Source organism: Epinephelus lanceolatus, chromosome 4, assembly GCF_041903045.1.
Source record: "Epinephelus lanceolatus isolate andai-2023 chromosome 4, ASM4190304v1, whole genome shotgun sequence".
Taxonomy (NCBI): Eukaryota; Metazoa; Chordata; class Actinopteri; order Perciformes; family Serranidae; genus Epinephelus; species Epinephelus lanceolatus.
The window spans coordinates 36799110-36901952 of record NC_135737.1 but is presented as its reverse complement, the minus strand read 5'-3'; the positions used below and the strand labels follow the sequence as shown (position 1 = coordinate 36901952).

Below are 102843 nucleotides of genomic sequence, written 5' to 3'. Positions count from 1 at the left end.
AACATCTTAGAGACCAAGACTTTACAGAAATAATAAAAATATTTTGGTCCAACAAGGACTGCCGATCTTACTGCCCCATTCCTCACCAGGCAAATAATTAATATCATAGATTGTTTGGACATTATATTCTATCTTATCATCTAACATGAGATGTAAAAATATACAATGTCCAAACAATCCTTAATTACAAAACTGCTCAACAGATGTTTTGTAGCAGACTACAATAAACACACTCAAACTTCTTGCAGCAGTTCAGATGAGCTAATAAATCATGACACCAACGTCCCAGCAGATGGAGACAACAGCAAAGCTTAAGTCGCCTGCTCTCTGAGGGAAACCTTTGGTTGAAGCAGAATGCTCTCACAGCTACATGACTCATGTGACAGTGACGTGCAGATCATTAGCTGACAGATTTACCCTCAACACAGTGGAAATGAATACAGTATAAACATTAACAGGACTGTTTTTATTGTGGATGCTGCAGTGTGAAACTATTGTTCTGTGATTTAATAGAAAAGAAGAAAACTCATAAAGCTGCTGAGAGAATTATGACACAGACTTTCAACTCATATGAGAAACAAACATGTTGTTACATTAGATGTGAAGCATTTAGAATATTAATATTACACATTAGACAAGAAAGTAAGAGCTAATTACATTTGCAAAGTAGACACTGATTCCCTGGAATAGATGTACAACATGCCCAGACATGTACAGTAATTGGCCACTTTAGCTGCAGTGCTGAACTTTTGTCCTCTGTGTCTTTGCCTCAGTGCAGACACACACACCAGTGTTCGCACTGCCTGTTTTTTTAACGAGAGGTGGATATGATTATGTACATTTTGTGTCAACATGGCCTTTGTCAGATCAGTGGAAGCTGCAGATTGTGTTGCCGCAATCTTCACAAATTAACTGACATATAAACAAACGTTTGAAGACAATTTTAGGATGATAGAAAATGAAATGTTCATAGAAAGACTTTAGGCAGGTCCTTTCAATATAACTGTGGCATTTTCTTGTGCATTTAGAACACAAGGAAACAAAAGTTCATCTCCACCGTTGATATGTTTCTTTCAAGTGGTTTTCTTCACACTCAGTGGAATTCAACTTGCTCCCAATGCTGTATTTTGATTGAAAAAAATCTAATTTGTAATAAGCAACTTAGCTTTTTGAGGACAGTTTACAAGTGGCCTGGCACCGGACATTAGTCCCAATACATGCATGTAATGATTTGTATGAATGAAGCATCTATTTCCCAGTGTGCCTCCACCATGCAGACAAAATCAGTAACTTGACATTGAACCCTACTTAAACAGATGGGCTCACAAGTCAGCCGAGGTTCAGCCAATCCTGGAGCAGCATACTGACGTCATGACATCTGCAGTCCATTGAGATGACAGCTTCCCAAATAATTTAATGATGACAACCTCCAGCAGACAGGCAGATAGGACTCCAAACCAGCATTACATGTCATGAGAAGTTGCATAAAAATAATAAGTTTGCATGTCTATGTTGGCTTCTCTAGAGCAGTGGTTCCCAACTGGTTCGGCCATGGGTCCAGATTTCTCCTTAGTCGTTACTTCAAGGTCACACAGTATCATACTTCTGTTGAGCTAGTTTGCTGTCTCTGTCAAGTAGCTGTTGTTAGTCACTCACTCTACAGCATGAAACAGAACTACAAAATAAAAGCTCTGTGCTGGAAATTTAATGTTTGCGAGTCACTTGCGGTCCATTCATATTGGGCCCACGACCCACTTTTGGACTGTGACCCACCAGTTGGGGACCACTGCTCTGGAGAAGCTGGTCTGAATAGTTTCTGGGTTAACTTCCAGTCATTAAGGTAAACATAGAATTAAAACTATCCCCACCATTGACGAGATTTTCCATCATTTATGACAGAACACTTCCCTGCAATTGACGACATATTCAGGCAATCCATGTTTCCACTGTTATATGATGGGGTTGCTGTTACACATCTTGTGAAATAGAACAGCACTGCCGTGTCTAAAAACAACAAAGACGAAGATCCGCGAATATGTTGTTTACTGAAATGTAGCAGCTTGTAAACTGCACGGAAATGCCGGCGCCGATGCAAAAATTTGCGTTAAGCCATGGAGATGTTGATGGACTCAGACTCCGACAATTCCTGTTTCGATCAACATTCTGCATCTGATTTGGACGAAGACGCAAACGAGTTTGGTGGGACGAAATGGGATCGCCATGACAGTGACAGTGACACATCAACAAGACAACCACAGAGGAGAGGGAGACAAAAGAACATTAAACAATCACAGAACATGACAATGTGTTCTGCTTTACCTCATAGAGAGTATTCATTCATTCATTCATTCATTTTCCATAACAGCTTATCCTGTTGTTAGGGGTCGCAGTGGGGCTAGAGCCTATCCCAGCTGACATAAACAGGAATTGTGCAAATTTGCAGAAAAGCCCAATCTGTCTTCTTTCAGCATTGGCAGTATAAAAACAAAATCAGGGAGTGCAGCAAAACGCCACCTACCTACTTTTGTTTATACAGAATGTGCCTTTTTTGGGGCAATGAGGGGTGTGAGCAAGTAATAAAACATGTAGCTCAGTGTGTGACGTAAACAGTGACGTACTCTGAGGGAAGCTGCAGCTGCTCAGTCCTTCGGCAATTCTCTCATAAGTTGGCCTGTTCTTCACCGTCCCCGTCATCTGACAGTTAATGGCCTCTTCCTTTGCGAGGACAAGGAGGGCGCGCAATTCCTTGTCTCCCCAGTTGCTCATCTTTACAGTGTCTGTCAGGTTCGTGTTTCCCTCTTGCTACTAGCTGCTCGCTAATTCCTGCTATCAGCTGTTTCCTGTTTATCCACCGCCGGTGGGTCGCATGTGTGGTGTCATCAACAGCTCCTCCCACAAGTCATCAACAGCCCCTCCTGTTGCGGAAGGGTGCCCTGTTCTTTTTATACCAAAAAGGTTCCGCCAATATGTCTACCCTATGGGGCGGAAAATTGGGCACCTCGGATCAACTCGCCAATCCAGCTCTGTGTGTCTAAACGCTCGCAGCTTGCCAGCAAAACGGCCCAACATTCGCCGAAAATCTGGCAGTGTAAAAGGGGCTATTGGGTGAGAGGCATGGTACACCCTGGACAAGTCACCAGACTATCACAGGACTGACACATAGGCCTCTAGTTTCGCAGACCGGGCGAGGTGGAGGTGCAGCGCACCTGTGCTTCGCCGACTGGGTGTGGCCAGGCGGATTTTGCAAGTTTGGCACACTGTGCGTGCTGGCGCAGCTACTCCTCTTTCCCATCTCCGTCCCTCCTACCTGCACAAGTCGGAAGGAGGGAGGAGAGAAGGCGTGGAGTGGGTTTTACACACATCACACCAATCAAATGAGCCCCTCTCCTCGCCCTTAAATGCGCCGCCCGAAGGCATAATGAGAGTTTACTCAATTTGTCATGGCAGAAGAGAGCAGCAGCGTCAGACGGCCAAACTTCTCCCAGGAGGAAACTGATGTTTTGGTCCGGGAGGTCCAAGCTCGCAGTGTCCGAATATATGGAACTGTGAGCAGACCTCCACGGGCTGATGATGCAAAGGTAGCCTGGGAGGAGGTCACCACAATTGTAAATCAATGTTGCAGTTCTCTCGTGCGCGCACGCGCTCTCTTTCTCTCTCGCAGTCTCACTCTGTTTCTTTTCTTTTGAATTTTCTAAGATGACAGATGCTGAATATATACTCCCTATCTGATGCTGTGGCTGTTTGTGGTTGGCTGAGAGGGATGTGAACTCATTAGTTTGCAGCTGTGTTAATCAAATCAGGTTGGGTTTCCATTATGCGTGCCAAATGTGCCAAACGGTGCCAATCCCCTTTGATCTGACATCAGATGTGACGGGACAGTTGATATAGAGATACATTTATGTGCTGATTGCAGATAGTTGCATTGAATAGTGGTTTTGTGTCTATTTATTGCATCGTTAATGTGCCTGACATTGGTTTTGGTGACGTGTGGACTGTCCGCCGGTCAGCCAAACTGCGCTGACAGTAGACCTGGTTTCAGATGGCGAGCTTTTAGCGCACCTTTGGCGAAGCCTTTTGGCACAAAACTGTCACTGCGCCAAGCTGGATATGTCAACACCTCCCCCTGCTGCGCCACCACACCCATCTCAGCGCACCTCAGTCTGCCAAACTACCAAACTGAGTGCGCCTAGGGTTGCGCCGCTCGAAACTAGCTCTGCGCGGGGTTTGCCACCCTGCGCCGCGCCGGGAAACTAGAGCCCATAGAGACAGACAATCATTCACACTCACATTCACATCTACGGACAATTTAGAGTCACCAATTAACCTGCATGTCTTTGGACTGTGGGAGGAAGCATTCTTCTTTTTTTCATTATACAATTCAAACTGACATAAGGAAATGAGAAAAAAAGTAAATGATTAGTGGATATGGTTAAAGAAAATGCTGCCGGTGGTTGGCAACTTAAAAATTAAACTCTGGCTGGGAAAGTGTTAAACTTAAAAGTAGGGACCGGCAGGGACGCTGTGAAGGACCTCTGGAGGTCCACGGACCACAGTTTGGCTGTGGCTCAAAACTCAGAGGGCTGGCTGCCATTAAACAGCCATCAAATAAACCACACACACACACACACACACACACACAAACAGGGGAGAGACACACAGAGAAAGAAAGTCGTCTTCTTCTGCTTCGACATTCCTCAACAACATATCGACTCTCTAACCAGCCGATCAGTGATCACACTTTGCTCTGCCTGAGCTCGGTCAGCGCTGTGTGGGACCGGGTCTTTGATGTCTGCGGGCTGATCCCAGATCAGATACATGCGCCTCAGATCCATAAAGCCACCCCCCTCTCCCCGCCTTTGATGTGTGCGCCGAGTGTAGTCCCCCGGCTGCTGCTGCTGCTCCTCTGAGCTGGGCTGGAGCTGCAGCGCTGACATGGTGAGCGGACCGGTGCGGGAAACACAGCACCACACCTCTCACCGGTCTGCCTTCGACTTTTAACAATCAATACTTTGATCAACAGGAGCCTTTTAGCAGGTAAGAGGAGCTTTATTAGTAGGTTTTGGACGTTTACGGCTTACACTCTCCGGACAGACGACACGGAGCAAGCGTTTGGTTAGTTTCAGAACACAAGGTGTAAACTTGAAGTCTCTAAATTCATATTACAAGTATGATATTGTGTTATTAAAGCAACACTATACGAAACTAATGTCGCTTTAAAGCCACGAGCTGCTAAACTACATCTATACTTCCACTCGCTTTACACGTATTCAGTAACTTTAAGTTGGGGATGTTGGATACCTGTGACAATTTTAAGGGCGTATGAGATTTTTAGGCAGTTTTATGAAATGATTTTATAAGATAATCTTCCTAATGTAAAGCTATGAAGCTGTCTGAGCTTCTATTTGCAGCTGCTATTGAGACTTTAATCAAACAGCATCAATTAACTGTGCTACAGTTCGCTCGTGCGTGTGGTTATTTTTTAATTAGTGCGTCACAGCCTACACCTGCTTTATAAAGCTGTGGAAAAATGTGATTTTAAAGGTGTTTAACCCCTTATCATCCAGTCTACCCTTTCATTAGACGCCAACTAATGCAGCTTTAAGGTTGGAAAGTTTAGCATATTTCACTCTGTATAGATATTGTGTGTGCTTATCATACTTTTTTACTGGAGCTATGTCCTATTGATGTGTACAGTGAATGCAAAGTATAGGGCATACATTAAATGGAAATATTTAGATGTGTTGTGCGTCATTTTCTTTGGACTTATCTTGTAAGTAAAATAAAATTATGCAGCTTTAAATAAAGGCAGGCTGCACAACACGTTTATAATAACTGGATTTAAGCGGTTAAACAAACCTGAACTGATGGTAGTGATAATAAAAAACAAAAGTTTATTGTTTTACTTCAGAAAATTTGACCCAATCAAATATGTTTGTCTTCTCCACAACTCATTAAGTGTTTATTATAGTGTAGAGGCAATATAATTACATAATTAATCTCAGTCGTCTATTGTTGTGTCCCTTTTTTTCAGCTGCAGGCAACTCATCAAAATGGTTTGGATCCTTCAACACACCTTCTCTCTTCTACTAACTGTGCACATCATATGTTCAGCTCTGGTAAGTGTTTCAGTTTTTTCATTTAAACACAAGAAAGCAAGATTATTAGGTGTTTTTGATTCTCTGACAACCTATAATTAGGCTACCCCACATCTGTTAATATTATTGTGTGTATAGCTTGTATGTTGAAGTCTTGCAACCTGTGTAAAAGTCCATTTTTGACATGTAGGAAATCGTAGTTCAACAAAAAATACTAACTCAGGATCCATGTTGTAGCTATTTTCACAACTTTCAACTGCATTCCCATCTTTCGAAATGAAAACTAACTTCTGGGGAACATGTAAAATGTCTCCAAACATGAGCTGCAGAGGCTACAAACTTTTTGCACAAGCTGCACACATGAACTTGAACTGCACGACATGCCACTGTTAAACAGGCGACTGCTCACATTGCAGGACCCGTAAACTACTTGCTGGTAACACTCTGACAATGCTGAGTATCACTTCACCTTTGTCCACAGCACTGTCCTGATTGTACTTGCTATCTGTGTCCTAGTCTCTGGTTTTGGCGATCCCTGCATTGTTGCTTGTGACTTAGATTCAGCTGCTGCGACTGTGTTGTTTTCCCACAGGGCTCATTAAAGTTTCATCTTATCTCATCCCAGCAGCGTCAGACTTGTTTTCAAGAAGAGTCCAAAGCGAGGGTTGATCCCTTAAATAAGAGAGATTATGATGCATAGCTGCGGATTCTGTTTCTGCGTCTTTCTGTTATGGATGTAAATGGTGATGAGTTATAGGAATCTCTAACTTTCATCAAACCACTGTCCCTGTCAGATTCCTGTGGGGGCCGAGGAGGAGACCAGAGAATGCAGAGAGCAGGAGTACAAGGACCGCTTTGGGAACTGTAAACCCTGCAAGCAGTGTGATGCAGGACAGGAGCTATCAAAGGTTGGAGCAAGATTGTTTTACTTATTCTGTTTTTATCATCTTACATGAAGAACTTAAAAAAAGAGAAGAAGTAATGTGATCGTTCGGGAGCATTTTCCATATAGCCACTAAATGGAAAAAATACTGCCACTTGTTTATATAGGAAAAGCAAAGTGTAGTAACACCAGGGATCCATAACAGGTCAGTTGAATCGACTTCCTCAAACTGAAAAGAAGTGGGATGGATTCCAATCTCTTAAAAAAACGCTGGGTTCATGAAAAGAATGGACATCAGTGTTTAGAAAAGTGTATCTTATCCAGGGAACCAACATTATTTATTACTTCCTCTCTTTCATGCAGAGAACAGCCAAGCCGTTATTAGCTTTTGTAGAACACCGACCCCTCTTTAATCAGTCACACCCATACTTTTGACCTTCTGCAGCTGAATGGCTTCCATTGTTTTTCCCCATTGCACCCTGTCCAACTTATTGTCTTCGCTGTTTGAAGCAAGCCATGCCTAAGCTTGCTGCTCTTTCGACTGGGAATACAGTTTTTTCCACCACCTTAGCCACAGGTTTTTGTGTGCTCGCTTTGTACAAACAGGCTTTTATAGTGTCAGCTTAGGCTTTCCTCTCTGGCAGCAGCTACTTTTGTAAGTGTAGGCAGCAATGTAAAAGTGAGTGAAGTATAATCACTGAATCGGTTTGTGGCAAAGCAAACATTAATTTAACAGTGAATAATGTGACACCTCAAAACCTCTCAGTCTTAACAAGTTGTGCATCATATGCAGGTTAGATAATTCTACCTGTGCAGTTTGTTTTAATATTTAAAAAGATTAGTACAAGACAGGAAACTTGAATTTAATTGATCTAAAATTAGAAACACTTATATCCATTGATGGATTTAAGGGCATCATAAAGAATGTGGTGATAGAGACATGTGCTTGATTTTCTTGAGAGGCCTCTATGTTTGAATAGTTGTTGTTTTATTGTGGATTTTTGTATTATATGTTGTATTTGGTACATTTTAAATGTGTTTTGATTGGCTCAATCTCAACGGCACTTCCTGGTTAAATAAAAGTTAAATATTTGAAAAAATAAAACAAGTTGAATTATATTTAGGGCTGTTCCAATACGGCTACCAGTATCGGTAGTGCTTCTGATGCTGCCTCAAATGCTTGACCGGCTATGTATGAGAGTTTATGCATCGATTAATAAACTTCAAAGTAGTTTCACTCCCAGATCAAACAGCAGTTTTCCTGGAAATCAATTCTTCGCCTCTCTAAAGCAGGAGCCTACACAGCGAGTTGCGCTGTGTAGCCACTGGCAAATAGCGTTGCAGAGCGGCGAAAACAAATTGATTTATGGTTAATGGTTTACTATGAGCCATTAGCAAAATATTGTTGGCAGTATTTTACGCTGGAAATCCCCGCTAATAAAAAGGAGCATGTAAAATATGCAAGGCTTTAGTTCTGAGGGGTGACGCATTGCCAAATTCATGCTGTGTATGTATTTACGCATTTTTTTACAAAGAGTTTAAGCTAAGCCACGCTATACACAATTATGGCTATCATTTCACATCCATACAGGGTTATTAGTATCCAGCTGTTATTGTTATCTTTTTTAACGCAATGGTATCAGATCGATACTTGCTATTAGCCGACACACAAGTTCAGAGGCCAAAAATGGCAATAGAGCATCTCTAATTACGTTTAAAGGAAAGTAAAACAGTCAACCGACTTGCTAATTGTTTTAAAGTTTAAAGGCAGAATCATAAAGAGTAATCACCATCCATCACCTGACTTTTAAACATTAGACTGTAACCTGTTGTTGCTCCCAAAGTGGTTGACAGGTCCTCCAATAATTCAACTGTAATACAGAGACTAACAGTCACTGTTACACACCATTTATACGGACGATGGTCAACTAAATATTTCAAATGCTTCCAGGTGTTGCGTTATACAGTTCAACAGCTCACAAAACGACCATAAAGTTTAATTAAAACAGTTTAAACAAAAGCTGAACATTATAACCTTCATTCAGGATTTATTGCAGGGCTGTTAGACGAGCCAGGTGTACCTAATAAACAAGCAAGTGAATTCATATGAGATTATATCTGCCACGACTATATAAACAATTTAGTCGAGAGATACTGATGGGCCTTAAGAAAAAAAGATAGCACTGTAAATTAAATTAAATGGTTCCAAAAGGAGATTTTTGTCGTCATAACTTAAGGTATGTGTTGTTTTAAGTATTCCATTAATAAAAAGGCTGATAGACTGACTTTAGGCGAGTTAACACTCCACTACTTCTGTGAGCACTCGAGAAAAAAAGCTCTGTATCACCCTTGACATCTGTTGCACACATGCATTTAAGCCAAGTTGCCTTTAATCTCAGTGCACACAGACATGCACTCTGTGGTTGGTAATACGCTTCAGTAGTCCTCGTGTTCCTCTGCCAGCTCAACAGGCTTGAATGCTGCTAGCCACCCTGGGGTCCTGGTTAATAATTGGCTGCCTCATTCTTTCTCTGAAGGTAGCGGGATGCCGGCTCACAGTGGCGACCTGGGCCTGCACTCAGAGAAAGTTTCCCAGAGAAACGACTTCTGATCTGAGCTCCGCGTAACCAAGACAATCTGTCCATATTCTGAAAGGCAGGGCTGACTGTTGGGAGGGAAGCAGACTTTTGGAGTCACTCTGTGCAGCTGCCATAGAGATCCCAGAGGAATGTGCCCCAGTTTGCTCTGGAAGTTTGCCTCTGGAAGCCGCTCTTAGGCGAGCTGACAAACATCAATTAGCCCCTTCACACTAACTGTAGCTAAAAGAACCACCCACACAGAGGGGACGTCCATTAAAACCAGTTATTCTTTGTCGGACATATTTCATTCTTGGTTTCATTCATTGCGAGTTGCTTCGTCTCTTGTGTTGTGTCAAGCATGAAGGGGAAGGGGTGAATTGCTTTCCAGTGCACGCTGGAAAACTGCCAGTGGCAAAAAAAAAAAGGCAGGAACACAACTTTGATGTGTCAACATCTTGTAGTATGTAGCAAGAGTGTAACATTTCCTTCAGCCACACTCCCAGGGCAAAGGACTTCTGGATGGTACTGGCTAAAGAGAGAAACAAAGGAATGCATAAGCAACAGAGTGGTCAAAATCTGAGCAGCCTGACATTAGCTGCACCATTCTTGTGTTTGAAGAAGTGAGGCAGTAAAAAAAAAAGCTTTAAAAAGTGTAATGAAGAGGAAAACAAAAGGAGTACGTACATTTTGTCCCAGACAGAACACTGCTTTAACTAACATGCATTGTTTTCAGCGTCGTTTCATTACCAGATCAGATGACTGGCCGCCCCCCTTGTGATTCCCTCCTAATCTCAGAAATATCTCTGCGTCTGAACATGCTTCAGGTCCCAGCCAGCTCTCCCCTCTCTTGCTGCTCCTCTCCCCTCCACACTGCTGTTATGCTTGGCAGTCTCACCCAAACTAGATCAGGAGATAGGACAGGGAAATGGGATGTTAAGCATCTGCCTTTTTTGGATGGCTTTTGACGTGAAAGCACCTCAAAGTACAATATGGAAACGGACATTCAAGTTGAATGTTGGTTTGCTTCTTTTTCTTGCAGTTTCTTCTTGACTGCATCCCCTGTGGTTTTCTCAGATATTGTCCCTGTACTTCCAGCAGATGTATTTAATAGAGAGTTAATTTGCCTCTGTGTGTACTGTGGTGTTTTTGCCATTATTGTATCCTCTACACACCCTGCAAATATGGTCTTTTCATGCAGGTTTAACGGACTGAATATGTCTTCTTTTGTGGACACTGGTGGCAGTTTTATCGTTATGCGTTGGAAAAGGCTTACACATTGTGTACGCACCTTTTCATGTAATAATAACTTCAACATCACAGATTACAGTTTAGAGCAGTCTTTCTTTCAGCTGCTGAACGAGTCTCAATCAGCGCAGGATGTCAGCTCTGTGGAGCTTTGTTAGCAGGGATAAAAGAAGAAAGAGATCACTCCTTGATGATCTGTGCTGCCTGGATCAGAGGGGCAGAAGTTGGCTCCCCCCCCCCCCCCCCCCCCCCCCCCCCCCACTGTTCCCTTCCTTGCTGGAGAGCAAGGCCATATATGGAGAGTTCATAACAACAGCTGCAATAGTCTAGCCCTAGCTGGTCCACCTCGGGCCAGGCCTGGTCCAAGGGTTCAATGTCAGGCTCACATGTGTTTGGCTGGAAGGACTGAAATCCTCATCTTCTGTCCCCGACTCTATGGTGCCATCACACGATCGCATCTTTGCCACTAACCTCCCGTTTTATTTCTTGCCAGCCTGCTTCCCCAAACCCAACCCCCATATCAGACTCTTGTGCCCACATTCCAGCAGGACTGCATGCCCGGGCAGTGAAATGGGACACGGGCGAAGAGAGGAGAGAAGAGAGAAGCCCTGTTTGAAGCTGGCCTTCACTTTAATGATATATGAGCACCTCCCGCCCCCCTGTCCGTCCTTCTGGCTTTGGATTGCGTGTGGCAACACCAGACAACAGGGGGGCAGCTGCTCTGGAGCTGATAATGAATGATCAATGTATGATGTCATCCCTGCAGGGTCTTTTCACTCGGTGTGGTGTACAGTAGTATCAGCTGTCATGTAAATGTCAGTTTGTCATTGAGGTCACCAGTCTTTCAACATAACTTTTAGGGATATGACAGAGAACCGATTAGGAAAGAGACAAAACAAGAGTAACATTGGCAGATAGAAGTAAGCAGCTGGAGTAATACTTAATATGAATTCTGTTATGTATTTACAGCCCAAGTTAACAAATACATTTTGGGGTGAATTCAGTGTTGAGATTGGGTTCCTCTCACCATAAATTCTCCTTTAAACTACATCATACGTGTATTTCTACATTGCCAGTTGCTGTATAATAACATAATGTGAAAGACTTGACACTGAAATACCGATAAGTTATTCAACTAAACATGATAAGTGTTTAATCTTCTGTCCAGACTATATATTTTAGTCACTGGAAAAAAAGTGTTCCTCTAAAAAATGTCTTCTCTAGTTTAGATTTTGTTCGGCCCAGGTGAACAAATCCCCGAAAGGTGGCTCAGCATTAGATCAGTCACAGGGTAGTAGGAAGCTGTGCTTTTTAAGTGCACTTTCCATTGTTGAAGACAAAAAGAGTATTCATCTTATTTTCTCCATATACCTCTCCATAATCCTTGCCCCCTTCCTGAAGCGTTTCCTTTGCTTGCTGGCCTCTCAATCAACGGGACACTCACAGAGTCTGCTTGGAGAGGGAGTCACACAAAAACGCAGCAATAAACTTGCAATAATACAACAGTGGGTGTCCCCCGAGGCCTTTATTATTCAAATGCCTGGCCTTTCTGGGTCTTGCAGCGGAAGGCCGCTCATTCATACTAAGAGAGTCAGGGAGATTATTGCCAGTGTAAGATGGACTCTCAAAAGAGGCAGGCCATTGTTCTCCCCTGATCCCGCGAGCCAAGATCATTCTTTAATTCCAGACCCCCGATAGTCCACATTCAAGCCCTCTTTTCACCAGCTGCACATCTCCCCAAACCACCGACCCCACCTCTTACCCGGTGTATTTCTCCCTTTAATCCCCACAGGAATGTGGCTTTGGTTATGGAGAGGATGCCCGGTGCGTGCCCTGCCGGAGCAGTCGCTTCAAGGAGGACCGGAGCCTGCAGAAGTGCAAGCCCTGCCTGGACTGTGGACTCATCAACCGCTTCCAGAAGGGCAACTGCTCCACCACCAGCAACGCTGTGTGTGGCGACTGTCTGCCGGGGTGAGAGGACAGATTTGTGATAGTGATCATTGATAAGTCTGACAAACATGTATCTTAAATATGTTACATTATGAAAGTTTGTTGCAGGTTTGAACGTGTCATTTTGTGTCTTCAACAGATACTACAGGAAGACAAAATTAAGTGGCTTCCAGGACATGGAGTGTATACCCTGTGGGGACCCTCCACCTCCTTATGAGCCACACTGTAAGCACCTTCCCTTTCTTTTATCTCCTCTAACAGTTGGCCTAACATCAGTTGGACATTTCATTAAATGTTCCAGTGAATAGAGGCTATTCATCTAAGCCCACAATAGGTGATGTTTAAAGATGAAACAGCAGTGGTCTAAAAGCAAACATCACCAGCTTCTGCACACAATTGAACTTCTAGCCAAATGCTACCAGAACCAAATCTCAGGCTGCAGTGCCACAACAAAGCCTGCACACACACACACACACACACACACACACACACACACACACACACACACACAACATGCCAGCACACGGTCTTTGGTGTAACCAGAACTGCAGACGTTGAAGGGTGGAGCGAGCAACAGTTCATTCACTAAGTCTCACTGAGCCAAGTGGCCGAGCTATATGTGCAAATAAATGCTTGGATTTACAAGCTAAGCAGTTGAAAAGCTGAAATGGATACCGCTAACATAATACTGGATTTGCCAACACTGGATTATGTTAGCTCAGAGTGTCACTCCATCTTAGCGCTCATTTTGGATTAAAAGAGCAAACTTCCTTGAACAAAACCTCCATTTATATTTCTAGACAAAACACGTCTCAATGGTGTTTGAAAAAGGGCTGCACTGTTCTACGTGTTTTTGTTTCAGCACCAGAGTAAACACGACAGGGAGTGTGCCGGCTCAAGCAGCACAATTGATTACCTTTTTGCGCAGATCCATTATGCAAAAAGGAGACAGGAGGTGTTACAGTATGCTCACAAAGCAGGGTTTGCATTCCAGTAGGCTACAGAGCCAATTAACGTCTGTCTTCCGGCCATTAGGAGTAGTTAAATACAACCTTATGATTTCAGGTTTCCACATAAAACCAACAGGCGAACGAACTTATACCTTTGGTAATTGAGTGTGACTTCCTGATGGTAGAGGAGGCTGCAGCTGTTTCTGAGGAGGCTTTTTGGCAGCGTTAGCATCAGAGCGGTCCCAGACCAGGGTGAGCAGCCTCACGTTAAATGAATGGAGACAGCTCTGGGATAGCAGACAACAAAAAGTTGTTTACTCACAAGCCCCAAATGGGAAGAATCACGATTTCATCAGATCATCCGCTGTTTGTTTGCTTTTATGTTAGTTTTTTTCAGTCTATATATTCAGTCTGTATATTTTTTAATATGTTGTTGCAGTGTTTTGTGATGAATGTCGGCTTTGAAACAACTGGCCTCCCTCCATCTGCTCATTTGTCCATCTGTGCCGCTTCCCGTTTTGATACTGGAGGAGGCCTACGAAACAAAATGGCTATTGTGTCTCAGAACATAGCTGGTAGTTAGCTCCTGCAGGGACTCTCAGTGGAGCATTTCCAAATGTTTGAAAGTCTTGCTCCCTCCCTCCAGTGTTATCTTGAGGAAGGTGGTGAAAACTTGAAGGGCAGATCATTCTAATAGGCCACACTGGCCCCGGGGGCAACGGTGCATCTGTGCAGGGGAGGCAGTCGCCGTCTGGGACGGACTGTAAATCTTAAACCACCCCCCCTTTTCTTCTCCTCCCTTTCCCCCAGTGGCTTTTTTGGAGCCGAGTAAAAAACGAGATTGTGTTTTATGGATTCCTTCAGCCTCTTTAATGTGTTTCATCTGCTGGAGTTTTTCACTGTCATGGTAGACCATGCTAACATACATAGGCATGCACACAGACACACGTAGAGCCAATCCCTACCTGTGCTTTGTAGCTTATCCCTGCATTGTGCTTATTACTATTTTCAACCGGATTACGCAATTCAGGTGGGAATTGTCTCTCTTTGTTCAGTGTAAAGAGAAACAATGGTGTTGGTTTAAGTGCAGCCACAAAACAACAGTTATCTTTGATATTCGAGGCAGGATATCCCTTCTTTCACAAATTAAATATCTCAAAGAAATGGGGCAAATTCTGGAGAGCAGCTGCTACTGGTATTTGCCGCGTATCCCTTTTTCCATGCTGCTATTAGAGCTTGTGATGACTAGCCAAAGGACACATGATCAAATGAACCTCTGTCCCTCCCGATCGCCTCAACGCCCCATCCTGTCACATGGAGAAAACTTTTTCCCTTCTGTGGCATGCCAACCGACTTCAAAGCTTCATGCAATCAGTTCTCACCACAGATGGGACACAACATATCAGGCTGGCAAGGTACGGGAAACATTCCTGACTACAGTTGCCTGCCAGCAATTCAAACCAGAGTGTCTCAGTATTGTCAGACGTCAGCAGCTGGAATGATGATATCTGGTGATTGCAGATCAGTTTGTCCTCACTACTGTCTTAATTAACTTATCATGCAATTATCAAACCACAGCTGCACAGCAGCAACGATGTTTGGTGGTGTTACATTACAAGACGTGATGATTGTAAAATGTTTTACCACAAACACCTTGGGTGTCGTGCTTTTGTATATTATAAATCATCCCAGCAGACATATCCAGTTTCACTTTGAAAGAATGCAAAGTGATGATTTAATACGTTGTCTGTGGTACCTCTTAATGGTACAGTTGGTCTCTGGTACTGAACGTGCAGAAACAGCTCCTGTAAAAGTGTTTTTGTGTTCAGTGTATGTTCATCTGGAGAATCTAATCTAAAACAGACTTCCATGTGAACGCTCTCTCATAAAAGACGAGGAAACTGAATTCATGATTACAAATTTAAAGGAATACCAGATGATAAGATGCTCGTCTTCTTGAACTTTCTGTCTGAAAAGGCATCAAATGAAGCAAAGCTGTTAGATTTCCAAATCTTTGAAGCAGCAGCTAATTCCTTTGTTTATATATTTACTGAATAACATTTTTTGAACATGCTCAATAGGGCTGGGCGGTATACTGGTTCGTACCGAAAACTGGTATTTATTTTCGTTATGATATGAATTTTTCATATACCGCAATACTGGTGAATAGCCAGCGTGCTAGAGCCGGCGAGAGTGAGAGCATAGAGAAAAGTTTAGAGGCGAGAATGGCTGCTGGAGAGAGTCTGCACACGATGACCCAGAAGAACTCATGCCACAAAGAGCAGTGTTTCCGCTATAAGCAACTTGCGGCTGCGCACCGCCGTTTACAATTCTCTTCTGCTCTCTCTATCTGTGTCACACAGACACGTGCGCACACACACAAAGGTAAGTACACTAGAGCACAGCTTGGGCCGCATTTTCCTGACCGAAGCCGACCCATCCCGAGTCCGAGACAATTATGACCGAGCACGGCACTAATGGAGCGGAGCCTGTGTTGTGTTCAGGCGTTGTCACATAAATAACAAATTCCGGCACTTGAATAGACCATAGCACGACACAGCAGCATGTCAAGTGGGCCGAACCCGAGCAAAATACTGTCAAATACCGTGAAACCGATATGATTAAAAAAAAAAGTGATGTGGAAATTTTAGTGCTCAAGTTACAAGTTACTGTAGAGCTGAGTAGAGACATCAAACCTTAACAGCTAGCCTACTTTAAGCTCCTCGCCAGGGTTTTTCTAGAGAATAGCATCACCTCTAAAAACGATGTATAGTAATTTTATAGTGATTTAGGTGCCTTTATTGTTTCTTGGGGTGGGGGGAAAAATCAATACTGCATAGTATTGCGATATTTTTGTGTGGCAATATTGTATCGTCAGTAGGATCATGATAATATCATCACGAACCTCTGGTGATTCCCACCCCTAATCGTTTCTCACGTGACAATTGAGTCACAGTGATCAATTCAAGGTTCTGGGAATAAATTCTGTGTTAAACAATTTTAAATATCTTCACATAAAATAGGAAACACTGTTTCACAGCTCTTAGGACTGCAGTCAGAAAAACATTTATTCTCTCTTTATTCAGAGTTCTGAGCAAAACAAAGCTCAGTTCTCCTAAAGAGCCTCTTTGTGCAGACAAAAGTCAAAGATCCCTCTGAGGTGTAAAGAAGTGCCTCTTTTATTTGGAGTATGTGGCATCCCATAAAGTCAACAGGCAGGGAGTGCATGAAAGGCTGTGGTTTATTGGTCTGGTTTGTGTGGAGATAATATCAGCAGGTGAGCTCTCTTCAATGGACTAGTGTTTATCTGTGTTTGCTGCAGCTGCTGGGCCTCTGATAACAGGCTGCCTTTGTGTTGAGGAGCAGATGATGCTCACCTTGGATGAGTTTAACTTGACCTTGACAATGAAGACCGAATGTAAACACCATTGTCAGTTGTTACATCTGGGGATTACCAATACAATGCAGTACAGTTTCTGTGTGTGTGAAGTGATCCGTGCAATGACAACTCATTGTAAGTCTCAAATTTTAATATTACACATGACGGTATGACACCATGCTATTATGAGAACAGGGTGTCTCTGGACTATTTTCAAATTTAATTAATTTAATTTATTTTTATTTTATTTTATTTCTTTTATCGCTTTTAACTCAGGTGTGATTTTACTTTCACTGGTTTATTGGTTTATTTAATATTTTATTTTTTTATTATTTATTTTTTATTTTTCTATTATTTTATTTTCTGTTATCTATTATTTCTCATCTTCTTTTACTGGTCTATTTATCTTTTTTATCTTCTGTTTTTTATTTATCTTTTACTGTTGTTTTTTTGCTCTTTTAATTCATATGTATTATCTTTTTTAATGGTCTACTTTTAGTATTATTCTTTAAATTTAATTTTAAGATTTTCTTTATTAGTCCAGCTTTTACTGAGGCAGCATACTCCACTCATGTCTTTGCATCTTTTATTGGTTTATTCTTCATCTTAATTATTACTTAATGACATTTTTCCTTGGTTTTAATGGATTTGATTCACTTTTATAGTTGGTTGCTGGCTTTATTTTGTGCCTCCCAACTTCTTCCTTGTACTTTGTGCAGCACATTGTGCTTTATAAATCTTTTACAAAGCTTTTCTTTTGTTTAAAAAGCCAATTTTATAGATATGAGGCCATAAAAGTTACTAAATAGTCTCGAATTTGAACTTGTGAGGTCTTAATCTCCACAAACATTTTATCTAATTTAATTTATTCATCTTTTAATTGCTTTTTTTGTCAAAATGAATCAAGCTCTTGTGCATGAAAGTCACTGAACTTAACACTGTCTTTTACTTTATACAAAATGTAGATTAATCGAACTCACTTCCATAACTCTATTCCTACATAAACGCCTGCCTCTGCAACATATATACTCCTTACCTTTATACTTACCAGCAATGCTTAATAACAAATGAATGATTTGTCCAAAATTCTGTCTTAAATTCGGTTTAAAATAATTTAAAAAGGTCTTAAAAAGCATTAAACATAAGTGTTTGATACCTGTGGACACCCTGGAGAAATGGTGCACCATTTTTAGTCACATATATATAGTATTATATTTTAATAGTGAGAGAAAGCTTCTGTCTGCTGTGATTTAATGTTCATTTATGTCTTAATGGGTGATACTTTGTCTTCAAGTGGGATCAGTAGGATTACATGCACATAAAAACGTCACAGCTAAACTGTTGTACGTCTTATATAAACTTATATTTATTTAGAGAGTTTCAGTGATTGTATGATCTGGAATGTGGCAATATGTAAAAGAAAAAAGTAATACGTACTCTTCAGTGCTCATATGAAAGTGCTCCTTTACTGTGCCCTCTGGGTCAGACAAAGTTTCACAGCGCTGCTTTGAGTTTTTCTCTTTTTTTCCTGTCAGAAGGAATGTTAAAATACCCTTATCCCCTATCTGGCTGAATAAAAAAAACTGCCCAAAGCTAAAGTAATGTTTACAGTGGATAACAAAGAGCTCTTGGATGTGAAAAGGTTGAAACCAGTTCCCGTTATGATTAATGTACTGAAAGCAAACAGCAGGGCTCACTGAAAAAGATTCTCTCAAACAAAAAGCCATTCATTATATTTGCAGTATTCATCAACAGTCCCTCACATTTTCTTTTTCTCCCTCCACATTGTTGTGAAATGGTCTGTTTCTCCGTGTCAGACCAGCGTACCTTTAATGTTTGCTCTGCAGTAACCCACACCTTCCCTATCATGCATTGATCAGAAGAATTATATTTGATTACTGATAATGATCTGAGACAATTATGTTAAGCTTACATGTGAATGGCCTCAGAGGGAAATGTCACTCAAATGGAGAATTAAGGTGTGCTACTGTTTCTTCTCCAACTTCCTCTTAAAGCTACAAACCAGAGAGCTCATGAGGAACGTGCAGATCTGATGTAACGCTGCTCCCTCATATTTCGGTTATCACGCCGGATGTCTGGAAAGTGACAGACTGCTGTTTCTTTGTTTATAAAGTCTGTGTGATTAACAGTAACATGCTGCAGCAGCCACTGCTGGTTTAGGATTTTCATAACTCAGTTCCCCAAATAAACCCAGAAAGCCGCATGATTTGTTCATGTCATGGTTCAGTCTCAACCTGCAGTCAGACATTAAAAAATTTGCTACTTATCTCTGAGCGCACAGATTACTTGGCAACTTGAGAACCACAAAGTGGAGCTGTTTTTTATTTGAAATTACACGTCACTAATCAAGGAAAATATAGAAGAAGGAAGGGTCATGACGACAGTGACAGCGTTCCAGGAGCCAGATTTTGGTGCCGGTTGTATTGGAGTCATTGGGATGGATATAGCAAGTCACACTATAACCCATCTTATCTTTGTTGTTTCAACTTTGACTGAACTATCCCTCCACCAGATTAAAAAAACACACATTAAGTGATGCTTACGGACATTTTTTATCTAAATATGTGTGTTTGTTTTCTTTGTTATTGGTCTCCAAACAGATCATGGCTCTGTCAGCTGCATCTCAGCCACTGCAGGACAGAGCCATGATCTGTTTGGAGACCAATAACAAAGAAAACGAGCACACATATTTAGATAAACATACATCACGTAGGAATTATCAGTCAAATTGGAAAACAACAAAGATACAGTGGCTTATTGTGAGATTTGCTGCGTCCATCCCATTGACTCCAATAGAACTAGCACCAAAGTCTGACTCCTAAAAACGCGTCACTGTCATCATGGCCCTTCCTTCTTTTACATTTTCCTTGTCACCAATCAGGAACTGTGTGGCAACAAGACACATAATAATTTGGTCCAATCTAACCACTGTCATTGATCAGTTTTAGGCGCAGCAGGCAGCTCTTTGTAGCGAAAAGCTCTTCCTGGTGAGGACAGAGGAGAATTTCGCAGCTATAGCAAAACATTTAGTAGGTATCAGTATGAATGCTGAATGAGAACAACTTAAAACAGCTGACTTTTTGCTAGGGCAGGGCAATATGAAGATATTAAATCGTTATCGAGATATGAGCTTACATACCATCTTAGATTTGGATATTGTTGTATCATGATATGGCATAAATAGTGTTTTTTTCCCTAGTTTATTTGCATCAGACAGCGTATCTGGTCAAAAACATTGTAAGGTTCGATTTTGTCTCCCAGTCCTAGTCTTACTGAAGTGCTTGGGAGAAGATTTAAAAATATTGAGATATATATTGTGTATCAAGATATAGTCTAAAAATATCATGCTAGAATTTTCCGGACATATCACTCAGTCCTACTTTTTTCCCCCACTTCACTGCTTCGAAGTGGGGGAAACAGGTCAGGTAATACAGCTTTAAATAGTATTACAAAATGTGCATAACACAATGTTTAAGTTCTGCGTTGTGTTCATGGATGATGAGGACGGAGACGAGTACAACTTCTGCCTCGCTATTCTCTCCAAAGCCCATTATAATCAGTACAACAGCTTCTCATGACCAGCTTTCCACAAACCAGAGTGAGGAGGATAGTGTAAATCTACAGGAAATGGCGTCACCGAAATGTCAAAACAAAAATTGGATTTACCAGAATAAAATCTCCCCCAAATAAATACAGAAACAAGTATGAACACATTAAAAAAAGCAACAACAAAATATGAACAAATATGAAAGATGTATTTGGTGAAATATAAAGCTATTACAATTATAAACTGGTTACAGCTGCAACCCTACTTTAAATAAAAAAGCCCTTCAGTTTGAGGGCGATGGAAAGTTTCAGTTTTGTTTTGCTGCTCTTTAGTTTACATTTGAATCACATATTGTGCCTTTATCTCTGATGAGTGTTTGAGAGGATAATTAAATGGAGCACATGCCAGGTTCATCTGTCTTATGTTATGATATCTTGCATTAAGCCGTATTAAACCCTGATGTTCTGTATTTGTGGGAACTTGTATAATGAGCAGCATTCTTGAGGCCAAAAGTCTTCACATGAGAGTGTGTGAAGGTTCCCGAGGGCGAGGCAAATCGTGACATCACGTTTCCCCTCGTGTTTAACAGTGGCTTAATCATGAAATCAGTGCATGTGCACACAACTCACCACCACAGACACAATGACAACACAAAAAGCAGCAGAAAAGAAAACACGGCACACTCATACGTGACCCACTTCACTTGCTGCCTGGCCAGCACGTCTGCCTCTTGATTTCAGGGCTGTATGACGAGCATGTGAGGGAGCCTTGGGGCGGGTGGGGGGGTGGGGGGTGGGGTGTCTGTAAATCATCTTCTGTGGGGAATGAGACAGAGGCAGATAAATAGGGAATCCACCACAGGCGTTTTCTCTTTGAACTCCTCTGCGTATTTCATTAGACTTTAGCAACGAGATGACTGGCTCGAGGCGCAAAGGAATAATTTGTCTCACGTTACCCAGCTCTGATTGGCTGAGGAGTGTCGGATTATGTGAAGCTACTGCTCCTTGTTATGTGTTATCCCATACCTGCTTAATATGAGAGATAAGTTGTGTATTTACTTTGGTCTAATGTTAATGCCACTCATCACCTTGAAATAAGCTGACTAGGTCTGCTGCCATGTGGTCAATCAAAGAATCAGTCAACATTTTACGCCCTGCTGTTCAGCTGTATATCACACTCACCTCCCTCCGCTCTCTTCGCAGGCAGTGGGCGTGTGAACCTGGTGCCGCTGCCCTCGGTGGTGACCAGCCCGCGGGACATGGCCCTGGCCGCGGTCATCTGCAGCGCTCTGGCCACCGTGCTGCTGGCCCTGCTGGTCCTGTGTGTCATCTACTGCAAGAGACAGCTGCTGGAGAAGAAGCCCAGTGGTGAGTCACAACATCTGCACACACTTGTTCACATTGTCCAAAAAGTCTAAATTTAATAAATGCCAAGAAGAAGCTTAAGGGGCTTCTTTAAAACAAATTACAAATAATGAGTGGTGCTTTGAAGAGCAGCCTAAAGTTAGGTTCACATTTTAAAAGACTTTAAATGCACCACTGCAACTGCTCTCTATAGACGCAGTGCATTCTTCTCAAGCCAGGGTTGCATGTAGGTCTATGCAGTGAGCATTGAACGTTGACCCCCTCCCCAGGTGCTGGCATTTCAATGCACAGCCAATGAATCTCTGGTACAATTTGTTCTGTACTCGAGATTAAAGGGAAAGCTCATACTTTATATTCAGTTATCACACAGAGCAAACAAAGAAGATATACATGCTGATATGTTATCCCCAATGTGTTATTCACTTGTGTGCTTCGAGGTGTACTGAGCAGGTGCTTGTGTGGAAGTTGTAGCTGGAAGCTTTTTTTTTAGCGCACTGCAGGGATCAATGCTGTTGAAGAGCTAAATACTTTACGATATGAGTGGCACTTATGGAGCCCTTAATAAGGTAAATGAAGAGGAGTATATACAGCTGGATATTTGTGAGCTGCACAAACAGAGTGCCAGTTCATCTGTCAGTCGCGAGCTCCAGTGTTAAGCCTTATTAAACCCTGATGTTGCATATTTGTGGGAACTTGTATAATGAGCAGCATTCTTGAGGCCAAATGCGTTTTGAGTATGTGAAACTTCCCAGGGCAAAGAGTTAATGACATCATGTTTCCCCGGTGAGCTCGCCCTGAAACAAAGAGTGTGGCAGAAGTAACCAAGGCGTTACCACTTGTGTGTTTTTCTCACTGAAACGGCATAAGGTGAATGCACGAGTTAAATATTTTTCGCTCAGTCCAAACATGCACCCCACCCTTCACCCAAGCTGCTGCAAAACACTAACACAGTCACTTTTTAAATTATACTAAAGAATTTTAATCGGCCTCATGGACCCGAGGGTGGTGAGGCATTTCCCAACGCATAGGAGGGCACGTAAGTTTAGTCAGATAAACACCACAACTGAAGCTGCGAGGATTTCACCTGACAGCAACAATTACTCATAAAAAACCCAGACTAGTTTCTCTTATCCTTATTGGAGTGAAGTGTTTATGCTATAAAAGTAGAAAGGCACCAACTTGTAATGAGGCATACTTTATAAAAGGTCATGTTGGGAAAAACTTCTTTGAGTGTCTTTTTGCTGAAATGATTAAAAGGTTGTTAAAATGCATTTGGTCCAGCTGATGAATGGTTATGTCAGTCCAGACTGGTGAGATTTTTCACAACCTGGCAACCCAGAAGTTGTTCTTTTTATTGGCTTAACTGAGCTGTAAATCATTAGTAAGACAAAATATAAAGCCCTGCTAAAGGATATACTATTATTTTTATAAAAGTGGTACCTGTGGACGAGCTCAGCTGTATGGGTTATGGGTGTATGTCTCAGTTGTTGACTGTCTCTATCTTTCCTCAGCGGCCTCTCTGAGGTCCCAGGATTGTCCGTACAGCGGAGCAGAGCTGTCCTGCCTGGACCCACGCTGGCTCCACGACTTCCCCCAGAGACCCTGCTGCCAGTGTCACCTGGGCCCCGGACACACCTGTGGTAGGTTGTGGTTCAGACTAAAGGGACTTTATACTACAGCTGTAGCTGGTCAAACAACTGATGACTATAATGAAAGCATTGTATTCAGACTTCAGTGGTGCACTGTGGAGTGGCTTATTGTGCTTTTAGACTAGGAGGTGATGGCAGGTGGGTGAATTTCCATGTTTCTGTATGTGTGATGTTCAGGTCCAGTCCACCTGATCCCGTCTCTGTGCTGTGATGAGAGCTGCAGTCTGGGCCGCAGCCTGGACAACAGTCCCTTCCAGTCCCAGATGAGCCTCAGTGACGGGTGAGGAAACTGTATGCTCGTTAATTTCAAAGAAATGTGACCAAAATTGGAAAAGATATCATTTTCCTAACCATTTGAAAGAATAGTGGGTGGTGGGAAAGGACAAAGAACATGAACGCTAACTTGGACTGAACAGTTGCAGTTGATGAACTCCACATTACGACTGAATGTAGCACAGTGTTTGGGGAACACCTATCTAAACTGCCTGGCAACACCATGACTGCCAACATTTTTCAGCCCAGAGGGAAATATCTACAAAACCTTGCAATGTTTGCACCACGCTCTGCTGACTGAGCTGAACCTTTGCAGCTGGCCTATAGCCAAACCTAACATTAACCACCCAACAAACAAAATACAATTACAATCATGTACACAACTGCATGCCTTTGCAATGTAAATAAATCACAGTGTACATATGGCTCAACGTGTAGAAGATGATTACTGTGGCTCTGCAGGTCCCAGAATATTAAACTGTTAGAAAATAAAACATGTTAGGTAAGAAGTGAACTTGTGGTCATACACTGAGAATAATACACCGCGTTCCAAATTATTATGCAAATATTTTTCTCTGATTTTCCTAAATAGTCGATGCAAATGACAGTCAACATAATTTTCAAGTCATCAACTGTTAAAGTTTAATTCAAATGTTATTGAACAAACCTCCCAATGAAAACAGTATTTTTTTCAAAAATAAAAAACTTAAAATGCACTGTTCCAAATTATTATGCACAACAGAGTTTCAACACATTTTCTAGGTTGTAAAGAACTGAAAATAGTCATTTGTTGAATTTGCAGCATTAGGAGGTCATATTTACTGAAATCAAAAGCTATTTCAATCAAAAATATCTTAACAGGTCAAGTTACATTTTAACATAGGACCCCTTATTTGATAGCGGCTTCACAATTCTTGCATCCATTGAACTTGTGAGTTTTTGGAGAGTTTCTGCTTGAATTTCTTTGCAGGATGTCAGAATAGCCTCCCAGAGCTGCTGTTTGGATGTGAACTGCCTCCCACCCTCATAGATCTTTTGCTTGAGGATGCTCCAAAGGTTCTCAATAGGGTTGAGGTCAGGGGAGGATGGAGGCCACACCATGAGTTTCTCTCCTTTTATGCCCATAGCAGCCAATGATGCAGAGGTATTCCTTGCAGCATGAGATGGTGCATTGTCGTGCATGAAGATGATTTTGTTTCGGAAAGCACGGTTCTTCTTTTTGTACCATGGAAGAAAGTGGTCAGTCAGAAACTCCACATACTTTGCAGAGGTCATTTTCACACCTTCAGGGACCCTAAAGGGGCCGACCAGCTCTCTCCCCATGATTCCGGCCCAAAACATGACTCCGCCACCTCCTTGCTGACGTCGCAGCCTTGTTGGGACATGGTGGCCATCCACCAACCATCCACTACTCCATCCATCTGGACCATCCAGGGTTGCACGGCACTCATCAGTGAACAAGACTGTTTGAAAATTAGTCTTCATGTATTTCTGGGCCCACTGCAGCCATTTCTGCTTGTGAGCATTGGTTAGAGGTGGCCGAATAGAAGGTTTATGCATAACTGCAAGCCTCTGGAGGATCCTACACCTTGATGTGCGCGGGACTCCAGAGGCACCAGCAGCTTCAAATACTTGTTTGCTGCTTTGTAATGGCATTTTAGCAGTTGCTCTCTTAATCCGATGTATTTGTCTGGCAGAAACCTTCCTCATTGTGCCTTTATCTGCACGAACCCGTGTGTGCTCTGAATCAGCCACAAATCTCTTAATAGTACGATGATCACGCTTAAGTTTTCGTGAAATATCTAAGGTTTTCATACCTTGTCCAAGGCATTCAACTATTTCACGCTTTTCAGCAGCAGAGAGATCCTTTTTCTTTCCCATATTGCTTGAAAATGGTGGTCTGCTTAATAATGTGGAACATCCTTCTTCAGTAGTTTTTCCTTTAATTGGGCTCACCTGGCCAACTAATTATCACAGGTGTCTGAGATTGATTTGAGTGATCCAAAGAGCCCTGAGACACAATACCATCCATGAGTTTAATTGAAAAACAAAAAATTTAATCTTTATGACACTTAAATACAATTTGCATAATAATTTGGAACGCGGTGTACAAAGCTAAAAGTAGTTCACACAGTGCTTCTCCCCATCAGCTAGTGTTTACTACGCCCACAGTAAACCTGGTAACAGCAGGCAGGTAAACACATGACAGCATGCTCGTTTCTGCTGCTATTCAGGGTGCTGTAGACATAATTTAATGGGGTTAATTAGATCCTTTGAAGCACTGAGAACAAACAGACATCGTGCATAAAAGTGAAACACCACAGGGTGTGGCTTCAAACAGAGATTCACGGTGATAATAATCTCTTTCTTCATTACGCTCCCCAGAAATACACCCCAGGATGAGGAGGGTCCCCCGACCCAGCTGGGAGAACATCCAGAGTCTGCGTGCAAAGAGGCTGATGGGATGAGAGGGAGTTTAGAGCCTGCAGAGTGTCTCGGGCTGCCTCAGTGCAACGCCGATCCTGCAGGGAGACTGGAGGTGGAAGAAGAAGATGGGGATGAAGAGGAAGGACGCAGGTCAAGGGAGAACTCGCCTGAGAGGACCAGACAGAGCTACAGTGAAGCTGTGACAGATGCACTTCTCCCCAAACAGCACTCAAGTCAGGAAGGTGAGGTGACGTAATGCTCTCATGCAAAAGACCAGAAACCTGTACATGATTTTTGATTATAAACTTTGCAGGATTTCCAATTTCGAGACACAAAACTGCACACTTTTTTTTCTAATGGTCCCATCTGGTTTGTTTATCACTCCCCTGGATATGAATCAGTTTTCTTCATTAAAGTTATAACAGGTGTGTGAGGACACTCCCTTGACATTTCAGGTAAGTTGCCTCAAAGCAAACAGCTAAATTTTCCTCTGATTCTTTAGAGTGTCAAGCAAAGAGGGAAGTACAGTATGTGAGAGCAAGCTTCAAAGAAGAAAAGATGGCCTCTCCCACTCCAGAAAACTCAGAGAATATATTACATAAATAGCGTCAACCCTCTGAGCTGTATCTACGAACTCCTGCAGACATTAACAGACTGATTCTGCAAGAGAGGATGCACTTTCTCTCAATGTGCTGCATGTGATTAACTCTCGGGCTCCATTTTTATGGCCTGACACATTGCTATGTGTGTGTCCATGAAGAGCAGCTGGTAAAAGAAATGAGAGAAAGCACGAGCTCTTTGATGTAGACAAGACTATCCTGTTTTAAGTCGGCCCCTGGCTGGCTCTGGGTAGATACATTACTAATCACTGCGTGTCTGTGTTCCTCTTCCTGCTCTCTTTCCAGGATGACATGGATTTCTTTGGCTCGTGTTCCACCCTTGAACCACCCTGGACTCAACAACAGCCGCGGCCAGATCCCGGATCAGATTACTCACTACAACCCCCCCCCCCCATCATACAGACAAGCAGCAGCCACTCTCAAGTGTGGTCACACCCCGCCTCTTTGAAATGCCTCCTGCTGACCTCAGAGCCCCTCGTCACTGGGTCCAAACAGAACATGTACATACATAAAACAACAAAAGCACTGCTGAGGAAGGCAAAGCATGAGGGCAAAGGGATAGAAATACACACACACACTCTCTCACACGCACACAAAATGTGAACTCGCTGGCCCAGAAGGTGAAATCAAATGAAGTTCAAATGTCAAGGACTATTGACTTATCAGCGCCGAGCAAAGTGAATCAAAGTGAGCCTCTGCTCCGCCTCGAGAATGTCTCGCATCTTCACATGTAGGAGAACAAACTGTACCACTGATCTAGCAGCAGCTGGTGTTATGAAGCTTTTGTGTGTAAAGGTAACAAAATTTGAGGCGTGAAGAAAAAGTGTCAAAAGTAATTATGTTGCACATTGAAGACAATCTTGATAATATGGAACAAGTAAAGACGAGGAATGTTTAAGTGATAAATGTGTTGTAGATACTGTAAAATACTAAATAGGTCAATATTTTTGTAACATAGACATGACTGACAATGTTTTGCTTTTCTTCCCCCAGTTATAGTGTTGATGGTTGTGATTGGTCACTGCCACATATTGTTTTTGTAAATAAACCACTTGAACAAGTTTACACACCGTGGAATTTATTTTCTCAATTATTCAGTGGATTTGTTGAATCAAACAATTAGGTAATGCACTTTCATAACATTGAAGGACTTGTGTAAAACAAATTTAAAAAAAAGGTTTGACAGTTGATACCTCAGACCGACTCATCCTGCCTTTTGGCCCTGTTTACACCTGGTATAAACACGCAGCTTGGGTGATCAGATCACACGTGGACAGCGCTAAATATAAGGACGCATTCACCCTGGCGCTATTTGGTCTGCTTTAAATGAACCCTGGTCCGCTTCCACGGATAGTTGGGTTCGTTTTGAGTGGCGTGGAAGCTCATTCGAACTCTGGTGCGGACCAAACGAGCAAATCCTTGTCCGCTTGAAAACTGGTGGTCTCAGTTCACTTGCAAGTGAACCCTGGTGCTGTTTGCTTGCAGTGGGAAATGCAAACGGACTATCCAGCGAACCAAAGAGAGGAAGTGAACCGAAGAGAGGAAGTGACGTAGGGCAACACACTGGGCAGCTTCTTGTGAAAAAACAATTTGGTTTGAACACCAAAATAAAAACAGAAACCCCAAGACTGAATAAATTTGGTGTTGGTCCAATGTTTTTGAGGTGACCAAGCCGGCTGAAGGGGATGGATTTACATTTTCGGTCCTGGCCTGTTTTCTTCTTCCTCATGCTTTTTTTCCTCCTGGTCAGTGGTCATTTCGGGCAATACCGCCCCCAAACAATCAGCTGTTATAACTGCGTGACGTTGTCCAGGCGGTTTGGTCCGCTTTAAAAAGTGCAGTGTGAAAGTGAACCGAACCAAATGAAGGTGTGAACTTTTTCGGCATTCCCTGCCCAAACAAACAGAGCCCCCCGACCTACCCTGGTGCGAATGCCTCAAAGTGTAAACAACCACCAAGACACAATATGATCTGATCACTCAAACCACTTGCTGAGGTGGTCTGGGACGTATTTGATCACATAGCTTTTGTATTGTGTTTGCTGATATATCTCTGACAAGGACGACGTCATCAAGGCAAGACATCGTGGTTGTTTAGGTGACACCACACTAACACTCTATAACTTAACCATTTTACAAAGAGTTGGACGAAATGATCTGTGACCATCCATTGTTTTGTCATATGGAAGTGGACATGCTGAATTCTGCTGACAGCATTATGTACTGACACAACCGCTAATACAGTGGTTCCCAACTGGTCCAGCCACGGAGCCCAGATTGCTCCTTAGCCATTAGTTCAAGGTCCACAAAGTTCAATATATTCAGTGTCATACTTGCATTTGGCCGTGTCATCAAGCTAGTTTGCTGTCTTTGTTAAGTAGCTGTCCCTTATTCACTCACTCTACAGCAGGAAATAGCACTCCAAAATAAAAGCTTGTGTTGTAAATTAACTGGACTTCAAAATTAAAGTGTGTTTTTTTACAAACATGACACATCAGAATGGACCCGCAACCTACCAGCTGGGAACGACTATGCTAATATGACTAGCGAGCATGCTAGTGAGAGTGTGGACATAAAAACTGCATGCAGGGCCCTTTGACCTTGTGTAAGTGATGCAGGTAATGATGAAACCTGAACACAAGTGATCAGCTGGAGACATGAGACACATTTGTGAATGGCAATGTATGTTCGTATCACTGAAACACGTTAATACCAGGTGTAAACAGGCTCTTTGTCTCTAGTTTCGTTTAAGCCTCAAAAACTCTGAATCCTTCCCATAATCCAACTTCAGAGCATAAACCAATAAACAGAAAATTTCGGGGATCAGACAACACAAGCATTATGTAGACTTTAAGAATTTCCCCCTATTTTCCACATTTTATAGACAAAACAATTTATTATTCTGAAACAAATATTCAAGAAGATCTTTAACAACCGTTAACTGCAGCTCTAGAACTCAGTGTCTTGACATCAGACCCTCTCTGTAATACAGGCTTACCGTAAATGTCTGTTGTCTCTAAGCCCAAATTGATGACATCATTGGGTTTTTCCAAACTTTACAAAGCTCCTCCAGAGCCACAGAAGACACACTCAGTTGCCAGTTCATTACTAATTAAACCTCGCCAAAACTGATCCTACAATAAATCCTATCTTATCAAGGTTATGATGCTCAGTGGTTATTTAAACAGATTATTAAACTCGTTTAGCGGTGCTGTTTAAACTTAATGATCATTTTGGAGGATGTAGTTGAGGGTGAAGTTAAGTCTAAAATGACCGTCACATCCAAACGATCAGTCAAGTTGCTGTGTGGCCAGAGCCACCCAGCTCACTCAGTCTCTCTCATTGATGGCATGTTCGCACCTTCAATAACCATGAAAAGCTGCTTCTCGCTGCCTGCCTCGGGTCTCATATCTGAGCGAGGCAAGCAAGGACATTGTTACAGGCAGCAGCTGCAGTCCCAGCTCAGCTGATAATTACTGGCTGAATCTGTCGAAACAGATGCAAACAGCCGCTTTGTTGAAGAGACTGTTCTGGAGTGTCTGTGGAAAAAGTTCTTCAGAGACCAAGCTGCAAGAGGCTCTGCTTCAAAGTGATGTTTGAGAGACTTTAACGCAGTGCGGAGTAAAAAGTTCTCGGCTCAGACAATCCTGTTTAAAATGTCCACAACTTTCTAATGTCTCTGAAAATACTTAACACAAAGTGCTGATTTTCTCTCTCTGACCTCCAGCGCACCAAACACTCCTCCTCCTCCTCCTCCCCCCTCAAAACTCCAGACAGACAAAACAGATGGAGCGGCATTAATTTAGAGCCTAAACAATGACCACATGACAGGAAGAGCAGATTAAGTATTCTTCCTCACGCTGATTTGATCAGGAAAAAACAATGTGCTGCTCGTATGGGAGCTGAAAACTGACATTTAATGAGGGGATACTAGATGAGGAATTAATGAGAATAAAAGCAAATTAAACAATGAGAACCACATAAATAGGAACTTGGTGACATTTATATGAGTATGTTACATTACAGAGGACATTTTCTGTTTTTTTAACAACAATCAGTGCAACAAAAAAGGTGAAAAAGCATACGTATAAACTCAAAATTGTTTTATGATGTTGAACCAACGGTATCTTGCACGGCTCAAGTATCTGTTTAACCTGTTAGAATACCATTAATGATGACACAACGGGAATCTAGAGCATTGGGAAAGTGTCTATGAATGGGACAAAATTCACCATAATCTGGAAAAATCAATATTCAGAGATAATCAGGAGCTTTTAGCAGCTGGTGGAAAGTCTTCTTTTCTTTCCATTTTATCCTTAAATTACAGCAGAATTAGCCAAATATATAAAAAAATAAGTCAATGTAACTTCAAGAGCAACCAGCAATATATCATTTCTAGAAAAAGTAAAGATACTTAGTAAGAGCGTGCACCCTGATGCCACGTCTTTCACCTCTTGGCCCATGCATCATTAGTGTATTGTCTCGTTGCCTTGTGCGGGTTCAAGTCTGTTTCCATGGTGCCACAGGCATCTTTCAGCTTTCAGAGTCCATGATGAAGGTCTCAAAATTTGGGTTGAGCTCTGACACGAGCGCATCAACAAAGTCCTCTATGGTTGGCCGTCTCTGCAGCATCCCTGTCACACACAAACACAAAGCAGAAAGTCTTAGAGCTTGTGTGTGTGTGTGTGTGTGTGTGTCCGATGCACATCTGTCTCTGGGAAGGGAAAAGCTCTGGCTGGGCACTGGGATGAACTGGTTTTCCATTTTCCATCATCTCACCTCATTCTAACAGGAAGAGTGCAGCTTTTCTGGAACATTTAAGCTGAAGTCACTGCAGTGGTTTTACAATATAGAGCACTCTGAGGTAGAAGAGGGGCTAATTTAAGAAAGCCTTTAAAGAAAGTATTTTTTTTTTTATCCTAAATTAAGATGAGATCTAGTTAAGTTTTTAGATACAAGCTGCTGCTTCTGAGACTAATAAGGATGGATTTATTTTTGACATCTGGATGCCCAATTTGATGTGTGTAGTCCAGGCATACTCAACTTGCATGGCCCTGGAGCCACTTTTGAGAAAAGACAGGATACAAGGGGCAACTTAATAAACGATCCTTAATAATATTAAACAGTATATATAATACATGAATTGCCTGTTTTCAACCTTTCAGTGTTTGGATTTGCAAAGAGGCAAATTCAGGCGCAGCAGCCCTGCACAGGTCAGGTGTATTCAGGGGCGGGTCTAGGATTTGAGGACATTTGGGGCTTAGCCTGGACCTTTATCAGGGGGTCTGGGGGATCCTCTCGTGGCAATAATTCAATTCTTTTTATGCACTCTAGTACCTTATTTACATTCAAAGTACAAAAAAATTCCCTGTGTGAATCGAATTATTTTATTGTGAACAACATTGGATTCCTGACATTCCACTTTAAAGTGGAACTGTAAGGAAATTCCCAAATTTTAAACTGTAAATGGACTGCACTTGTAGCACCTTTCTAGTCTTCCAACTACTCAAAGTCCTTATACTACATGTCACATGCACCCATTCACACACATTAACACACTGCTGGCCGAGGCTACCATACACGATGCAACCTGCTACTCACTTACCATTAACATTCTCTCACACACCGATGGAACAGCCATCAGGAGCAATTTGGGGTTCAGTATCCCACCCCAGGATACATTGACATGCAGACTGGAGGACGCGGGGATCAAACCACTAATCATTAGATGGCCAAACTCAGTTATATCCAATCATTAAGGCCAAGACACATCAACTGTTGCGTCTCCTCATGTTGCCAGTATCTCAGCCAAAAAGTTGCACTTGAACGCATTGTAAAGACTACAGCAAATGGCCAACTAGCACATACTTTCGGCACCTGCGTGACAGGACATAACTCTCCATACATGTACCGGTAAGTGGTGGTAGTCTGTATTCGTCATTCAAAAGGGTAAGTAGATGACCAACAGGACGGATTCAAGATGCGCCAGTGAGCCAGTTGGCACATTAACGACACAACCCAATGTTGAAAGACCAAATTATTTTTATCGTGCCACAGCAAACAATAACACTAACCACTGCGAACTGATTATGCTAAAGACTCAGTAGCTGAAAACATAATCTTACCTAATATCACAAGTCTGTTTAGATCTCTCTCTCTCTTGACTCTAGCTGTTTGTTTACTTTCCTCACTTCTGTTTCACTTCTCCTGCACAGAGCTGAATGGTCAATCACAGGGATTTCATCCACAGACAGGTTCTGACGGCTCAAATGCCGATTCAACATGCTTAATCGGCCAAAAAACAGGCGACAAGGGCCAACTGGTGCCAACGTGCAGGACAAACCACAAAAACTAGGGCAACTCTGACCTACGGCCCAACACTGGCCAACGGCCGACCGTCGGCTTGGTTTGTCAAGACCCTTAAAGACCTGCACCCTCACTCGTTCTCCCTATATTGAAAGAAGTGTAACAGGCTCAGAGCCAGAGAAACAAGCTTTGTGGACACCTCCACCAGGCCTCAGATGGTGTTATGATCCAACAGACTGCATATAGTAAAACACAGCTGTGAAGTTCTCAAAATCTTTCTGTTTCTGCCTTTAACAAAACTAAAAAGGTACAACGGACATTTTATAGTGTTTTATAGGGGTGGTACTGAGCTCACACACACTCATGCACACACTCTCATTACACCAGACTGTAACTAGTGCTGTAGAGCAAATATGACTGCGCAGCCGGCGAGTGAGCCCTGGGAATGTCTGTCTGTGTTTTGAGAGCCTGTCTGCCAGCTCATGCGTGGAGGACTCCCTCGCTCGCTTTTACAATTCAGCTGCACGCCCGCTTTGAAGTCAGTTCATTTCCCCTTGTGTAGCTGCCAATGTAAATAGGCGCTCTCCCCCTCCCCCTCTTTCCTGCATGGGTCACCTCCAACGCACACACACTCAAACACACACACACACACACACTCGCTCAAACACAAGCATGTCTGCACAGGCATGCATGAATGGAGACGCAAAGAGTTTCACACAGCGATTCTGAACGCATGGACGCACAGAAAGGTACGGGCAGTCAAACACGCACACACACCGGGGGAGTCTGCGGCTGCCATCCTGAAACTGGCTCAGCAGGTAGAAAGTGAGCGCAGGTTTTGCCCGGCCTGCAGTGAAGCGCCTCGCATGAGAGCACCAGAGAAGGGATTATCATCTCTTCTTACCCATCAGTCGCTCCCTGCCCCTTGGCTACAAGATGATACCAGCATACAGGGGTCTCTAACGCGCCACAACCACAAGGCCCCTGGATCCTGGATCCTGGATCCCTGGGAACAAGGCAGCCACATGAAAGGGATGATTCCCAACCATAAATGATAGACCTAATGAAAGGGCTGCAGAACACTTCTGCTGTGACCACTGTTGACGTCTATGGCATTCGATGGCCCCTTTAAAGTGGAGTCCAAAATCTTATGAACAGCTCAAGCTGCATTAATAGGCGTTAATACGAAGGAAATTGAAGCCAGCTGATCAAGTTGCTCTTAAATCCATCTTCAGAGAGCTGGCACTGTAAGGAAATTTAATTCATTCGTATCCATATAATAATAAAAAAGTCTAAGACTACAGTCATGTCAGCATTCAGCCAGCTCGGTTTCCATTTATGTGCAGTAAGAACGGCTGGCATCCAAAGCAAAGGCTGGAATGCTTTCCTCTCTTCTCATTTCTCACTTTGAACATCCTTGATTCCTTTCCTCGCCTCCTCTCCTCCCAACTTAGTCTTAGTGGAGGAGACAAGGGGGAAACACAAGGAGAGAGGAGTCAAGGTAACAGACAGTTAACAAAATGAAACATCCATGCGTCAGAGCCTTCATTTTAAAGTAAGGTCTATTGAATATGATGAGCTGCATCATCAGCTGTATGTTACGCCTCTTTTAAGAGTCATGGGTACCGCAAAGACTTCCACAAAAGATTCACCTGTGCATTCTCACTCAGCTCTTCTAGCAAGCCTCCTCCCTCCTTTAGAGGCATTTTAGGAATTGAGGCATCCTTCAAGATGGTGCGCTGAGATTGATTTATGGGTCACACGCAGGAGGGCGGAGAAAAGAGCAGACGAGGAGGCACAAAACAGAGAAATGGATTACTAATGATTTGCTTTGCAGCTTTAAAAACCTACCAGTCTCACCACATTAACAAGAACAGAAGTATTTAAAGCAAAAGCGCCATTATTTGTGTCAGAGTCGAATCAGGGACTAAGTTTGTTACCAGATCAGATGCCTGTGTGAGACAGCCGCTCTTGATTGGTCAGAATTTCCATGTGGGAAAAATCCAGGAAGTAAACAAAACGTTGAAGTAGAGTACACTTGCATGATAAATGTGACACTTTCTAATGTCACAATGGAGGGACAACTACGCAGGTTGATTTTAGCACTGGTCAGTGTGGACTATATTGCTGTCATTGTTCATTTTAGTCAAACCATACAGTTTGAAAACGAGGCGCAGCTCCAACTAGAAAACAATGTTTTGATGCATTGGATGTGCTGAATGTGCATACAGTGCCCTCCAAAAGTATTGGAACAGTGAGGCCAATTCCTTTATTTTTGTTGTAGACTGAAAATATTTGGGTTTGACATCAAAAGATGAATATGGGACAAGAGATCAACATTTCAGCTTTCATTTCCAGGTATTTACATCTGGATCTGATACACAACTTAGAAGATAGCAACTTTTGTTCGAACCCACCCATTTTTCATGAGAGCAAAAGTATTGGAACATGTGACTGACAGGTGTGTTTTGTTGCCCAGGTGTTTCCCAATTACATTGATTATTCAAACAATAAATAGCACTGGATGTCTGAGCTCAGTTTCAGATTGGGTACGATAGGTTTTGCCTGTGCAGACTGCATCTAGAGGTGGAACCAACATGAAAACCAGAGAGCTGTCCATGGGTGAAAAAGAAGCAATTGTGAATCTGAGAGAAGATGGACAATCAATCAGAGCCATTGCACAAACATTGGCCATAGCCAGTACAACCATTTGGAATGTCCTGAAGAAGAAAGAAACCCCTGGTGTACTAAGCAACAGACATCGAACAGGTAGACCAAGGAAAACATCAGCAGTTGATGACAGAAACATTGTGAGAGCTGTCAAGAAAGACCCTAAATTAACTGTTAGTGACATCAGCAACAACCTCCAGAGGGCAGGAGTGAAGGTATCACAATCTACTGTTCGCAGAAGACTTCATGAACAAAAGTACAGAGGCTACACCAGAAGATGCAAACCACTCATTAGCAAGAAGAATAGGAAGGCCAGGCTGGAATTTGCCAAAAGGTACAGAGATGAGCCTCAAAAATTCTGGGAAAAAGTTTTATGGACTGATGAGACAGAGATTAACTTTTTCCAAAGTGATGGAAAGGTGAAAGTTTGGAGAAAGAAAGGATCTGCTCATGATCCCAAACATACAAGCTCATCTGTGAAACACAGTGGAGGTAATGTCATGGCTTGGGCTTGCATGGCTTCTTCTGGGACGGACTCTTTCATCTTCATTGATGATGTAACACATGATGGCAGCAGCAAAATGAACTCAGAAGTCTACAGAAACATTTTGTCTGCTAATTTAAAGAAAGATGCAACCAAACTGATTGGGAGATCCTTCATCATGCAGCAAGATAATGACCCAAAACACACTGCCAAAACAACAAAGGAGTTCATCAGGGGCAAGAAGTGGAAGGTTTTAGACTGGCCAAGTCAGTCTCCAGACTTAAACCCAATAGAGCATGCATTTTACCTGCTGAAGAGGAGACTGAAGGGAGTAACCCCCCAAAACAAACAACAACTGAAAGAGACTGCGGTGAAAGCCTGGAAAAGCATCACAAAAGAAGAATGCAAAAGTTTGGTGATGTCAGTGGGTCACAGGCTTGATGCAGTTATTGAAAGCAAAGGATTTGCAACTAAATATTAAGTCTCATTCACTTTAATCTATTTTAAGTTTATATGTTCCAATACTTTTGCTCACCTAAAAATTTTGTGTTCCATTACAAATAATACTATCTTCTAAGTTGTGTATCAGATCCAGATGTAAATACCTGGAAATAAAAGCTGAAATGTTGATCTCTTGTCTCATATTCATCTTTTGATGTCAAACCCAAATGTTTTCAGTCTACAACAAAAGTAAACGAATTGGACTCACTGTTCCAATACTTTTGGAGGGCACTGTATTAAGGCAGTACAGGAGGAGGTGCACATTAATAATCCTCTAGGACTATAACATGCTCATGTTTAACCCAAACAATATGTCATGTGACTGCAGTTGGTTCAGATCCAGGTCGGAACATGTTCTCACCACAAATGAACTGCACCAGAGCTTGTTTGTAACTTGACTGAGACCACCTCTTTAAGAAGGTCTCAGTCCTGTTGTTTGGTGCGCACCTGAGTGTGATTGCTGTGTTCACACCTGCCCAAATGAACCGCACTTAAGGGGCAAACAAACCCGAGTTTGATTGAACTGAACCAAACAGGGCAGGTGTGAAAGCACCCTAAAATACTGAGGAGAACTGCCGAGTCAGGTGATAATTGTGGGTTGTCATTACAAGGGGCCCCTTTCACATAACACACAGTTTTAACTGACCCTTTGCTGATTTAAAAAAAAATGGTCAGTGCAGCTTTAATCTAAAATTATTCTTGATTAGGGTTCGTCATGATTGAGAGTAATTACATGTGAATGAGATATCTCACTAATCCTTACATGAATATCCCCTTTTAGTTTTCCAACTCCACACAAAGGTCAGAGGTCAGTCGCAGAGCAGCCTCAAGGACTGAAGGGCAGTTATCTTCCCAAACACTCCAGCAGTGTGCAGCACAAAAACAACACTGAAAAAAAGTGTACACGTACACACATGCTCCGACATGACATTTGTTTACTTGGTTGATTTTCACAGCGTGCGAGCAGACAGGGCTGTGGGCTCAGCTACTAGTTTGAACTCTCTGTACACTGTCTGCAGCGTCACCGGCACTTTCTCTAATGGATGTAATTTCCTGACTGTGTGTCCCCACAGGGAAATCTGATGTCTGCAGCCTCACCTGCCACAGGTTAGTGTGTTAAACAAGCAAAGTTAACATGACAGGAGTGATGAGAGAGGCAGACAAGAGGAGGAGGGGAGAGAAAGAGAGAAAGTGGGGGGGTCGAAAAGGAGGCGTGAGCATGAAAGAGGTTAGTCAGGTAAACAATGGCGCCCTCGCCGGCTTCTCATCATCAACAGCTCGGGGTGTCAGCACCTGGGTCTCACACGGCGACCGACAGTACATGAAGAGAGGTGCAACAATAAGCGGCGAGGAGTGAGTCTTTTCTCAGCCCACATCCCAGGGGAGTTTGAGAGGAATGCACAGATAACCTCAGAGTCATAACAACACTGTGGAGGAGTATCTGATCTGAGGAGCTGCTTGTGTAGATACACACAAGGAGGTCAGACAAACCAGACTGACAGGGTACGATCAGCAAGCTGTGAAGAGGTGAGCGTGAAAGCTAATGAAAAAGATGCAGCAAACAGATTAATAATAGAGCAGTGCACAGAGGTTAAACAGTATAAATCACACCAACGTGTGCAGAAACCCTGCATACTACTATGACCATAAAAACCTGGACAGCGGGTTGCTTGTGACTGTGTTAGGGACTGTACTATATTTATCAGAGGAGGGGGATGGCTTTATTTTAATTATTAAATTTTTTTATTAACCATATCTGAAGCTACAAATATTTTTCCTTGAGCCTCCATGAGTGACTAGGGGGAAATGCATGACCCTCCTTCCACCATATTTAAACATATTTTTTTTATATTCACACCAACTGTGGGTATTGGAGCCAATGCAACAAGCAAACAGGTAGGTGTAGGGTGAAAAAAAAAATCGATACAGCAAAGTATTATGATATGTTTGTGGTATAATATGGTAGAGTAAAGTGAATTTGATGACATATTCCTATTTCAAACTCAGATTTGGTTTCCTGACTGAAATGTTCAATTGCGCATGATGTGTTCAAGGACTGTCAGAAATTTGAGACTCTTAAAAATGAAGTAATTTTGGTGATTTTTAAAGAAAACATATCTTTCAAACCCACAAACAGGTTCTATGATTCAATAATAATCAATACAAAAAAAAAAAAAATACAAGAATGACTTGATGTTTTACACGGCCCTCCTCCCTCATTAATAACAAACAGTCCCTTGCACACATTTTTCATTTGCATTTAAAGGGTCGGTTCACCCAAAATTCATAATCATCCATGGAAATTAATTTCTTTACTCAGGTCTTGAGCATTCTACCTCCAAAACAATGCAATGGTGGTGAATAGAATTTTATTTTATTTAAAATTACATGTAATAATTCAACTGCAATGTGTTTTGTCCAAAAACACCAGTGTCCCCTCACTGTCCCCACTCCTAACTGGAACTACTTTGGTGAAAAGTAGTCCCAGCCACTTTCTGTTTACAGCAGAAGTACCTCCGCAGTGCAGATACTGTACGAGTTGACAGCATTACAGTGGGCAGACCTATACACCCACTCTTGGCGACGCACCGAGGAAACACAGAGCCAAACTAAACATAGACTGTTCTTTGTGTCCATTGTTAGCAGAGCCTTAGGACAGAGGCTTTGCCGTGTGAGTCATCTCGTATTTAAGAGTTTCCATTTCCATTCATAATGGCACTGACACAGCCATTGAGGAACAAGGCTTCTACCCATTACAGTCATCTCAGGGCCTGGAGCATCAGCCAACTTGGCCAGTGGAGTTTGGACAGGTGTTAAAAGACACATAGCGAACAAAGTACTTAAAATAACAGTGGATCTTTCTCAACAACTGTATCCTCAGATAAACTGCTGATTAACTATGCACATTTTTAGCCAAACTCTGCTTTGCAGTTTGGCCACTGAGCAGCCCCACTGGAGCTATTTGGCAATGGAGTACCTCGCTCAAGAGTGCTTGTTGGGGAAGTAAAGTGCACCATTCATTCTCTCTCCCTGCCCCATCTCTCCAAGCTGGTGTGGGAACGTTCAAATATCAGATCCTCTTCTTTAGCTCGACTTCCATGGCCTCTTCTGGTCTGAAATAGTTATTCTCTCAATACAGATCAGACGGTCTGTGATTTGAACGTTCCGCTGAGAAATGGAAACTCATTTTAAGGATTATTTTTGGGGTGTTTTGCCTTTAATTGATAGGACAGCTAAGTGTGAAGGGGGCAGAGCAAAGGGCCACTAGCCAGAATCGAGCCCGGGCCACTGCGGCAAGGACGAGGCCTTTGGACATGGGGCACCTGCTCTATCTACTATCTACCGACACCCCCGGAAGCTCATTTCATATTACATAACTCTTAGCTTTTCCACTAATGCCACCTGCTTTAATAACAAAAATAAACATGTAAATCCTACTAAATAACTAAAGCCATTACCGTTTCCTCTGTCTGATCACAAAAGAAGCTAGTCCTGCCACATTAATTATACTATCGACTTATCAAGGTTAGCAAAAATGACCAAGGTCATTTCCTGTTGCCCTTGTATTTTCATGTTTGTTTACATAAGAACATCACCACCATCTTGGCCAACATGATGCCTGAATAAATAACAGGGTTTCCCTGACCATTATAAGACTTGGGCCCAGTGCCTACATACATTTTCACAGCGCCTAAGTCAAATAAACAGAAAAAAACTATGCTGTGCAACGTTTTGCTGCCTTCTATCTTTTTAAATTTTGATTTCCAATGTCCTAATATTCGTAGCAATTCAAAGTTAATTGCTCTTTGAAAGGAAGTACTTGCATTATCATGATGGGTGGCAGTTTAAAGATGAACTCGCAAAAAGCAGTGTTTGTTGTTTTGTTGCAATATTCAGGTGAACATTTGCAAATGGATCCCCAGCTGGTCAGCCAAAAGATGGAGAAATGAAGTTCAGTTACCAGTGCTTACGGAGGCAGTCACGCCTCACAACATCCTTAGTTCCCACCCTTCAGCAGTTGTCTCTTTATAAACACGCAGTATTTCGTCTGCACATCCAGACCTTTGTCTGGGCCATCTTTGTTTACTGGGAACTGATAGTAGAAGACTGAACACCATAACTCAGTTTCAGTAACATGTTTGTATGGCACTGCCTTGCTCTCTCACACAGAAACAGAGACACGTGCAGATTCTTTGGCTACCTGAGTTAGGTAAGATGAAAAGGTCAAGATTTGCCAATTCTCTTTGCTATCATTTTAACATTAGGCATTCATAATGAGACATAAAAGGCCCTGCTGCAACATGTCCTCATATTTTACTACAACTGCACTCGCATTTCGAAATTAAAAAAATATCTTTCAAGTAAACAGAGCTTTATCTCTCACAGCAGAACATACACAGCATGCACACAATAATTTATTTACTTGAAGGGTGGTGGGCGATGGGTATCAGTCAAATGAAGACCTATGTGGCTGGCTAACAGCTCTGGACCTTGGTAATGACACCACTGGGGACGAGAATTCAGTGGAGATGGTTCAAAATTGCTGCCCAGCCTGCAGCGACTGCTGGTTGAATTTATCAAACATCTCAGTTACCGCCTAGAAAGAAATTTTCTTAGAGTGGGAGTGAAGTTTCTGATGACCCACATTCTTCTAAGATCAGTTACATAAAACAGTGTTCCCTCTTTTGGGGTGGGGTGGGGGAATTTTTAATATGGGTTTCACTTAAAGAGATAGGATTTTGACCATCAGTCTAACATGCATTTTCAGAGTAAAGAGCAACCTCTGGAGTAGTGCAGCTTTTCTACAAAAACCCATATATTTCTGTCCTGGCTCGCTGAAAGTGAGTGTAGCAAGCACTTTTACACTTTTAGTGCTCCAACAGCAGAATACAAGTAAAAAAAAACTGTGTTCTGCCATTAGAGCACAAATCAGCACTGCTGGAAAGTATCTTTAACCAATCAGAGGGCTTTGCTAAAACCGGCTGTTTTCTAAGAGCCATTGATCCCAGTCCCTTGGGCTTGGCCGCGTTCTGTTCTTTCATGATTTAATTGGTTGCTTTTATAGGCCAATTACACCCACTTGCAAGTTAGAGGGAGCAGCAGTACACCACATTTGTACATTTAAAATGGGAACAAACTGCTGCTTGCAGTAACTTGAGCTTCTGTAGTGTCACATTCTCTGTATGTGCATGAAACAATATTCATGCCAACAAACGTGCAGAGCTCCAAGTCACTTAAGAGTTTATGATCACACATTTCAAAACGCGTTCCTGGCTGCTTCAGAAGCCGTTCAGCTGCTGCTTGTAACCATTCGAAACATGTCAAGGTGTGAAAAGCGGTTGCCTCTGTCAAACCTGGAGGCAAACCTTCGGCTCACTGCCTCTGTAATTACTCCCTTTGAAGTTCAGGAAGCTTTTTCTACAAACAATACTTAAGACAGGCCCAGAAAGCAAGCAAGACAAGGGTGATGACAAACACTGCACAGGGAGGCTCTTTGTTGAGTAAGTGGCTTCACAAAAGAAGAAAAACCTGCAATGCTATTGAGGATAAACCAGTAAACCAACCTCTTAATGTAAGGAAATGTTCCCCACCTAAACACGCAAAAAATTAATTAAAATACACAATCAGGTTTATGCAATGTAATGTGTTCAAAGTCTGAGAAACGTCTATAATTTGGGTCTAATTTTTCCTTAAGAAATATTTATGCAAACATATGATTTTTAGCAACATAACAGGAATGATGTTGTGATGAGTGATGCTGACATGATGCTGAGAGATTGGAATTCTTGACATATATTGTTTGGATTTCCACGCTATTTTGACATTCATGGTCCCCAGAGGATGAACCCTAATGATACCCCAACATTTCCTCTAGCGCCACCATGCAGTTCACGTTTGTGACATATTTCAAAAACTTTTAGATGGATTGCCACAAAATTTAATCCAGACAATCATGTCCCCGGCAGGATGAACTGTAATAACTCTGACGATCCTCTGACTTTTCATCTAGTGCCACCATCAGGTCAAAACCTGACTAGATACCTGCCAAACTAAGTGGATATATCGATGTCGGTTATCTGCCAAATGAGTTGTTACATATCAGCATATCGGATATCGGCAAAAACTCCAATATTGTGCATCCCTACCCAATACATAGTATGTCAAATGCAGTGTACAAAAAATACCAGGATAACCTACTGCATCTAGTCGCATTTTGTAGTACGAGCCAGCATGCTTGCCATGAAGATGCGTCACATGGACTGAGCCGCAGACAAATGGCCGCTCACTGACAGAAGCCGAAATGACTATAATCTATAATTCAGCCATCCATCCATTTTCATCCACTTAACTGGAGCCGGGTCGCAGGGCAGCAGGCCAAGCAAAGCACCCAAGATGACATCTCCCCAGCAACACTTTCCATCTCGGCCAGACCAGATGAGATATGTAATCCCTCCAGCATGTTCTGGGTCTGCCCTGGGGCCTCCCTCCAGTGGGACGTGCCCAGAACACCTCTAACAGGAGGCGCACAGAAGGCATCTTGATCAGATGCCTGAACCACCTCAACTGACCCCTTTCGACACGAAGGAGCAGCGGCTTTACTCCGAGTGCCCTCTGGATTCCCAAGCTCTTTACTGTATCTCTAAGGGTGAACCCAGCCACCCTATGGAAGAAACTCATTTCCATCTACAATCTATGCTGTTGTAACTTTAACTTGCATACATGGTAAAGTAACAACAGCATGACTCTGTGGGTCTCTGGTGAACTTGGCAAATTACATTTTGTTGTCTCTCCACAGTAATGTTTAGTGATAATGTTAAGATCTGCTGTGTTCCAAATCACACACATTTTCCGTTTACTTTAAAGTTCGCGCCAAGGACTACGTTGGATATATGAGAGCAAGAGGGTCAAAGTTCAAGACGCACTGTTATACCATTAAAGTACCATGCATACTCCATGCAATAGTACATACTAATGTGAGGGCAGCTGCAATACATACTGAAAGCAAAAAGAAAAAGTATGCGATTTGGAACGCAGCATTAGTCTTTCTGAAACTCAAGATACTTGTCAGGCCCGGAAACACACCTCTAAGTGTTTCTGCAACATCACATTTAAACTTCATCCGTTTGATTAGACTTTGATCACACAAAAGCTGCACCAAATGCTACAACATTTCTGTCTGCAGTATTCCTCAAAACTTTTCAGGACTTTTATTATTTCTTTCTTCACAGCACTGTGCTCATCAAAAGGCAGACTGCTATCAGTAAATCAAGGACGCAAGCAGACACCTTCTCCGCTTGGAAGAATCACAAATCATGTCTGTTTTTAAACGAGGGTTATAAATTATGTATTTCTACAGCTTTACATCTTTGCTGTGTGAAGTTCCTCTTCTGTTCAGACTGAACTATACATCATTGTCACAACTGTGCTGTGGGACTGTACAGACCACCGTGCTCTTGGGGTTTATTAGCGACTATGCGAGCAGTCATAAGAACTATTCAGCCACACTGCCTCCGGACAAAGAACTCGGCTACCGAGCTGGAGTAGATCCATTTTCTGTGCTCGGGAGTCGGGGCTATGGGAACAGTCTAGGCCATGAAAGCCCCCTCTGTGGCAGGAGCCGAGGTTCAGTTCAGTCAGTCGATCACCTTTCACTCTCTCCTTCCTTTTTCTTCCCTCTTGCTCTCGCTTTTTCTCTGACTCGCTCACTCAGTCCTGATGCCGCTGCTCTGGATTTAGTAGTTTACATTTCAACACCGTCTTTCCTGGGAAACATCCAGTAGCGCGGAGGGAGCTGTGCAGATAAAGACTGGCCTCTGATTAGCCTTGCCGGGCCTGCTCCGGTTCCTCGTGCGCCCTTGTGCCCTCTCTACCACTTCGCCAAAGGGGAAATGTTACACACCTCCATTTACAAGGGTCTTTGTTTGAAAGGATTATGTGTAATGGGTTGTATCTGGATTCTGTGTCCCCTCTCCAGTCTTATGCTCTCTCTGGCCTAAAAACTGCTTTAAAAATAAAAGGGCCCTTCTTATTTAAAAACCCTTTTCCATTCCTTGATAGGAGTTCAAGATGGTTGCTATGAACCGCTCAACCCCACAGTGAATAGAAGACGAAAGCTAAATGTTTCAGCACATGCGCTGATGTACTTTTCTAACTCTGACTAAGGTTTTCATTATGTAAAGGTAAATTATGAGGACACGCGTGTATGTGACCATCGAAATGGCGAGGCAGCTGGATGAGTGTCTTTTAAAATATGGGCACGTTTTATCTGAGTTTGAGTGTTTCTCCAGACGTGAAACAGAATTTATTATGATAAAAAGAAGAAAGAAATGGGTTTCAGATGATTATCATAAATGCAGGTGTCCAGAGAGGACTGAAGAGCCAAAAATGTGAGACTGGAACTAACATCTAACTATTTCAAAGCTCTTTGAATTTGATGTCTGTTATAAAATGATTTGGCTAAGTATTATTCCCCAAGCGGATGTTTTTAGAGTCATGAGGCCTGCACAATGACTTATGGCTGCAAAAGACAGCCAGAGGGATCAATATGACCCTGATAACTGTTCTGCACACAGGGCCTCGGCCCATAATTAGAGCAGCGTTCACTTCAAAGGAAGCCATAAAAGCAAATATTGTCACTCCAACAACAGTTAATTGGACGGAAGATCTAATAACAAGGATCTGATCTGTTGGTGGGTGTAATTTCAGAGGCTGGGTGCAGTCCTGGTTGGAGCTGTCAGACGGACAATCTGATGGAGGAGGGAGGAGGTGACCCTGAGGGAGAGATTTACAGTACACTCCCAAATGTCACCTGATATTACTGCTCCCTCTCTCTGGCTCAATCCTGCTCTCCCATTGTCCTGTCCAGACATGCCACAGCGGCTGCTCAAGGAGAGGAGGAGGAAGTGATGGGAGGATGATGGGACGAAGGCAACAGGAGGAAGTAGTTTGTTTTGCCCGTCGTGCCTGTATAAAGATAAACTATAGCTTCTGCTAAAACAAACATAACATTTAAATGGTATGAACTTAGAGATTAAACAAGAGACACTGCAGATTACATCTTAACAAGACTAAGAGTGTACAGACATGCTAGCTGCTATGTGAGGCTGTGCTTAGGTTAAAGCTAAATGCTAACATTAGCATGCTAACCTGCTTATAATGATAATAATATTCTGATGATTAGCAGGTATATTTCCGAACATGTTCAGAATCTTAGTTTAGCATGTTAGCATGCTACGATTTGCTACTGAAACACAAAGTACAGCAGACATTGGTGGGGATGTCATTAGTTTTGCAGATACAGTGGAAACCATTAATGGCAATCATGTCTGTCCAGGTCAAACTGATCACTTACGGATAATTATTATAACATATTCTCCCCTTTTTCTTTATTTCTCTTGCAGATTAACCTCTAATTGATATATTTATGTTTATTACATGAATATAAACTGCTAAAACAAACAGCTTGGCTATCTAATTACTTTTATTGACTGTTTCAAAATGCAGTAGAGCTGTTTCAAACATTACATGACCAGGAATCATCAATCTACTTCAAGCAGGTGACTTCAACGACTGGTGCTTCCCGTTTACATCCTTTTTCTGTCTCCATCACTAGCAGCCAGCTGCCATGAGCTTTTATGTATTTCATTGAGAGAAAAATGACTCTTTTCCCCGTAATGTTTGCAATGCACACGCAACACCAGCCTTAAAATTGCCAGCTGGAAACATATGGGTTACCACAAAGCAAAGTACCATGGGAGTAAAGTTAAAAAAAAAAAAGAAAAAGAAAAAGAAAAAGAAGAATCTTTGTTTTAAATTGTTTTTCCATATGTTGTCTAGGGCTGGCCCCTAAGAGTCGACCAAATGTCAGTCGACCAGAGAGGTCAAAAACGTGAAAGGAGGAGGAGGAGCTGCGCCTTTCAAAATAAATCAAACTTATATGACTGGACCATGTGGGAATTTAATTTGAAAGGACAGACACAGGAAGTGTCCACGCTCAGCAGTCAGACAGGAGTCACATTAATTTCCAGGGCTGGTACCTGCAGTTATTCCACAGGCTAGTTAATAACATGTCGGGCAGGAAATCCAAAGTGTGGGATCATTTTGAGAAGGTGAAGGACGAACCCAAGGTGATATGTAAACTCATCTTCATTGGTCGACTACAAACGTGACGTATCATCTGAAACATGGAAGTAGCTACATGCCCATTAGCCCACAGCGTCATTAACAGGCGGCTCGCTCAGTGTGTGACGCGCACTTGTAGATAAAATATAGGCCTATATTAATGAAGGTTCATTAGTACAGTTTTGTATTTCTCTGTAATGTAGCACAGTGTAAACAATGTTACTGATTGTGTTCTTTTTTTTAGACCTTGAACTCAAACCATTAAATAAAATTATTGAACAAATGATGATGGCACTGGTTGAAAAGCCAGAGAATCACCAAATTTGATCCTGAGGGGAATATTTCATTTCATGGCAGTCCATCCAGTATCTGTTGAGATGTTTCAGTGTGGACGGAAGTGATGGACCAACTGACTGACACCACCATCTCTAGACCCATGCTGCTAGCATGGCTGAAAAATGTTGGTTAAACACAAAGTGGAATGCACCGGTCTGTGTTTTCAGCCCTGCAGAGTCAGCAGTTCTCAGGGCTCAAACCTGTAATCATCCATGTCTGTCTTTCCTGCCTTCTGGATTTTTGTCTGTGCTAAAAAAAAGAAAGGCAGCAAAACACTACTGAGTTAAGATTTTTTTTTTTTTTAAGCGGATCAAATAACTGACGTCAGAATAGTGAGGGACTAGCATGAACAGTGTGCGACTGCCAGAGGGAGCGGACTTGATAATTCACACCACAGCAGGACTGGCTGTGTCTGGGTTGACAAAGCTCTTGTAAATAAAGATGAGAAACATTGGGAGGTGTGTTAAATCGGTAAATAGGTGCTACTCAGGGAGCTTGAGCGCAGATGGAGCCAAACCACAACAGCGGCAGCCGTGAACACCTCAAAGAAAAACTACAACATGACTAACAGACGCACAGCTGCTTCTGTCTGATGACAAACTGGAGCTAAATTTCCCCTCAGGAGAAAACAGACTCTACTGGTGAGGTTAAAGGACTGTAACGGACAGAGAAACCTTGTCTATCTTACTTAATATATAAACCACTATTTGAACCCAGTATCTCCCAGAACGGATGGTCAATCAGTAGCAAGTACTTGGGGCAGAGGTGTTTTATGGTACTTGTAATATGATAATATTTTCTGTTTTCATGTAATTTAATTATGCAATTTCTTTATTTCTTCCTCCTCTCTAATCTTCTACATCATTTTATTTTAACAATTGGTAACAAAATTTAAAAAGAAATGTAGTAAGGGGTCACTGGGCTGCTAGAGCCTATCCCAGCTGACACTGGGCGAGAGGTGGGGTATATCCTGGACAGGTTGCCAGACTATCACAGGGCTGACACATTGAGACAGACAACCATTCACACCCACATTCACACCTACGGGCAATTTAGAGTCACCAGTTAACCTGCATGTCTTTGGACTGTGGGAGGAAGCTGGAGCACCTGGAGAAAACCCACACTGACACAGGGAGAACATGCAAACTCCGCACAGAAGGGCTCCCCCATCCTGGAGTTCGAAACCCCACCCTGAATTCAAACCAGGAACCCTCTCGCTGTGAGGCGACAATACTAACTACTGTACCACCGTGCCACCTGTCAAAGTAGTAAGGACTAAAAAAATACTTGATTGTGTCATTAAAAACACAGATTTATCAATTTATCAATGATTCTGAATACAACACTACCAGCTGCACCTTCTCACTCTCTCCTATTGTCAATGTTTACTACAGTCATTCTGTTTTTCTCTGCTGCTACCAAGAAAAGTCGTCATCGTCATGTTACAGCCTTGTTATATTTATTTTTTAATAACAATTTTAAATGCCCTCAATGTCATTTTTTTTCCCTGTGGCATCAAAAATGGTATCAAATATTAATCTTAAGTGCTATATCGTAGGCAACTGGACTTGCTTAAAGGGATAGTGCATCCAAAAATGAAAAATCAGCCATTATCTACTCACCCATATGCTTTAGAGTCCTCACAACACTTGCAGAGATCCAAGGGGTTAGGGGGTAGCAACACAACTCCACCTAATGGAGGCTCATGGCGCCCCAGATTCAAACATCCAAAAACACATAATTGAAACCACAAAATATCTCCATACTGTTTGTCTGTAGTGACCCAAGTGTCCTGAAGCCCCGACATAAAAAGTACAGTAGCCTGTAGCTGTGACTGCCTCTCTGTGCACCGCGTTCACGTGTGCGTGCTTGTGTGCGAGACCAGTGAAAGCACATGAACACACATGAACGCGGTGCCCATGTCTCACGGTCTTGCGCAAGCGTGCAAAAGTGAACGCGGTATACAGACAGGCAGTCAGAGCTACAGGCTACAATGAGGCTAAAAACAGAGTTCAAATGACATTTTTCCAAACAACTTTTTATGTCGGGGTTTCAGGACACTTGGGTCACTACGGACGAGCAGTATGGAGATATTTTGTGGTTTCAATGATGTGTTTTTAGACATTTGAATCTGGGGCACGGTAAGCCTCCATTAGGTGGAGTTGTGTTGCTACCCCCTCTCCCCTTTGATCTCTGCAAGTGATGTGAGGACTCTAAAACTTCACCTGAGCCTCCATTGGCATATGGATGAGTAGAAAATGGGTGAATTTTCATTTTTGGGTACACTATCCCTTTAAGTTTCTTGCAGACGTTTCACCTCTCATCCAAGAGGCTTCTTCAGTTCTTACAGACTGGTGCGGAGTCGTAGGCTTTAAAACTCTATGTGGGTGTGAACCCTTACAGAGGCCTTACAGCCTCTTGGATAATAGCTGAAACGTTTTTAAGAAATCCAGTTGCCGGGGCACCGGTGGCTTAGTGGTAGAGCAGGCGCCCCATGTACAAGGCTGTTGCTGCAGCGGTCCGGGTTCCACTCCAGCCTGTGGCCCTTTGCTGCATGTCCTCTCTCTCTCCCCCCTTCACGCTTGTCCGTCCTGTCCATTAAAGTCTGAAAATGCCCCAAAAAATATCTAAAAAAAAAAAAAAAGTCCAGTTGCCTACGATATAGCACTTAAGATAGCCATGACCTGGATAACTGAGAGTCTTCACCAACACGGTATCAAATATTGCTATTTTTTAAGCTAGAAATCATGCACGTATCATGACAACACTATTAGTCACTTCATTATCCAACTTTTTACACGTGGACACTTTCCCACTGACATAATTGTAACTAGTAATCTGTGTTTTTTCTCAAGGATGTTTGTCTGCCTCATATGAGACAGCTGACAAAAAAATTTGACAGCAGTTGACCCTCCAAGCTGTCAAAACAAATTCAACAGCATCACTTAACAGTAATTACACTCCACAACCAATTTACTGGAGCTACAGGAAGTTAATGGACTGACACTTTAATAACTAAACTGAGGGAAACCTGGAGATGAACTCTGGGGAAACCTAAAACTGTTAAACTGTGGTCCAAACAAGCTAAATCTGCCCGGGGGGGGTAGTGGTGTCCTGTACGAGGTGGGACAACTGTTGCCTGAAGGCTGTGGGGTCAAAAGGTCAGCAGAGAGCCCAAAAATAGAGGAGAACTGACGTCTAGGAGTGCAATTCCTAAGTCTGATGTGACTAGAAATGAAAGTGATTCGTTGAATTTTATGGGTAAATATAAAATGGTTCTTTCAGTATTTTTTGGGGATTAAAAAAAAAGGTCTGACGTGTTACCTTCCACCATGAGCATGGGCTCCTTGGCTCCTCCGTGGGCCAGCATCTCCCGACGGTAACGCTCACCCATGTCCCTGACAAAGACAGCAAAGGAAAGACAGACACAGAAGAGAAGGAGATAAGGTTACAGACACCTGTACTCTCTGCCGCTGCCACTAGCAGCCCACGGGCCAAGTCTCCTAAGCTCCCTGTTCACAACAGACAGGTGACAGGAAACAGAGATCTGACAACTGCAGGTGGAACTAAAACAATCTCAAAGGAAAAGAGAAGACAAGAAGACAGAGGAACAGCAAAGAGAGGCAGGGGGAGAAGGCTGCAGGGCTCCACTCGATGGAGGTACTGGAGACGCTTCGTTTTTCAAAACAAAGCCTTTATGCTTTGTCCAGCGGTGAACACTTGTGATTTGGGGGGGGGGGGGGGGGGGTCTGGATGCTCCTGAGTGTCTGTGAATTACAGCAGACACCTGCCAAGTCGGCGTGAGTTTCATATTAACGTCATGTTCGATGTCAGACAGCAGAGGCCTAAACAGTATCCAGGGGAAGGTGGCCTGTCAGGATGCATCTGTCTCTGCGCTCTAAACGCAAAACAGGTTTACGCTGCTCTTTTACAGCGTGTGCGTCTCTCACTATGAACACAAGGATACGAGTGGATAAAAAGAGAGCGTAGACTGTGAGTTAATCAAAACATATCTCTGTGGAAGTACAGGAGCTGAACTAATAACTTCTCTGAGCTGTAAAACACACCTCAGTGAACTTCACGACCTCACGGTTCTACTGTTGTCAACTTGATTGTTTTAATTGGAAATGGAGTCAATGAACTGGTCATTTCCATCGCTGTCATGCAAATCAAATCAATTCAAATGTTGCAAATGATTAAAATCAATTCCATAACAATCAATCAAAAAATCATCATCAATGCCATCATGTAAGAAGTAGCAGTGCCAAGATTTTACTGACTCTAAACATGCCTGCAAACATTATACAAAGACACTACAGGTACATATTGATAAGATTAGATTGCTTTGAAGTTGAAGATTAGGTTCCTCACTTACATTACGTAGTACGTGGTGTTTTGGAGGACTTGTCTTTCACTTACTGTTAAGAACTGGGACAAAAACTTACCTGTTTGGGTTTTTGATTTGTACTTATCAATTAGGCTGGAAAATGTATTATAAAAAATCAAGTCATGACTATTACACATTGTAATGGGCCAACCTCCTAGACATTTAATGTTTTCTTTAACAGCAGAGGTAAAATCTGACGGAGTTGACAAAAAAGTTACATATATTTATTAATTTCACAGCAGTTGTAGCAAGTAGCCATTTTATTTTTCAAAGTTGCTTAGAGTTCTCTTAATGCCAATCAAAATACTCATTTGTAATCCATAATTCTTATCTTGTTATGATTTAGCAGGGCTACATAGTTGACGTGTCATGGTTGACACACACCTGACAGCAATATTATATAATGAATTTATCGAAAAGTAGAAAGTTTAACAGTACTTCAGCAGCATTCCTGCCTTTTTAGAGACAAGGAAGTAAGACAGGAGTCAGTGTGATATAGCTAATCCCTTTGATGCCTGATTAAATTGTATTTTTGTAGAAATCTGACAGAGTTAACAAAAATCTGGAGCACATCTTTGAAGGGCAAACTTTTTCACAAAAAATTATACCTTAAAACAAAAATGATTATAGCAGTACATTTTTTTTTTAAAGATATTTTTTGGGGCATTTTTTGCCTTTAATTGATAGGATAGCGAAGTGTGAACCCGGGCCGCTGCGGCAACAGCCTTGTACATGGGACGCCTGCTCTACCACTAAGCCACTGACGCCCCATAGCAGTTCATTTTTACACAAATGTTTTCAGTACGAACTGTTAGTTTTAGATTTTGAAGGCTTTTAATACATTTTTTAATTGTTTAAAGTTGTGAATTCTTGCCTGGGACGTGGGTATTTTCTGGCACAGCACAAGTTTAGAAGTAAAAAAAAATGAAAGCAGATCAAAATATTGTATAAGATCATATTTCTTCATACAGACAAATCCTTTAAAAAGAACATTTTACCCCAGAAACAAAATTAGTGTGTTGATAAGTTATAACTTTTAAGTTTGTTTTTTTTTTTTTTAGGACATGATTCGTCAAAAAAAGACTCCCGCACACTGTCTAACTTGCAAAAATAACGATTTTTAATGCTTCTGCCACATTTCGGTGACTAGACCTTCATCAAGCCAACCTAAGACAGCTGCCTGATGATGATGGTCTAGTAGCAGAAACGTCTTTTTTTTTTCACAAGTTTTATTCTTCTTGTTCCTTTGCACCTGTTTGAAAACAGATGTGCGAAGTATTCCTTTGTTTTGAGGACATGATTTGTCCCAGTTCTCAAGAGTGGGTGCTTTACTTTAAGGATAACTGAAGAGTATTCCTCATTAGCCCTTCACCACTGAGTGTCACTCACACAGTCTATGGTGTCACTGCACATGAAGACACATTAGTAGGTGTGGAGGGCACTCTGCATTAGAGGGGAGGGCACCATCAAAGATAAACTGGGGCACACTTGTAATTCTCCACCATGAGCAGGAAACGGCTCTACAACCACTGCTCGTGTTTTTCCCACTGAAAATCTTCACTATTTCAGCCTGTGTAAATTAAAACGTGCAAGGACATTAATTTCCCTTATTTATTTTACCTTCACTATTCTGTATCTTAATGCAAACTGTGCAAAAGGTTTGAGTATTTGACAAAGTTGTAACATGAAGCCTACATTCATTTGCTGTGCTTCCATTTAGTAGAGTTTGGTGAGTCACAATCACTTTTAGAGGATCTTATCGATAAACTTTGATTTTGCTCGTTTGGGACGACCCTTTCACAGTAAAGGTCTTTAAAAAAAAAGAGACACACTTTAATCACATTTATCCGAGGCTGCCACAGATTCAGAACACTTTCTTTTTTAGCTTGGCACTGAGTTTTCCCATTAGAGAAAAGAATCTACCATTGTGTTACAGTTACATGTTATATTTTTGTGCTATGAAAAGGAGGCTCAGTTTTCAGTCATTCTATAAAGAGTGAAACTTAGTTGATTCAGCCAAAACTCAATTAAGTTCAACTCAACAACAGTTTTGGGGCGTCGGTGGCTTAGTGGTAGAGCAGGCGCCCCATGTACAAGGCTGTTGCCGCAGCGGCCCGGGTTCAACTCCAGCCTGTGGCCCTTTGCTGCATGTCACTCCCTCTCTCTCCCCCCTTCACACTTGTCTGTCCTATCCATTAAAGGCTGAAAATGTCCCCCAGAAATATCTTAAAAAAAAAAAAAAACCCTCAACAACAGTTTCCTCCCGTAAAAACACGTACCCAATTTAAGCTCGTCGTATGTAGGAAGTTGAGGACTTGAGTATTTTTTTTTAACCTTGAGTAGCTGTCTCACCTGTTTAAAGGATCCTGAACGAAGCACTGTTTCCACACCATGGAGGCCACAGCCCGGGACATGAGGTAGGAGTAGTATTTGGCCCCGTAGCCAATCAGGTGGCCGAATCTCAGCTGCCATGCCTATGGAGGATAAAAATGTAAAAAAGAGAACATTACCACCCTCACCTGAGTGAGAAGACGCAAATAATCTGGCCGTCAACAGGTTCCTCTTCATCGCTCAGACAGGAAGTGACAAAACAAACTCACTGAGACGAGGAGTGAGAGCAGAAATCACATAAATGACACTATACACATGTTCTTTGACAAAATGAAAAACTGTTACAGGTTTGTTGGCTACAGTGTGAGTGCGTGTGTGGCGTGTGAGCAGTGTGACAGAGGGAAGATATCACAGCCTTAAATGTTTCTGCTCGTACAAACTTGTTAAGAGAAGCTGTTCCATGACCGTGGCTAACTATTCCCGTAAAAAGCACAAAGTGAGGCTGGAGATGTTAACTACAACTGAAACTGCAACTTGGCATAAAAATATCTCCATAAATTTGCAAATTTGTAAGTGTCAGCCTTCTATTCTGTCACTGCAACTACACTGAAGTGGATAATAATGAAAATTAAATCACAAAACTATTAAATGTCTGCTGACAAAAATGTCAAACACTTTTTTTTCTTTTGAGCTGCCTCAGTTTCTTTATGATGTTAATATATTGGTGGGAATAAATACACCTTTTCCTCCGACAAACCTCTGTAACAAAACATTAAATCACAACCTGCCAGCTCCTCCTTTAAAGGACAAAACATGGAAATTCCTAAATGGTAGAAAGCCCCCTTCTGCTCTCCTCTGTTTTCCATTCAGTTGCCTGCGGGGGCCCCTCTCCATATCTATAAAGACGAGCTCTTTTATGATCTCTGCAGACGGGGACTCTGGGGGAATTCAGCTGGCAAACACTCAAACATTCAGCCATTTAGGAAAGACAGCAGCTGCCATACTTAACAAAACCATAACAGACTGCAGACGCCTCCCTCCAACTCCACATGAAAAAAAAAAAATCAACGTCTTAATGATTTATGCTCCAACTGCAAGTGAAATAATTGTCTGACTTAAAAGGATGTAGACAACTTATGTACATAAATTATCTTCAAGCCTCAGTGAAAAACCTGATCTATTTTAATGTCTTTGCTCCAAACAAAACCTTTTTATGAAGAGAATGCCTGATACAGCAGAAAAGTTTTTCGGCCACTTGGGGGCAGCAGAAACAAACCGTAAACAAGACTGACATATTATCACCTATCTTGTTAGCAAACAATTGCTTTTTACACATCCAGTACAAAGTAACATTAGCACTTATTTGGAGTTGTGTTTTTCCTCTATCCACTCTGCTTCACATATCACTTATCATATTTTAATTCCTGAGAGAAATATCCCGCTCTTTAGCTGCTAATTGTTCCACTATGTTCACCAGCTGGTTGATAAATGTCTGCAGTTTGGTGCTGAGCAGGTGGCGTACAGTGGGTTAACAGAGCTTTTCCCTGAAAATGACGCCCATGAGAGCAATGAAAGTGAACTGACACAGTGAAGTTATGGGCCATGAAACCAAAACAATGAATTAAAATACGCTAAAACGCTCCACAGAGCTGATATTTTTCTGCGGGTTCATCACTATAAGCAACTCCTTTCTAATTATACAGCCATGTGACGCCTTGTTTATATAGAAATAATGACTACAGCAGCTTTAACGTGGTAAATCTCATTGAGATTGAGGTCTTATTTTCAAGGGAGACCTGGGTACATACAGTACAGGCCAAAAGTTTGGACACACCTTCTCATTCAATGCGTTTTCTTTATTTTCATGACTATTTACATTGTAGATTCTCACTGAGGGCATCAAAACTATGAATGAACACATGTGGAGTTATGTACTTAACAAAAAAAGGTGAAATAACTGAAAACATGTTTTATATTCTAGTTTCTTCAAAATAGCCACCCTTTGCTCTGATTACTGCTTTGCACACTCTTGGCATTCTCTCCATGAGCTTCAAGAGGTAGTCACCTGAAATGGTTTTCCAACAGTCTTGAAGGAGTTCCTTGAGGTGCACCCTTTGCCTTCACTCTGCAGTCCAGCTCACCCCAAACCATCTCGATTGGGTTCGGGTCCGGTGACTGTGGAGGCCAGGTCATCTGCCGCAGCACTCCATCACTCTCCTTCTTGGTCAAATAGCCCTTACACAGCCTGGAGGTGTGTTTGGGATCATTGTCCTGTTGAAAAATAAATGATCGTCCAACTAAACGCAAACCGGATGGGATGGCATGTCGCTGCAGGATGCTGTGGTAGCCATGCTGGTTCAGTGTGCCTTCAATTTTGAATAAATCCCTAACAGTGTCACCAGCAAAACAGCCCCACACCATCACACCTCCTCCTCCATGCTTCACAGTGGGAACCAGGCATGTGGAATCCATCCGTTCACCTTTTCTGCGTCTCACAAAGACACGGCGCTTGGAACCAAAGATCTCAAATTTGGACTCATCAGACCAAAGCACAGATTTCCACTGGTCTAATGTCCATTCCTTGTGTTTCTTGGCCCAAACAAATCTCTTCTGCTTGTTGCCTCTCCTTAGCAGTGGTTTCCTAGCAGCTATTTGACCATGAAGGCCTGATTGGCGCAGTCTCCTCTTAACAGTTGTTCTAGAGATGGGTCTGCTGCTAGAACTCTGTGTGGCATTCATCTGGTCTCTGATCTGAGCTGCTGTTAACTTGCGATTTCTGAGGCTGGTGACTCGGATGAACTTATCCTCAGAAGCAGAGGTGACTCTTGGTCTTCCTTTCCTGGGTCGGTCCTCATGTGTGCCAGTTTCGTTGTAGCGCTTGATGGTTTTTGCGACTCCACTTGGGGACACATTTAAAGTTTTTGCAATTTTCCGGACTGACTGACCTTCATTTCTTAAAGTAATGATGGCCACTCATTTTTCTTTAGTTAGCTGATTGGTTCTTGCCATAATATGAATTTTAACAGTTGTCCAATAGGGCTGTCGGCTGTGTATTAACCTGACTTCTGCACAACACAACTGATGGTCCCAACCCCATTGATAAAGCAAGAAATTCCACTAATTAACCCTGATAAGGCACACCTGTCAAGTGGAAACCATTTCAGGTGACTACCTCTTGAAGCTCATGGAGAGAATGCCAAGAGTGTGCAAAGCAGTAATCAGAGCAAAGGGTGGCTATTTTGAAGAAACTAGAATATAAAACATGTTTTCAGTTATTTCACCTTTTTTTGTTAAGTACATAACTCCACATGTGTTCATTCATAGTTTTGATGCCTTCAGTGAGAATCTACAATGTAAATAGTCATGAAAATAAAGAAAACGCATTGAATGAGAAGGTGTGTCCAAACTTTTGGCCTGTACTGTACGTTGTAAGGCACTGTATACTTTAGAAAATGATCTTAATAAAATGTATCAGAAGTATCCATTAGATTTGGATTAATCTGATTATGTACAGGGTGGTATTATGAAGTCAAAATCATCATCACGAGGTCAGCTGTAGAAGGTATAGCACGGAGAAATGGATCCTTAAAGGTATTGGGCTTTAATTCTGATAAAAATGTATTATTTGTTATATTCATGAAGCTGTTTAAAGCCCTTGTAATGAAAGAATGGTTAAATTAAAATATTGCTAAGTGGACAACTAATTAAAAAACAGCATCACAAAAAGACACCTGGTAAAATATATAAATAAAATATTATTACTTTGAAGATAAATACCTTCAAAATTATGTTACTGGATGACAAGGTGTAATAAAGTTTGACGCAGCTGTGTGAGAGCTTAAACTGGGGGCTGCTCATCTTTGATCCAACAGCGTAAGAAATGCTTAAGCTCCAAAGTGTCGAGTTGACGAGACTCCTCTGCGCTGTGGTGACTTTAATAAGAGTAAAAAGCTCTCCTGAGAGGAGTTCTGGCTCAGAAAACCACAGGCAAGCAGAAGTTGACAGAATTTGCTTTGTCAGCTGGACGCAGTAGTGATACAGTGCCTCGGTCACGTCGTGCCTCGCTGTCGTGCAGGTTAGAAGTCTGCTTTAGCTGTTCGGAGTTAATTCACACGCTGACAGAAAAATGTTCTGATGCATAAAAAATGGTTTTTAATTTGAACTTAACTTTTGATTTTTGAGTTTTAAACCTATGGGACAGCCAGCTCTTTGACTTCATTGTATTTCCTCTGTGGTTTACAGTCGCTGACACTCTGGAAACAAACAGGCAGCTTTTTACTTTGGTGTTCAGTTTGAGTCTTTGACAAGATGCTTTAAACACTCGTCAAAATGCGGCACGAAAATGATTTTCTGACTTCCAAGCTCCTCTTTGTCTCCAATCCCTTTGCCTTACATCAAATGATTAATGTCGACTTTTGTGAGAGTGCAAGTGGGTGACATGTCAGCGAGATATCCTTTTGATCCATACATACAAAAGGAGACAAAGTCAGCACAGGCTTTTTACTCTGTTCCTCTTGTATGTGAGATAAAAGACTTTATGTTCTTTCTAAACTCAACTTGTGTTTTTTTTGTTCCTGGTGCTAAGGTGCATTTCCACATTTTTATGAGAGTGTGGATTACACATGCTTGAAAACACTGCTCATTAAAAAAAGAGGAGCGCCCGCTTTGGTCCTGAAGCATTCAAGCCAAGAATCGCAGATTGAGGAAATGTCAACACAGCCAGCAGAACATCTTGCTTTCTGCCATTTATTTCCAAATATTATCTTCGGCTCAAGGGTGAGCATGTGGTCTGTGTTACTCACAGCTGATCCTCTCTCTCTGCACACAGCGGGAAATGATAGCCCCGCTCTATAAACTATACACATGTCAGCGTCACCCTAATGTTTATAATCTGTGGCTCTCCATAACCTATTAGCCACTCAAATGTTCACTTTGCTGTGGAAACTTTTCCTGAGCTGTGTTTCCATGAGGACGGGTGAAAAGTGAGACACAGAGGGCAAATTCGAAAAAAAAAAAACAAGTTTAAGTAGAGTCTGTCGCCGGTCACTGAGGGATCTAAACAAATCTGTTTTCACTTGATCCAACTCAAGAAACTGCAATCATCTTCAGTTTCTGTGGAGTTCAAATAAGGAAAACAATCCTGCTGTGGTTAGCTGTGCACACGGACGTAAAGTGTCTGTTAGAGCTTTCAGTGGGGTTTGAGAAGTTGAAGAGGAACGACTGCGACAGTGGGAAACTATATAACATAAACCACAATCTCTGGAGAGGCAGCTACAAAGCAGGGCACAAGCAGAAGAGTGGGAGGACTTCTGGGAGGAGAAACATGGGCCAGTACACTGACGTTTGGAAGAATATACAGCACTTCTGTAATCTCTATTCCTGATGGCACCCCACATAATTATAGCTCAGAGTAAATGCTCTATGAAGGCCATTCCTGGCTAAATTATGACTGTGTGTTTGATTCCCTTCTCCCTCCTGGCCTCATCCCCTCGCCCACAGCTGCAAAAGTTGGGGAAATAGAGAGCTTTTTTCATTAAAGGACCAGGAGGAAGAGTTTCAAATATTTCCCCCGGGGAGAGCTCATTCAAAGTATACCTCTGCTTTGTTATTTTAGCAGGGCTTCAAAAAAAAAAAAAGAGGCTTTAATCCCTTAAACGCTGCTGTGCCTGGGTAAAAGATATAAATCCAGAGAGAAAGGAAAGAAGGAGAATTGGAGTAGAAAGCTAAAAGGACTTCTCAGTCAAGTTTGTGTTGTTTCTGTGCCGTGATCAACTGAGCAGTGAGAGCAGAGTCTTCAGGGATTCGTGCACAGAACGTTCCCCAAATGATCAAAACTGAAAAGGCTGTAATCAATCCAAAGACACAGTATCGCAATGACAAGCTACTTGAAAAAAGTCAGACAGTGTGTTAAATAGCACAAAGAGAGTTGGGGATGTACCGTGTTGGGCGTGTAAGGCAAGCCGTAGTATTTCTGCTGCATTTCCTTCAGGATGTCTGTGGTGGAGCGGTTCTGAGGTTTGCTGTGGTAGATCTGGTCCAAGACAGCGTAGAAGATCTGTCCAGGAAAAAAAAGATCATACCAAATCAGTCCAGCACATAAAAACCTTAAAGAGGACCTATCAAGCTGCACTGTATTGCGTGTCTTTTATATGATATAATGTCATATTTTAGTATTACCTGTGATCGCAAATCTCAGGCTTTAGATCGTTCTGATACTTCATTTTCACATTTTTTCCTACTTTTAAGACAAGCTGGCGTCAGCTCGTGATGGAGTTCTTCGTGGCGTCATCAGCTCCACACACGCGACTGTAAGTGTTTACGTTACCTGGCCTACATGTGTCATCTTGGTTGCTGATGATGTTAATTTCCCCCTGATTTCAGCTCATATTTCTTCTCGAACATGTCCAGTTGTGCAGACTTTTATTTGCAGACCTTAAACTTGGACACTCTGCCACCATTATGGCGGTTTACGTGCCTTATTTCTGATCTTGTTTTAATTGAGTCTAAATGCTTTTAGAGCTCATTTATTGTTATTGTTGTTTTGAATGATTTCATTTGTTTTAATTGATATGCATGATGGTTCTTTGTTTGCTTACTGATTGTTTTAATGTCTTTGTTCATGCACAGCATCACTGAATACGTGTTTCTCCCTCAATTGATTTCCCGAGTCTTAAATAAAAATTTGAATGAATGAATGAACGAATGAATCAGAGCAGACTGGGTTTTTTCAGCAGAGAGGCTTAAAGACACAGGTGCTAAAAGGAGCATCTCAGACAGAGGGAGTTTACAGGTGCTCCAGCACAGACAGTGTAAGGATAATAAAGTGTTTTTTGAACATTAAAGCATGTAAACATGTTCTAGAAGAAACTCAAAAGCATAATAGGTCTTCTTTAATATTAGAATAAGATAAATCGAGCCCAGTGCTGCTCTGCAGTGGTAGAGGTCTGCATATAAAAAGGGGGGAAATACATTCATCATCACTGCAGAGCCAGAATTTCTTTATTTACCATCAATAACAAATCTAAAGCAGTTTAGGACTGTGTAAAACTTGTCCGTTAAACCAGCTAAAAGACAGATTACCCCAACCAGCAGCCTTTGACAAAGGAAAAAAGTGTGATATGGTTAAATCATCTGATGTTTGTATCTGTGTATTTGTAGTGTATGTTTATTATGTTATGCAGTTTTTTTCTGTATTTGTGTCTGGGGACCCCCTTGAAAATGAGATGCTACATCTCAAGGGGTTATCCTTTCAATAAATTCAAATTCATTTAACCAGTAACATCTGACAAACTCAGTGTTGGTTTCACGAACACTGAGTTAATAAGAAGCTTGTGTAACCCTTTTCAACAACAAGAGGCTGGATCCACATTAAAGGACTGGAGGCTTTTGTAATTGAAGGATTGTTCATCAGATAACACTCGTTTACCTGCGGCGATGTCTTCTTGTAAAAGAGAAACATCCTTTTAGATGATAGATAATTGAGATGGATAATTGTGAGCAATGTGTGTGAGGTTGGTCATTGTACCTGCAGCTGGGTGTCTGCTGCTCCACACACCTTCTTCGACTCAGACAGGCGGGACACCATACTCTCAGGCAGAGGCTGAGAACACAATGACACAGACACAGACATGACACATCAGTTTCATCTCACCCAAGTCCGACTTTTTTAAATCAGTGTCATCACTGGCATAACATCATCTTAACTTATAACATCACAGCTAAATTAAGACATTAAAATGTTAATATAACTATAATTACAATGTTTTGGAAAATGTCTATCTGCAAAGATTCACAGTTTTTCACAGTGCTTTACATTGGTCTTAATTCTGAGGGTTTAGGTGTACCTGTCCTGTTTCATAATGGCGTGCAAACTGGCTGATGACTCTATAATCCGTGGCAAAGTACTCCATGAGGATGGACGGGACTTCAGCGAAGTCAGTCGCACATCTGGTTCCTGGAGGAGAGACGTCAGAGCTTAGATATAAATACCCCAAAATTAAAACAAAGCATGGTCTGGCACAACCAGACAAGAGCTGATGTGACACACAACTGCAGTGTGCTCAGTGCTGTACGACATTTTAACCATCCACAGATATTTTAATGTAATATCAAACACAACATCTGATATAAAAGGAGATTTAGAGGAGTGAAAAAGACAGCATTGAGTTACTCGTAATGCAACTGTTGTGAGCTTTCAGACACAATTGTAATTTAAGCAGCATGTCTAAACAGGTGTAAACATGGTTTTACGGAGGAAACAGCCTCCAGCTGAGTTAATGGATACTGTTATTTGTGTAAAATAAATACTTTTGGGAGCTTGAATTACTGGAGAAGATATCCATCAACTTTATCTGACAAGGGAAACAGTATTGGATGATGACTTTGGTAGCCAAGAATAATCTAAAGCTCTCCTCAGGGCTCACACTTAAAAATCAGATTACCCCCCATTTTCAATTTGCCACGCTGTAAAGAATAACCTACAGCTCCATATCTAGCTACATAATTCTACTGTGTGACATTTGGAGAGTGCACAGCCATTATTTAAAGATACAGTGCTAAATCCTCTGCCTGGTTAAATAGCACTTCCTGAATGATACACGTGTACGATCCTTCATTATGCCCCACTTAGTTATTTGTAGTTTCTATATAGATGCAAAGTGCAGTATCCAGTCTGTGCTCAAACCTCACCTGTCACATGCTGGTAGCGAGTACGTCCTAACATAGAGTGCATGGCATGTCCCATCTCATGGAAGAGGTTCTCCATCATGCCCGGCGTCAGCAGGGTGGGGGCGTTCTTGGTCGGGTGGGGCAGACTCAGCATCAGCACCACAACAGGAAGCTGGTACTGACCCGTTTCCTGGCACCAGCGGCCACCACGGATGGTGAAGTGACAGTCCTGGTGGATGAGGAAGTCGGGGAAAGGAAGGTGAGATTGATAGAGAAAAACCATAACGTAGATGTTGCCACTGATTTAATTAAGAAAACAAGATAAGTGCATGTCACTGATCGCAACTACAAGTATATTACACTGATTAGAGGCCTTTTTTTCTTTAAATCTACTATTTGGGACATTTAAGTCCGAAGTTTTACATGTTTTTCACTCTTTAAATTGTTTAACAATAAGATTTATTGAAGTATTCTTTTATATTTTTGACTCGTCTGGTAACCTTTTACTACATCTCGTCATTTTCAAGGTTCCATACTGCAGCGTGTCAGTAACATGTGCTTACTTATTTTATGCCAATAGAGAATATTTGATCTGAAAGCTAATCTGGAAAGTAAAAAGTCTGCAGTTTAAAATAAACAACACTAACAAGGTCTTAAAATATGGACAGCCCTCTTTTCAAAGGAGAAATTAACATGAAAAAACAGCAAAAATGATGTAGCTGAGCGTGTGTATGCACACCTGATGAGGTTTATCCTGTCGGTGGAAAAAGTCACAGTAGATATATCCCAGTAATCCCTCCGTCTCATGTACCACAGCCTGGGAACACACGCACACAGACACGAAGACACATTAAACACACACACACAGTGGTGTAAAACTTTGATCTTTGAAATGCAGACGTTTAATACCACATAGTAAAAGAACTTTTTTGGTTTAATGTGGGACATGAAACAGACTTCAACATATCAAAAACTATCCCAGACATTTTGCACTGTTAGTAAGATTTACCAGTTTGCGGACATCCTCGCTCCACACCTCTCCAGCACTGGGGTGTTCGGACATGAGACACACACCGTATAGCTGAGAGAACAAGTTGTTCAAACCCTCCATACAGGCGCCCAGAGACAAATATGGACTGTACAGACTGGGCTCGATGTTGTACCTGCCATGAGCAAAACATAAACCAGAACAAAGGATTTTATTATTTAAAGCGTTACATGACTGAAGATTACCACGTGTCTGGAGACGGCTCCTCTTACAGCAGATTCACACACATTTATTTACAGGACAGGATAAATAAAAGCATTCCAGTGACACCACTATTTCAATTGACCACATAATCCTGCACGTCGCCTTGCAGGCTCAAGAGCAGTCTAGCTAAAACTCCCCAGACCGTTACACGACTGTGATATCAACTGGTAGGACAAAGCCGCAAGACTGCCAGAGCTGAAAGCGAGTGCAGGGCCACCCATGCTTAAAATGGCTGCATTCATGCTGCTGTGAGGCACTTTAGATAAAGACCACCAAACCAAAACGCTTGTTTAGCTTGAACACCACATCGAGTGTATTATCAGTGATGAATAACAGACTGCTGCTGAGCACGACTCTGTTTACCACACACACAATCTGTACCTCATTTCAATATGGTTTGAACAGTTTCCAGTTCAAATGATGGAAAAGCAGAGATAAAGTGAGCATGATTGAGTGAGTGATTGAGAGAAAAAGCACAAGATAGCAACTGGTGTTTTTGTGCGAGAGCTGTTGGCTGCGTGTGTGTGTGTGTGTGTGTGTGTGTGTGTGCATGTGTAAACTTCTGTGTAGCAGAAAACAGAAGCAGCTCGGGGGAAACCGCTTTTTAATGCAATCAGACTGCATCCTACATTTCTTTAGGAGGCTCCTGCCAACTAGCAGAGCCCAAAACCACAAACAGGAGAAGACTAGCATGACGGAGACGAGGACAAGCAAACAGATCCACATCTCCTCAGCAGCCTTGGGAACAGTCACCAACACATGGTGAAACACACGCACACAGAATCTGGTGGTCGCTTGAGTCAAAAGGACACATGAGGGATCCATAATGTCTGCAATAAAGATTTATTTAAAACTTCTCTGGAACATTTGGCCCGACATGTTACTAGTCTCTGAAGAGTGCTGGGAAGGAAAAGTGAAGTTCATTAAGAGCAGAGATATCTATAAAAGTTGGAGACACTCAAAGGGGCTAATCGCTTAACTTAGAATATATCAGCTTGATTTTTTTAAGACTGAGCCGCTGAATGCCAAAGATGATTACTGTTTAAGTAAGTTTCAGAAACAAGGCGCCGGGACTTCTGCTGCATGTTGCTCCCCATCGCGCCCTTCCCTCATTTCCTGTTATCTCTCTCATGGATCTGTCCAATAAAAGGCATGAAAACAAGTGTTCCGGTAACAAGATGAAAACAGCTTGAAACTGTTACGACATAAAAAGCAGCTGTTGGTAAGTGCAGCAACTAACAATTTTTATTGAATTAAAAAACAATGACCAGACTGATTATTTTTTCCACGTCTTCCATTCTCTGCTCTCGTCCAGAGAACAATCAAAAAGGTTTTGGATTAACAAAAACAGAAAATAGCCTCAACAGCTGCGAATGTTTAACATTCATACAGTTATTTCCTTAATTAACGACCGGTTAATTGAACTGTTTCAGCTCCATCGTCAGTCACTGGAGATGTGAATGTCCACATTAAGCAAAGTTATAAAATCCCTCAGATCAGCTGTTTAAAGGTATAATATGCAGGACAAACAAAAGTAATCTCTCTAAATCAGTGGTTCCCAATCGTTCCAGCCATGGGGTCCAGATTTCTCCTTAGTCATCAGTTCGAGGTCCACACAGTTTAAAATATTCAGTGTTATACTTGAGTTTGACCATGTCTCAAGCTAGTTTGCTGTCTCTGTTGAGTAGCTCACTCTACAGCAGGAAACAGCACTTCAAAATAAAAGCTCTGTGCCAGATATTCACTGTATCAAAATAAAGTGTTTTTTTTTACAAACTTGACACATTTGCGAGTCACTTGTGGTCCATTCAGAATGGACCTGTGGCCCATTTTTGAACTGTGACCCACCAGTTGGGAACCACTGCTCTAAATCATCTCTCATGACCCACTACAAGTGTGCGGCGGTGTATTTATCTGCACACGCCCTACCCTCTGCTTGTATGTTCTTATTTTCGTCTTATTTTGTTGCGTCCAGCAGGCAAATTTGTGTTCCCTAGTTTTTCCTTATCCACTGAGGGTCCAAAGTAGACAGAGAGATGTCGTATGCTGTTAAGCCCTCTGAGGCAAATTGTGATTTGTGATATTGGGCTGTGTAAATAAAATTGAAATTGAAATAGTGTAATGTAGGTATAACCCCCTTTACTCTGCCTCTGATTGGCTTACCCTGACGTTCTTACCCCAACCTTAACCAACCCAAGCAACAAAGGCAACGACTACTAGCCAATCAGCAGGGGAATAAGGCACATCATGCCTTTGCTATCCCAGGAAATACATATTCGCATTGAGGACGTTCCTGGGCAGAGTGTGCAGGTGAGGCTGGGACTTAATAAAAAGGTAGCGACCAAGTGCCAGACTGTAAGCAGCACACATCCAAGAGGAAGCTACTAATTTTGCACTGATGATGACTTTATGATGATGAATTTATAGCACATTTTTGTAACCGTGATTTTTGTCAAGTCATTTTATTAACTTATCATTGTATATAACCACATTGTTTGACTTTATGATCTATGGATGCATTGCTGCTTGTTTTTTAACTGTGTCTTATAAGGTGTCCTTGAGTGCTTTGAAAGGCACCTATAAATAAAATGCATTATCATTATTATTGCAGACACAGTGCCAAAAAACATATATTGTGCGAGGTGAAGCACCAAGCAGTTGGCTTTCACTTTGCTGGCAATACAGTTTACAAGTCAACAATTCCTGAGCAGCATTGTGTTGCTAGACAACATGTGCCCTCTAAATACAGCTTTATTGTCACATTATGTGACAATGATGGAGAAATACAGATACGTAACAAATACAAATTTTATGGCCCAAAAAATACATGCTATTTATATTTACCAATTACTACTATTACGACTACTAAAGCGAACAAGATTCTTCAAATTCAGATGGAAGGAAAGAGAAATTAAATTAGGCAACGAGCAAAAACACCATTAAAACAAGACAACAAATGAAAATAAAGTGTAGTCTTCATGTCTAAAAGCAACAGTTTGACCACAGTAATGTAGCCACATGTCAAATGTGACATTCAAATGTTTTTCAGAGGCTGTAAAATACACTGGAACCTAATGGTCATATAATGCTGGGACCTAACACACACTGTGATTCAGGGCCTGAACACAAACTCTCCCCAAAGTGATCCAACACACTCTAAAAAACAATAACAGGCTGAGGCAGGAGATTACACCAGATCATATTGTCTTGGATGAGAAAAGAGTTGCAGAGAACATTCAGACAACTCCCATGCTTCTCCCTTAACACCTTTTGTAAAGTCTGACACCTGAGGATGAGCTGAGACCCAGTAATAACTTACACCTTGGTGAAATATGGAATTACAAACATCTAAAAAAAAATTGCAGAGATACTGATCGAGATGACTTTATCAAGTTACAGCAGGCTGAAAAATAAGAGAGAGGATAACATCTACTCACCTTTCAGCACGCAGGACACCACTGAGGTACGGATGATCCCATGGCATGAGCTCCTGAAAGCACCAGGAGTGTTTTATTTACAGGTCATATCAAACAAATTACACTAAAATAGATAAAACTGAATTATCAGTCTAAAATAAAATGAAAATAAGTTATGTTAACCCGCACATCACTTTAAATCTTTCCTGACTGCACAGAAATCGAAGGTAATGTGTAATATTTGCAAGAAAACAATCTTGAAAGTGAATAATGTGTGAAAAAACGAGACTCACAGAATTACGCGGGTTGAGTTTTTTCCTCATGTTCCTCATCATCGTAAAGTCTTTGGCTGTTCTGTAAGATTAAAAAGGAAAGCACAAAGAGTTAAGAGCTAACTGACTTGAGGCGTTCATTCCAGTCTTTAGCCACCTATCTCTGCTCAGGGGTCAGAGCCTATCCCAGCATGCATTTGGCTGAAGGCAGGGAAACACCCTGGACAGGCCCTGGAGAGTGTCAGGTGCAACTGATGTGCTTCTTTTTGGACTGTTTGAGGGATCACGATGTTAAAAAAAAGGCCTAGGGAATGTGACAAGGAGGGAGTCCATGCTCGAGATTTACTTTAAACAAGAAATAAATAAATAAACTAAGGCCAGCAAAAAACAATGGAGGTGGTAGATTGGTAATGTCAGCAATGAAAGCAGAACTGAACTGAAGCCTCTTGGATGAGAGGCAAACATCTTCTTGAAACTCAAGCAAGTCCAGTTGTCTACGATACAGCACTTATGATTACGATGACCTGGATGTCTGAGAATCGTCACTTACAAGAGCTCTAAAATTAGGTGGGGAAAAAGTGGATGTATCGGTATGGTTATTGGTCAAATTAGTTGTTACATATTGGCAAAATATCCAAAATCGTGCATCCCTACAGGCTAACAACACAAAACGTCTGTGGCCCTCTGAATGTGAACAGTCAAAAAGTGACAAGAAATAATCAGATCACAACCACCCAGAGAAAATAAATCCATGGGTCACTCATTTCAGGAAACTCCTGGGCATCATGTACCATCTTATTATTATAACAAGCACTGATTTAATAGTCTTCAATGACACAACAGTCTTTAAAGACAACATAAAAAACAAAAATCAGATCATGATAAGAACCCCTTAACAGAATACTGAACACTTTCAAGAGCAGACTGTACCTGTCGGACAGTTTGTCTGTTAGCAGCTGAAGAAAGCTCATCACCGTCTCTGCAAAGGGCAATAAAATTAAAGTTACAACATGTAAAACTATTTGAGACAAGCTGCCAACGGCACAAAAAGAGCAGCAGAGAAAAATAATTTCTGTAGCTCGTAAAATGATTCATCTAGAATGATTGTGTAGCTAATTCTCAAGTATTAATTACAACCACTCAGTTAAAGCACTGACTAATTACCGTATATTGATGCTAATCATGCTGAAGCAAAGAGACAAATTAACCTGGTGTTTTGGCCATTGTTCCCTTCAGGGCTCTGTGTCCGTAGGAGTCGTAGCCTACCAGTTTGGCCAGTTTGAATCTGCATTTCAGCAGCTCTTCCAGACACTCCATTATATCTGAATTTGGGTAAAGGTAAACTCTGTAGGCAATTTCTCGCACCTGCAAGTGGAAAAGAGGACAGAGCAAAGCTTTTAAAAAGAAACTTATCAACAAGCGTGAAGAGGAAAAATACAATCTGCTAATCGAGAGTTTCAGGGTAAATCAAGAGATGACAATTTACTCTTACCTGCAGATCATGATATGTTAATGTAAAGTGTCCCTTTTCATGGGCCTTTGACTGTGCTCTTGACTGTGCCTTGCTGTCATATTGGTCCCTACTGTAATATTTGTCTGGGTGATGCTTTTAGCTTCCTTCATGAGAGACACTGGCAATGCTACTATTATATTATGATAGAAAAACTGCTAAAATTTAGGTTAGTCATTTTGAGAGAGAGAATATTTGGACAGATTTTATAGGTACTGCAACTGCTTAGTGCTCAGCAAATGCTACCAGGAGGCTGGAGCCAATATTCCATCAATAAAAATGCTCTCAAACACCTTTTTTTTAGCATTTTGAGAGAGACTTTATTATCATTCAGGGCAGAATGGGCTGCTAAAATTTTGAACCTGCCAGTCCTATAATTTGACATATGACAATGGCGCCACCTGCTGAGCAAAAGGGAGAAATGTTCCAGTGACATACCAAATCATCAGGGGAGTCTGCATGTAATCCCCCAACTTGTATGAAGCTTCCTTCACTTGCAAAGTGTACGTGTAGATGCTCAGGAATGGCAGACCTCGCAATTCTGTTAGGCAGGTGAGAGCCAACCAGGAACTCGTTGTTTAGATCCAACAGCTTCACGTGAAGGGCGACTGCCTCCTTCCTCTGCGGAGAAAAAACAGCAGCAAGATCAGTAAATATATCACACTGCAGAGGTGAGAGGTGTATACATATATTAAATCTTTATGTGTTATAAATAACTTATGAACATCTCACCAGTTTGTCATCGAGATGAATTCCACTGATTTCAAAGTCGAACATGAACAACTCTGCCACTCGTCTGGAAAGGCAGAAATAAATCCATAACTTGCCACAACTGAAGATAATTTTAACATAGATATTGATATAATTATGGAGAGAAAAACACAATAAATCCTATATCCATATACTGACTAAGATGGCAGTAAAAATTACCTTGTATCAGGGTCCAGCTGAGCCACAACGTCCGGGTTGTCAAGCAATATTTTTAGGCTCTTGCATAGTTCAACATTAGTGTTTAGCCTGAAACACAAAACCAGCAAACATGAACATCTCTTATGTGCAATTCAAGATCTGTCTCAAATGAGGCTTGCAGAAAAATGTCTTTTAGTACTAGCACTGTACAGCTTTGAAAGGATTTCGTAAAAGGTGCCTCTTACTTCTCCACAACTGTGCCAATCTCTATGCACGTCTTCTCTGCAGCCTCGCGAAATGCTGGATCTGGATGTGCTACTTTAACAAAATCTGCCTGTATTAGGAGGAAAATGACAGTTGGCTTACAGCTCTGCATATAACATACGAAGCATAAGATGCACAATAAACGAGTCATAGGTAGCAGCACAGTTTTAGAAGCAACAAGTGTTAAATTTTGCCTCTGGGAAATATCATAAAAGAGCATGAAGTTGATTTCCATTCCTACACTGACGATACTCAGCTGTATATCTCATTCTCTTCAGATGATACAAGCCCAACTGAAAAACCAGGATGTCCCAAAATTTCTTGCAACTAAACAGGGACAAAACTGAAGTTCTAATAACTGGATCAAAAGAAAGGCAATTTCAATTTAATAGTCATCTACAAAAGCTCCCTCTGAGCAAAATGCATGAAGAAATTTGGTGTTATCTTTGACTGTGACCTGTGTTTTGAACCTCAAGTGAGAGACATTTTTCCATCTTAGAAACATTGCCCATGTGCATCTAAAGAAGACATCAAAAAACGTGTTCATGCTTTTACCTCAGGCAGACTTGATGACTGTAATGCCTTGTTCTCAGGCCTTTCAAAGAAATCTTTAAGCAAACTTCAGATGATCCAAAATGCAGCAACACACCTCCTCACCAAGACATCAACAACACATTACACTTTAGGTTTTTAAATCTCTTTATGGACTGGCTCCTGACTATTTATCCGGTATGTTGGTCAAATACATTCCCTCCAGATCCCTCAGATTGTCTACCTTTGGTCTATCAAATGTCCTCCAAAGTAGAACTAAAAGGTATGGTGATGCTGCGTTCTGTATCACTGGCCCTCGTCTCTGGAACAGCCTTCCAGAGCACATCAGTCACTCTCTGATTCAGTAGACAGCTTCAAACAAAATCTTAAAACCAGTCTTTTTACACTTGCATTTTTGTAGCTTGTATTTAATTAATTGGTATCAGATCTAATTTGTATTTTTTTATGTGTGTGCGTGAGTGTGTGTTTATGTATTTGAATCTTATTTACTCTATCTTATACTGTCTTTTATGTGTATTTTCTCATTTTATTATGTAAAGCACTTTGAGTTGCACTTGCTGTGTGAACTGTGCTATACTCTCACTATTATTATTAAGTGTACAGGTCACTTATATTGCAAAGTTTTAGTACATTTGGGGAGTTGAACTCACCAGATCAGCCACTTTACACAAACCATCTGAGAGCTGGTCAAAAGTCTCTACTGTCTCAACCCCCGGAGGACAAGAACAAGCTGTTTCCACCAGACGCTCTGTGTTCTTCAGAGCTGCATCTGTGACCACCTGGAAACCTGCAGGACAGCTCAGCTCTGGCACCCCAAACAAACCCTGCAACCAGAGGTCACACACACACAGACACATACACAGACTGGGAATGTCATCACATTTTTAATCAGAAAATGAAAGACTTTATTTGCATTACTTCATTGAGGCTGTGTATATTCATGTAGCAGTAACAGCATCTTAACAAACACATTTTAGACAAATACAAACCACGTTTTTCTCGAAGACGTTCAGTCTCCTGTGAGGTCTGGCATTGAAGGCAGCTCCAACAGGAGACCATGTTGTGACATTCCTCCGAACGTGCGTCCATAAGCTCCGGTGCTTTACAAAGTAAAGCAGCCTCTTACACGCAGACATTATGTATCGAATATGCTGTCTTGTTGATGTCCAGTGTTAACTTACTGAAGCTTGTAGTGCTGACAGAGGCTGTCAGAGGACATGCTAAACTTTAACTTCAATGTTAGCCTGTTTGTAAAACACGGAAATGTTAATACCTTATGTAAATAGTGTTAACATTACAAATATTTCTTTCCAGGGAAGGCTAATTATTTATTGTCATGTGTAAAGTGACGTACCTGTCATTCCTACAGACATAACTGCTCACATGTTAGCTTACTGACTAGCTACCAAGCGAATCTAACGGACTGTAGCAGGCGATATTTTCGTGAAACAAAATAAAAATAATTATATACTTTAAACAGTTATATTGATGGTAAATAGAAGATTTGAGGACTTTGTAAACTATTCGGGATTGTGCTGCATATTTCTAATGTTTAAAATAATAATAATTTAAAACCGTACGTTTCAAAATATGTCGAAAGTGCGACGGGCTATCGAAAACCGTTACTTGATGACGTCACACGAAAGCGACGTTGGGTTCTTGTGTTTTGAAGCCCCTTCACAATAAAAGCAGGTTCATGTCGTGCACCAAAATACATTAAATCTAATTTTTACTAGAATATTTACACGCTGTATGAAAATGCCTTTTAACTGTTCAACATATTCAGATAACAACGGAGTAAATAGTAATGAGAAATCATAAACATATAACACAAAGAAAGCAAAACGGTGTTTGGTTTCAGTTGTTATTTCACCGGAAGCTGGTGAATTATCTACAAAGGAATCAATTGTTTTGTCCTTCAGGATTTCCTCCTAACTTCTCAATGGGCGTTTGGCCATAAAACATGATGAGTTAGAGTACAATAACACATAACAATAAAGATAAAAGTCTTAAAATATACTCAGTATAAGAGTAGTAAATGTTATTTAAATGATTTGATTTACTTATTGAACTACCTTAATCCCTGTCAGCATATTTCCCAAAAGAGTGAATTGTTCCTTTTAATCTAGTCATAAATTCCTTGGAGGCAGAAATACAATACCCCTGTCCTGAGCTTGGTTTATGTGTCAAAATCTAATTACCTCTGAGAGCCAGGATAAAGCCCCCTTCAAAATAATGCATATGTATAACTGCATCTCTTGCTGCCTGTTAAATTTACACCCCAAAACAATACACTGAGCAAGACCGATGCAGTTTTCTGTGTACTCATGATGTCAGTAGATAAGATTAAGTCAAACACAGAATCCACCTTGAAATGATGTCTTTATTAATATGAGGAATAACTCATTCATTGCACTCCACAACCACATTGCGTTAATAGTTTTCCCGTGAAATCGGTGTAGTACGAAAAACATTAAGCAAAAATGTCAAAGCGACTGCATTTAGAAACCTCCCCTTAAACAAAACTAAACCATGTGACTGGCAAAAATGTTTTTAAGTCAACTCTGAAAAAGAATTTAATACTGAAAGTAGGTAACACAGGACAACAATAAAAAGGTCTTCCCAATATGAGAAATCACAGTTATTTTGCAATAAGTACTTTTGGTTACTTGTACTTGGCAAAAAGGTACCAATTTGTGACATATGGCAAGACAATGGTTTTAAATGTTAAAAAAAGAAAAATGTAAAAAAAAAAAAAAAAAAGAAGCTCAAATTTAAATAAAGATTTTGCTACTGACTGATCGCCAAACCTGTCAATGGATTTTCAATCACATATTTACATCTATTCACTAGAATACAACACAAAACTAATAAAAAAAAATGAAATGATACAGGGGAAAGAATTCGTATTTGTTCATTTGGCTCATATCAACTTATAATACAGTCAAGCATTAAGTGTGTGGATTTACAAAGGAGTGCTGTTGTCAAAAGTCTGAACATGGATTTGTTTTGTCCCAGTGAGTGTGCTTGGACATCTGCCGACCTGGAATTGTTTCTTGTCCTTTGCCTTAGCTCAAAAAACAACTGCATGTCTGAGACTACAGTAAACTTAGTTGACCCCTGAGTTTCTAATGCAAAACTAGTGTATGAAATACCTCATTACAGTGTATCTTAGTGCAAGCCAGCAATATGCTTGATTAAACAGAGGTATATTAGATAGCACCCAAGCTGACAAGATTCCCCAGAATGGTTACTCTGCTGGCCAAATCACAACAAGCAGTATGGGAGGTGGCGTTTTGCTCTGTATCCTTGTGAAAACCAGCAGTTCAAATGCTTGAATTTGTATTACATCTATAAACATGTTTTTCATAGAAAATATAAATATCCCTGAATGAAACAGATTCACAGCATTTTCTCTCGAGGACTCCAGTGCTACTACCATAACGTGGCCATCAAGTGTCTTTAAAGGTCTCCAGTTAATGTCCTTCTCCGTCTATCCTCTACAGTTCCAGCCGCTACGTCCTTTATTCGCTGTCATGATAATTTACTGTCCGCTTCCCACGGTTACGAGTGTTCACCCGTTTCTTTCGCTGTGGTTTGCTGTACGACACATCGCTGTCGTCGTCGTCATCCTCCTCCGAGGCAGGCCGCTGACGGCGCTGCCTTAGCTGACGGCTGGCAGTCCTGTCACCGACCCCAGACCGTCTGTGACTTCTCTTTGGACTGCTGCGGGACCCTGAGCTGGCAAACGAGTTTTCAGAGGCTGAAGACGAATGCTCGCTTTCTGAGTCAGAACTGTGATTGCTGCTGCTGTAGCTTTCCTTTTGTTTGTGTTTTGGCCGCCTCGCATTCTTCTTCCTGCTCCTTGAACGACCAGCATCTTCCTCCTCCACCTCTTCGCTGGAATCAGATTTGGAAGAGGTGTCTTCCTTGTTGCCAATACCTTCCTCTGGTTTGGATTCCCTTTTGGGACGCTTTGTGGAGCCTGACTGGCTGTTTTTATTGTTCTTGGACACTGGCTCTTTCTCTCCGCCCTCCTCCACATCTTCAGAGTCTGAGGTGTAAATACGTTTTCTGGTGGAAGACAGCGGATTCCTGGCTTCAGTGGGAGAGGTCCTGTTAGACTCTCTCTTATTATACCTGTCTTCCCTTGATGCTGTGGCTTTTTTGTCACTGTTTCCCCGTTTACGCTGGCTTGCAGACGCAGAGTCTTCCTCAGAGAGAGAGTTGTCACTGATGTATTTCTTTTTTGGTAGGGCTCGAAGGTTCAGTCGTCTGTTAAATGTGTTGTCTGAATTGTCCGACTCTTCGTCTGATGAGCCAGTGGAGCATTTCCTCCTCGACTTCCTCTTGGGTTTGTACTCCTGCTCAGAACTCTCTGAAACGGAGGTGTTGTCACGAGGCCGTTTAGATTTTGTCTTGTTTCTTGTTGGCCTCTTCGACTTGGTTTCAACCTCATATTCTTCACTGGAGTGATTGCTTTCTACTTCGCTATCTTCATCTTTTTTCAGTCTTTTCTTGCGCGGGCTGGATCTCTTTGGGGAATCACTGTGTTCCTCTGATTCAGCACCATCCAGTTCATTAGTTGAGGCAGATTTTTGTTTGTCTTGGCTTTTTGACGGTGAGACTTTTAACTTCTTCTTAGAGTCCTTGTGGATTGCTTCCTCCACATTTCTTCCATTTTGGTGTGGGTGTTTCTGAGAACTGTGGTCCTTGTCCTCTTCATCAGAGCTGACAGGAAGTTTGCGTCGTGTGGTCCTGTGTTCAGTGTCCTCTACCTCCTCCTCTTCCTCCTCACTTGTAATCCTCTTTTTCCTGGCTGGAGTGATTGCTGTGCTTCGAGAGGGTTTCTGAGGCACAGAAACTTCAGCTTCTCCAGAGCTCTCCTCTGCAGCTTCCTCTTGCTCAGAGTTGCTGTCAGACTTGTGATGTTTTGCGCTGTGGCCGTTCACATGGGACAAAGTATCTACAGAAGAAAGGAGGGGAAAATCCAACTGATTAGAGATACTTTTATCACAATTCCAAGCAGGTGGCACCTAGAAACCAGAGAACATTTCTCACCATTTCCCTTAGGCTTAGCAGCTTGTCTTGATTTCTTCTGTTTGTTGGACCTCGTGTCTCCGTTTTGCTGATCCTGGGAGGAAGATGAAGCATCACTGTCGTTGCCATCCTCCTCGTCCTTGGATTCGCCACCTGATTCCTTTGTTTTCCGAGACGCTAGAAAGATAAGCAAGGGCAGAATTCAGCAAAACACATCCTGTGAGTAGTAGTAGTAGTAGTAGTAGTAGTAAGTATTTAGAGGACAAGATCTAAGAGCATATTATCTGCGTCCAACTCTTTCTGAATTTCATTATCATGGTTAAAATTAATGATTCATTGATAAAAGTACAGAGGAGAACTTGTGCGTACCCCGTCTTGATGGCTCTTCCTCAGAATCTGAGCTGCTCTGGATCACTGCGGTGCGTTTGCTGGTCCGGACTGGTTGGCGGAGGCGACTGCTGCTCCTCCTTGGCTTCTCTTCCGCTTCCTCCTCCTCATAGTCTTCATCTGACGCTTCCAGTAGTTTCATTTTGTTCACAGCTGCCCTCGCCGTCTTTCTCTTGAGTGACCTGCGACCTGTGATTTCCTCTTCTTCTTCCCTGTCAGAGCCCGGGGACGTGGCTCTGTCTGAGTCCTGCTGGTGACGTCTCTCCCTGCGAGACGACCTGCTGCTGTGACCGTTCACCTCCGCTCTGCCCTCTGAAAACAAGCCGTGCAGAAGGATGTTTAACATATTGGCAGGTGGATTTTGGGATTCGCAGCGTTTAAGGCTGAAGATAGTTGTAGCGTTTACCTGAGCGCTTCCTGTCAGCGCCAGCGCTGTTTCTGGTCAGCCGTGTGCTCCTGCTGTTCTTACTCCTGCTGGGGTAGCGACGACCTGAAGACTGGGAGGACATCCCTCCGTCCTCTCCATCTTCACCTTCACTGTCATATTCTTCCTCATCTTCGTCCTCTTCTTCACTATCACTGTCTGCAACTGACAGTAACAATACACATGTACTTTTTCCTCTTATTCTGATTACAACCCCCCAAATTTAATAAGGCATGATTGAAAACTGGATTTTAAAAACAAACACTGAAATCCCAACCTTTTTTCCTCTGCTTGGCACAGTTGCTTCTCGTAACTCTTGCTTTCTGTCGGAGTTGAGCGTGCCTTGAGGAACCAGGGCGTTTCTCCTCCTCTGACTCACTCAGCTCGCTCTCACTGTCAGACTCTGAAATAAAATTTTAAAAAAATGACACATTAAACATTACATTTAATTTGGCAGACACCTTTTTCCGCATCAACCTACAATAAATGCATTTAAACTCAAAATGAACCGGAGCCAGAGAACTGGAATTGCAGCCCTCCAAATTAATCTGCTAAAAGCCTGTTAAGAGAACTACTTCGCAATCTGTGAAATGTACGATGACTCTGTTTTCCTGATTTCAGTGAGCGGTTCATTTCACCACTGAGGCGGGAACAGAGAGGAGCTCATTCATTAGAGCACATCAAGATTCAAACTGATTCCTACAATGACATTACAGGCTCCATTTAACGCAACACAATTCAGTGACAAGTAATTAAAGTCAAAAACTTCAGACTTCACAAGTTATTGCACAGTTTTCTGAAATGTTTTTACTTCGCATCTAACGGGAAAGTAAACTTATCAAGTTAAACAAAGCTTAAAATGTTAATCTGCTTCCATAATAACTCTGATGTAAGTGAGATAATATGTCATGGCACTGCTGTAAGCCATCCCACGATACAGCTACTGGTAAAGAACCTACTGCGAGGCAAAGATCCTTTCGTACCTGGTGTTGATGAAGCAGCTTTGGAGCCGGAGTCGTCGTCCGAGGAGCTGTGACCTGAGCTGCTGCTTCGACTCCTCCTGGCTCTCTCAGGAACAGACACTTTGGCTGAGGTAGATTTGGTCACTGACGTCGATTCCACTTTTTCCTGAGTTTTTACAGCAGCTCTCTTGTGACTTGAGAAAAAGAAAAATGCAGTTTTTCATCAGACATGAAAAGGCAACGTGCAAATGTGCCATCATATACGCCCGAAACCCAAAATATTGTGGCCTGTTCGGACTATTTGCACCTGAACCACTTCCAGTGAGATTATTGTTGAACATCTGTGCTCTGTAACTGAAACAGACCTTGATGTGGCGTTGGACTGATCCTGCTGCTGCATTTTCTTGCGGAACCTCTGACTGCGGCGGAGCCTGTCGCTGCTCTTGATGGCAGTTTTGTACTCAGATATGATTGATCTGATGTGCTCCTCGAAGAAGGCAGAGAGCCGCAAGGTCATACTGTAAATCTAGAACGGAGCAGGAAAGGTGAGTCAGAGAAGCTAAAACATAAACACAAAAGTCAAAATATACATAAAATGGCAGTATGTGGGGTCGCTCCACAAGATACACATTTTAGGTGCCAAAAATGTCTCTCACAGCTCGATGACATGGTGCTTAAATGGAAGACAAAATTCCCACTAACCTTTTAACTATGACATTATTCATTTTTTGACATTAAAGAAAAGTTGTTATTCTACAAGAGGGTGTGCTCAGAAATTTTCTGCTATATGGCAACTATTTTTAATCTCTACAGAAAAAATGGACACCAGTTTTCTACTGCTGACCCCTTATATATTTTTTTATTTGTAGCTTTTTATTTTATTTTATTTTAATTTATTACTTACTTATTATTTATTTATTACTTCTCATTTATTTTTTATCTTTTTTGCTGTATTTATTTTATTTTATTTTTTGTCTCACCTACAATTTTTGTAAAATTTTAATTTATTTATATGTACATGTGATTATATATGAAATCGGTTTGGTTTGATAAATAAATGGTACAATATAATGATGTGCCTCTGTGGGTGGCAAAAACATGGGACTATTTTGTGTTTTTCCAATTGTATCTGTAATTTACTGCATTTTGTATGACTTAACATATCAATAAAAAAGATCCAGAGAACAAAAAAAATACATAAAATGCAATAATGTTTCATTACAAAATCTGAACCCAAGGATGATTTTTATTAGATGAACTCCAGCCATTACATTTATACGACTGTGTCCTGACATTTCTTCCACAAGCTTTAATTACTCCTCTTACCTTGGAGCGTTTATTGGGTGTGTACGCTTTAGCGTTGGCAAATATTAGCCGGGTGTCTTTGCACAGCTCCACAGGGTTGTCATAGCGGTCTTCCCCCAGGGTCCTTTTCACTGTGCCAAAGTCCATTGGTGTATCAATGATGTCATGGTAATCCTGCACAAACACATAAAACGTGATGAAGATGAAGTTCTAAATCATAACGATGAAACACAAACCATAACTCGCTATTGTTATGTTGACAGCATGCTCTTAGTTTGTGGTGTGAACTTACTGGATAGTTCTGAGGGTCCACAGGCTGTCTGAAGGGTTCAGAGTCCTCACACTCAAATATGTAGTTAAGCAGATTCTTGCATTGTTCCTTCCAGGCGTCTCTGTCAGGCACCACCTCCACAGAGCGCTGCAAATATCAAAGAGAAAGAGAGAAACTTGTCATGACATGTAATGCATGCCAGCTGCTGCTGTTGAATCATTAATAGTCAATCTGCTACCAAATCCTACCAAAAATAATTACATGACAGCACTAATGATCTAATACACAGTTTAATGAGCCAGTGATTGTTCATTCTTTATTTGTGCTCGCTTGTTTTTTTTATATCATGTCAAAGTCCTTTGTATGTAAGCTTTTATGTTATCTGTTTACCTGACGCAGTCTGTGTCCAGAGGACGTTCCCGGTGCTTCTGTATCCTCTTCCTGTAGGCAGTTATCAAAAGTGAATTACATGAATCTGATTATTAACTGATTGATTGTTACTTTCTCAAATGCAAAGGTGACAATTAGATATAGGACTAAAAATGGAAAACAAACTTCCTAACTATCAATTGTAACTTCCTACGGGCACCTTTCCGTATCATCCACTCTATTTGCACATATTCACTGGTCAGCAGTGCATGATATTAAAAAAATATAACACTAGTGACTAAAGCTGTTTTAATTTTGCCACTCACCTCATCATCATCGTCCATTTCTTCGACAGCATTGTAAATCTCCATGATATCTGTGCAGCTTGGATTACTGAGGAAGGAGGAAGAATGTGTCAACACAGTGTGCAGTTTATTTGAATGACACTGTTCCTATAATTTGGGTATCAGCATCTAAAAAGACAAGTAAGTAAAACGTACTTGACAAACTTCTGAAGGACATTTGTGATGATCTTTGCAGAGTGGGCGATCTTGCTCCTTGGCTCATTGAAAGTGCGGGCGTTATGTGCAATATACCTGGCGTCCCAAATTAATGCTGATAGGCGCCTGTGGATCAGCAGATGTGATTAAATACACAGTGTCTTCATAAATTGTACAAAACATTTCTGAGACAGGGCTGGGTCGACTGTCTGCTGCATTATCATGTACATGGAGGGAGGAAAGACTGGTGGAACTGACCTGTAGAATCTGTTTATGAGTCGCAGTCTGATGGTGCCAAGGTCAGTAGGATAGGCGATCACAGTGCAGTAGGTAGGATACTGGATTAAATCCACAGGACCAGAGAAAGGAGCTGCAATCTCTGTAGCAGAAACACAGGGGAAGGTACGTGAGTGTGACTGGGAAGTATTCTTTCAGATAAAGAAACCGTAGACGCCCTTGTAGAGAACTTTTCGGACGCGTGTTCTGGGCAACATTTGCATTCATCAACTTTAGTTTCCACGCTACAAGCTGCCACACTTCACGGTCAAAAAACTGTTTGCTAACCCCGTCGCACACCTGCTGCTCATCACCTGCACCTTACCTATTATTATGACCTGCGCTACCAGTTCTAGTGCGTATTTACATCTAGTCACTGTCAGTTAAACGTGAATCAAAACAAATACTAAGGATGTTATTGTGGCTCCAACAACCCTGATGCAGGGTCTGAAAGTAGCACCAGCAGCTTGGCAAATGCAGGTAAACTGTTGGCAGCGGCAGGAAAAAATCAGCACACCATCGCCACTTTGATGGAGAGGGAAAACCCATAACAAAAAGACACATTTCAAAGTCGCTTGCAACAGCTATCTAAAGGCAACGCTATTGGCTGTAGAGCCTTAATTGTTCTGGCTGAGAGCTGAAGTTCACTGAGTTCTAACCAATAAACATTAATAAAAGACATGCAGACACACATACACTCCCACTTGTTACTCTATCAACTTCACTGACTCGCGCAGCAATTTTATTTAAAGGAGCAGCTCAGTGTGTCGTGAGTGTGTGCAAGAGCGAGAAAGAAAGTGACAATGAATGTGCTCAGAGCAGACAGTTGTTGGCAAGTGGAGCAGAGGAGAAATTAGCAGTGAAGTTGTCAAGTCGTCGGGATGAACTGAAATGTATTGATTGATTTAAGCGCGTATGTGTACAGTACCCTTCCACCCCCTCCCACCCAAAAACAGGGCTCCCCCAAAAGCCATGGTGTAAATCAAACACTGGAATTTACCCTGCATGTGATGTTTTTTGTGTAAATATGTTAATGATTGAATAAAGACAAAACAAAACAAAAACTTGCCTGCCACAGTAGGCAGTGAAAAAGTTAATTTCCAGCCCGCCGTGATGTGAGAGAACCGAGACCAGACATGCAAAAGAGGGAGTGTGTGAACGAGAGCAAACAAGAGAGCCTGTTTATGCATACACACCGACGGTGATGAGCTGATCGATGCCGGCGACGATGCGTTCACACTCCGCGTCCCTGCTCCTCTCCCCCCACTCCCCAGGCAGAGGCTTGTACATCAGCTCGCTCATCTCATCTGCAGTCACAGGGATGCCACCTCCTTCTGTCTCTGGCTGCTGGGCTGCACGGCAGACAGATTTGTTCAATATGCAATTACACCCCATTAACCCCGCTTTGTGAGCGGACACCAGTACAGTGTTTATGTGCCGATGTGACAGCAATAAGCTGGTGAGAAGTCTTAATTACCATCATCTGGAATGGGCTCCACATCCCAAGGGCTCAGTTTCTCCGTCTCCCCGTTGTCCCATCTGACACAAAAACAAGTGTTGCCAAAGTCAACTATCGCACTTTAAAACAACATTAAGTGCCACCTTATATTGTTGTAGTTCAGACTAATATGATACGGTCATCAGAAAGATTATTTGAGTTTGTTTCAGTTAAAAAACTAGTAATAAATGTTACTATCAAAACAAGAATGAAATGACACTGTCATGCCTCTTAATAACCACCAGGGGACAGATTAGTCCTAGACTGGATATGCAGTGCTCACTGTAAAAATAGGTCTAGATTTACTAAAAAAATAAAGATGTAACAGTCAACATTAAATACAGTTTTGGGGAAAAAAGTCGATTGTATTCACTCCTTGTTGCCTTTGTGGCGGTCTCGAGAGGCAGACAATCTACAACTGTCAGCTACTAACTTCCCTCACTCCTGTATGGCGAGACAGTGTCCAAGCTTCGCTTGCTAACAATGACAGTATCAAAAGCAGTATGTCCCAGAAACTAGCTGATATTCAGATTTGGTGCTGGAGCACAACCACCACATCTCAAGCTGCCCTGTCACAGTAATGTGCATTTCCCTACCTGACTTTGAAGCACTGGAAGAGACTGTCAGCATATTCCGGCTGGTAGGGCTCCTGACAAACGATGGTCCCAAACCACCAGGCGTCGTCTATCACTGAGCGAAACCGGTCGTCTGCACAGGAGAGGATGATAACCAATTTAGGAGGAGGAAAAATCCACAGCGTGCATTAAGTGTAAGACGCTGCACTGATGAATCATTTGAAAGGCAACAAAACATCATTCATCAGCGCCTCCACTGAGAAGTGGCAACACAGAAATTAAGAATAATCCTCACGATGGAAGAGTGCTCCCCTCAAGAGTGATTATTAGTCGCTCTGAAATGGTGACAAAGTGAATTAAGCCTCTGCTGGGGAGCACCTTTCTCCTAGTCTTCCTGTCATTTCACCAGGGTAATACAGCATGACAGTATTTGTCGCTTGTTCCACCAGTACAGACTGACCTCTGGTAGCGCATGCTGTGCACTACAGCTCCATATAGTTAAATTAAGAGGTTTGACGATACTAAAAATCATACTGTTAGGATTTCTACCACCCATACCTACTTCCTTCTGTTTTTTAAATTGATGAAACAGATACACGGAGGATAATACTTAATTTAACTTTCCTAATGAGGTGCAAAACTTACTTGGTTGCCAGTTTCTACGGAGTGCTTCATCATAACTTTGCCTCAAAACAAGGAAATCTATCACATCTGGCATGTCGTGATACCTGCAGGAGAGATCAGACAACAGTAAAATAAACACTCAAGATTTTGTCTTTGTGAAACTGATGCTTAATTATGCTGATATATAAGACAAACTACAGGAACGGAAATTCAGCCAGCATGTCAAGACCGAAAACTGACTTTTATCCTCATAATTTTTATTGTAGGCCATATGTTTTGTAAACATTTACTTCAAATGCCACCTTCATGAACTGCAACAATACGTAATGTGTTTCTCAACAGAGAGCTGGTGAATGAAACTGAGCTGCTTACTTGACAGAAAACGACTTGTCTGATATTTTGCCAGTGCCGTGGTCAATAAGCGTCAGCTTCAGACAGCAGAGTGTCGGAGGGCAGACTTCATATTTGATCCCAGTAATCTTCACAAACTCTTGGTCCTAGAAAATATGCAGCACATTTGAAAACCAAACAAAAAATAATAGGGTGAAAAAGTGCCTACATTTACATTAAAAAACAAGCAGGAATTTGTATCCAAGATTTCTCCTTCTACCGTTAATCACCTTAATTTTTTAGTGTTTTTATGATGATTTTGTCAATTATGTTCCTCAAAATTCTGTGTATTCTCCCAAACAAATGTATCATCTTATTGGTCTTAGTCTTACCCGCAGCTCCATTTTCTTCCAGGGCTGTTTGTCTAAGTTGATGGGGTACAGGTCACTACGGCTCACTGCCTCAACGTAGGCCTCGTGTCCCTGCCGAAAGTAGATCACCTGACAGACACAGAGAGATTCAGAGCTTAGAAAGTACATTTTCTACATGATAAGAAACAGGAAGGTGCAGACGACACTCTATTAAACCACCACAACATTTCCTATAAGTATTTAGACTACATCTGTACAGTAGCTTTATATTTAAGAACAATCCCTACTGTCATTATTACTAACATCTAAACAAACTATTTTCTAAATCTTTCAAACTTTGCAGCCTGCCTGATATGATGAACTTGTCTGCATGTTTTTACATTCTTTTTTACAATTCTTCTGTTTCTGTTAAATACAAAAATCTTTGGACAATCCAACTAAAGAAATCATGGTTCTGTGAAGTGCCTCTCATAATGTCTAATGTACCTACCTCATCGCCCATTTGTGGAACAAAAGGAGACTTCCTGGGAATGACATCAGTGATCCATGGTGAGGGTCTGAACTCATTGGACACTTCTCTGTTGATGGATGGTCGCACCTTTGGACGCTGATTGGAGCACCAAGATATAACACATAAAATGTGTGAATATGAACCTGTTTAATCCTATTTGTTACAGAATTCATCATCGTAAAAATCTGGACATGATTAACCAGTCAGAATTCACATCAGGATCAGGTAGGATAGTGCTGTGTACACCAACTCACCCTGGGCGGCTTGTTCTTTGCTTTCTTGGACTTGTCTTTGCTTTTCTTGCCAGCTCTTTCCTCGCCAGCTTTTTCCTCCTCATCACTCTGCTGCTTCTCCTCCTCTTCCTCATTGTCTTCCTCCTCCTCTTCAGAGCTGCTGATTCTGCGCTGCACTCGTTTCCGTGACGACAAGGGGGTGGAGGGCTGCAGGTTGATGCCAGCGTCTGCCGTCCAGTCTGAGTACTCGCTGGATGTGTGGCTGTCCAATCAGAAGCAATTGTAATCACAGTTTTAAGTTACATAAATTAAAACAGGCAGAAATCTGAGATTAGTAATTTGTTTTAACCTGCTTGTGGTACCAGATGGGTGGAGAGTACCACCTAAGATGACACAAAGGAGTAACACAAAGCGTTAACATGAAAGTCAATGCTTTTCTGTCTGACAAAAAAAATTAATTTAAGGACAACTGGTACCCTAAACAAGTTCAAACAAATTCTGAGGACGACTTCCCAATAGTATGTGATTATACCTCGAGCTGTCACTGTTCCACTCTTCCTCATCATTGGATGAGTCAATGTCACTGCCATCCAGTTCATTGTCCTGAACAGATTAAAAATAAAACAGAATATAGCTTTAAGTCCCCCCAAAAGACCACAAGTGCTTGTAAATAACACTTAACCAAAGTCACAGGAGAGCAGAGAATGCAGTACCTCAGAGTGCACCTCTGAACTCGCAGTCTCCTCTCCCTCTTCACATGACAAGTCGAGGAGCTCCAGCGCGTCACCGCGGCCGTGCGCTCGCTTCGCAGTGGGAGGCTCTTCATCTGAATCATCCTGAGGGAACAGATGGGGCTGACTCAACACCAGTGCAAAGATTTGTACAGAACAGTTGTGAACAAAGAAAAAATAAGAACAATTCCAACAATCACTTCAATCTCTGATTTTAAATAAACAATCCTATAGAAGGCATATAAAAGATAATATATATATATATATATATATATATATATATATATATATATATATATATATATATATATATATATATATATATATATATATGTATGTATGTATGTATGTATGTATGTATAAAGTGTATATAGTATCTTTATACCATCCAACACATAACAAATATGCTCTTAAATGCAAATACAGTACATACTGTTGGATGACTATCCACAAAACACTGGTACACAAACCATTTTTCAAAGTGCCATTTAAGACTTTCTACACTGAGGCAAAGCAAAAAGCAACCCACTCGACAGCTGCTGTAGATAATGCGTCTCTTCTTTGCGTTGTACAGAGCCACCTCCTCATCTCCTCTGGTTGTTCGAATGTCCTCCTGGTCCCTGAAAGACAATTTCCATGATGTTTTCAAATTCAGGAGGGATATAAAAAAAAAAGCAAAATAAATGCTGTAAAATCTCATCAGGTAAGTACAACACTCTCTCTGTTGTTTGATGGGTGAGTTTAGACAGACTGCATTTTTTTACATTAATGTGTAACGTGGAATTCTGTTGGATATTATTTAAATACTGATCTGATCTAAAATTAAGGTTATGTTAAAAAATTTCATTATAAAAATAATCAATTTTGGGGCGTCAGTAACGTAGTGGATAGTGCCGGCGCCCCATGTACAGAGGCATTGCCTCGCTGCAGCAACCGCGTGTTCGAATCCAGCTCGTGGCCCTTTGCTGCATGTCAGTCCCCACTCTCTCTCTGTCTCCCCATTTCACCTTCTGTCCTGTCAACAAAGGCAAAAATCCAATAAAAATAATCTTTTTAAAAAAATAATAAAAAAATCAATTTTGCTTCTTAGAAAGTCTAATGCCCCTTTCACACATGCACTCCACCCCTGAGCTTATTTAGACATCACCCAGAGGAGCTATATGTGAGAACGCAAATGTCTGAATCAGTTGGACTTAGGTTTGCAATGGTACGAGATTTTTACAGTACCATAACGGTTTTACGGTCATGTTCACACAATGACTCTTAAATGAAAATAAAGGGGTGTTTTTAGTTGGACACTATTATAATTGAAACGGGAATTAATTATTTTTAATGAAAGAATGTCTAAAAAGGATGAGGAAAGGCAAAGCTCACGCACAGGTGAGATTCTCCAGCCTGTTGAATTTTTTCCCCAAACCGTAAACAAGCAAATACAGAAAGTATCATAACCATCAATTTTCCTACCACTGTATATGGTTTAACAGTGCACAGCTGCAATCCTAGTTGTACTGGACATTAAACAAACTCTAACCCTGCCAGCCAGCTCCCTGATACAAAGTCTGTGCAATGTCTAATTGAGCCCATGTGTGAATAGAGCAGGTCACTGTCTGGAGAATTCAAAGCAAGCGAGTGGGTGTGTTCATGATGTTTCTATCATGTGGCTGGCATGAAAACCAGAAGAAAATTAACATCCAAGGGTGAAGAGGAAGGGTCATTCACACGAAGATGCCGATGAAAATGTCGAACTGGAGAGACTTCTGTTGGTAAGGGCTGAGGTTGGGATCTACGTAAGCCAAACACTGTGACTTCTGCAACATACTTAATTGTGCCGTGTGCTGCCTCCAACGCACTCTCCCCAGGCGCCCCCCTCGCCTAGACTTAACAGAGTATTTTCAATATGTGGGAGCACATCTGACATGGACTATCTCCTGTTGTGTGCTACATATATGAAAGGTTAACTCTGGACAGGATCCGCACCTGATTCTCCAAAAATTGTATGGATTTTTTATGAGAAAACAGTTTAATAACAACACAAAAGTACAGACGTGTCTTGTCACACACATCCTATGTCTTCAGCTTCAAATGGTAAAGCTAATATTGCTCTCTCAGATACCTGTAGCTGCTGGGTGCTATCTCAGGCACCACCACCCTGCGTCTCCAGGCCTGCAGGTCTCTCTCTGTGGCCATCTGGCTGCGAGGAGCATTCTGGTGCATCTGCCGAACACCCTCCACCTGTCCACTGCGGCGCAGACCCACATTGGGGGGCGACTGCACGTCTGCTCGATCATTTACAGACACTGCAATGTAGGAAAATAAAAAAATGTTAACTTTCAGTTAATGAGGACAGCGAGCCTCCAACAGCTCAATAGATCAATACGTCAGCTTAAACAATCCAAGAGAACACTGGTGGCGTATTGATACCTCTGCGTGGTGTGCTTGGTGCTGGTGCCAGGGCTGGGCCCTGTGCCTCAGCTTGCCCTTGTGGTTCTGCTGCAGCCCCCGGAGCTGCCTCCGTCCCTGGCTGGTTCTGCCGGTCCTGCTGCGCTTGGAGATTTCGGATGGCTTCATCCAAAAGGCTGCTGCGTCTTATTGCAACCTCATCGTGCTCTGCAGTCTGCTGGCTGATCACTTGCTCCACAACCTCGCCATCACCTGAACAGGATGGTAGCAGAGGTTCACATTGGTCACACACTTGCGGCGGCTTGTCACGACATTGTAGCAGGAAACATATGGTTGAAATGTTTTTAAATCAAGATGACTGATAAAGCCAGTGTGATTTATACATCAAAATGTAAATTTCCCACTGTAAACTAGCCAGATAGGGTCAAGTTAAGACCTGCGTGTGGTTGCTTCCAGTCTTACTTGTGGCTACGTATCCCAGCTGAGGAACTAGATGCTCAGCAGCGATGTTCTCCCGGCCTGGGACGAGACGCTGATACCTGAAAATCAAGTAGACATTTAAAAGATGTTTAAACACTGAATGAGTTCATCAAGATATATTTTATATACACCACAGCTGACCAACCGTTACCAGCTGTAAGTCAAACCAGCATTTTAACTGAATTATCCTGCCTAGTATTGTTTTTCATGACTTTGAAAACTAGCATGGACTGGAAATTCACCCTTGAAGACTGTATGGCTGCTGTATGACTGATAGAAGGTCAAGCCTACCTTGGTGGATGGGGGTTTCCATCCACGTCCACCAAGAAGGGTGGGGGCATGAGATGGGGTGCCTGCTGTGTCTGTTCGTCCAGTACAAAGCCGTTGGTGTCCCGGATCAACGGTCGGTAGTCTGTGTGGAAGAACACCTGGTCTGGAAGCTGTGTGGAGACCAGGGGAAAGACGGAGGCTTGAGTTTAAGATTCGGCTTCAGCCTGCAGCTCTTACTGTATTCATGTCATGTAGGAAGATTCACAAGCACTTATACAGTTAGCTATACAGTGAGCTTTGAAAATGTTCGAATTCAAGTCTATAACAATGTTCCTTATCTGGAGAATGAAAATACTGTGTATTTATCAAGTGAAAAATGGTGTTACTGTAGTTTTCAACCGGCTACAGTGATGGATTGTTTGTGTAGAAATGTAAATGCAAGATGTGAGATTTATCCTTGCCTTCTCATATGGCTTGGAACTGCCGAAGCCAAAGATGAGCAGATGGCCATGGGAGTCTGTGCAGGCGAAACGATGGCCATCAGGGGTGAATTTACAGTCGAAAACGGCTCCGTGACCCTGGCCCTCAATCTGGATGAGAAACACGAAAATCACTCAGGCAGGTACAGAACTTGTCAGTTGAGAAACAAACTTTCTTACATGTTTTTTTTTTTTTTTTTCATTTTTTGCTTCCTACTCTTACCCACTTTATGCAGAGAACAAAAAATACACAATAATTGAGCAGTCGAACAGCACACAAACAGATAGGAGGTGAACAAAACAACCGAAAAGCACTGCAAACAATGAAGCAGCAGACTGAGGAGAAATGACAGTTACAGGATGGCAAACACTTGAAGGTGCACAGTGTGACGCTGAGGTAAACTGATGACAAACACATACTAAACTAAGTCTGTTTTACTATACGTACTGCTGTCTTTGTCATGTTGTGTATTATTGCAAGTCTCTTCATGAGTATTGTTTGTTCATTATGATGCAGAACAGTTTCAGTTTTGTTAACCAGAATTTGAATGCCATGCTCTGACGGTGCTGTGTCAGCATACCATGTTGAAGTAGTGCTGTGTGTTCGTCCCTCGCAGCAGATCCCATATGAAGACATTCCCATCGTGGCCAGCAGACAGGATGATCCTGGGGTCAAAAGGGTGCGGCTCCAGGACAAACACCTCAGCCTCATGGCCCTGAAAACAACGTTCAAAGTTAGTCTCTATTTGTTGAGGTTGGTTGTGATATCCACTTGACTTCCATATCAACACAACATTAGGCACGCTTACTTTAAGGATATGTAGCAGCTGTCCTGTGTAGGAGTTCCACACTTTGAGGAGATGGTTGTTAACAGCCGTGATGACTGTATTATCATGGCGATCCCACGCTACCATGGTAACTTTGGGTTTGAAGTAGGTTTCCTCTTCACTCATTGGTTCAACACTGAAATAATATACACACATTGTATGTTACACAAGTGACAAAAACCATGGGTAGCCTGTATCTAATTCTGCATTTCTAGAAATAAATTCATCCACAAATTTCCCTTTCTTTTCTGAGGCAATATACACATTGCTGCCTGTTCCCTTTGTAACTTCTCTTTTCTCTTTCACAGATCTGTAACATCGAACAGACTGGTTGCATTCAGTGTGATCCAAGTGTGACTTCCTAAACAAAAAACTACGTGATTCTAACTTAACACATAGTACCAAATTTGATACATGTACTGAATATGGTGATATAACTCTGAAAAATGTTCTTGTACTTTTGTGATTGAGTGTTACTTGTGAAAATAGTTTTGGCAGACAGGCCAGTTATAAAAACTACCAGTGAGGGTCCTTTATAGTTCCTCTCAGGGAAGACAGATAAGCTCTGGGTGGTAAACACAACATTTTTTGACTACATTAAATGATAGTTAATGTATCTTTGGAGCCATTTAAGTGTGACACTGAACAAACTGTCCAGAAAAATATTTTCCTAGAAAGCTACAACACAGAGGACCCAAAAATCAGCCGCCATGTGACCTTGTCCATCAAGCATGACTGTCTGATGGTGAAGAGGGAGCACTAATGAAATGTCTAACCTTTCCGTCTCCCTGTAATATCACCTTCCTCAGATTAAATGTACTGTAGCAAGTCTCATGTTTTAGCAGGCAGATCACACCGCCATTCTTATAATCTGCAATTCAGCAACAAGGTCAGTGGAGGTCTACACATCTTGTCACACAAAACACATCTAAAGCCAGGGTACTTTATTCTAATGAGATAGTTGACACTTAATTTGGATAGGTGACTAGTATGTTTGTAAAAATCACTGCAGAACTGGCAGAGAGATGTAGTATTTCACAATATCCTTTGCATCAGCACTCAAAAGGTTTTCAGCTATCAGAAGTCATCTAGAAATAATACTGCACAGAACAAAGCAATATTGTTCAGTCCTTAGATAGTAGTGAGGTAAAGTCTTCAAAATCTGTTAACAACTGCTTCACAAACAGGTGAGAAGGCAGCGCTAAGACTTACACAATCTGACAACTGAACAAATAAAACATTTGGTAAATGGATTCCTCAGCTGACATCAGCAGCACCTGGTTTACATGTACATGCTATGACAGCTCTTTGAGGCAGCCAGGGGAGCAAATGATTGTGCTTAATTTAGCAAATCATCCAGATACTTCTTACAGCGAATAAGAATCTTGTTCATGCATATCCTGTTGCCTATACAGTGAAGACCCTTTTGTTTATTTGAGAGAGACACACAAATACTGAGGACACATCTGAGGAATCTACACAAAGAATCCACACTACTACCAATGCCAGTTCCCTTAAAATGATCCAAGTACTTCATACAACACCCATAATGTGACTGGAGTGGCGTGTAGTATAGACATAGTCTTTCAAACATTTTGGTGGTATCTCGGCACGCTAAACTGCCAGCTCTGTATGGGCTGTAGATGCGGCTGGAGTGTGAGCTAGACACCAGTGACAGTTCAGTTGTGAGTCCACCCGGCTGTGCACAGACACAGTGACAAGGCTAACTTTTAGCACATGGCTAAAGTTACCCAACAGTTATTTACGGGTTTTACAACAGAATCAAGCGGTTTCAGTGTTCAGGACTGTTTAATGGCTTGGTGTTGGATGCTAGCCGCTGTTGCTGCGCTAGCTCATGCTAACTGGACAGATGTTGAACATACTGTTTGCTGGGAAGAAACGACAGAAAGTTGACTGATCCACCAAGGAGTCAGGACGATACGGGATCAGACCCTCGGTGCAAAGAGGATTAAATGGATGTTTTAACTGGCTGAAGACATTTTGATACTTTTGTTCGTACTTTAAAAGGTATCAAGTACCAATACCCAGCCCTACTGGTGTACAACAACAAAATGCTCCTTACCCTGGAAGAGTGGCAGACATGTTCAGCAGGATGCACCTCCACTGCTGCCGCAGATGGAGCTTCCAGATCCGTGCTGTTCCATCTCGACTTCCACTCACAAACCTGAGACAAGACAGCACCAAACAGCTTGCACCATCACTTTATACATGGTTACTTTTAAATCAGTGTAGTTACTATGAAAAAAGAGTGATGATGAGCAAAGATTCTTCCATACCTTTCACCTGAGTGGCAAAACTGGATGCTATCAACTTTGTCCTGGACAGAGAGCAGAAACATTGTGAGCGATCATCAGTAACTGTGTAATATAACTGCTGAATGTTTGATGAGTTGAACCAGATAATCCAGCTGAGAGTCAATGTGTTCCCCATACGTAACACTTTGTACATCAGAGTTTGGCTTTTGAGGGGGTTCTCACCGTGTGCTCGTGGAGCTCTGATACCTTCTCTGGACTCCCGCCTCCCAAGTAATATATTCTGATGACATCATCAGTACTTCCTGTTGCTAAGAACATCCCACCTGAAAAATAAAATCAGATGTATGTTATAACTCTATGTTAGCTAGATGATAATTCTGAGAACTCTATGCACATGAAGTTGCATACGTACAGGTTCTTTCAACACAAACACTATTAACATTCAATGTTACAGTCGACGTAAAGTGACAAATTACCTGGACTGAATGAGGAGCACACAGTCTGAACTCCTGGCCTCGGCCGCTCAGTAAATTTATGTGGCCGATCACTTGAAGAATAGAAGAGAAAATGTTACTGATTTTAAACAAAACAAGACAAGTGACTATATTGAACTGACAGGAAAAAGTGCATTTTACTGACAGAAAAAATTACATAAGAACACATAGTTAAAAATCCACAATATTTGGATGCCTTTTTTTGTTTGTTTGTTTTTAAAGATGTCTGATTGTTTTAGATGTAAGCATGTGGAAATATTTTATACCAGTTTAGACTAACTGACATTTCCAGCACCTTGCCAAGACCAAGCTGGGTGGAGCAGTGATTGTTCTACATCAGAAATTTAAACTGTAAAATCTTTTTTCTATTTTAAATAAATAATAACCATAAAGATAATACATATCTTACTTAAATTTTAAGGAATTCTCTTGACACATGCGTATTGACAGCCATACTCTTTATAGCTGTGTTTACTTGTTGGCCCATCTTTCAACAAAACAGCTGAAAGGTTTCACCTAATCTGACTGGCATTTCAACTTCAGAGATACTGGTCCAACATTCCTTTGTCAAATTAGATTCATCAACGTACTTTGAGAAAAACAGACACCACTTAAAAAACATATAATTCAAGTATCTCTTAATGTCTCAACAGTTCATTTATGTAAAATTTTACCTGGTTGCTTTTACAAGTAGATGCTCGCAAGTCAAAGCAGGCTCTTTAAATGATAACAGAAAACTTCCATCCCAATGCAAATAACTGAAATTCAGCTATATTGAGGGTCTATGGTACCAATAAACTAGCCAGTGTTGGAAGAGAAAAATGGCTGTCAACCCAGTATGGCTTGCCTTCCAGCATTTGCTGTGGGCCTATAGTCGATTCCCAAAAACACCCTCGTATCCAGCTACCATTTTAAGGTTAATTTGCACAAAATATCCTCAGAAAATACAACAATATCAGAAATACAACAACAAAAGCAGAACAACTTGCGCAGGTGAGATTTAAGAAACCCCTAAAGTGTTTAAAGGTAATCTCACCTCAGTCAGCACATCAGCCTTGCCAGTTCAACTGACATACAATCAACTGATATCAGCAATGCAAATGTTTCCTAGAATCCATAATACACTGATCCTAATCTCTGCTCCTTTGCAGGGGAGACTTTAAAAATTACATTTCCTCATAACTGACCACATGAAACCCATGAGAAACATTCACATGAACACTTAAGTATTCTTATTAACTTTTTTTAAAGGGGCTCTGTCAAAATCAGAATATATGATTTGTTTGTCCACGGTTCCCAACATGGAGGTGACTCAGCTAATGGCTAGCAGCTAACAATGCTAACTCCATAAACAGCGCTAAATGACGGCAACATTGCTGACAGAGCTAACGGTGTTAAACCAGGGGGGAACCTGAGGGTGGGCGCTATGCATCAGCGACATCACCATCCTGATATCAGCGATATGCTACCTGAGCACTGTGTAAAGCAGTGTCCATGAGCTAGCCAGATACATACATGCACACACTGCCAGACCAGCTGACAACAAAAAACTACAGAGAAGCTTGGATTGCAACACACACACTGAGCATGACTTGATTCTTTCTCTTTAGACATGATGGCTCCAATATATCTTTACATAGCAAATAAAGGTTTTCTGCTATGTTAATGCTCAGAACGTCACAAGCAGAACCTTTAAGTACTACAACGAAATATCCGTGAACCATTGCAAGCATGCTTATATAGCCATTTAAAGCAGCACTCACCTAAAGTTGATGTTGTTGACATCCCACTGCCAGAAGCAGACAGTAGCATCAGTTCCAGTGGACAGCATGTAACGTTTGGAGCCCTTGGCAAATGGTGAGAACTGAAAACACAAGACATTCACAGGTCAGGCACCTGAATTACTCAGATTATATTAACATCAGAACATGTATTCTACATAGAGGGTTAAATATTAACACACATACACAATTACTGTAGACAACCAGACCAGAGCACGCACATTAATGGTAACAGTATGTTCCAACTCAGTCAACATCCTGTGCATCTGCAAAAATGTTTTTACATTTGGCTGAGGCAAGTTGTCATAGCAATAAAGAGAAGATACAATGAAGGCTGGTGGAAACATATTTTTAGTATAAAACAAGACTTTGCCAGACCTGCTACCACCTCCTCTTTTTGTTTTATTTCAGGCAGAATCATTGCAGCACAAACGTATACTGCCACCCAACGTTTCAAGCCTCTGCTCCATTACACAAACTAATTCCGTCATAGATAGAAGGAGGAAAAGATGCATTTGCGTTAACTCTAAGACTCAATTTTTTTCTTTCTTTAACTTAAAACTTTAATGTGAACATACTTAGTAAGTCCTACATCCCAGAAATAGTACTGCATTATGAGGTTGAGCACAATAAAAGTGTCTAACAGTGGAATTATGAGAGCTGTTATGGTTGCAAATACTCAAAATACAAAAAAAGGTATTCATGATTATTGCTCCTTTGCTTGGATGGTAGTAATTTCTCGACAGTTGCTTAATTTTGCAGAGGTCATGTAGACAATTTAGCATGCCCAGAGCAAGGGGATTATCCTAATCACATTCAAATGATTATTAATCACTTTTGTATGGAAAAAGGAACCTGCTTAAATTCGTCTTTTGAGACACGGGACAACCCCATTCTTAAAAAGCCGGCATATCATCATGACATTGATCTATTTACTTGTAGGGAGGTAATGGATCCACTGTGCCCCTGCAGCACAGCCACAGGGGCACAGGTACGAAGGCACCACACACGGATGGTCTTGTCACAGCTTCCTGCGGCAATGAGCGTGTTCTCATAATTAACCGCCAGGTCTGTGATCTCTGCAGAGTGTCCTCGCAACGTCGAATGAAGCCTTCCATCAAACGAAGACCAAATCTTCACCAAACAGTCATCTGAGCCCTGACAAAGAAAAATACCAACATAAACTTTAATATTCTACTTTAGTATACATTAGAAGACAAATCTGAGGTGCATTCACATGGCGTAGCACTTAAAATCTAAGATCTGATCATAACGACATCAAGTATGTACAGTCATCGGTAGCGGAGTGTGTAAATGTGATGTAATCAAATTTGCATTGTTTTCCCACTATGCTAATGAGTGCTTCAGAGGAGCATAAGCAGAACTAAAATCCCCATTATCACCGCACATTAAATATGGGTTCATTTTCGAGTAGGGAGGTATGATGACAAGTTCTTACTGTGAAGATCCTGAGACCAGTGCGATCAAATGCAATACAGTACACTGCAGACAGATGCCCCAGGATCCGCCTATGCAGCCGCATGTGCTCATAGTTGCTGACAGGATTGATGGAGCTGAAGCGCTGCACTCCCGTCAGCTCTCTTCCTCGACAGACCTTCACTGTTGATGATAAGACGCCAATCATCAGAATAAAGATTGTGATGAAATTACAGGGCTGCAACAAGACGGAGATCAAAACAAACACAGTGGATGTGGGATACATTTACTTTATTGTGGGCGGAGGGGTGTACCACGAAGCAAGATTAGTGGGTCAGCGAGGTATGTTGGGCCTAAAGTCAGAGTTTTCAATTTCACAAAAGGTGGCTCTTGTTTAACCCTGCTAAATCACCATGGTAACTTGTGCTGCACACCTAACCTGCTCCAAAACAGGTTATGTTTAGTGTTTTGGACCGAAAGGAAGTTTCTCTTGGGAGGGAGAAAGTGTTAAGAGACTGAATCAATCTGATGGCTTTCCCTTTTTCTTTTTTAGATTATCTTTTGGGCTTTTTTTTGCCTTTATTAGATAGTATCAGCTGAACGTAGACAGGAAAGAGGGGATGACATGCAACAAACGTGTTAATCAAACCCCAGCCACTGCAAAGGACTCATGGTCTAAATGGGGTGTACGCTCTAACAAGTGTGCTAACAGGGAGCCCCAGGCTGGCTGGTCCTTACGTATCTATGAGCAATAAAGAATCTCAGCTGAGGGAATACGTTATATATGCAAACTTGTTGATCCATATATTAGTAATGCCACTAAACAAAGCTATGCAAATACAGCTGTGCAAACTGTATGCATCCCGTTACCCGAGAACCTAAGTGCGTGTAGCTGGTGATGCAGAAAATCAGAGTAGGAATACTGTGTGCTGATTTTCATGAGGCTGTTCTTACTCTCACTGAACTACTAAATATGTTTGTAGTGTTGTCTGGCCACTTGCCCGAGCTGGCTCTCAAAGAAGCCTTCTATAAAACCACAGGTATCACACATTAATAGTTCACTTCTTTAGTAATCAGGATGACGTTTACTTGCATATGAAATATGGTGTCATTCCCTCAAAACATAACATACCACTCTGGATAATGTCTTTACACTTAGAAATAGAAATAAACAAGAGTGGCAAAATAAATGGATAAACTTTTGAATTCACACGACAAGCATTCCTCCCTTGAAATAACTGGAGCAACTGTGCTGCTTTTTGCTGTACTTTTCTATATTGTTCAAAGGTGGAAGTAGGCAGCATGTGAATGATCCATTTTGTACGGTAGAGAAGTCAAATGACGCACTGAACGCATAGTATAACCTTTTGGATGTGCGCACAGGGCCCAAAGAACAAAGCCAGAGTTAACATACACAATTGATAACCACCAGTGTGGTACCTGTTATCTCTGACTGGGGCTTCAGGGTTTGTCAAGCCAGCTAAGGCAAAGAAAGTCTGACTTTCTCGAACTTGCTTCGTGGTATAGCCCTCGGGAGTGGAGGGGTATTAATATCATGAGATGAAATAAAAAGTAGAAAAATAAAAGAGGCTGTTATACTTGGGCTTAACCGAGCATGTATACATCATCTTCGAATAAACCTTAAAACCTCTAGAGCCAGCACCAAAAACAGTTAGGCTTTAGTTCAGTTTGTCCCTCTCACTAACTTGCTTTATTTCTCTTTTTAAATGCAATGTGTTGGTCACATTAATTTGATTTAAAGTCAACAGCAGGAGAAAAAACCTGCCATCCTCATCTCTAAACAATAACAATATCACTGCTGCTCCTAAGTCTGATACATCTGGTTTGTATCTGTTGCCATGGGTAACGACAAAATATCAGAGCAACAAGGAGATCATCCATACTGTTTTCATTTGCGTTAAGTTCTCACTGACTCAAAATGAAGTTGTTTTAAAGCTTTTTATTGGCCTCCTTGTTGTGCATGTCTTCTAAAAATGTGGCTTAATCAACAGTTGAGTAACTTCAACAGCATTTCTTTAAATAAGCGAAAAAATCCAAAAAGCCAACATGTGTACATTTTCCCTGAGGAGAGACAGGTTTTAAATAGAGAATACTGATGCAAACAGGCCGAACAAGATTTTTCTGCAGCAGTGTGTGGAAGATAAATGCCTGAGCAAACAGGGATTGTCGGAAAAACCCTGAAGAATTGGGCGAGTAAAGCATTGAAAAAATAATGATTCCCTGCAAACATCAAGATGAAATGATGAATTGTGATCAATATATAACTGTCATGTCAAGAACAACAAGCACTGCAATTTAAAAGACTGCGTCAAGGCAACCCATCTGGCTCAGTAATGGCAGCCCACCAAACTGTTACTTGACAACAATAGCCTGACAAAATGTCTTCTACTAAAATTTGGACAGTCAGGGAAAAGAGAAATACATGGTGGTAAACACAGTGCAGGTGGTGTATAACCTCAGTCCTTCAGGATTAAATGACAATTTGAATTCTTCAAACTTTTTAACATGCACATGACTTGTCAGCACACATGCAGCATTAGTGGCGAGAGGCATATGTACATGTACCAGTTCCCTGCATATCCGTTTTGTCCATTTCATCTTTTAAAAACACAAAACAGACGAATATTGAGTGAAGCCAGACCTACCTAGGGGTGGAGGTTTCTTGCAGTTCAAAGGCCTCTCTGGTGGTCTGCCCCGGTGAAGGGCTGCATATGATGAAGCATTACATCGTACACTGTCGCAGTCTGAAAAACAAAACAAATGGTTCACAGAATGATTCAGCTGATCACAAGCTGCATGTGGGAGGAGAATAGTATCAGTTCTGGAGACTGCATAAACCAAGAAACTATTCTTTATATTATGTAAAACAAAGTATTTACCAATGCAAGAGGCATGTAAAATTCCCACTACATGGAGAGCACAGAAAAAAACTCCATTATACATTTCACCCCCCAGACAAACGTCTTGAAGACTGTGTACCTTTTGAGGTCCTAAGCATTGACTGCTTTCCAGACCCCAGCAGAGAATGTACACCTGGGACACATGATGGCACCTCTTTGTCAAGAATTGGTCCAATCTGCTTACATATTTGTAGCAAATGGTCTGGAGCAATATGTCTGTTGGCTGCGACCTGTCAAAGAAAAACAGAGTAGTGACATGACATTAAATACAGATAACTGCTGAAGCAAAGGTTTAAATCAATAACAATTTTGATAAGTGATTAGGAGACTAAGATGTCGAGCAACATTTTTAAATGTAAAGGTTGGCTACTCATGTTTAGGTAATATAATTCTAACCTGAATAGATTTGGGCTCAAACAAGATTAGCAATCTGAAGATGGCACCTTGAGCTGTCAGAACTTGTGATCGACATCCATGTATCATGATATTTTCATAGAGAGAACAATGAATCAGAATCTCGGGGCAGCAGTGGCTCAGTCCATGGGGACTTGGCATGGAAATTGGAGGGCCGCTAGTTTAAGTTCAGAATTGACATTAAGGTTCTCCTGTTTGTGTATCCATCCTATATCGCAGACCTTCTAACCCCCTATTCTAGAACTCGTGGCTGTCCCATGCTCCAGGCATTAGTTTAGGGGTGATCGTGCCTTTGCTGTGTCTGCCCACAAACTGTGGAACAGCATCCCCCTCCCAATCAGATCTACTTCCAAACATTGACGTGTTTAAGTCCCCCTGATGTGGTTTTCCCTGATGTGTGCCTGTGTGAGATGTGTACCTGACAGTTATGTCGTGTCTTATGTATGCGTTTTTAGCATTTTCTTCCTCTTGTACAGCACTTTGGGCAATGCGAGTTGCTTTTAAATGTGCTTTATAAATAAATTTGAGTTAAGTCCCTGTACGGACCAAGTAAGGAGTGTGGGAGCCCCCTTGGTCTGACATCTCTCCATTTAATGTATGTATAGGTCCCGTTCTTGCATGTGTGTGTCTATGACAGCAACGTGAGAAAAAAAATTCTTCTGTTTCTTCTTAAAATGATTTATGAATAATCAAAATAGCTTTTCACACAGGTAATTGTTTTTGTGGTAGGATTTTACATAATGTAGGACTGTGGTCTGGTAAAGCTGATTTCATATATGAAAACTAGCAACCAACAAACAACATTTCTGGTATATTGCTTGATTTGACACATATATATATACACATGAATAAAACTGACTATATTCATGACACAGATTGGTACTTATCTGTGTGTAATATTCCAGGGACTGCAGCCTGCCTAAAAAGGTTTTGTCAGAATAAAAACCTGACAGGGGTTGGTGGTTTCATGTGCTTCTCAACTCATATCCCGAGAGGCGTGGCTTCTTATGCAAAACTTTCTCTTTTTATGGACCAATCAGAGCGCAGGTCACATGCAAAATAACGCAGAGACAGCGCATCTCGCTCTCTGATTGGCCAGCGGAGCCGTCTCGACGTAGCAAGAAGCCGAACTACCCACCCTTTCTGCAGTACAACAGTCGGGGCTAAATAATATTAAACCCTCAATCCAAATACAGTTTTCTGAGCCACCGTACACTTCACATAGACAAATTAAGTCAGTGGGAGCGAGCTGTGACCTTGTCAGTCAGCCCAGCTTGAGAAAACCCAATAGTCGTCCAACAGGAAAAAGAACAAAGAGCGTAAACAAGAACAGAGCATGGACAGAGAGCAGCCCTGTCACAAGACAATAACAACCGCCGACAATGAACTTAGCGACAGATATTAAGTGTAATCTCACCACATCTTCATATGTTCTCGGGTGCGCGTTACCCAGCCAGTCCAACCTCCCCGGTAAGAGCTGTGGAAAACAGAGTTTGGTAAAGCGGAGTCACCACAAAACGCCAGTACACATTAAGCTAGTAGAAAAAACGGGTGATGTCAAAGGAGTGAGACGTAACGTTACAGGGGTATTAAAAAGTCGACTGAGTGGGACAAGTTTTATACCCAGACTCAGTCTAAACCAACGGATAGCAACTAGCCGTTAACAAGCAGCAAGAGGCAGCGGGGATACACACCTGATATTCCTCTAGTTCGCTCGCCAGGACCTGCAGTGGATTAAAAGAGGCGATTCAGATTAGATTGACTCGATTATAAACTAGCTAGTCAACTATTTTGAAATACCACACTGTGTACTAGTCAAAGCACCCCAGCTCACCTCAGCCGCTCTCCGACATGGACCCGTTGTTAGAAAACGAGATATCAAATAATAGAGCTCTGGAATTGAACAGGGAGGAAATTAAAACGTTAGAAAAGCCGACGGGATATCAATTAGCACCAGCGATATCGTTGTAAATTAAGCTATCAATTGGGGTTTACTTCTGCGGCTTACCCGACTCAAGGAGCGAAATGTCCCGATTTTTGGCCATTGAATCGGCCGTGATTTGGAGAGGTGAAACAAATTTCAGGCTAACTTTATGACTACAGAGAATAGGATATATTTATTTAATTTCGGCTACACAGCTCTGACCCCCTCCACGGTTGCTCCCGCTTTCTATTCAGCCTGTTTGCAGTCGCCATTGGAAGGATGAGGCCCCAGCGATACGACTTACTTCCGCCACAGCGGAGTAACACAGGAAAAAGGGGGTGGGGAGGAGCACTTTCAACAAAAGACCAAAGTGATCGTCAGCCTGTTGGTTAGCGACGTTTGCATTATCTCGTGGAAGTCAAGCGGCAATACAATTCCCCACAACCCGCCTGTAAAGATAAAATCAAGTAAAAATAAATTCAGTTTTAATTTTATATTACGCACAGCGCATTAGACAAACGGCCACCCCCCTTTTTTCTGATCAAGGTCGTGAGTTCTGCACATGACGTCATAAGTAATGGTTGCCAATTTGCTCTGCCATCTCTTGATTGATAAACTTGCTTTATCATTTTGGTAGCTAGTCATTTCTCAAGAAAAGAAAAGCACAATAATCCTAGTCTCTGGTCGTGGTGAAATGTAATAATTAAGTATATTTACTCAAGTATGCAACTGTACGTAAGTACAATTTTGAGGCACTTATACTTGAGTATTTCCATTTTATGCTATTTTATACTTCTATTCCAATCCACTTGTTTGACAGCTTTAGTTACAAGTTACTTTTGCAGATTAAGATGATAACAAATTATAAATCAACTAATAATTTAGGGTGCATTATTATGGATTAAGTTAGTTTGGACGAGGTGATATTACATTTGTTTATATCCTGGATGTGAATCAAATGGCCACCTCCTTTTTTCTGATCAAGGTCGTGAGTTCTGACCTCATAAGTAATGGTTGTCAATTTGCTCTGCTAACCTCTTGATCGATAAACTTGCTTTATCATTTTTGTGTGATTATCAAAACAGTCTTCAAGGGCAAAAGTGCCCAATAATTATATCATCAGTAACTTCATTTTTTTGAAGTGGGCTACTAAAAATTAGTTTATAATGTCCTATAAATCCTAGTTTTTGGTAATAGTGGAATGTAATTAAATACATTTACTCAAGCAGGCTACAGTACTTGAGTATTTCCATTTTATGCTACTGTAAACTTCTACTCAAATACATTTTTTGATAACTTTAGTTACAAATTACTTTGCAGATTAAGATGATTACAAATTATAAATCCGCTAATCATTTAGGGTGCATTATTATAGATTAAGTTACTCAGCAGTTTTCAGAGTCATTACTCAACTCAACTCAACTCAAATTTATTTATAGAGCACATTTAAGAACAACTCATTTTGACCCAAGTGCTGTACAAAAGGAATAAAATGCTAAAAACGTACACATAAGAGGCAACATAACTGTCAGGTACACAGCTCACACAACACAGGCAGGCACGTGTCAGGGAAAACCACATCAGAGGGAGATTCTGTTCCACAGTTTGGGGGCAGACACAGCAAAGGCATGATCACCACTGAGCTTAAGTCCTTGCACAATAAATGAATCACTCCCTTCCACATTTATGTTGGGATGGCTGTGGTGAGGCAGGATCACTCATGCATCTGTTGTGGCATTGCCCCCCAGTGAGATGTTTTTGGGACAAGGTGAT

At 41.6% G+C, this 102843-nt stretch overlaps 3 protein-coding genes across 5 annotated transcripts; 1 reads left to right on the top strand and 2 right to left on the bottom strand.

Annotated features, from left to right (window-relative positions):
• The first annotated feature begins 4860 nt into the window (after positions 1 to 4860).
• On the top strand, positions 4861 to 28049 carry LOC117260078 (tumor necrosis factor receptor superfamily member 19-like). The gene is made up of 10 exons (XM_033631955.2): positions 4861 to 5034; positions 6032 to 6116; positions 6890 to 7003; positions 12595 to 12773; positions 12892 to 12977; positions 21852 to 22016; positions 23525 to 23653; positions 23840 to 23942; positions 26321 to 26604; positions 27268 to 28049. Exons 2-10 carry the CDS (start codon positions 6051 to 6053, stop codon positions 27270 to 27272), a joined length of 1131 nt encoding a protein of 376 aa, XP_033487846.1. The 5' UTR covers positions 4861 to 5034; positions 6032 to 6050; the 3' UTR covers positions 27273 to 28049.
• A 2831-nt stretch (positions 28050 to 30880) lies between these two features.
• LOC117260108 (mitochondrial intermediate peptidase-like) lies at positions 30881 to 72441 on the bottom strand. Of its 2 annotated transcripts, XM_033631998.2 has the most exons (20): positions 72315 to 72441; positions 71950 to 72204; positions 71611 to 71784; positions 70390 to 70478; positions 70166 to 70252; positions 69968 to 70031; positions 69674 to 69856; positions 68934 to 69090; positions 68656 to 68704; positions 67747 to 67807; positions 67475 to 67527; positions 63795 to 63948; positions 63525 to 63602; positions 62807 to 63014; positions 61963 to 62072; positions 61644 to 61718; positions 60057 to 60173; positions 54140 to 54261; positions 50725 to 50798; positions 30881 to 31615 (listed from the first exon to the last, which is right to left on the bottom strand). In XM_033631998.2, the coding sequence occupies exons 2-20, from the start codon at positions 72094 to 72096 to the stop codon at positions 31515 to 31517; spliced, it is 2103 nt and encodes a 700-aa protein (XP_033487889.1). In that variant the 5' UTR covers positions 72097 to 72204; positions 72315 to 72441; the 3' UTR covers positions 30881 to 31514. The 2 variants fall into 2 exon arrangements, with proteins under 2 accessions (XP_033487889.1, XP_033487888.1); XM_033631997.2 differs by having other exon boundaries at positions 71950 to 72371.
• Positions 72442 to 73452: 1011 nt separating this feature from the next.
• brwd1 (bromodomain and WD repeat domain containing 1) lies at positions 73453 to 101346 on the bottom strand. Of its 2 annotated transcripts, none has more exons than XM_033631338.2 (44): positions 101155 to 101346; positions 100981 to 101039; positions 100841 to 100870; positions 100564 to 100623; positions 98812 to 98962; positions 98478 to 98576; positions 95834 to 95994; positions 95311 to 95532; positions 94357 to 94457; positions 92576 to 92646; positions 92322 to 92422; positions 92121 to 92161; positions 91907 to 92008; positions 89806 to 89959; positions 89578 to 89712; positions 88979 to 89107; positions 88539 to 88687; positions 88230 to 88306; positions 87789 to 88019; positions 87481 to 87664; positions 85897 to 85987; positions 85350 to 85472; positions 85169 to 85239; positions 84658 to 84898; positions 84383 to 84499; positions 83914 to 84021; positions 83564 to 83688; positions 83213 to 83295; positions 82589 to 82700; positions 81972 to 82033; positions 81691 to 81846; positions 80477 to 80597; positions 80219 to 80344; positions 80045 to 80111; positions 79740 to 79790; positions 79371 to 79496; positions 79100 to 79252; positions 78139 to 78299; positions 77795 to 77967; positions 77089 to 77214; positions 76794 to 76976; positions 76370 to 76699; positions 76022 to 76177; positions 73453 to 75926 (listed from the first exon to the last, which is right to left on the bottom strand). In XM_033631338.2, the coding sequence occupies exons 1-44, from the start codon at positions 101189 to 101191 to the stop codon at positions 74485 to 74487; spliced, it is 6798 nt and encodes a 2265-aa protein (XP_033487229.2). In that variant the 5' UTR covers positions 101192 to 101346; the 3' UTR covers positions 73453 to 74484. The 2 variants fall into 2 exon arrangements, with proteins under 2 accessions (XP_033487229.2, XP_078023344.1); XM_078167218.1 differs by having other exon boundaries at positions 76794 to 76970.
• Positions 101347 to 102843: the final 1497 nt, after the last annotated feature.

Excerpts from the sequence above, each read along its gene's own strand:
- brwd1 (XM_033631338.2), bottom strand. The coding sequence starts at position 101,191 with ATGGCCAAAAATCGGGACATTTCGCTCCTTGAGTCGG. Across the intron at positions 79,253-79,370 it reads TGGACCCTCAGAACTATCCA|GATTACCATGACATCATTGA; the intron begins GTAAGTTCACAC and ends GTGTTTGTGCAG. Across the intron at positions 76,700-76,793 it reads CGCTGACAGGAAGCGCTCAG|AGGGCAGAGCGGAGGTGAAC; the intron begins GTAAACGCTACA and ends GCTTGTTTTCAG.
- LOC117260078 (XM_033631955.2), top strand. The coding sequence starts at position 6,051 with ATGGTTTGGATCCTTCAACACACCTTCTCTCTTCTACTAACTGTGCAC. Across the intron at positions 7,004-12,594 it reads CAGGACAGGAGCTATCAAAG|GAATGTGGCTTTGGTTATGG; the intron begins GTTGGAGCAAGA and ends TAATCCCCACAG. Across the intron at positions 12,978-21,851 it reads ACCTCCTTATGAGCCACACT|GCAGTGGGCGTGTGAACCTG; the intron begins GTAAGCACCTTC and ends CTCTCTTCGCAG.
- LOC117260108 (XM_033631998.2), bottom strand. The coding sequence starts at position 72,096 with ATGTCTGCGTGTAAGAGGCTGCTTTACTTTGTAAAGCACCGGAGCTTA. Across the intron at positions 61,719-61,962 it reads GCCATTATGAAACAGGACAG|CCTCTGCCTGAGAGTATGGT; the intron begins GTACACCTAAAC and ends TTGTGTTCTCAG. Across the intron at positions 50,799-54,139 it reads GTTCAGGATCCTTTAAACAG|GGACATGGGTGAGCGTTACC; the intron begins GTGAGACAGCTA and ends TGTCTTTGTCAG.